The sequence below is a fragment of the Cheilinus undulatus genome, linkage group 24 (genome assembly GCF_018320785.1).
Source record: "Cheilinus undulatus linkage group 24, ASM1832078v1, whole genome shotgun sequence".
NCBI lineage: Eukaryota > Metazoa > Chordata > Actinopteri > Labriformes > Labridae > Cheilinus > Cheilinus undulatus.
The window spans coordinates 37636-152075 of NC_054888.1; the positions used below are offsets into that span (position 1 = coordinate 37636).

Below are 114440 nucleotides of genomic sequence, written 5' to 3' on the forward strand. Positions count from 1 at the left end.
AAAACATTCCATCCTAGCCTTCAGAGATGCTATGCTGTAAGCCTATAAAACATTCCATCCTTAACTTCAGAGATGCTATGCTGTTAGCCTATAAAACATTCCATCCTTGCTTTTTCAGATAGTGTCCTTTAAAGACTATGAAACATTCCATCCTAGCCTTCAGAGATGACATCCTTTAAAGCCTATAAAACATTCCATCCTAGCCTTCAGAGATGCTATGCTGTTAGCCTATAAAACATTCCATCCTAGCCTTCAGAGATGCTATGCTGTAAGCCTATAAAACATTCCATCCTAGCCTTCAGAGATGCTATGCTGTTAGCCTTTAAAACATTCAATCCTTGCCTTGTAAGATGATACCCTTTAAAGCCTATAAAACATTCCATCCTAGCCTACAGAGACGCTATTCTGTCAGCCTATTCAACATTCCATCCCAGCCTTCAGAGTTGCTATGCTGTTAGCCTATAAAACATTCCTTCATAGCCTTGAGAGATGCTAAGCTTAGCCTATAAAACATTCCATCCTAGCCTTCAGAAATCTTACGCTGTGAGCCTATAAAACATTCCATCCTAGCCTGCAGAGATGACATCCTTTAAAGCCTATAAAACATTCCATCCTTGCATTTTCAATTACTATCATTTAAAGCCTATAAAACATTTCCTCCTAGCCTTCAGAGATGACATCCTTTAGAGCCAATAAAATATTCCATCCTTGCTTTTTAAGATAGTATTGTTTAAAGCCGATAAAACATTCCATCCTAGCCTTCAGAGATGACATCCTTTAAAGCCTATAAAACATTCCATCCTTGCATTTTCAGATAGTATCGTTTAAAGCCTCTAAAACGGTCCATTCTAGCTTTCAGAGATGACATCTTTCAAAGTCCTTAAGACATTCCATCCTAGCCTTCAGAGATGCTATGCTGTAAGCCTATAAAAAATTCCATCCTAGCCTTCAGAGATGCTATGCTGTTAGCCTATAAAACATTCCATCCTTGCCTTCAGAGATGCTATGCTGTTAGCCTATAAAACATTCCATCCTAGCCTTCAGAAATCTTACACTGTAAGCCTATAAAACATTTTATCCTAGCCTTCAGAGATGACATCCTTTAAAGCCTATAAAACATTCCATCCTTGCTTTTTCAGATAGTGTCCTTTAAAGACTATGAAACATTCCATCCTAGCCTTCAGAGATGACATCCTTTAAAGCCTATAAAACATTCGATCCTTGCATTTTCAATTACTATCATTTAAAGCCTATAAAACATTTCCTCCTAGCCTTCAGAGATGACATCCTTTAGAGCCAATAAAACATTCCATCCTTGCTTTTTAAGATAGTATTGTTTAAAGCCGATAAAACATTCCATCCTAGCCTTCAGAGATGACATCCTTTAAAGCCTATAAAACATTCCATCCTTGCATTTTCAGATAGTATCGTTTAAAGCCTCTAAAACGGTCCATTCTAGCTTTCAGAGATGACATCTTTCAAAGTCCTTAAGACATTCCATCCTAGCCTTCAGAGATGCTATGCTGTAAGCCTATAAAAATTCCATCCTAGCCTTCAGAGATGCTATGCTGTTAGCCTATAAAACATTCCATCCTTGCCTTCAGAGATGCTATGCTGTTAGCCTATAAAACATTCCATCCTAGCCTTCAGAAATCTTACACTGTAAGCCTATAAAACATTTTATCCTAGCCTTCAGAGATGACATCCTTTAAAGCCTATAAAACATTCCATCCTTGCTTTTTCAGATAGTGTCCTTTAAAGACTATGAAACATTCCATCCTAGCCTTCAGAGATGACATCTTTTAAAGCCTATAAAACATTTGATCCTTGCATTTTCAATTACTATCATTTAAAGCCTATAAAACATTTCCTCCTAGCCTTCAGAGATGACATCCTTTAGAGCCAATAAAACATTCCATCCTTGCTTTTTAAGATAGTATTGTTTAAAGCCGATAAAACATTCCATCCTAGCCTTCAGAGATGACATCCTTTAAAGCCTATAAAACATTCCATCCTTGCTTTTTCAGATAGTATTGTTTAAAGCCTATAAAACGGTCCATCCTAGCCTTCAGAAATGACATCCTTTAAAGCCGTTAAAACATTCCATCCTTGCCTTTTAAGAAAGTATCCTTTAAAGCCTTTAAAACATTCAATCCTGCCTTTTAAGATAGTATCTTTTAAAGCCTCTAAAACAGTCCACCCTAGCCATCAGAGAGGATATCCTTTAAAACATTTCATCCTAGCCTACACAGATGCTATGCTGTTGGCCTATAAAACATTCCATCCTTGCCTTCAGAAATCTTACGCTGTGAGCCTATAAAACATTCCATCCTAGCCTTCAGAGATGACATCCTTTAAAGCCTTTAAAACATTCCATCCTTGCATTTTCAGATAGTATCATTTAAAGTCCATAAAATGGTCCATCCTTGTTTTTTAAGATAGTATTGTTTAAAGCCTATAAAACATTCCATCCTAGCCTTCAGAGATGCTATGCTGTTAGCCTATAAAACATTCCATCCTAGCCTTCAGAGATGCTATGCTCTAAGCCTATAAAACATTCCATCCTAGCCTTCAGAGATGCTATGCTGTTAGCCTATAAAACATTCCATCCTAGCCTTCAGAGATGCTATGCTGTAAGCCTATAAAACATTCCATCCTAGCCTTCAGAGATGCTATGCTGTTAGCCTATAAAACATTCCATCCTTAACTTCAGAGATGCTATGCTGTTAGCCTATAAAACATTCCATCCTAGCCTTCAGAAATCTTACGCTGTAAGCCTATAAAACATTCCATCCTAGCCTTCAGAGATGACATCCTTTAAAGCCTTTAAAACATTCCATCCTTGCATTTTCAGATAGTATCATTTAAAGTCCATAAAACGGTCCATCCTTGTTTTTTAAGATAGTATTGTTTAAAGCCTATAAAACATTCCATCCTAGCCTTCAGAGATGCTATGCTGTTAGCCTATAAAACATTCCATCCTAGCCTTCAGAGATGCTATGCTCTAAGCCTATAAAACATTCCATCCTAGCCTTCAGAGATGCTATGCTGTTAGCCTATAAAACATTCCATCCTAGCCTTCAGAGATGCTATGCTGTAAGCCTATAAAACATTCCATCCTAGCCTTCAGAGATGCTATGCTGTTAGCCTATAAAACATTCCATCCTTAACTTCAGAGATGCTATGCTGTTAGCCTATAAAACATTCCATCCTAGCCTTCAGAAATCTTACGCTGTAAGCCTATAAAACATTCCATCCTAGCCTTCAGAGATGACATCCTTTAAAGCCTATAAAACATTCCATCCTTGCTTTTTCAGATAGTGTCCTTTAAAGACTATGAAACATTCCATCCTAGCCTTCAGAGATGACATCCTTTAAAGCCTATAAAACATTCCATCCTTGCATTTTCAATTACTATCATTTAAAGCCTATAAAAAATTTCCTCCTAGCCTTCAGAGATGACATCCTTTAGAGCCAATAAAACATTCCATTCTTGCCTTTTAAGATATTATCCTTTAGAACCTATGAAACATTCCATCCTTGTTTTTTTAAGAAAGTATTGTTTAAAGCCTATAAAACATTCCATCCTAGCCTTCAGAGATGACATCCTTTAAAGCCTATAAAACATTCCATCCTAGCCTTCAGAGATGACATCCTTTAAAGCCTTTAAAACATTCCATCCTTGCATTTTCAGATAGTATCGTTTAAAGCCTATAAAACGGTCCATCCTAGCCTTCAGAAATGACATCCTTTAAAGCCTATAAAACATTCCTTCCTAGCCTTCAGAGATAATATCCTTAAAAGCCGTTAAAACATTCCATCCTTGCCTTTTAAGAAAGTATTGTTTAAAGCCTATAAAACATTCAATCCTACCTTTTAAGATAGTATCTTTTAAAGCCTCTAAAACAGTCCACCCTAGCCTTCAGGGAGGATATCCTTTAAAACCTTTCATCCTAGCCTACACAGATGCTATGCTGTTGGCCTATAAAACATTCCATCCTTGCATTTTCAGATAGTATCGTTTAAAGCCTCTAAAACGGTCCATTCTAGCTTTCAGAGATGACATCTTTCAAAGTCCTTGAGACATTCCATCCTAGCCTTCAGAGATGCTACACTGTTAGCCTTTAAAACGTTCAATCCTTTCCTTGTAAGATGATACCGTTTAAAGCCTATAAAACATTCCATCCTAGCCTACAGAGACGCTATTCTGTCAGCCTATTAAACATTCCATCCCAGCCTTCAGAGTTGCTATGCTGTTAGCCTATAAAACATTCCTTCATAGCCTTGAGAGATGCTAAGCTTAGCCTATAAAAAATTTCCTCCTAGCCTTCAGAGCTGATATATGTTGAAGACTATAAAACATTCCATCCTAGCCTTCAGAGATGACATCCTTTAAAGCCTATGAGGCATTCCATCCTTGCCTTCAGAGATGCTATGCTGTTAGCCTACAAAACAATTCATCCTAGCCTACAGAGACACTATTCTGTCAGCCTATAAAACATTCCATCCTAGCCTACAGAGATGCTATGCTGTTAGCCTTTAAAACATTCCATCATAGCCTTCAGACATGCTATGCTGTTAGCCTTTAAAACATTCCATCTTAGCCATCAGAAATGCTATGCTGTTAGTCTTTAAAATATTCCATCCTAAGCTTCAGAGATGCTACGCTGAGTCTATGAAACATTCCATCCTAGCCTTCAGAGATGCTACACTATTAGCCTATAAAACGTCCCATCCCAGCCTTATGAGATGATATCTCTTAAAGGCTATAAAACATTCCACTCTATCCTTTAACGATGACATCCTTTAAAGCCTATAAAGCATTCCATCCTTGCCTTCAGAGATGCTATTCTGTCAGCCTACAAAACTTTCCATCCTAGCCTACAGAGATGCTATGCTGTTAGCCTTTAAAACATTCCATCTTAGCCTTCAGAGGTGCTATGCTGTTAGCCTTTAAAACATTCCATCCTAGTCATCGGAGATGCTATGATGTTAGCCTTTAAAATATGCCATTCCTAAGCTTCAGAGATGCTATGCTGAGCCTATGAAAAATTCAATCCTAGCCTTCAGAGATCCTATGCCGTTGGCCTATAAAACATTCCATCCTGATATCCTTTAAAGCCTTTAAAACATTCCATCCTAGCCTTCAGATATGCTATGCTGTAGCCTTCAAAACATTCAATTCTAAGCTTCAGAGATGCTTTGCTGAGCCAATGAAACATTCCATCCTAGCCTTCAGAGCTGACACCATTTAAAGTCTATGAAACATCCCATCCTTGCCTTTTAAGATTGTATCCTTTAAAGCCTATAAAACATTTCATCCTTGCATTTCAAGATAGCATCCTTTAAAACCGATATAGCATTCAGTCCTTACCTTTAAAGATAGTATCCTTAATTGCCTTTAGAACATTCCATTCTAGCATTCAGAAAGGACATCCTTGAAAGCCTATAAAACATTCCATTCTTGCCTTTTAAGATATTATCCTTTGAAGCCTATGAAACATTCCATCCTAGCCTTCAGAATTGACATCCTTTAAGCCTATAAAACATTCCATCCTAGTCTTCAGAAATGAGATCCTTTAAAGCCTTTAAAACATTCAATTCTTGCCTTCAGAGATGGTATTATTTAAAGCCCATACAATATTCCATCCTTGCCTTCTCAGATAGTCAGGTTTAAAGCCTTAAAAACATTCCACACTTGCCTTCAGAGATCCTATGCTGTAAGCTTATAAAACATTCCATCCTAGCCTTCAAAAATTCTATGCTGTAAGCCTATAAAACATTCCATCCAAGCCTTCAAAAATTCTATGCTGTAAGCCTATAAAACATTCCATCCTAGCCTTCAGAGATGCTATGCTGTTAGCCTATAAAACATTCCATCCTAGCCTACAGAGATGCTATGCTGTCCTTTAAAGCCTATGGAACATTCCATCCTAGCCTTCAGAGATGCTATGCTGTTAGCCTATAAAACATTCCATCCTAGACTTCGGAAATCCTATGCTGTAAGCCTATAAAACATTTTATCCTAGCCTTCAGAAATCTTATGCTGTAAGTCTATAAAACATTCCATCTTAGCCTTCAGAGGTGCTATGCTGTTAGCCTTTAAAACATTCCATCCTAGTCATCGGAGATGCTATGCTGTTAGCCTTTAAAACATACCATCCTTGCTTTTTCAGATAGTGTCCTTTAAAGCCTATGGAACATTCCATCCTAGCCTTCAGAGATGCTATGCTGTTAGCCTATAAAACATTCCATCCTAGACTTCGGAAATCCTATGCTGTAAGCCTATAAAACATTTTATCCTAGCCTTCAGAAATCTTATGCTGTAAGCCTATAAAACATTCCATCTTAGCCTTCAGAGGTGCTACGCTGTTAGCCTTTAAAACATTCCATCCTAGTCATCGGAGATGCTATGCTGTTAGCCTTTAAAACATACCATCCTTGCTTTTTCAGATAGTGTCCTTTAAAGCGTATGGACCATTCCATCCTAGCCTTCAGAGATGACATCCTTTAAAGCCTATAAAACATTCCATCCTTGCTTTTTCAATTACTATCATTTAAAGCCTACAAAACATTCCATCCTAGCCTTCAGAGATGACATCCTTTAAAGCCAATAAAACATTCCATTCTTGCCTTTTAAGATATTATCCTTTAGAACCTATGAAACATTCCATCCTTGTTTTTTAAGATAGTATTGTTTAAAGCCTATAAAACATTCCATCCTAGCCTTCAGAGATGCTATGCTGTTAGCCTATAAAACATTCCATGCTAGCCTTCAGAGATGCTATGCTGTAAGCCTATAAAACATTCCATCCTAGCCTTCAGAGATGCTATGCTGTTAGCCTATAAAACATTCCATCCTAGCCTTCAGAGATGCTATGCTGTTAGCCTATAAAACATTCCATCCTAGCCTTCAGAAATCTTAAGCTGTAAGCCTATAAAACATTCCATCCTAGCCTTCAGAGATGCTATGCTGTTAGCCTTTAAAACATACCATCCTAGCCTTCAGAGATGCTACGCTGTAAGCCTATAAAACATTCCATCCTAGCCCTCAGAGATGCTATAATGTTAGCCTATAAAACATTCCATCCTAGCCTTCAAAGATGCTATGCTGTTAGCCTATAAAACATTCCATCCTAGCCTTCAGAAATGCTATGCTGTTAGCCTATAAAACATTCCATCCTAGCCTTCAGAGATGCTATGTTGTAAGCCTATAAAACATTCCATCCTAGCCTTCAGAGATGCCATGCTCTTAGCCTGAAGGCATTGCTTAGATCAGTTCTTTTCTTACAGCACTAAAACCATCCTCGTCCAGATCCACCAATCAGAGAAGCGTTTACATTTTCTCATATTTATTGACAATAAATAGTTCATTCAACAGGATGCTGAATACAAAATTGAACACAGAGGTAACAAAGCAACAAAGCACATAAAGACTTCCTGGTATTTACAGCAGACGGCGTTTACAAACAGTGACGTCTGTGGTCGAGTAGAAAAGAGGAGACTTTACATGAAGCTCTGTCACAGTTTCTCCCCGGACCATCGTCTTCATCTGACATGTACAAATATGAAGCTTTCTCTTTACAGGCTGCACAGGCTTTATTTAATCATCCTGGAGGTCTGGGACTTTGGTCTGTCCACTCTGATAAAGTCTGACTCTGGAGCTGAGTGCACCTGCTGGACGTACACCTGCTGGATGTACACCTGCTGGATGTACACCTGCTGGACGTACACCTGCTGGACACACACCTGCTGGATGTACACCTGATGGACGTACACCTACTGGATGTACTCCTGCTGGACGTACACCTGCTGGACACACACCTGCTGGACCCACACCTGCTGGACATACACCTGCTGGACGTACACCTGATGGACGTACACCTGCTGGACACACACCTGCTGGACCCACACCTGCTGGACGTACACCTGCTGGACACACACCTGCTGGACGTACACCTGCTGGACGTACACCTGCTGGACGTACACCTGATGGACGTACACCTGATGGACGCACACCTGCTGGACGTACACCTACAGGACATACACCTGATGGACGTACACCTGCTGGACCCACACCTGCTGGACCCACACCTGCTTGACCCACACCTGCTGGACCCACACATGCTGGACGTACATCTGCTGGACCCACACCTGCTGGACCCACACCTGCTGGATGTAGACCTGCTGGATGTACACCTGGGGCTAAGGGACCAGCTGGGGTGAATCTGTCCCAGCGGTAAGTTCATACTCATTCACGTTCTCTTGATTCCAGACATGGACCAAACGTTGCAGGACTTCCTGTGACTGTGGGTCCTACAAAGAAATTTGGTTTCTGTTGGCTTGTGTAATCCAAATGGTCTGATAGAAGTCTTGACTGAAATGTCACTCGACAACGCTCGCAGCACAGGACAGTCCAGGAACATTTATCAAGGCCAGATAAAACCAGGGCCAGATAAGACTGGGGCTAGATAAGCTCAGGGTCATGAATGACCTGGCCAGATATGGCCATGGTGAGATAAGACCAGGGCCAGATAAGACCATGGTCAGAAAAGGCAGAGGCCAGATAAGACATAGATCATACAAGACCAGGGCTATCTTAGACCAGGGACAGATATGACTGGGGTCAGACAAGACCAGGGCCAGATAAGACCGAGGCCAGAGAAGACCATTCCCTATTTGACCGGAGTCAAATAAGACCATGTCCAGATAAGACTGGGGTCGGATGCAACCGTTCCCGGTTTATCTTGGTCCACTTGCAGTAGATCTGAGCCCAGGGGTTGGTTGTAACTCCGTCAGACTGAAGACTGGACCGACCTTATTTACAGCCAGCTGGTTCACTCGGATTCTGGTGTTCAGCCTGGATTTTGGGTGCAACAGCTGTCTCAATACCTGAATTTCAAACTTGAAAAGATTTTTACGATCAGTCCCTTTTTTGATACCATGATAACAGACAGTGCAGTATCAGACTGGATCACTTTAGACCACGTGGTATACAACAGTTCAGGGCCTTGGTCATGACCTAGTTCTGACTCGCCCAGCGGCCTTGCTCGGCTCTCTCTGAAAGTCTTTCTGGATGGTTCCTCCCCCCAGCTTCATCCCCAGGTCCCTGATGTGAACCCTGACGCTGGCGAGGCTCCTCTGCCAGGCAGCGTCTATCTTTATCATCTTTCCTCCCTGACCTGGACTGTCACAGGGATTTGCTTCTCTTTTAGGGGCCGTGACGGCCACGCTGACTTTCTTCTCCTCTGGTTCACTCTTGCTAGCATTCACGTTAGCATTAGCGCTTGTGATCTCTGCAGTCTTACTTCGGAGTCGCTGTGGTTCCTTTGCACAACCCTCGCCAGACGACCCCGGATGTGATGAACCTGAAACACTCTTACCCCTCTGGTTTTGTTGTTTCCACCCGCTGGCATCAACAGAACCGTTTGGTTTTCCAGACAGAGAGGCGTTCTTGCTTTGCTGTGGTCCTGGAGTGGTGGTGCCTGTTTTGGCATTCGAGTTCCCAGAACTTCGACTGCGCAGTCGCTGCGGTTCCCACACGTTAGCATCGACCACAGAGGGCCGAACTGAGGATTTACCAGTCAGCTTCTTTCCTTGAGGAGGTTCTGACAAACTTGAGTCCATTTGTGAGTCTAGAGTACCAATGCTAGGGTTCTTATTAGCGCTACTAGCATTCCCAGCATCCTTGCAAAGTTCTGGTTGTGGTTCTGGTGTGGTGGCGTTTGTTTTAGAGCCACACTTAGTTGGTTTGGCATTCCCAGGGTCCTTGGTATCACATGGTTTTTGTTCTGATGAAACAGAGTCCATTTTAGAGTACAAATTGACTGAATTGACATTCTCAGTATCCTTAAGTCTTTGTGGTAGTTGTTGTTCCGACAGACCGGTGTCTATCTTTGAGTCCTGATTAAACGAATTTGAGATCCAGCTGTTTTTGCTTTGTTGTCGTTTTGGTTCCCAGAGTCTGCTCTCCATTTTAGAGTCCAGATTAGCTGAATTAGCAATCCGTACGGTCTTACTTTGTAAACCTTGAGGTTCCCACATGTATGAGTGGTTTAATTTTGAAGGAACAGGGAGCCTGGGGTTTTTACCCCCTAGCTGCTGTGGTTCCCAGATGCTAGCTTCCATTCTGGTTTCCGATCTGGCCGCTGGAGTCAAGTGTCCTGCATCAGTAAATCCTTGGCAGGATGCTCTGTTAGCATTAGCTCCGGCCGCCCCCGGGTGATAGGTGGGGAGAAAAGACGACTGAAGTCGTTGGGTTGGTCGCTGTGACGGTAAAGGTGGGGGTGTTGGAGGCGGCGAAGCATCCATGGAGTCCCAGCGACTGTCCACGAACTCCATGGAAGAGCCGAGCATGCCGGCCAGCTCGGGCGTGGCCTCCACCAGCTCCAGGGGGTCCTTGACGTCTGGCCTGAAGGAGGACAGCTCCTGCTCGTCGGGACCCGTGAGGAGCTGGGACAGAGACGCCTGCCGGTAGAACTCGTCTTCCGGGATGGACTGGATGTTGAGCTGAGGGAAGAGACGCCGGAATGATCGAGACGTGATCCGAAGACGGCCCAGGACGTCGGAGAAGAGGAGCCAGTTCCTCGGGCTGGAGGAGAGAGGAAGAGAAAAGAAAGGAGTCTGAATAGCAGAAATCCAGATCTAAAGAACAGCTGCCAGATCTCAGGGTTCTTAAAACTAAACCTAAACTTCAGGTATGTCCACTATTTATCACTGATGAAGCAGTCTGAGTGTCTTACCCAGGGACACAGCCACATGTGACTGCAGGAGCTGGGGATTGAACCATGACCTTCCAACTGTGGGATGACCGACTCTACTAACTGAGCCACAGTCACCCCAAACATTAGTTAGTTAGGACTTTTGGGAAGTAATGAGATCTAACCCTGGTTTCAGTTTCTTCCCTGGTTGTGGGACGTACCAGCCAGTAGCTTAACTGGCTGAGCCAATGTCTAAACCATCCCCAAGAGCCTGATGTCAACACCACACCTGAACACGAGCCCCCATGTTCTGGATCGTAACAGTGATCCTGAGAATCATGTGGTGTGAAGCCAGCCGTCCTCAGAGGTCAGGAGGAGGAATCTAAATCCACTTTGTTTAACGGCTGATTAAACCTCAGAGTAAATCAGTTCAAGATTAAACTCTCATTTATGTCAGAACGTGAAATTAGTCTGTTAAATATCAGAGACGGTGATGTACGTCTGCATCTGCAGAAGAAGAAAGCCTCGACAGCCTCGGTGCTGGTATTGATTCCCAGCGTCTGTCTGAGTGCGTGTGAAGGGCGAAGGAAGCCTCACACGCTCAGGTGGCGAGCGGCGAACGAGGCCACATGTTGCTTTAACGGCGTCTGCTGAAGGAATGTTAAACAGCCCCATGAAACGTGTGAGCTACCCAGGAGGAGCCATTAATACTCCATCAGACACCAGAGAGGGAGAGAGGCAGAGGAGAGGAGCGACAGGGGAGGAAGACCGAGTGGAAGCCAATTAGCCGCGTCGCCACGACGATGCAATCCTCGTTAACGACCTCTCCGTCTGTCCTGCCTCCCTCTCCCTCTCTCTTTCCGTCGTCGCTCACACGTCTCTTCATCAGCGCTCTCCTCCTCCACGATCCTGTCTTCCTCTTCCACGCCGCTTTTCCACCTTAATTGGAGAGAGTGCGAGCGCCTGTGTGAGCGTGAGCGTGAAAAAGGAGGGAGAGGTGCGAGATCAACACTAAGAGGGAAAATGTGAGGCTGAAACACACAAGAGCGTGTTCAAATCTGAACCGACTCAAAACCCGGGGAGACCACAGACTGAGGACGGTCTGAGTAGGTTTTAAGACCACAATGAATAACACTAAGACATTTTAAGATCCATAAAGGATGGACTATATCAGGAAAGGCAGGAAGAAACCCATCCTAGACCTGACCTGATACCAGTATCACCTCTCCTTAAAAAGGCTTCCTGAGAACTAAAAAAAAGCCAAAACCAAGTCCAGTAACCCTTCAAATCAAGCCTTGGATAAATGAGACCTGGGTAAGAGAATGACAGTGATATAGAGGACTGAGACTCCCTTCCTGAACCAGAGACCTGGGATGTGGAGTACTGACTCACCCCTTAGACTAGAGACTTTGGGATGTAGAGTACTGAGACTCACCCCTTAGACTAGAGACTTTGGGATGTAGAGTACTGAGACTCACCCCTTAGACTAGGGACTTTGGAAAACAGAGGACTGAGACTCACCCCTTAGACTAGAGACTTTGGAAGGCAGAATACTGAGACTCACCCCTTAGACTAGGGACTTTGGAAGGCAAAGTACTGAGACTCACCAATTAGACTAGGGACTTTGGAAGGCAAAGTACTGAGACTCACCAATTAGACTAGGGACTTTGGAAGGCAAAGGACTCAAAACCCGGGGAGACCACAGACTGAGGACAGTCTGAGTAGGTTTTAAGACCACAATGAATAACACTAAGACATTTTAAGATCCATAAAGGATGGACTATATCAGGAAAGGCAGGAAGAAACCCATCCTAGACCTGACCTGATACCAGTATCACCTCTCCTTAAAAAGGCTTCCTAAGAACTAAAAAAAAGCCAAAACCAAGTCCAGTAACCCTTCAAATCAAGCCTTGGATAAATAAGACCTGGGTAAGAGAATGACAGTGATATAGAGGACTGAGACTCCCTTCCTGAACCAGAGACCTGGGATGTGGAGTACTGACTCACCCCTTAGACTAGAGACTTTGGGATGTAGAGTACTGAGACTCACCCCTTAGACTAGAGACTTTGGGATGTAGAGTACTGAGACTCACCCCTTAGACTAGGGACTTTGGAAAACAGAGGACTGAGACTCACCCCTTAGACTAGAGACTTTGGAAGGCAAAGTAATGAGACTCACCAATTAGACTAGGGACTTTGGAAGGCAAAGTACTGAGACTCACCCCTTAGACTAGGGACTTTGGAAAACAGAGTACTGAGACTCACCCCTTAGACTAGAGACTTTGGAAGGCAAAGTACTGAGACTCACCCCTTAGACTAGGGACTTTGGAAGGCAGAATACTGAGACTCACCCCTTAGACTAGGGACTTTGGAAGGCAAAGTACTGAGACTCACCAATTAGACTAGGGACTTTGGAAGGCAAAGTACTGAGACTCACCAATTAGACTAGGGACTTTGGAAGGCAGAATACTGAGACTCACCCCTTAGACTAGGGACTTTGGAAGGCAAAGAACTGAGACTCACCAATTAGACAAGGGACTTTGGAAGGCAAAGTACTGAGACTAACCCCTTAGACTAAGGACTTTGGGATGTAGAGAATTGAGACTCACCCCTTAGACTAGAGACTTTGGAAGGCAAAGTACTGAGACTCACCAATTAGACTAGGACTTTGGAAGGCAAAGTACTGAGACTCACCCCTTAGACTAGGGACTTTGGGATGTAGAGTACTGAGACTCACCCCTTAGACTAGGGACTTTGGGATGTAGAGTACTGAGACTCACCCCTTAGACTAGAGACTTTGGAAGGCAAAGTACTGAGACTCACCCCTTAGACTAGGGACTTTGGGATGTAGAGTACTGAGACTCACCCCTTAGACTAGGGACTTTGGGATGTAGAGTACTGAGACTCACCCCTTAGACTAGAGACTTTGGAAGGCAAAGTACTGAGACTAAGCCCTTAGACTAGGGACTTTGGAAGGCAGAATACTGAGACTCACCCCTTAGACTAGAGACATTGGAAGGCAAAGTACTGAGACTCACCCCTTAGACTAGGGACTTTGGAAGGCAGAATACTGAGACTCACCCCTTAGACTAGGGACTTTGGAAGGCAAAGTACTGAGACTCACCCCTTAGACTAGGGACTTTGGAAGGCAGAATACTGAGACTCTCCCCTTAGACTAGGGACTTTGGAAGGCAAAATACTGAGACTCACCCCTTAGACTAGGGACTTTGGAAGGCAGAATACTGAGACTCACCCCTTAGACTAGGGACTTTGGAAGGCAAAGTACTGAGACTCACCCCTTAGACTAGGGACTTTGGAAGGCAAAGTACTGAGACTCACCCCTTAGACTAGGGACTTTGGAAGGCAGAATACTGAGACTCTCCCCTTAGACTAGGGACTTTGGAAGGCAAAATACTGAGACTCACCCCTTAGACTAGGGACTTTGGAAGGCAGAATACTGAGACTCACCCCTTAGACTAGGGACTTTGGAAGGCAAAGTACTGAGACTCACCAATTAGACTAGGGACTTTGGAAGGCAAAGTACTGAGACTCACCAATTAGACTAGGGACTTTGGAAGGCAAAGTACTGAGACTCACCAATTAGACTAGGGACTTTGGAAGGCAGAATACTGAGACTCACGCCTTAGACTAGGGACTTTGGAAGGCAAAGTACTGAGACTCACCAATTAGACTAGGGACTTTGGAAGGCAAAGTACTGAGACTCACCCCTTAGACTAGGGACTTTGGGATGTAGAGTACTGAGACTCACCCCTTAGACTAGGGACTTTGGGATGTAGAGTACTGAGACTCACCCCATTAGACTAGAGACTTTGGAAGGCAAAGTACTGAGACTCACCCCTTAGACTAGGGACTTTGGGATGTAGAGTACTGAGACTCACCCCTTAGACTAGGGACTTTGGGATGTAGAGTACTGAGACTCACCCCTTAGACTAGAGACTTTGGAAGGCAAAGTACTGAGACTAAGCCCTAGACTAGGGACTTTGGAAGGCAGATTACGGAGACGCACCCCTTAGACTAGAGACTTTGGAAGGCAAAGTACTGAGACTCACCCCTTAGACTAGGGACTTTGGAAGGCAGAATACTGAGACTCACCCCTTAGACTAGAGACTTTGGAAGGCAGAATACTGAGACTCACCCCTTAGACTAGAGACTTTGGAAGGCAAAGTACTGAGACTCACCCCTTAGACTAGGGACTTTGGAAGGCAGAATACTGAGACTCACCCCTTAGACTAGGGACTTTGGAAGGCAAAGTACTGAGACTCACCCCTTAGACTAGGGACTTTGGAAGGCAGAATACTGAGACTCTCCCCTTAGACTAGGGACTTTGGAAGGCAAAATACTGAGACTCACCCCTTAGACTAGAGACTTGGGGATGTAAAGTACTGAGACTCACCCCTCAGACTAGAGACTTTGGAAGGCAAAGTATTGAGACTCACCCCTTAGACTAGAGACTTTGGGATGTAGAGTACTGAGACTCACCCCTTAGACTAGGGACTTTGGAAGGCAGAATACTGAGACTCACTCCTTAGACTAGGGACTTTGGGATGTAGAGTACTGAGACTCACCCCTTAGACTAGGGACTTTGGAAGGCAAAGTATTGAGACTCACCCCTTAGACTAGAGACTTTGGGATGTAGAGTACTGAGACTCACCCCTTAGACTAGGGACTTTGGAAGGCAGAATACTGAGACTCTCTCCTTAGACTAGGGACTTTGGGATGTAGAGTACTGAGACTCACCCCTTAGACTAGGGACTTTGGAAAACAGAGTACTGAGACTCACCCCTTAGACTAGAGACTTTGGGATGTAGAGTACTGAGATTCACCCCTTAGACTAGGGACTTTGGGATGTAGAGTACTGAGACTCACCCCTTAGACTAGAGACTTTGGGATGTAGAGTACTGAGACTCATCCCTTAGACTAGAGACATTAGAAAACAGAGTACTGAGACTCACCCCTTAGACTAGACACTTTGGAAGGCAGAGTACTGAGACCATCCCCTTAGACTAGAGACGTTGGGATGTAGAGTTCTGAGCCTCACTCCTTAGACTAGAGACTTTGGAATGTAGAGTACTGAGACTTACCCCTTAGACTAGACACTTTGGAAGGCAAAGTACTGAGACTCACCAATTAGACTAGGGACTTTGGAAGGCAAAGTACTGAGACTCACCCCTTAGACTAGGGACTTTGGGATGTAGAGTACTGAGACTCACCCCTTAGACTAGGGACTTTGGGATGTAGAGTACTGAGACTCACCCCTTAGACTAGAGACTTTGGAAGGCAAAGTACTGAGACTCACCCCTTAGACTAGGGACTTTGGGATGTAGAGTACTGAGACTCACCCCTTAGACTAGAGACTTTGGAAGGCAAAGTACTGAGACTTAGCCCTTAGACTAGGGACTTTGGAAGGCAGAATACTGAGACTCACCCCTTAGACTAGAGACTTTGGAAGGCAAAGTACTGAGACTCACCCCTTAGACTAGGGACTTTGGAAGGCAGAATACTGAGATTCACCCCTTAGACTAGGGACTTTGGAAAACAGAGTACTGAGACTCACCCCTTAGACTAGGGACTTTGGAAGGCAAAGTACTGAGACTAACCCCTTAGACTAAGGACTTTGGGATGTAGAGAATTGAGACTCACCCCTTAGACTAGAGACTTTGGAAGGCAAAGTACTGAGACTCACCCCTTAGACTAGGGACTTTGGAAGGCAAAGTACTGAGACTCACCAATTAGACTAGGGACTTTGGAAGGCAAAGTACTGAGACTCACCAATTAGACTAGGGACTTTGGAAGGCAAAGGACTCAAAACCCGGGGAGACCACAGACTGAGGACGGTCTGAGTAGGTTTTAAGACCACAATGAATAACACTAAGACATTTTAAGATCCATAAAGGATGGACTATATCAGGAAAGGCAGGAAGAAACCCATCCTAGACCTGACCTGATACCAGTATCACCTCTCCTTAAAAAGGCTTCCTGAGAACTAAAAAAAAGCCAAAACCAAGTCCAGTAACCCTTCAAATCAAGCCTTGGATAAATAAGACCTGGGTAAGAGAATGACAGTGATATAGAGGACTGAGACTCCCTTCCTGAACCAGAGACCTGGGATGTGGAGTACTGACTCACCCCTTAGACTAGAGACTTTGGGATGTAGAGTACTGAGACTCACCCCTTAGACTAGAGACTTTGGGATGTAGAGTACTGAGACTCACCCCTTAGACTAGGGACTTTGGAAAACAGAGGACTGAGACTCACCCCTTAGACTAGAGACTTTGGAAGGCAAAGTAATGAGACTCACCAATTAGACTAGGGACTTTGGAAGGCAAAGTACTGAGACTCACCCCTTAGACTAGGGACTTTGGAAAACAGAGTACTGAGACTCACCCCTTAGACTAGAGACTTTGGAAGGCAAAGTACTGAGACTCACCCCTTAGACTAGGGACTTTGGAAGGCAGAATACTGAGACTCACCCCTTAGACTAGGGACTTTGGAAGGCAAAGTACTGAGACTCACCAATTAGACTAGGGACTTTGGAAGGCAAAGTACTGAGACTCACCAATTAGACTAGGGACTTTGGAAGGCAGAATACTGAGACTCACCCCTTAGACTAGGGACTTTGGAAGGCAAAGAACTGAGACTCACCAATTAGACAAGGGACTTTGGAAGGCAAAGTACTGAGACTAACCCTTAGACTAAGGACTTTGGGATGTAGAGAATTGAGACTCACCCCTTAGACTAGAGACTTTGGAAGGCAAAGTACTGAGACTCACCAATTAGACTAGGACTTTGGAAGGCAAAGTACTGAGACTCACCCCTTAGACTAGGGACTTTGGGATGTAGAGTACTGAGACTCACCCCTTAGACTAGGGACTTTGGGATGTAGAGTACTGAGACTCACCCCTTAGACTAGAGACTTTGGAAGGCAAAGTACTGAGACTCACCCCTTAGACTAGGGACTTTGGGATGTAGAGTACTGAGACTCACCCCTTAGACTAGGGACTTTGGGATGTAGAGTACTGAGACTCACCCCTTAGACTAGAGACTTTGGAAGGCAAAGTACTGAGACTAAGCCCTTAGACTAGGGACTTTGGAAGGCAGAATACTGAGACTCACCCCTTAGACTAGAGACATTGGAAGGCAAAGTACTGAGACTCACCCCTTAGACTAGGGACTTTGGAAGGCAGAATACTGAGACTCACCCCTTAGACTAGGGACTTTGGAAGGCAAAGTACTGAGACTCACCCCTTAGACTAGGGACTTTGGAAGGCAGAATACTGAGACTCTCCCCTTAGACTAGGGACTTTGGAAGGCAAAATATAGAGACTCACCCCTTAGACTAGGGACTTTGGAAGGCAGAATACTGAGACTCACCCCTTAGACTAGGGACTTTGGAAGGCAAAGTACTGAGACTCACCCCTTAGACTAGGGACTTTGGAAGGCAAAGTACTGAGACTCACCCCTTAGACTAGGGACTTTGGAAGGCAGAATACTGAGACTCTCCCCTTAGACTAGGGACTTTGGAAGGCAAAATACTGAGACTCACCCCTTAGACTAGGGACTTTGGAAGGCAGAATACTGAGACTCACCCCTTAGACTAGGGACTTTGGAAGGCAAAGTACTGAGACTCACCAATTAGACTAGGGACTTTGGAAGGCAAAGTACTGAGACTCACCAATTAGACTAGGGACTTTGGAAGGCAAAGTACTGAGACTCACCAATTAGACTAGGGACTTTGGAAGGCAGAATACTGAGACTCACGCCTTAGACTAGGGACTTTGGAAGGCAAAGTACTGAGACTCACCAATTAGACTAGGGACTTTGGAAGGCAAAGTACTGAGACTCACCCCTTAGACTAGGGACTTTGGGATGTAGAGTACTGAGACTCACCCCTTAGACTAGGGACTTTGGGATGTAGAGTACTGAGACTCACCCCATTAGACTAGAGACTTTGGAAGGCAAAGTACTGAGACTCACCCCTTAGACTAGGGACTTTGGGATGTAGAGTACTGAGACTCACCCCTTAGACTAGGGACTTTGGGATGTAGAGTACTGAGACTCACCCCTTAGACTAGAGACTTTGGAAGGCAAAGTACTGAGACTAAGCCCCTAGACTAGGGACTTTGGAAGGCAGAATACTGAGACTCACCCCTTAGACTAGAGACTTTGGAAGGCAAAGTACTGAGACTCACCCCTTAGACTAGGGACTTTGGAAGGCAGAATACTGAGACTCACCCCTTAGACTAGAGACTTTGGAAGGCAGAATACTGAGACTCACCCCTTAGACTAGAGACTTTGGAAGGCAAAGTACTGAGACTCACCCCTTAGACTAGGGACTTTGGAAGGCAGAATACTGAGACTCACCCCTTAGACTAGGGACTTTGGAAGGCAAAGTACTGAGACTCACCCCTTAGACTAGGGACTTTGGAAGGCAGAATACTGAGACTCTCCCCTTAGACTAGGGACTTTGGAAGGCAAAATACTGAGACTCACCCCTTAGACTAGAGACTTGGGGATGTAAAGTACTGAGACTCACCCCTCAGACTAGAGACTTTGGAAGGCAAAGTATTGAGACTCACCCCTTAGACTAGAGACTTTGGGATGTAGAGTACTGAGACTCACCCCTTAGACTAGGGACTTTGGAAGGCAGAATACTGAGACTCACCAATTAGACTAGGGACTTTGGGATGTAGAGGACTGACACTCCCCCCCCAGACTAGGCACTTTGGAAGGCAAAGTATTGAGACTCACCCCTTAGACTAGAGACTTTGGGATGTAGAGTACTGAGACTCACCCCTTAGACTAGGGACTTTGGAAGGCAGAATACTGAGACTCTCTCCTTAGACTAGGGACTTTGGGATGTAGAGTACTGAGACTCACCCCTTAGACTAGGGACTTTGGAAAACAGAGTACTGAGACTCACCCCTTAGACTAGAGACTTTGGGATGTAGAGTACTGAGATTCACCCCTTAGACTAGGGACTTTGGGATGTAGAGTACTGAGACTCACCCTTAGACTAGAGACTTTGGGAGGTAGAGTACTGAGACTCATCCCTTAGACTAGAGACATTAGAAAACAGAGTACTGAGACTCACCCCTTAGACTAGACACTTTGGAAGGCAGAGTACTGAGACCATCCCCTTAGACTAGAGACGTTGGGATGTAGAGTTCTGAGCCTCACTCCTTAGACTAGAGACTTTGGAATGTAGAGTACTGAGACTTACCCCTTAGACTAGACACTTTGGAAGGCAAAGTACTGAGACTCACCAATTAGACTAGGGACTTTGGAAGGCAAAGTACTGAGACTCACCCCTTAGACTAGGGACTTTGGGATGTAGAGTACTGAGACTCACCCCTTAGACTAGGGACTTTGGGATGTAGAGTACTGAGACTCACCCCTTAGACTAGAGACTTTGGAAGGCAAAGTACTGAGACTCACCCCTTAGACTAGGGACTTTGGGATGTAGAGTACTGAGACTCACCCCTTAGACTAGAGACTTTGGAAGGCAAAGTACTGAGACTTAGCCCTTAGACTAGGGACTTTGGAAGGCAGAATACTGAGACTCACCCCTTAGACTAGAGACTTTGGAAGGCAAAGTACTGAGACTCACCCCTTAGACTAGGGACTTTGGAAGGCAGAATACTGAGATTCACCCCTTAGACTAGGGACTTTGGAAAACAGAGTACTGAGACTCACCCCTTAGACTAGGGACTTTGGAAGGCAAAGTACTGAGACTAACCCCTTAGACTAAGGACTTTGGGATGTAGAGAATTGAGACTCACCCCTTAGACTAGAGACTTTGGAAGGCAAAGTACTGAGACTCACCAATTAGACTAGGGACTTTGGAAGGCAAAGTACTGAGACTCACCCCTTAGACTAGGGACTTTGGGATGTAGAGTACTGAGACTCACCCCTTAGACTAGGGACTTTGGGATGTAGAGTACTGAGACTCACCCCTTAGACTAGAGACTTTGGAAGGCAAAGTACTGAGACTCACCCCTTAGACTAGGGACTTTGGGATGTAGAGTACTGAGACTCACCCCTTAGACTAGAGACTTTGGAAGGCAAAGTACTGAGACTAAGCCCTTAGACTAGGGACTTTGGAAGGCAGAATACTGAGACTCTTCCCTTAGACTAGAGACTTTGGAAGGCAAAGTACTGAGACTCACCCCTTAGACTAGGGACTTTGGAAGGCAGAATACTGAGATTCACCCCTTAGACTAGGGACTTTGGAAAACAGAGTACTGAGACTCACCCCTTAGACTAGAGACTTTGGGATGTAGAGTACTGAGATTCACCACTTAGACTAGGGACTTTGGGATGTAGAGTACTGAGACTCACCCCTTAGACTAGACACTTTGGAAGGCAAAGTACTGAGACTCACCCCTTAGACTAGGGACTTTGGAAAACAGAGTACTGAGACTCACCCCTTAGACTAGAGACTTTGGGATGTAGAGTACTGAGATTCACCCCTTAGACTAGGGACTTTGGGATGTAGAGTACTGAGACTCACCCCTTAGACTAGAGACTTTGGGATGTAGAGTACTGAGACTCACCCCTTAGACTAGAGACTTTAGAAAACAGAGTACTGAGACTCACCCCTTAGACTAGACACTTTGGAAGGCAGAGTACTGAGACCCACCCCTTAGACTAGGGACTTTGGGATGTAGAGTACTGAGATTCACCCCTTAGACTAGGGACTTTGGGATGTAGAGTACTGAGACTCACCCCTTAGACTAGAGACTTTGGAAGGCAAAGTACTGAGACTCACCCCTTAGACTAGGGACTTTGGGATGTAGAGTACTGAGACTCACCCCTTAGACTAGGGACTTTGGGATGTAGAGTACTGAGACTCACCCCTTGGACTAGAGACTTTGGAAGGCAAAGTACTGAGACTAAGCCCTTAGACTAGGGACTTTGGAAGGCAGAATACTGAGACTCACCCCTTAGACTAGAGACTTTGGAAGGCAAAGTACTGAGACTCACCCCTTAGACTAGGGACTTTGGAAGGCAGAATACTGAGACTCACCAATTAGACTAGGGACTTTGGAAGGCAGAATACTGAGACTCACCCCTTAGACTAGGGACTTTGGAAGGCAAAGTACTGAGACTCACCCCTTAGACTAGGGACTTTGGAAGGCAGAATACTGAGACTCACCCCTTAGACTAGGGACTTTGAAAGGCAAAGTACTGAGACTCACCAATTAGACTAGGGACTTTGGAAGGCAGAATACTGAGACTCACCCCTTAGACTAGGGACTTTGGAAGGCAAAGTACTGAGACTAACCCCTTAGACCAAGGACTTTGGGATGTAGAGTACTGAGACTCACCCCTTAGACTACAGACTTTGGAAGGCAAAGTACTGAGACTCACCAATTAGACTAGGGACTTTGGAAGGCAGAATACTGAGACTCTCCCCTTAGACTAGGGACTTTGGGATGTAGAGTACTGAGACTCACCCCTTAGACTAGGGACTTTGGGATGTAGAGTACTGAGACTCACCCCTTAGACTAGAGACTTTGGAAGGCAAAGTACTGAGACTCACCCCTTAGACTAGGGACTTTGGGATGTAGAGTACTGAGACTCACCCCTTAGACTAGGGACTTTGGGATGTAGAGTACTGAGACTCACCCCTTAGACTAGAGACTTTGGAAGGCAAAGTACTGAGACTCACCCCTTAGACTAGGGACTTTGGAAGGCAGAATACTGAGATTCACCCCTTAGACTAGAGACTTTGGAAGGCAAAGTACTGAGACTCACCCCATAGACTAGGGACTTTGGAAGGCAGAATACTGAGACTCACCCCTTAGACTAGAGACTTTGGAAGGCAAAATACTGAGACTCACCCCTTAGACTAGAGACTTTGGAAGGCAAAGTACTGAGACTCACCAATTAGACTAGGGACTTTGGAAGGCAGAATACTGAGACTCTCCCCTTAGACTAGGGACTTTGGGATGTAGAGTACTGAGACTCACCCCTTAGACTAGGGACTTTGGGATGTAGAGTACTGAGACTCACCCCTTAGACTAGAGACTTTGGAAGGCAAAGTACTGAGACTCACCCCTTAGACTAGGGACTTTGGGATGTAGAGTACTGAGACTCACCCCTTAGACTAGAGACTTTGGAAGGCAAAGTACTGAGACTCACCCCTTAGACTAGGGACTTTGGAAGGCAGAATACTGAGACTCTCCCCTTAGACTAGAGACTTTGGAAGGCAAAGTACTGAGACTCACCCCTTAGACTAGGGACTTTGGAAGGCAGAATACTGAGATTCACCCCTTAGACTAGGGACTTTGGAAAACAGAGTACTGAGACTCACCCCTTAGACTAGAGACTTTGGGATGTAGAGTACTGAGATTCACCCCTTAGACTAGGGACTTTGGGATGTAGAGTACTGAGACTCACCCCTTAGACTAGGGACTTTGGAAGGCAAAGTACTGAGACTCACCCCTTAGACTAGGGACTTTGGAAAACAGAGTACTGAGACTCACCCCTTAGACTAGAAACTTTGGGATGTAGAGTACTGAGATTCACCCCTTAGACTAGGGACTTTGGGATGTAGAGTACTGAGACTCACCCCTTAGACTAGAGACTTTGGGATGTAGAGTACTGAGACTCACCCCTTAGACTAGAGACTTTAGAAAACAGAGTACTGAGACTCACCCCTTAGACTAGACACTTTGGAAGGCAGAGTACTGAGACCCACCCCTTAGACTAGGGACTTTGGGATGTAGAGTACTGAGATTCACCCCTTAGACTAGGGACTTTGGGATGTAGAGTACTGAGACTCACCCCTTAGACTAGAGACTTTGGAAGGCAAAGTACTGAGACTCACCCCTTAGACTAGGGACTTTGGGATGTAGAGTACTGAGACTCACCCCTTAGACTAGGGACTTTGGGATGTAGAGTACTGAGACTCACCCCTTAGACTAGAGACTTTGGAAGGCAAAGTACTGAGACTAAGCCCTTAGACTAGGGACTTTGGAAGGCAGAATACTGAGACTCACCCCTTAGACTAGAGACTTTGGAAGGCAAAGTACTGAGACTCACCCCTTAGACTAGGGACTTTGGAAGGCAGAATACTGAGACTCACCAATTAGACTAGGGACTTTGGAAGGCAGAATACTGAGACTCACCCCTTAGACTAGGGACTTTGAAAGGCAAAGTACTGAGACTCACCAATTAGACTAGGGACTTTGGAAGGCAGAATACTGAGACTCACCCCTTAGACTAGGGACTTTGGAAGGCAAAGTACTGAGACTAACCCCTTAGACCAAGGACTTTGGGATGTAGAGTACTGAGACTCACCCCTTAGACTAGAGACTTTGGAAGGCAAAGTACTGAGACTCACCAATTAGACTAGGGACTTTGGAAGGCAGAATACTGAGACTCTCCCCTTAGACTAGGGACTTTGGGATGTAGAGTACTGAGACTCACCCCTTAGACTAGGGACTTTGGGATGTAGAGTACTGAGACTCACCCCTTAGACTAGAGACTTTGGAAGGCAAAGTACTGAGACTCACCCCTTAGACTAGGGACTTTGGGATGTAGAGTACTGAGACTCACCCCTTAGACTAGGGACTTTGGGATGTAGAGTACTGAGACTCACCCCTTAGACTAGAGACTTTGGAAGGCAGAATACTGAGACTCACCCCTTAGACTAGAGACTTTGGAAGGCAAAATACTGAGACTCACCCCTTAGACTAGGGACTTTGGGATGTGGAGTACTGAGACTCACCCCTTGGACTAGAGACTTGGGGATGTAAAGTACTGAGACTCACCCCTCAGACTAGAGACTTTGGAAGGCAAAGTATTGAGACTCACCCCTTAGACTAGAGACTTTGGGATGTAGAGTACTGAGACTCACCCCTTAGACTAGGGACTTTGGAAAACAGAGTACTGAGACTCACCCCTTAGACTAGAGACTTTGGGATGTAGAGTACTGAGACTCACCCCTTAGACTAGGGACTTTGGGATGTAGAGTACTGAGACTCACCCCTTAGACTAGAGACTTTGGGATGTAGAGTACTGAGATTCACCCCTTAGACTAGGGACTTTGGGATGTAGAGTACTGAGACTCACCCCTTAGACTAGGGACTTTGGGATGTAGAGTACTGAGACTCACCCCTTAGACTAGAGACTTTGGAAGGCAAAGTACTGAGACTCACCCCTTAGACTAGGGACTTTGGAAGGCAGAATACTGAGACTCACCCCTTAGACTAGAGACTTTGGAAGGCAAAGTACTGAGACTCACCCCTTAGACTAGGGACTTTGGAAGGCAGAATACTGAGACTCACCCCTTAGACTAGAGACTTTGGAAGGCAAAGTACTGAGACTCACCCCTTAGACTAGGGACTTTGGAAGGCAGAATACTGAGACTCACCCCTTAGACTAGAGACTTTGGAAGGCAAAATACTGAGACTCACCCCTTAGACTAGGGACTTTGGGATGTGGAGTACTGAGACTCACCCCTTGGACTAGAGACTTGGGGATGTAAAGTACTGAGACTCACCCCTCAGACTAGAGACTTTGGAAGGCAAAGTATTGAGACTCACCCCTTAGACTAGAGACTTTGGGATGTAGAGTACTGAGACTCACCCCTTAGACTAGGGACTTTGGAAAACAGAGTACTGAGACTCACCCCTTAGACTAGAGACTTTGGGATGTAGAGTACTGAGACTCACCCCTTAGACTAGGGACTTTGGGATGTAGAGTACTGAGACTCACCCCTTAGACTAGAGACTTTGGGATGTAGAGTACTGAGATTCACCCCTTAGACTAGGGACTTTGGGATGTAGAGTACTGAGACTCACCCCTTAGACTAGAGACTTTGGGATGTAGAGTACTGAGACTCACCCCTTAGACTAGAGACTTTAGAAAACAGAGTACTGAGACTCACCCCTTAGACCAGACACTTTGGAAGGCAGAGTACTGAGACCCACCCCTTAGACTAGAGACTTTGGGATGTAGAGTTCTGAGCCTCACTCCTTAGACTAGAGACTTTGGAATGTAGAGTACTGAGACTTACCCCTTAGACTAGACACTTTGGAAGGCAAAGTACTGAGACTCACCCCTTAGACTAGGGACTTTGGAAGGCAGAATACTGAGATTCACCCCTTAGACTAGAGACTTTGGAAGGCAAAGTACTGAGACTCACCCCTTAGACTAGGGACTTTGGAAGGCAGAATACTGAGACTCACCCCTTAGACTAGAGACTTTGGAAGGCAAAGTACTGAGACTCACCCCTTAGACTAGGGACTTTGGAAGGCAGAATACTGAGACTCACCCCTTAGACTAGAGACTTTGGAAGGCAAAATACTGAGACTCACCCCTTAGACTAGGGACTTTGGGATGTGGAGTACTGAGACTCACCCCTTGGACTAGAGACTTGGGGATGTAAAGTACTGAGACTCACCCCTCAGACTAGAGACTTTGGAAGGCAAAGTATTGAGACTCACCCCTTAGACTAGAGACTTTGGGATGTAGAGTACTGAGACTCACCCCTTAGACTAGGGACTTTGGAAAACAGAGTACTGAGACTCACCCCTTAGACTAGAGACTTTGGGATGTAGAGTACTGAGACTCACCCCTTAGACTAGGGACTTTGGGATGTAGAGTACTGAGACTCACCCCTTAGACTAGAGACTTTGGGATGTAGAGTACTGAGACTCACCCCTTAGACTAGGGACTTTGGGATGTAGAGTACTGAGACTCACCCCTTAGACTAGAGACTTTGGGATGTAGAGTACTGAGACTCACCCCTTAGACTAGAGACTTTAGAAAACAGAGTACTGAGACTCACCCCTTAGACCAGACACTTTGGAAGGCAGAGTACTGAGACCCACCCCTTAGACTAGAGACTTTGGGATGTAGAGTTCTGAGCCTCACTCCTTAGACTAGAGACTTTGGAATGTAGAGTACTGAGACTTACCCCTTAGACTAGACACTTTGGAAGGCAAAGTACTGAGACTCACCCCCTAGACTAGAGACTTTGGAAGGCAGAATACTGAGACTCACCCCTTAGACTAGGGACTTTGGAAGGCAAACTACTGAGATTCACCCCTTAGACTAGGGACTTTGGAAGGCAAAGTACTGAGACTCACCCCTTAGACTAGGGACTTTGGAAGGCAAAGTACTGAGACTCACCCCTTAGACTAGGGACTTTGGGATGTAGAGAATTGAGACTCACCCCTTAGACTAGAGACTTTGCAAGGCAAAGTACTGAGACTCACCCCTTAGACTAGAGACTTTGGGATGTAGAGTACTGAGACTCACCCCTTAGACTAGAGACTTTGGAAGGCAAAATACTGAGACTCACCCCTTAGACTAGGGACTTTGGGATGTGGAGTACTGAGACTCACCCCTTGGACTAGAGACTTGGGGATGTAAAGTACTGAGACTCACCCCTCAGACTAGAGACTTTGGAAGGCAAAGTATTGAGACTCACCCCTTAGACTAGAGACTTTGGGATGTAGAGTACTGAGACTCACCCCTTAGACTAGGGACTTTGGAAAACAGAGTACTGAGACTCACCCCTTAGACTAGAGACTTTGGGATGTAGAGTACTGAGATTCACCCCTTAGACTAGGGACTTTGGGATGTAGAGTACTGAGACTCACCCCTTAGACTAGAGACTTTGGGATGTAGAGTACTGAGACTCACCCCTTAGACTAGAGACTTTAGAAAACAGAGTACTGAGACTCACCCCTTAGACCAGACACTTTGGAAGGCAGAGTACTGAGACCCACCCCTTAGACTAGAGACTTTGGGATGTAGAGTTCTGAGCCTCACTCCTTAGACTAGAGACTTTGGAATGTAGAGTACTGAGACTTACCCCTTAGACTAGACACTTTGGAAGGCAAAGTACTGAGACTCACCCCCTAGACTAGAGACTTTGGAAGGCAGAATACTGAGACTCACCCCTTAGACTAGGGACTTTGGAAGGCAAACTACTGAGATTCACCCCTTAGACTAGGGACTTTGGAAGGCAAAGTACTGAGACTCACCCCTTAGACTAGGGACTTTGGAAGGCAAAGTACTGAGACTCACCCCTTAGACTAGAGACTTTGGGATGTAGAGTACTGAGACTCACCCCTTAGACTAGAGACTTTGGAAGGCAAAGTACTGAGACTCACCCCTTAGACTAGAGACTTTGGAAGGCAGAATACTGAGATTCACCCCTTAGACTAGAGACTTTGGGATGTAGAGTACTGAGGCTCACCCCTTAGACTAGAGACTTGGGGATGTAAAGTACTGAGACTCACCCCTTAGACTAGAGACTTTAGAAAACAGAGTACTGAGACTCACCCCTTAGACTAGAGACTTTGGAAGGCAGAGTACTGAGACTCACCCCTTAGACTAGAGACTTTGGAAGGCAGAGTACTGAGACTCACCCCTTAGACTAGAGACTTTGGAAAACAGAGTACTGAGACTCACCCCTTAGACTAGAGACTTTGGGATGTAGAGTTCTGAGAGTCACCCATGGATTAGGGACTCTGGTTTGTCGTGGACTCAGACTCACCCCTTGGAGTAGGGACTCTGCTCTGTAGTGGACCCAGACTCACCCCTTGGAGTAGGGACTATGCTCTGTTATGGACCCAGACTCACCCTTGGATTAGGGACTCTGGTCTGTAGTGGACTCAGACTCACCCTTGGAGTAGGGATTCTGGTCTGTATTGGACCCAGACTCACCCTTGGATCAGGGACTCTGTGCTGTAGTGGACTCAGACTCACCACCTGAACTAGGGACTCTGATCTGTAGTGGACTAAGACTCATCCCTTGGACTAGGGACTCTGGTCTTTAATGGACTCCGACTCACCCTTGTCACAGGGACTCTTGTCTGTAGTGGACTCAGACTCAACCCTTGGACTAGGGATTCTGGTCTGTATTGGACTCAGACTCACCCTTGGACTAGGGACTCTGGTCTGTAGTGGACTTGGACTCACCCTTGTGACAGGGAGACTTGGATGTTGTAGCACGGCAGTAGAGGTCGATCAGACAGCTCAAACTCAAAGACCTCCCTCTTGGCTCGATCCTCTTCATCATCACCATCCTCTTCATCGTCCTCTTCCTCCTCGGGTCCTGGAGGGTCGGCGAGAATGTTGAACGTTCCTCCCTCATTGGAAGGTTCTAGAAGAAGAACAAAAGTACGGCAGAAGGTTTAATTAAAACCCATGTTAGCCCATGGGTTTAGCTGTAACTGTGACTCTACGAAGGCTCCACAGCAGAGGATTTTAGTCCAGTTCTGAGCCAGATTCTGGACTTAATGTTGGCTCTGGATCAATTCAAGACCTGCTGTAACTGATGGCATCCTGAAATGTATGAACTCATTGGAGTTATTTAACTGCTGTTGGGTCAGAGGCTTTATAATCTCAACCTGTTTTGTCTCATTAACTCACAGCTCTAAAATCTTGAAAGTTGCATTTTTTTCACCTGAGTTTGTATTTTATAATCTATAATTTTTCATTATATTTGCAGGTTTATGAGCCTGGAAATTTCAAGTCTTTCACAGACTTTTTTCTGACAGTAAAATCTTAAAAATTTCACCTTTTTTCTCATAAATTTGCAAATTTAAACCTAGAAAATTCTTAAGTTTTTGTTGTAAATTTACTTGCATAAAATTGTACAAGTTTTTCATTATTTTTCATAAATTTGAGAAAATAAAACCTTGAAAATGTTGATTTTTCTCATAAATGTATATCTCCAAAGACCTGAATATACCTTTTTGTCCCTGTAAATGTGTAGCATTATTATTTCGAAAGTGTTATGTCTTTTTTCTTGTAAATTCAAAATTTAATCTTAAAAAATTTTCTGTATTTTCTGGTATATGTCTACATTTTTGAAGAGAAAAATTTCACAGTTTCCCCTGTGAATTTAGGACTTCAGAGATCTAAAAATCTAAATTTTCCTCTTCACTTTATAATCTCAGAAACGGTTAGGGTTTCTCCTGTTAATGACTTTTAAAATCAGAAAATGTGCTATTTTTAAGCCTGATTTTGTAACTTTTTGGACTGAAAACCTAGAGTTTAAATGCCAGCATTATCTCAGGTTAAGTGTATTTCTAACCAGGCCAAGCCTCGGTTTAACCTGTCCTCATGTCTGCCATCTCCCTCATTTTTAAATGCAGTCTGAACTTTTAAATCCTCCCCTGTGGAGCCGGCCAAAGTAAATCCAGAGTTCCTCGTGTCTATCTGAACTGACCGCACACGGAGCTGCCGTAAAACTCCCAGCAGATCCCCGGATCATCCTCCGATCGCCCCTGGAGGTCGGAGAGATAGTCTGCAGGGAGAGAGGAGAGTTATGTGAATAAAGAGCTGACCAATCAGAGAGCAGGAACACAGAGAGCCAACAGACAGAGAGCAGAGAGGAAGACGATGAGTGTTTGTGCTCAGACGGTGCCGGCTTGTCGCTGCGGCGTTTGGCGCTGAGCTGACGGATGCTGGCACGAGTCTGTGAGCGTGCACGTGAGGGGCGTGCACGTTTGTGTGTGTGTGTGTGGTGAGCTGTTCTGGGATTCAGCAGCCAAGCCTCATTAAACCCCTCCGGAGAGAGAGGGAGGAAAAAAGAGAGCAGATCCAGGGAGCGCTGATCAGACGTGTCTCCTTCCTGTTTGCTCCAGCCTTTCCCTCCTTCTCTACTTCCTCTGACTCTGCAGCAGAGATGTTGTTTTTCTGTCCTCATTTGAGCTCAGACAGAAAAACCATCTCATCTGGTCTCAGTCATGTTTGCAGCAGCCTTTCCATTATGTGTCCATCATGACTTCAGATCAGGTTTATGTTTCTGCATGTTTCCTGTCTGTCCAGGTCCAGGGATCCATCAGTGACCAGACTGGACCATTATCTGGACCATTCCCAGTAAATACGGTGTAAAACTGCACATTTAATCAGCTGTGACTCAAATACCAAGGTGACTGAGATACCAGTATAAAGTGCTGGTCAACACGTCATTAATAAAAACAGTGTGCCGCTACCACCGCCTCACGCAGCCGGGTTAAGGTGAAAATTCAAAGCCCTTCACTGTGGATTCAAGCAGCTGCCACAGGCTCAGTGCTCAGAGAAAAGACTCCTCAGCACCTCCACCAGGTGACAGGAGGAGGGCATAGAGCTGTGAGTGATTGAAGGCTGGGAGCTCAACTACCATATTTCAGCTAGTACATGAGCTGAACTACCATATTACAGCTTGTACATGGGCACAACTACCATATTTCAGCTAGTCCATGAGCTCAACTATCATATTACAACTAGTACATGAGCTCAACTACCATATTGCAACTAGTACATGAGCTCAACTACCATATTGCAACTAGTACATGAGCTCAACTACCATATCACAGCTAGTACATGAGCTCAACTACCATATTACACTAGTACATGAGCTCAACTACCATATTTCAGCTAGTACATGAGCTCAACTACCGTAATACATCTAGTACATGAGCTCAACTACCATATTACAACTAGTACATGAGCTCAACTACCATATTACAACTAGTACATGAGCTCAACTACCATATCACAGCTAGTACATGAGCTCAACTACCATATTACACTAGTACATGAGCTCAACTACCATATTACAACTAGTACATGAGCTCAACTACCATATTTCAGCTAGAACATGACCTCAACAACCATAATACACTTAGTACATGAGCTCAACTACCACATTACACTAGTACATGAGCTCAACTACCATATTACAACTAGTACATGAGCTCAACTACCATATTTCAGCTAGAACATGACCTCAACAACCATAATACACTTAGTACATGAGCTCAACTACCATATGACAGCTAGAACATGACCTCAACAACCATAATACACTTAGTACATGAGCTCAACTACCATATTACAACTAGTACATGAGCTCAACTACCATATTTCAGCTAGAACATGACCTCAACAACCATAATACACTTAGTACATGAGCTCAACTACCATATTACAACTAGTACATGAGCTCAACTACCATATTACAGCTAGAACATGACCTCAACTACCATAATACACTAGTACATGAGCTCAACTACCATATTACAACTAGTACATGAGCTCAACTACCATATTTCAGCTAGAACATGACCTCAACAACCATAATACACTTAGTACATGAGCTCAACTACCATATTACAACTAGTACATGAGCTCAACTACCATATTACACTAGTACATGAGCTCAACTACCATATTTCAGCTAGTACATGAGCTCAACTACCGTAATACATCTAGTACATTAGCTCAACTACCATATTACAGCTACCACATTAGCTCAACTACCATATTACAGCTAGAACATGAGCTCAACTACCATAATACAACTAGTACATGAGCTCAACTACCATATCAAAGCTAGAACATGAGCTCAACTACCGTATTATAGCTAGTACATGAGCTCAACTACCATATTACAGCTAGAACATGAGCTCAACTACCATATTTCAGCTAGAACATGACCTCAGCTACCATAATACATCTAGTACATGAGCTCAACTACCATATTACAACTAGTACATGAGCTCAACTACCATATTACAGCTAGTACATGAGCTCAACTACCATATTTCAGCTAGAACATGAGCTAAACTACCGTAATACAGCTAGAAAATGAGTTCAACTACCATATTACAACTAGTACATGAGCTCAACTACCATATTACAGCTAGTACATGAGCTCAACTACCATATTACAGCTAGAACATGACCTCAACTACCATAATACATCTAGTATATGAGCTCAACTACCATAATACAGCTAGTACATGAGCTCAACTACTGTAATACAGCTAGTACATGAGCTCAACTACCATATTACAACTAGTACATGAGCTCAACTACCATATTACAACTAGTACATGAGCTCAACTACCATATCACAGCTAGTACATGAGCTCAACTACCATATTACACTAGTACATGAGCTCAACTACCATATTACAACTAGTACATGAGCTCAACTACCATATTTCAGCTAGAACATGACCTCAACAACCATAATACACTTAGTACATGAGCTCAACTACCATATTACACTAGTACATGAGCTCAACTACCATATTACAACTAGTACATGAGCTCAACTACCATATTTCAGCTAGAACATGACCTCAACAACCATAATACACTTAGTACATGAGCTCAACTACCATATGACAGCTAGAACATGACCTCAACAACCATAATACACTTAGTACATGAGCTCAACTACCATATTACAACTAGTACATGAGCTCAACTACCATATTTCAGCTAGAACATGACCTCAACAACCATAATACACTTAGTACATGAGCTCAACTACCATATGACAGCTAGAACATGACCTCAACAACCATAATACACTTAGTACATGAGCTCAACTACCATATTACAACTAGTACATGAGCTCAACTACCATATTACAGCTAGAACATGACCTCAACTACCATAATACACTTAGTACATGAGCTCAACTACCATATTACAACTAGTACATGAGCTCAACTACCATATTTCAGCTAGAACATGACCTCAACAACCATAATACACTTAGTACATGAGCTCAACTACCATATTACAACTAGTACATGAGCTCAACTACCATATTACACTAGTACATGAGCTCAACTACCATATTTCAGCTAGTACATGAGCTCAACTACCGTAATACATCTAGTACATTAGCTCAACTACCATATTACAGCTACCACATTAGCTCAACTACCATATTACAGCTAGAACATGAGCTCAACTACCATAATACAACTAGTACATGAGCTCAACTACCATATTACAGCTAGAGATAAGCTCAACTACCATATTACAGCTAGAACATGAGCTCAACTACCATATTTCAGCTAGAACATGACCTCAGCTACCATAATACATCTAGTACATGAGCTCAACTACCATATTACAACTAGTACATGAGCTCAACTACCATATTACAGCTAGTACATGAGCTCAACTACCATATTTCAGCTAGAACATGAGCTAAACTACCGTAATACAGCTAGAAAATGAGTTCAACTACCATATTACAACTAGTACATGAGCTCAACTACCATATTACAGCTAGTACATGAGCTCAACTACCATAATACATCTAGTATATGAGCTCAACTACCATAATACAGCTAGTACATGAGCTCAACTACTGTAATACAGCTAGTACATGAGCTGAACTACCATATTTCAACTAGTACATGAGCTCAACTACCATATTTCAGCTAGAACATGACCTCAGCTACCATAATACATCTAGTACATGAGCTCAACTACCATATTACAACTAGTACATGAGCTCAACTACCATAGTACAGCTAGTACATGAGCTCAACTTCCATATTTCAGCTAGAACATGACCTCAGCTACCATAATACATCTAGTACATGAGCTCAACTACCATATTACAACTAGTACATGAGCTCAACTACCATATCACAGCTAGTACATGAGCTCAACTACCATATTACAGCTAGTACATGAGCTCAACTACCATATTACAACTAGTACATGAGCTCAACTACCATATTACAGCTAGTACATGAGCTCAACTACCGTAATACAGCTAGAACATGAGCTCAACTACCATATTACAGCTAGAACATGACCTCAACTACCATATTACAGCTAGAACATGAGCTCAACTACTGTAATACAGCTAGTACAAGAGATTAGTTAAAATATTACAGCTAGTACATGAGCTCAACTACTGTAATACAGCTAGTACAAGAGATTAGTTAAAATATTACAGCTAGTACATGAGCTCAACTACTATAAAACAGTTAGTACATGAGCTCAACTGCCATATTTCAGCTAGTAAATGAGTTCAACTATCATATTTCAGCTAGTACATGAGCTCAACTACCATATTACACCTAGTACATGAGCTCAACTATGATAATACATCTAGTACATGAGCTCAACTACCATATCACAGCTAGTACATGAGCTCAAGTACCGTAATACAGCTAGAACATGAGCTCAACTACCATATCACAGCTAGTACATGAGCTCAACTATGATAATACATCTAGTACATGAGCTCAACTACCATATCACAGCTAGTACATGAGCTCAACTACCATATTACAGCTAGAACATGAGCTCAACTACCATAATACAGCTAGTAAATGAGTTCAATGACCATAAGACATCTAGTACATGAGATCAACTACCATATAAATGCTATTACATGAGCTCAACTACCGTATTATAGCTAGTACATGAGCTCAACTACCATATTACAGCTAGTAAATGAGTTCAATGACCATAATACATCTAGTACATGAGATCAACTACCATATAAATGCTATTACATGAGCTCAACTACCGTATTATAGCTAGTAAATGAGTTCAATGACCATAATACATCTAGTACATGAGATCAACTACCATATAAATGCTATTACATGAGCTCAACTACCATAAAACAGGTAGTACATGAGCTCAACTACCGTAATAACAGCTAGTACATGAGCTCAACTACCATAATACAGGTAGTACATGAGCTCAACTACCGTAATACAACTAGTACATGAGCTCAACTACCGTAATAACAGCTAGTACATGAGCTCAGCTATGGTAATACAGCTAGTACATGAGCTCAAATACCGTAATACAGGTAGTACATGAGCTGAACTACCATATTACAGCTAGAACGTGTACTTATCTACTATAATATTACAACTAGTACATGAGCTCAACTACCATATTACAGCTAGTACATGAGCTCAACTACCATATGACAGCTAGAAAATGAGCTCAAGTACCATAAAACAGCTAGTTGAGCTCAACTACCATGATACAGCTACTACATGAGCTCAACTACTGTAATACAGCTAGAATATGAGCTGAACTACCATATTCCAGCTAGTACATGAGCTCAACTACCGTAATACAGCTAGTACATGAGCTCAACAACCATATAACAGCTAGTACATGAGCTCAACTACCATATTACAGCTAATACATGAGCTCAACTACCGTAATAACAGCTAGTACATGAGCTCAACTACCACATAACAGGTAGTACATGAGCTCAACTACCGTAATACAGGAAGTACATGAGCTGAACTACCATATTACAGCTAGAACGTGTACTTAACTACTATAATATTACAACTAGTACATGAGCTCAACTACCATATTACAGCTAGAACATGACCTCGACTACCATAAAACATCTAGTACATGAGCTCAACTGCCGTATTACAGCTAGGGCATGAGCTCAACTACCGTAAAACAGCTAGTACATGAGATCAAGTAAAATATTACAGCTAGTACATGAGCTCAACTACCAAATTACAGCTAGTACATGAGCTCAACTACCAAATTACAGCTAGTACATGTGCTCAACTACCGTAATAGAGCTAGTACATGAGCTCAACTACCATATCACAGCTAGATACATGAGCTCAACTACCCGAATACATCTAGTACATGAGCTCAACTACCATATTACAGCTAATACATGAGCTCAGCCACCATATTACAGCTAGTACATGAGTTCAACTACCATATTACAGCTAGTACATGAGCTCAACTACCATAATACAGCTAGTACATGAGCTCAACTACCATATTACAGCTAGTACATGAGCTCAACTACTGTAATACAGCTAGTACATGAGCTCAACTACCATATTACAACTAGTACATGAGCTCAACTACCGTAATACAGCTAGTGCATGAGCTCAACTACCATATTACCGCTAGTACATGAGCTCAACTATCATATTACAGCTAGTACATGAGCTCAACTACTGTAATACAGCTAGTACATGAGCTCATCTACCGCAATACAGCTAGTTGTTTATCCACACTACTGTTTTATAATTAGAAGATGAGCTCAACTACTGTACAACTACTAGTACATGATCTCAACTATTGTATTGTAGTTGGCAGATTAGCCTAACTACTATATCACAGCTATAGGATGAACCTAACTACTGTACTACAGTTAGTAGATGAGCGTAGTGTTTTCTGGCGTGTAGTGCGGCCTCTTTGACGTGCTTGTATCGTTTCAGAGGGTTCAGAAGAGTGTTTGTGAAGTGGGCACAGGTTGTGCTACGCAGTAATGGTCCCCTTGCACGGAGGGCCCTACATGAGAGGCCAAGGTTGGGTTCCTACCAGCATTTTTTTTATCAGTATGAAATCAGTCCAAACAACCTGTGCTGCTGTAGCATATGCCACAGATCTACATGAACCTCATCAAAACAGTAACTACATGGAGATACGGCACAGGCAAAGTCTCCTACCCTCCAGGAAGGTCTCCATGCTGGCGCTGTGGGTCATGCTGATCAGTCCTCGTCCAGAGTAGGAGGTCAGGGTGGGGTCAGCGCCACAGGCCAGCAGGAAACGGACTACCTCCACATGGTCGTTCTCCACGGCGTCATGAAGCGGTCTGACAGGAAACACAACCAGGTTAAAATCATCAAAGCCAGAATCAACCAGGATCTGGTTCTCACTGGGATAAACCGGCGCTGGTTCATACCTGGTCCCATCCTGAGCACTGCAGTTGACATCAGCGCCATGCTCCACCAGGTGGCGTACGATCCCCAGCCAGCCACGGGCGCAGGCCTCGTGTAGAGCACAGTAGCCGGCGTTATCTCTGTGGTTGACATCACAGACCTGACGCTCCAAACAGTACAGCACCACCTCCTGGACAGACGGAGACAAGCAGACAGCCAATCAGAGCCTAGAATCGACCCTCCAGAGCACAGGTGTCAAACTCAAAGCCTGGGGGCCAAATCCGGCCCGTGGAACAGTTAAAATCCGGTCCGCAAGATGATCTCATATTTCTGTCCTAACTGTCCCATCAGTCTGCAGATTTCCTCAAGTATAAAGATGTGAACTTATCCTGATGATTTAAGATATCCTCGTTCAGTCACAAAATCTGAAAAAGTAAATAAAACTATAATAAGAACTCAGGAATGCAGGAAAAGAAATTAGTAGGTGTTTTAATTTCAAATTTTCAATTTAGCAATTTTTTTTTCATATTTTATTACCAGTGAAACAAGGTTGACAGTTGATGGTTAGAAAGGTGACCCTGTTAGGACCTCAGGTTAGTCCTGAATCCAGAATCCGGCCCCTGCTGTGACTGGGTTTGACCCCCCTACTCCAGAGCATTCTGAACACGGACATCCTCCTTATTCTGAAGATTTATGTTTGGGCTAGGAGCCGTTATCTGATTGGACAGTGAGGAGAGGAGGGGATGAGAAAGACTGAGAGAGAGAGATGACAAAAGGGAGAGGAGCCACAGGTCCATAGAAGGAAATGACCTCTGTGAACAAGGACATGACCTCACCGTGACCCCATCAGAGCCTGGCCTTAAATGTTAAAACCAATAAAGGAACAACAGTTTCACGTCAACTCTGAGTTTGATTTATAGAGTAACTAAAGCCAGCGTTTGATTTATAGAGTAACTAAAGCCAGAGTTTGATTTATAGAGTAACTAAAGCCAGAGTTTGATTTATAGAGTAATTAAAGCCAGAGTTTGATTTATAGAGTAACTAAAGCCAGCGTTTGATTTATAGAGTAATTAAAGCCAGAGTTTAATGTGAAGAGTAACTAAAGCCAGCGTTTGATTTATAGAGTAATTAAAGCCAGAGTTTAATGTGAAGAGTAACTAAAGCCAGAGTTTGATTTATAGAGTAACTAAAGCCAGAGTTTGATTTATAGAGTAATTAAAGCCAGAGTTTGATTTATAGAGTAACTAAAGCCAGAGTTTGATTTATAGAGTAACTAAAGCCAGCGTTTGATTTATAGAGTAATTAAAGCCAGAGTTTAATGTGAAGAGTAACTAAAGCCAGCGTTTGATTTATAGAGTAATTAAAGCCAGAGTTTAATGTGAAGAGTAACTAAAGCCAGAGTTTGATTGATAGAGTAATTAAAGCCAGAGTTCAATGTGAAGAGTAACTACAGCCAGAGTTTAATGTGTAGAGTAACTAAAGCCAGAGTTTGATTTATAGAGTAACTAAAGCCAGAGTTTGATTGATAGAGTAACTAAAGCAAGAGTTTGATTTATAGAGTAACTAAAGCCAGAGTTTGATTTATAGAGTAACTAAAGCCAGAGTTTGATTTATAGAGTAACTAAAGCCAGAGTTTGATTTATAGAGTAACTAAAGCCAGAGTTTGATTGATAGAGTAACTAAAGCCAGAGTTTGATTGATAGAGTAACTAAAGCCAGAGTTTGATTGATAGAGTAACTAAAGCCAGAGTTTGATTTATAGAGTAACTAAAGCCAGAGTTTGATTTTAGAAGTTACTAAAGCCAGAGTTTGTAAAGCCAGAGTTTGATTTAAAGAGTAACTAAAGCCAGAGTATGATTCATAGAGTAACTAAAGCCAGAGTTTGATTTAAAGAGTAACTAAAGCCAGAGTTTGATTCATAGAGTAACTAAAGCCAGAGTTTGATTTAAAGAGTAACTAAAGCCAGAGTTTGATTCATAGAGTAACTAAAGCCAGAGTTTGATTTCTAGAGTAACTAAAGCCAGAGTTTGATTTATAGAGTAACTAAAGCAAGAGTTTGATTTATAGAGTAACTAAAGCCAGAGTTTGATTTTAGAAGTTACTAAAGCCAGAGTTTGATTTAAAGAGTAACTAAAGCCAGAGTTTGATTTATAGAGTAACTAAAGCCAGAGTTTGATCATCAGAGAAACTAAAGCCAGAGTTTAATGTGTAGAGTAACTAAAGCCAGAGTTTGATTTAAAGAGTATCTAAAGCCAGAGTTTGATCATCAGAGTAACTAAAGCCAGAGTATGATTTAAAGAGTAACTAAAGCCAGAGTTTGATCATCAGAGTAACTAAAGCCAGAGCTTGATTTATAGAGTAACTAAAGCCAGAGTATGATGTGTAGAGTAACTAAAGCCAGAGTTTGATTTAAAGAGTAACTAAAGCCAGAGTTTGATTCAAAGAGTATCTAAAGCCAGAGTTTGATTCATAGAGTAACTAAAGCCAGAGTTTAATTTGTAGAGTAACTAAAGCCAGAGTTTAATGTGAAGAGTAACTAAAGCCAGAGTTTAATGTGTAGAGTAACTAAAGCCAGAGTTTGATCATCAGAGTAACTAAAGCCAGAGTTTAACGTGTCAAGTAACTAAAGCCAGAGTTTGATTTAAAGAGTAACTAAATCCAGAGTTTGATTTAAAAAGTAACTAAAGCCAGAGTTTAATGTGTAGAGTAACTAAAGCCAGAGTTTGATTTAAAGAGTAACCAAAGCCAGAGTTTAATGTGTAGAGTAACTAAAGACAGAGTTTGATTCATAGAGTAACTAAAGCCAGAGTTTGATCATCAGAGTAACTAAAGCCAGAGTATGATTTATAGAGTAACTAAAGAAAGAGTTTAATTCATAGAGTAACTAAAGCCAGAGTTTGATCATCAGAGTAACTAAAGCCAGAGTTTGATTTATAGAGTAACTAAAGCCAGAGATTAATGTGAAGAGTAACTAAAGCCAGAGTTTGATTTAAAGAGTAACTAAAGCCAGAGTTTGATCATCAGAGTAACTAAAGCCAGAGTATGATTTAAAGAGTAACTAAAGCCAGAGTTTGATTTAAAGAGTAACTAAAGCCAGAATTGGATCATCAGAGTAACTAAAGCCAGAGTATGATTTAAAGAGTAACTAAAGCCAGAGTTTAATGTGTAGAGTAACTAAAGCCAGAGTATGATTTATAGAGTAACTAAAGCCAGAGTTTGATCATCAGAGTAACTAAAGCCAGAGTTTAATGTGTCAAGTAACTAAAGCCAGAGTATAATGTGTAGAGTAACTAAAGCCAGAGTTTGATTTATAGAGTAACTAAAGCCAGAGTTTGATTTATAGAGTAACTAAAGCCAGAGTTTGATTTAAAGAGTAACTAAAGCCAGAGTTTAATGCGTAGAGTAACTAAAGACAGAGTTTGATTCATAGAGTAACTAAAGCCAGAGTTTGATCATCAGAGTAACTAAAGCCAGAGTATGATTTATAGAGTAACTAAAGACAGAGTTTGATTTAAAGAGTAACTAAAGCCAGAGTTTGATTTATAGAGTAACTAAAGCCAGAGTTTAATGTGTAGAGTAACTAAAGCCAGAGTTTGATTTAAAGAGTATCTAAAGCCAGAGTTTGATCATCAGAGTAACTAAAGCCAGAGTATGATTTAAAGAGTAACTAAAGCCAGAGTTTGATCATCAGAGTAACTAAAGCCAGAGCTTGATTTATAGAGTAACTAAAGCCAGAGTTTAATGTGTAGAGTAACTAAAGCCAGAGTTTGATTTAAAGAGTAACTAAAGCCAGAGTTTGATCATCAGAGTAACTAAAGCCAGAGTATGATTTAAAGAGTAACTAAAGCCAGAGTTTAATGTGTAGAGTAACTAAAGCCAGAGTTTGATTTATAGAGTAACTAAAGCCAGAGTTTGATCATCAGAGTAACTAAAGCCAGAGTTTAATGTGTAGAGTAACTAAAGCCAGAGATTGATTTAAAGAGTAACTAAAGCCAGAGTTTGATTTATAGAGTAACTAAAGCCAGAGTTTGATTTAAAGAGTAACTAAAGCCAGAGTTTGATTTATAGAGTAACTAAAGCCAGAGTTTGATTAAAAGAGTAACTAAAGCCAGAGTTTGATTTAAAGAGTAACTAAAGCCAGAGTTTGATTTAAAGAGTAACTAAAGCCAGAGTTTGATTCATAGAGTAACTAAAGCCAGAGTTTGATTTATAGAGTAACTAAAGCCAGAGTTTAATGTGTAGAGTAACTAAAGACAGAGTTTAATGTGTAGAGTAACTAAAGCCAGAGTTTGATTTAAAGAGTAACTAAATCCAGAGTTTGATTTAAAAAGTAACTAAAGCCAGAGTTTAATGTGTAGAGTAACTAAAGCCAGAGTTTGATTTATAGAGTAACTACAGCCAGAGTTTGATCATCAGAGTAACTAAAGCCAGAGTTTAATGTGTCAAGTAACTAAAGCCAGAGTATAATGTGTAGAGTAACTAAAGCCAGAGTTTGATTTAAAGAGTAACTAAAGACAGAGTTTGATTTAAAGAGTAACTAAAGCCAGAGTTTGATTTAAAGAGTAACTAAAGCCAGAGTTTAATGTGTAGAGTAACTAAAGACAGAGTTTAATGTGTAGAGTAACTAAAGCCAGAGTTTGATTTAAAGAGTAACTAAATCCAGAGTTTGATTTAAAAAGTAACTAAAGCCAGAGTTTAATGTGTAGAGTAACTAAAGCCAGAGTTTGATTTATAGAGTAACTACAGCCAGAGTTTGATCATCAGAGTAACTAAAGCCAGAGTTTAATGTGTCAAGTAACTAAAGCCAGAGTATAATGTGTAGAGTAACTAAAGCCAGAGTTTGATTTAAAGAGTAACTAAAGACAGAGTTTGATTTAAAGAGTAACTAAAGCCAGAGTTTGATTTATAGAGTAACTAAAGCCAGAGTTTGATTTAAAGAGTAACTAAAGCCAGAGTTTGATTTATAGAGTAACTAAAGCCAGAGTTTGATTTAAAGAGTAACTAAAGACAGAGTTTGATTTATAGAGTAACTAAAGCCAGAGTTTGATTTACAGAGTAAATAAAGCCAGAGTTTGATTTATAGAGGAACTACAGCCAGAGTTTGATTTATAGAGTAACTAAAGCAAGAGTTTAACGTGTCAAGTAACTAAAGCCAGAGTTTAATATGTAGAGTAACTAAAGCCAGAGTATGATTTAAAAAGTAACTAAAGCCAGAGTTTGATTTATAGAGAAACTAAAGACAGAGTTTGATTTATAGAGTAACTAAAGCCAGAGTTTGATTTATAGAGTAACTAAAGCCAGAGTTTGATTTAAAGAGTACCTAAAGCCAGAGTTTGATTTATAGAGTAACTAAAGCCAGAGTTTGATTTAAAGAGTAACTAAAGCCAGAGTTTGATTTATAGAGTAACTAAAGCCAGAGTTTGATTTTAAAGAGTAACTAAAGCCAGAGTTTGATTTATAGAGTAACTAAAGCCAGAGTTTGATTTAAAGAGTAACTAAAGCCAGAGTTTGATTTAAAGAGTAAATAAAGCCAGAGTTTGATTCAAAGAGTAACTAAAGCCAGAGTTTGATTCTTAGAGTAACTAAAGCCAGAGTTTAATTTGTAGAGTAACTAAAGCCAGAGTTTGATTTAAAGAGTAACTAAAGCCAGAGTTTGATTTATAGAGTAACTAAAGCCAGAGTTTGATTTATAGAGTAACTAAAGCCAGAGTTTGATTTTTAGAGTAACTAAAGCCAGAGTTTGATTTACAGAGTAACTAAAGCCAGAGTTTGATTTATAGAGTAACTAAAGCCAGAGTTTAATGTGTAGAGTAACTAAAGCCAGAGTTTGATTTATAGAGTAACTACAGCCAGAGTTTGATCATCAGAGTAACTACAGCCAGAGTTTAATGTGTCAAGTAACTAAAGCCAGAGTATAATGTGTAGAGTAACTAAAGCCAGAGTTTGATTTATAGAGTAACTAAAGCCAGAGTTTGATTTATAGAGTAACTAAAGCCAGAGTTTGATTTATAGAGTAACTAAAGCCAGAGTTTGATTGATAGAGTAACTAAAGCCAGAGTTTGATTTATAGAGTAACTAAAGCCAGAGTTTGATTTATAGAGTAACTAAAGCCAGAGTTTGATTTATAGAGTAACTAAAGCCAGAGTTTGATTTACAGAGTAACTAAAGCCAGAGTTTGATTTATAGAGTAACTAAAGCCAGAGTTTGATTTATAGAGTAACTAAAGCCAGAGTTTAACGTGTAAAGTAACTAAAGCCAGAGTTTAATATGTAGAGTAACTAAAGCCAGAGTATGATTTAAAAAGTAACTAAAGCCAGAGTTTGATTTATAGAGAAACTAAAGCCAGAGTTTGATTTATAGAGTAACTAAAGCCAGAGTTTGATTTATAGAGTAACTAAAGCCAGAGTTTGATTTAAAGAGTAACTAAAGCCAGAGTTTGATTTATAGAGTAACTAAAGCCAGAGTTTGATTTATAGAGTAACTAAAGCCAGAGTTTGATTTATAGAGTAACTAAAGCCAGAGTTTGATTTATAGAGTAACTAAAGCCAGAGTTTGATTTATAGAGCAACTAAAGCCAGAGTTTGATTCATAGAGTAACTAAAGCCAGAGTTTGATTTAAAGAGTAACTAAAGCCAGAGTTTGATTTATAGAGTAACTCAAGCCAGAGTTTGATTTATAGAGCAACTAAAGCCAGAGTTTGATTTAAAGAGTAACTAAAGCCAGAGTTTGATTTATAGAGTAACTAAAGCCAGAGTTTGATTCATAGAGTAACTAAAGCCAGAGTTTGATTTAAAGAGTAACTAAAGCCAGAGTTTGATTTATAGAGTAACTAAAGCCAGAGTTTAATTTGTAGAGTAACTAAAGCCAGAGTTTGATTTATAGAGTAACTAAAGCCAGAGTTTAATGTGTAGAGTAACTAAAGCCAGAGTTTAATGTGTAGAGTAACCAAAGCCAGAGTTTAATGTGTAGAGTAACTAAAGCCAGAGTTTGATTTTAAAAGTAACTAAAGCCAGAGTTTGATTTATAGAGTAACTAAAGCCAGAGTTTGATTTATAGAGTAACTAAAGCCAGAGTTTGATTTATAGAGTAACTGAAGCCAGAGTTTGATCATCAGAGTAACTAAAGCCAGAGTTTGATTTAAAGAGTAACTAAAGCCAGAGTTTGATTTATAGAGTAACTAAAGACAGAGTTTGATCATCAGAGTAACTGAAGCCAGAGTTTGATCATCAGAGTAACTAAAGCCAGAGTTTAATGTGTCAAGTAACTAAAGCCAGAGTATAATGTGTAGAGTAACTAAAGCCAGAGATTGATTTAAAGAGTAACTAAAGCCAGAGTTTGATTTATAGAGTAACTAAAGCCAGCGTTTGATTTAAAGAGTAACTAAAGCCAGAGTTTGATTTATAGAGTAACTAAAGCCAGAGTTTGATTTATAGAGTAACTAAAGCCAGAGTTTAATGTGTAGAGTAACTAAAGACAGAGTTTGATTTATAGAGTAAATAAATCCAGAGTTTGATTTAAAAAGTAACTAAAGCCAGAGTTTAATGTGTAGAGTAACTAAAGCCAGAGTTTGATTTATAGAGTAACTACAGCCAGAGTTTGATTTATAGAGTAACTAAAGCCAGAGTTTGATTTAAAGAGTAACTAAAGCCAGAGTTTGATTTATAGAGTAACTAAAGCCAGAGTTTGATTTAAAGAGTAACTAAAGACAGAGTTTGATTTAAAGAGTAACTAAAGCCAGAGTTTGATTCAAAGAGTAACTAAAGCCAGAGTTTGATTTAAAGAGTAACTAAAGCCAGAGTTTGATTCATAGAGTAACTAAAGCCAGAGTTTGATTTAAAGAGTAACTAAAGCCAGAGTTTGATTCAAAGAGTATCTAAAGCCAGAGTTTGATTCTTAGAGTAACTAAAGCCAGAGTTTAATTTGTAGAGTAACTAAAGCCAGAGTTTGATTTATAGAGTAACTAAAGCCAGAGTTTAATGTGTAGAGTAACTAAAGCCAGAGTTTTCATTTAAAGAGTAACTAAAGCCAGAGTTTGATTTATAGAGTAACTAAAGCCAGAGTTTAATGTGTAGAGTAACTAAAGCCAGAGTTTAATGTGTAGAGTAACCAAAGCCAGAGTTTAATTCGTAGAGTAACTAAAGCCAGAGTTTAATGTGTAGAGTAACTAAAGCCAGAGTTTGATTTTAAAAGTAACTAAAGCCAGAGTTTGATTTATAGAGTAACTAAAGCCAGAGTTTGATTTATAGAGTAACTAAAGCCAGAGTTTGATTTATAGAGTAACTGAAGCCAGAGTTTGATCATCAGAGTAACTAAAGCCAGAGTTTGATTTAAAGAGTAACTAAAGCCAGAGTTTGATTTATAGAGTAACTAAAGACAGAGTTTGATCATCAGAGTAACTGAAGCCAGAGTTTGATCATCAGAGTAACTAAAGCCAGAGTTTAATGTGTCAAGTAACTAAAGCCAGAGTATAATGTGTAGAGTAACTAAAGCCAGAGATTGATTTAAAGAGTAACTAAAGCCAGAGTTTGATTTAAAGAGTAACTAAAGCCAGAGTTTGATTTAAAGAGTAACAAAAGCCAGAGTTTGATTTATAGAGTAACTAAAGCCAGAGTTTAATGTGTAGAGTAACTAAAGACAGAGTTTGATTTAAAGAGTAACTAAATCCAGAGTTTGATTTAAAAAGTAACTAAAGCCAGAGTTTAATGTGTAGAGTAACTAAAGCCAGAGTTTGATTTACAGAGTAACTACAGCCAGAGTTTGATTTATAGAGTAACTAAAGCCAGAGTTTGATTTATAGAGTAACTAAAGCAAGAGTTTAACGTGTCAAGTAACTAAAGCCAGAGTTTAATATGTAGAGTAACTAAAGCCAGAGTATGATTTAAAAAGTAACTAAAGCCAGAGTTTGATTTATAGAGAAACTAAAGACAGAGTTTGATTTATAGAGTAACTAAAGCCAGAGTTTGATTTATAGAGTAACTAAAGCCAGAGTTTGATTTAAAGAGTAACTGAAGCCAGAGTTTGATCATCAGAGTAACTAAAGCTAGAGTTTGATTTATAGAGTAACTAAAGCCAGAGTTTGATTTAAAGAGTAACTAAAGCCAGAGTTTGATTTAAAGAGTAACTGAAGCCAGAGTTTGATCATCAGAGTAACTAAAGCTAGAGTTTGATTTATAGAGTAACTAAAGCCAGAGTTTGATTCAAAGAGTAACTAAAGCCAGAGTTTGATTTAAAGAGTAACTAAAGCCAGAGTTTGATTCATAGAGTAACTAAAGCCAGAGTTTGATTTAAAGAGTAACTAAAGCCAGAGTTTGATTCAAAGAGTATCTAAAGCCAGAGTTTGATTCATAGAGTAACTAAAGCCAGAGTTTAATTTGTAGAGTAACTAAAGCCAGAGTTTGAATTAAAGAGTAACTAAAGCCAGAGTTTGATTTATAGAGTAACTTAAGCCAGAGTTTGATTTAAAGAGTAACTAAAGCCAGAGTTTGATTTATAGAGTAACTAAAGCCAGAGTTTAATGTGTAGAGTAACTAAAGCCAGAGTTTGATTTATAGAGTAACTTAAGCCAGAGTTTGATTTATAGAGTAACTAAAGCCAGAGTTTAATGTGTAGAGTAACTAAAGCCAGAGTTTAATGTGTAGAGTAACTAAAGCCAGAGTTTGATTTATAGAGTAACTTAAGCCAGAGTTTGATTTATAGAGTAACTAAAGCCAGAGTTTGATTTATAGAGTAACTTAAGCCATAGTTTGATCATCAGAGTAACTAAAGCCAGAGTTTGATTTATAGAGTAACTACAGCCAGAGTTTGATCATCAGAGTAACTAAAGCCAGAGTTTAATGTGTCAAGTAACTAAAGCCAGAGTATAATGTGTAGAGTAACTAAAGCCAGAGTTTGATTTAAAGAGTAACTAAAGCCAGAGTTTGATTTAAAGAGTAACTAAAGCCAGAGTTTGATTTATAGAGTAACTAAAGCCAGAGTTTGATTTAAAGAGTAACTAAAGCCAGAGTTTGATTTATAGAGTAACTAAAGACAGAGTTTGATTTATAGAGTAACTAAAGACAGAGTTTGATTTAAAGAGTAACTAAAGCCAGAGTTTGATTTATAGAGGAAATAAAGCCAGAGTTTGATTTATAGAGGAACTAAAGCCAGAGTTTGATTTATAGAGTAACTAAAGCCAGAGTTTAACGTGTCAAGTAACTAAAGCCAGAGTTTAATATGTAGAGTAACTAAAGCCAGAGTATGATTTAAAAAGTAACTAAAGCCAGAGTTTGATTTATAGAGAAACTAAAGACAGAGTTTGATTTATAGAGTAACTAAAGCCAGAGTTTGATTTATAGAGTAACTAAAGCCAGAGTTTGATTTAAAGAGTACCTAAAGCCAGAGTTTGATTTATAGAGTAACTAAAGCCAGAGTTTGATTTTAAAGAGTAACTAAAGCCAGAGTTTGATTTATAGAGTAACTACAGCCAGAGATTGATTTAAAGAGTAACTAAAGCCAGAGTTTGATTTATAGAGTAACTAAAGACAGAGTTTGATTTAAAGAGTAACTAAAGACAGAGTTTAATGTGTCAAGTAACTAAAGCCAGAGTATAATATGTAGAGTAACTAAAGCCAGAGTTTGATTTAAAGAGTAACTAAAGACAGAGTTTGATTTAAAGAGTAACTAAAGCCAGAGTTTGATTTATAGAGTAACTAAAGCCAGAGTTTGATTTAAAGAGTAACTAAAGCCAGAGTTTGATTTATAGAGTAACTAAAGACAGAGTTTGATTTAAAGAGTAACTAAAGACAGAGTTTGATTTAAAGAGTAACTAAAGCCAGAGTTTGATTTATAGAGTAAATAAAGCCAGAGTTTGATTTATAGAGGAACTAAAGCCAGAGTTTGATTTATAGAGTAACTAAAGCCAGAGTTTAACGTGTCAAGTAACTAAAGCCAGAGTTTAATATGTAGAGTAACTAAAGCCAGAGTATAATATGTAGAGTAACTAAAGCCAGAGTTTGATTTAAAGAGTAACTAAAGACAGAGTTTGATTTAAAGAGTAACTAAAGCCAGAGTTTGATTTATAGAGTAACTAAAGCCAGAGTTTGATTTAAAGAGTAACTAAAGCCAGAGTTTGATTTATAGAGTAACTAAAGCCAGAGTTTGATTTATAGAGTAACTAAAGCCAGAGTTTGATTTATAGAGTAACTAAAGCCAGAGTTTGATTTATAGAGTAACTAAAGACAGAGTTTGATTTATAGAGGAACTAAAGCCAGAGTTTGATTTATAGAGTAACTAAAGCCAGAGTTTAACGTGTCAAGTAACTAAAGCCAGAGTTTAATATGTAGAGTAACTAAAGCCAGAGTATGATTTAAAAAGTAACTAAAGCCAGAGTTTGATTTATAGAGAAACTAAAGACAGAGTTTGATTTATAGAGTAACTAAAGCCAGAGTTTGATTTATAGAGTAACTAAAGCCAGAGTTTGATTTAAAGAGTACCTAAAGCCAGAGTTTGATTTATAGAGTAACTAAAGCCAGAGTTTGATTTTAAAGAGTAACTAAAGCCAGAGTTTGATTTATAGAGTAACTACAGCCAGAGTTTGATCATCAGAGTAACTAAAGCCAGAGTTTAATTTGTAGAGTAACTAAAGCCAGAGTTTGAATTAAAGAGTAACTAAAGCCAGAGTTTGATTTATAGAGTAACTTAAGCCAGAGTTTGATTTAAAGAGTAACTAAAGCCAGAGTTTGATTTATAGAGTAACTAAAGCCAGAGTTTAATGTGTAGAGTAACTAAAGCCAGAGTTTAATGTGTAGAGTAACCAAAGCCAGAGTTTAATGTGTAGAGTAACTAAAGCCAGAGTTTAATGTGTAGAGTAACTAAAGCCAGAGTTTGATTTTAAAAGTAACTAAAGCCAGAGTTTGATTTATAGAGTAACTAAAGCCAGAGTTTGATTTATAGAGTAACTAAAGCCAGAGTTTGATTTATAGAGTAACTAAAGCCAGAGTTTGATTTAAAGAGTAACTAAAGCCAGAGTTTGATTCATAGAGTAACTAAAGCCAGAGTTTGATTTATAGAGTAACTAAAGCCAGAGTTTAATGTGTAGAGTAACTAAAGACAGAGTTTAATGTGTAGAGTAACTAAAGCCAGAGTTTGATTTAAAGAGTAACTAAATCCAGAGTTTGATTTAAAAAGTAACTCAAGCCAGAGTTTAATGTGTAGAGTAACTAAAGCCAGAGTTTGATTTAAAGAGTAACTGAAGCCAGAGTTTGATCATCAGAGTAACTAAAGCCAGAGTTTGATTTATAGAGTAACTAAAGCCAGAGTTTGATTTAAAGAGTAACTAAAGCCAGAGTTTGATTTAAAGAGTAAATAAAGCCAGAGTTTGATTCAAAGAGTAACTAAAGCCAGAGTTTGATTTAAAGAGTAACTAAAGCCAGAGTTTGATTCATAGAGTAACTAAAGCCAGAGTTTGATTTAAAGAGTAACTAAAGCCAGAGTTTGATTTATAGAGTAACTAAAGCCAGAGTTTAATGTGTAGAGTAACTAAAGCCAGAGTTTGATTTATAGAGTAACTAAAGCCAGAGTTTGATTTATAGAGTAACTAAAGCCAGAGTTTAATGTGTAGAGTAACTAAAGCCAGAGTTTAATGTGTAGAGTAACTAAAGCCAGAGTTTGATTTATAGAGTAACTTAAGCCAGAGTTTGATCATCAGAGTAACTAAAGCCAGAGTTTGATTTATAGAGTAACTTAAGCCAGAGTTTGATCATCAGAGTAACTAAAGCCAGAGTTTGATTTAAAGAGTAAATAAAGCCAGAGTTTGATTCAAAGAGTAACTAAAGACAGAGTTTGATTTAAAGAGTAACTAAAGCCAGAGTTTGATTCATAGAGTAACTAAAGCCAGAGTTTGATTTAAAGAGTAACTAAAGCCAGAGTTTGATTTATAGAGTAACTAAAGCCAGAGTTTAATGTGTAGAGTAACTAAAGCCAGAGTTTGATTTATAGAGTAACTAAAGCCAGAGTTTGATTTATAGAGTAACTAAAGCCAGAGTTTAATGTGTAGAGTAACTAAAGCCAGAGTTTAATGTGTAGAGTAACTAAAGCCAGAGTTTGATTTATAGAGTAACTTAAGCCAGAGTTTGATCATCAGAGTAACTAAAGCCAGAGTTTGATTTATAGAGTAACTTAAGCCAGAGTTTGATCATCAGAGTAACTAAAGCCAGAGTTTGATTTATAGAGTAACTAAAGCCAGAGTTTGATTTAAAGAGTAACTAAAGCCAGAGTTTGATTTAAAGAGTAAATAAAGCCAGAGTTTGATTCAAAGAGTAACTAAAGACAGAGTTTGATTTAAAGAGTAACTACAGCCAGAGTTTGATTCATAGAGTAACTAAAGCCAGAGTTTGATTTAAAGAGTAACTAAAGCCAGAGTTTGATTTATAGAGTAACTAAAGCCAGAGTTTAATGTGTAGAGTAACTAAAGCCAGAGTTTGATTTATAGAGTAACTAAAGCCAGAGTTTGATTTATAGAGTAACTAAAGCCAGAGTTTAATGTGTAGAGTAACTAAAGCCAGAGTTTAATGTGTAGAGTAACTAAAGCCAGAGTTTGATTTATAGAGTAACTTAAGCCAGAGTTTGATCATCAGAGTAACTAAAGCCAGAGTTTGATTTATAGAGTAACTTAAGCCAGAGTTTGATCATCAGAGTAACTAAAGCCAGAGTTTGATTCATAGAGTAACTAAAGCCAGAGTTTAACGTGGATGTACTTAGAATGGTTAAATCATTAATCATAAATCACAGTTGTCTTATCTTTCTGGTGTAAATGTTAGTGTGAAATCTCTGTTGGCTTTCCTCAGTGATCCATATTTGGACATCTATTATTACTGAATCACACGTACTCTAAGTGTATTTCCTGTTTTTACGTGCCTTGTGTTTCAGTGTTTGAAATAAATACATATATACACATATACATATATATATAGATATATATATATATAGATATAAAAAAGGCGGCATGAGGAGATTTCCTGAATTTTCGTGATAAGATGAATACGAAGCAGCTTTCTGTGCCTTCATTTGTCGCCTGCAGCCTCAACCAGAACAGAAACTCATTTTCACCTTAAAAGAGCCAAACCAGGAGATCGACACCTCCAGGGACAAAACGCCCGCCCTCCTGACTGCAGCCTGGAAACACTGGATGTTTGTTTCCACGTGCACGTGTGCACGGTGATGGATGACGGCTTTATTTGCAAACGCAGCTCGTTAGCTCCACCGCCGCACCTTAACGAGAGCGGGCGAGCGAGGGAGCGAGGCGGGGTGACACCCGTGAGCCTGACGACAGCCGCCACCCACCACATGAAATATTCAGAGAGTGGATGTGCTAACAAACGCCACGGCTCTTCCTCCAAATGATCCCCAGACATGGAGCGAGTCTGAGCACAACAACAATCCTTCATGTTGATGCAATGTGGGAAAATCCTTCAATCCAGGAGGGAGGGACTACGACTCCCAGCATGCCTCAGGAACAGCCTGGAGAGAATTTTAGTGCCTTTAAATGTGATCATGTTCCTAAGACGAGACCTGGAACCCAGACCTAAAGACCTAGAGTTCATCTATTCATCAGGGCCATCGTGGTTAATCACATTAGATTAACTATTAGTGCAGGGATTCTCTCATCATAGAGGTCAGAGGGCACCAGATTCTAGGTCTGAGGGACGACATCATCACTAACAGCAAGAATGGAATGTTTTAAACACTCTGAATGATGACATCATCACCCAGACAAAGATGAACGATTGAAACACTCTGAACGATGACATCATCACCCAGACAAAGATGAACGTTTGAAACACTCTGAACGATGACATCATCACCCAGACAAAGACGAACGTTTGAAACACTCTGAACGATGACATCATCACCCAGACAAAGATGAACGTTTGAAACACTCTGAACGATGACATCATCACCCAGACAAAGATGAACGTTTGAAACACTCTGAACGATGACATCATCACCCAGACAAAGATGAACGTTTGAAACACTCTGAAGGATGACATCATCACCCAGACAAACATGAAGGTTTGAAACACTTTGAACGATGACATCATCACCCAGACAAAGATGAACGTTTGAAACACTCTGAACGATGACATCATCACCCAGACAAAGATGAACGTTTGAAACACTCTGAAGGATGACATCATCACCCAGACAAACATGAAGGTTTGAAACACTTTGAATGATGACATCATCACCCAGACAAAGATGAACGTTTGAAACACTCTGAACGATGACATCATCACCCAGACAAAGATGAATGTTTGAAACACTCTGAAGGATGACATCATCACCCAGACAAACATGAAGGTTTGAAACACTTTGAATGATGACATCATCACCCAGACAAAGATGAATGTTTGAAACACTCTGAACGATTACATCATCACCCAGACAAAGATGAACGATTGAAACACTCTGAATGATGACATCATCACCCAGACAAAGATGAAATGTTTTAAACACTGTTAAGGATGACATCATCATCATCATCATCATCATCCAGTAATGGATGGAATGTTTCAAAACACAGAAGGATGACATCATCATTAAGAGAAGGATGGAATATTTTAAACATTGTTAAGGATGTCATCATCATGTAGACAAGGATGGAATGTTTTTAACTCTGTGGAGGCTGACATCATCATCATTAAAACAAGGATTGATGGAATGTTTCAAAACTCTGAAGGACGACATCATCATCATTCAGACAAGGACGGAATGTTTTAAACACTGTGAAGGATGACATCATCATCAATAAGACAAGGATGGACTGTTTTAAACATTGTGAAGGATGACATCATTATGTAGATAAGGATGGAATGTTTTAAACACTGTGAAGGATGTCATCATCATGTAGACAAGGATGGAATGTTTTAAACATTGTGAAGGATGACATCATCATCATTAAAACAAGGATGGAATGTTTTAAAACACTCTGACAGATGACATAATCATCATTAAGACAAGGATGGAATGTTTTAAAACACTCTGTGAAAGATAACATCATCAAAGGCAGAAGAGGGAATGTTTTGTAGACATTAAATAATCATGTCATCTTTATTGGCAAGGATGGAATGTTTTTAAAATATAAAGGATGAAATCATTGCAATCAGAGGTAAGGATGGAATGTTTAAAACACTAAGAAGCATGACATCATCATCAAAAGCAAGAGAGGAATGTCCTAAAAATGATGTAATTTTGATGAAGCTGGGGATGTTTTATTGTAGATCGAGAGTCCACCACTGCTCCTGAAAGTCTGATTCCTCGTTGGATAAAAATCTGACTGGTTTAAACAGCTGTTATTAATACGTGGTCATTTATTTTTAGATCTGTTGGATAGGGATGTTTACTACACCGCCATGTGAAAAAGCAGTTCTTGCCAGAGAACAGATCGCCACCTCTGTCGTCTTCCTCTCAACACAAAGACATAACGTCATGTTAGGACAAAGGACCAGTGAGGCGTGATGGGTTTCGTTACCTCATATCCCAGGCGGGCGGCACGCTGCAGCAGCGTCTCTCCGGCATTTTTGTTCACGATCAGTCTACGAACTTCAGGAGGGGCGGGGCGGGGTGGGTGTGGGCTCTGTGGAGAGGAAGGGCGAGGGCTGGGCAAGTGAGATGGAGAAACCTGCATGAGTGGAGAGAGAGAGAGAGTTATAAGTGCGCTAGACAGGACTAGGAGGACCAGGAAGAAAGGATTTGTTTTAAAACAGAAACAAACGAGGATTCTCTCTCACTCCTATACACGTCCATGCTTTGCTCGCCCATCTGTGACATGGTGCTCGACAGGGCTCACTGTTTGATCGTCACATCATCTATCACTGTCCCGTCACAGGGCAGTACAAGCCTGTGCTACAGGAGTTTCAAGATGTAGCTAAGAGCCTGGCCTAGCTACTTTCAAGGAAAAACATTCCATCATTGCCTTTAATGAAAATGTTATACTTTAATTATTATAAAACATTCCATCCTTGCCTTTGATGATATTGTTTTACTTTTAAATATTAAAAAAACATTCCAGCCTTGCAGTTGATGTTCTTTACTTTTAATATTAGAAAACATTCCATCCTTGCATTTGAAGATGCTGTTATACTTTTAATATAAAAAAAAACATTCCATCCTTGCCTTTGATTATGTTGCTATACTTTTAATATCAAAAAACATTCCATCCTTGCCTTTGAAAATGCTTTTATACTTTAAATATTAAAAAACATTCCATCCTTGCCTGTAATGATGTTATATTTTTATATCAGAAAACATTCCATCCTTTCCTATGATGATGCTATACTTTTAATATCAGAAAACATTCCATCCTTTCCTATGATGATGCTAAACTTTTAATATCAGAAAACATCCCATCCTTTCCTATGATGATGCTATACTTTTAATATTAGAAAACATTCCATCCTTGCATTTGATAATGTTGTTATACTTTAATTATTTAAAAAAACATTCCATCCTTGCCTTTGAAGATGCTGTTATACTTTTAATATCAAAAAACATTCCATCCTTGCCTTTGATAATGTTGTTATACTTTTAATATTAAAAAAACATTCCATCCTTGCCTTTGAAAATGCTCTTATACTTTAAATATTAAAAAAACATTCCATCCTTGCCTGTGATGATGATGATGATACTTTTAATATTAAAAAAAAACATTCCATCCTTGCCAGTGATGATGATGTTATACTTTTAATATTAGAAAACATTCCATCCTTGCCTGTAATGATGTTATACTCTTAATATCAGAAAACATTCCATCCTTTCCTATGATGATGCTATACTTTTAATATCAGAAAACATTCCATCCTTTCCTATGATGATGCTATACTTTTAATATTAGAAAACATTCCATCCTTGCCTGTGTTGTGATGATGTCATTCTTCACACTGAGAGCCAGTGCCATGATCTCTGTTTTTTTACAATACAATAACTTTTTCATCCCTGAAGGGAAATTCATTTGTCTGGAACTCTCATCTGTTTACGGTAGAGTAGGTAGTTCAGGACTTAAAGCTGCTCACAGAGTTCTGATCATGTGATCATGTGACTTCTGTCTGATTGGTCAGGGTTAACTCAGAGCAGTCAGGGTACTTTAACCTAGTCACTGCTTTCATTCCTTCCTTAGTTGACTAGCTGTCAGTATTCATCCATAGCTGGTGATTACTTCAAGTTTTGTTGTAAAATTTTATTTTAAATGTGATGAATGTAGAATATTAAACAGTGGGTGACCTCTAACCTCTCTCTTTGTTAAAGTTGGTCCTTCCTGAGCCAGTTTTTAGTTCTATTCTATTAAAATATCTCTGTTCTAACTCATTAGACATCTCCATTTTATTTCATTCAAACATTTAAAGATTAAAAATCTCTGTAAATCTGGCCGTACTGCGTCGCTTTTTCTAAAGAAGAGCGATCGGAGGATGGAGGCTAAAAACGCTGCAGCGCTGAGCTGCTGACACCACGGCAACCGTCTCCGCTGCTTAGCAGCCAGACAGCGTGTGCGTGATAATGTGTTTGTGTGTGCGCAGGCGTCTGTCAAACGGAGCTGCACGCCGCCGCTGCCGCCACGCATCAGCAAACAGGACGCCAGCTCTGCCCGGGAGGAGCCTGTTTGTGTTTTCTACTCAGCAGGCTCAAACAAGGAGGAGGAGGGGCGAGCGAGAGCTGAGGGGGAGAGAGAGGGAGACTGGTGTGTGTTTCAGTGTGTGTATTTTGGTGTGTGCGTCATTTCTGCCCCGAGGAAATCTCTGCTGCAGCAGCTGTCAAAACGCCACGAGTCGCCGTTTCAAACCAAAACAGACGAGTTCTAAAAAAGCTCAGCATACGACAATTCTGAGTTATTATTAGAACTCAGACACACCAGCAGTCTAGGCCTGAGGTTGGCCAACCGTCGTTGGCAATGTCTAAAAAGCATTCCATCCTAGCCTATGTAGATGTCATCCTTTATAGTCTATAAAGCATTCCATCCTAGCCTATGTAGATGTCATCCTTTATAGTCTAAAAAGCATTCCATTCTAGCCTATGTAGATGTCATCATTTATAGTCTAAAAAGCATTCCATCCTAGCCTATGTAGATGTCATCCTTTATAGTCTAAAAAGCATTCCATTCTAGCCTATGTAGATGTCATCATTTATAGTCTAAAAAGCATTCCATCCTAGCCTATGTAGATGTCATCCTTTATAGTCTATAAAGCATTCCATCCTAGCCTATGTAGATGTCATCCTTTATAGTCCATAAAGCATTCTGTCCTAGCCTATGAAGATGTCATCCTTTATAGTCTATAAAGCATTCTATCCTAGCCTATGAAGATGTCATCCTTTATAGTCTAAAAAGCATTCCATCCTAGCCTATGAAGATGTCATCCTTTCTAGTCTACAAAAATTCCATCCTAGCCTATGAAGATGTCATTCTTTGTAGTCTATAAATCATTCCATCCTAGCCTATGAAGATGTCATCCCTTGTAGTCTATAAAACATTCCATCCTAGCCTATGAAGATGTCATCCCTTGTAGTCAATAAAACATTCCATCCTAGCCTATGAAGATGTCATCCCTTGTAGTCTATAAAACATTCCATCCTAGCCTATGAAGATGTCATCCCTTGTAGTCTATAAAACATTCCATCCTAGCCTATGAAGATGTCATCCCTTGTAGTCAATAAAACATTCCATCCTAGCCTATGAGGATGTCATCCTTTGTAGTCTATAAAACATTCCTTCCTAGCATGTGATGATGTCATCCTTTGTAGTCTGTAAAACATTCCCTCCTATCCAGTGATGACGTCATCCTTTGTAGTCTGTAAAACATTCCTTCCTACCCTGTGATGATGTCATCCTGTGAAACAGGGCCAAGGCTGACATGCTGAAGGTGTCTGAGAGGTTAAATCAAACCTCATGGTTTCTGCTGGTGTCTGAGCTGATGGAGGTCTTTCCATCCTAAACTCAGAGGACTTTAGCTCAGTGGACCACTGTCCCTTAAATTCTCATCACAGTCACAAAGATTAGTGTCAAGAGCAAAGCGCTCCTCACTGACCTTTCCGCGGCTCTCCTCGCCGCCTCCTTCTCTCTCCTCCTCCCTAACCCTCTCCCCTCCTGTGTGCTTTGTCTTGCAGAGTCGCTTCCCCTTTGGCTTGCTGAGGTCATCATCGTGGCGAGGAAATGGAGGGAGAGGAGGGAAGGAAGGCAGGAAGGAGGAGGGCCGTCGGTTCTCCTTCAGCCTGATGTGTTGGCTCTGGATGCCAGAGGAGCCAAAGGACCAGGGGGACGGTGGTCGGAGGCCAGGGCTGCAAGACCGCTGGAAGTGGTGGGTGGGAGAGGTCGGCGGCGCCACCGGGAAACCTGAAACACACCATGGAGAGTAGTCAGAACGTGTTGTACTGAAGACTTCCAAAGACCGCCCTCTGGTGGCAACTTCTGGAGAAAGGGTTTCGCTACCCACCAGCTTCCCCCACTCTTCAGCCAAAAGTTGCCAATGTGTTTGTGCAATCTAGACCAGGCTCTCTATTTTGGTTGCAAAAACAGGTTGGCAACTTTTAGAAAAAATGGTGAAACTGGTTCATTAGATCTGGTTTATTTGATCTGGTTCATTACATCTGGTTCATTAGGTCTGGTTCATTAGATCTGGTTTATTAGATGTGGTTTTTTAGATCTGGTTCATTAGATCTTGTTCATTAGATCTTGTTCATTAGATCTGGTTCATTACATCTGGTTCATTAGGTCTGGTTCATTAGATCTGGTTTATTAGATGTGGTTTTATAGATCTGGTTCATTAGATCTTGTTCATTAGATCTTGTTCATTAGATCTGGTTCATTACATCTGGTTCATTAGGTCTGGTTCATTAGATCTGGTTTAATAGATCTGGTTCATTACATCTGGTTTATTAGATCTGGTTTATTAGACATGGTTTAATAGATCTGGTTTATTACATCTGGTTTATTGGATCTGGTTTATTAGCTCTGGTTATTAGATCTGGTTCATTAGATCTGGTTTAATAGATCTGGTTCATTACATCTGGTTTATTAGACCTGGTTTATTAGATCTGGTTTATTAGACATGGTTTAATAGATCTGGTTTATTACATCTGGTTTATCAGATCTGGTTTGTTAGACCTGGTTTAATAATCTGGTTGATCAGATCTCGTTCCTTAGATCTGGTTTTAATGATCTTATATTCTAAAAGAAAATCAGCTGATCGGTCCTACATCCCTCAGGTCATCTCTGCTGTGATCCCTAACAGGAACTGAGCTCAGGTGTTTGGTTCTGCTGATTTAAAGGTCCTGTCGTTGATCTGAAGTCTTCCACCGAGCCTCATCACCTCTCTGTGTGAATTTAGACAACTTTTCTCTCAGCAGCAAACGAGCTGCAGCCTGTCCTTCAGCGAGGGGCGAGAGAGATAATGAGAGAGAGAGAGAGAGGAACAAAGAGCCGCCTCGCACGGATGGAGCATCAGCGAGCGATAGAGTGAGAGAGGGAGCAGGCGTTTGAACGGGTGAGAGAGCGAGCAAGTGTGTGAGCAGGTGAGAGAGTGAGAGAGAGCAAGCGAGCGTTTGAACAGGCGAGGGAGCTGATGGGGGGGGGGGGTCTGTTTTCCTTTGGAGATGGCCACAGAAAGTATGCATATGGTTTTCTATTTATTTGTTTTTATGTTTTTATATTTATTTGTTTTTATGTTTTTATATTTATTCATTTGTTTTTATGTTTTTATATCTATTAATTTGTTTTTTATGTTTTTATATTTATGTAGTTGTTTTTATGTTTTTATATCTATTAATTTGTTTTTATGTTTTTATATTTATGTAGTTGTTTTTATGTTTTTATATCTATTAATTTGTTTTTTGTGTTTTATATTTATCTATTTGTTTTTATGTTTTTATATCTATTAATTTGTTTTTTGTGTTTTATATTTATCTATTTGTTTTTATGTTTTTATATCTATCAATTTGTTTTTTATGTTTTATATTTATTTATTTGTTTTGATGGTTTTTTATTGATTTATTTGTTTATAAGTACTTGTTTTCATGTAAATATATCTATTTACATTTATGTATTTATATTTATGAATTTGTTTTTCTGGATTTATTTATTTAAATAGATTTGTTTTTTGTATTTTTTATATTTATCTGTTGTTATAAATTTACAATTTTTATTTTATGTTTCTTTTATGTCTTTATATTTATATTTACTTATTTGTTCATATGTATTTATATTGGTGTATTTGCATTGATGTATTTATATTTATGTGTTTGTTTTAAGTATTTAAATTTATTTTTATGTTTTTATGTATTTTTATTTATTTGTTTGTTTTTATGTATTTATATTAATTTTTATTTTTTTGTATTTATATTAATGTGTTTGCTTTTATGTATTTAAATTTATTTTTATGTTTTTATGTATTTTTATTTTTTTGTTTGTTTTTATGTATTTATAAAAATATTTTTTATTTGTTTTTTATGTATTTTTATTAATGTGTTTGCTCCTGTGTTTTGAGATTTATATTTATTTGTTTATTTGTTTAATGTATTAATAATCATATTTATTTATTTCTATATATTTACATCCATTTGTTTATGGTCCACAGGAAGAGGATAAGCAGACTTTGTCTCACCTCTTGGTTCTTCCCTTCTTGTGAATGTCGGGTTGTGCCAGCCTCTGTTGGGACCCCTGACAGATGGGCCGTCCATCCTGAACTTCCTGACCGGCTCTGCTGACCTCTGGTCCAATGGCAGCCATTGGTTGAGCTCTCCAGAGAGGCGGGGCTTGTTAAGTGTGAGGCCATTCAGCTCGATGCAAACCTTCAGCTTCTTCACGTCGTCCTGGGTGGAGTCTGAGACTGATAAAAGCAGAGAGAGTTGACATGTCTATGGTTCTGTGTAATCAGAGCCTAAGAGGACCTGGCTTAGACCCATGTGGGACACCAGATAGTTAAGGGGAAGGAAGCAGAGAGATGATAGGAGCAGGAGAAACGAAACCCATACCATTGGCTATCTTTGCTATCTTCTCTTGGTTAGCCGTCTCCTCCTCTTCTTCCTCCTCCTCCTCTCTCCCTCTCTTCAGCCGGCTGCTGGTGATGCTGCTCTGGTGAAACGGCTCCAGACTGAAAATTCTTCTGCGGTTTATCACAGACGTGAGGTTGGAGCCCACGAGAATAGGCGTGGAAGATGGCGTGGAGGACGTTGTTGAGGACATCGTGGAGGACGGCGTGGAGGACAGCGTGGAGGACGGCGTGGAGGACGGCGTGGAGACTGGCGTGGAAGTATTTCCTTGACAGAGGACTGGGGACGGAGACAGAACGGGTTGTTGATGTTGTTGTGGGACTAAACTCCTCCTCTCGTCCTCCTCTTGCAGACCTCCTCTGTCCTCCTCATCGTTCTCCTCATCTGCAAAGAAAAACATTTCCTCACAGCTGTTGAATACATGAAAACATGCTAAAATTTGACAATTACATTAATGATACCTTGTCTCCTCACTTTGTCATGGTTCTCGCCGTCTAAATGTAAGCAACAGAAAACAGGAACAGGGGAACCAAGGAAAACGCTGCCATGTTGAGGCTGCATCACTAAAAAAACGGTTGGCAGGCTAAAACAACCTCACAACTGCACCATGTGGAGTGCTGTAGCTACGTCTCTCCATGTTGAGTGACTTGTGCTGGTGTTGTAACTACGTCTCTCCATGTTTAGTGACTTGTGCTGGTGTTGTAGCTACGTCTCTCCATGTTTAGTGACTTGTGCTGGTGTTGTAGCTACGTCTCTCCATGTTTAGTGACTTGTGTTGGTGTTGTAGCTACATCTCTCCATGTTTAGTGACTTGTGTTGGTGTTGTAGCTACGTCTCTCCATGTTTAGTGACTTGTGTTGGTGTTGTAGCTACGTCTCTCCATGTTTAGTGACTTGTGCTGGTGTTGTAGCTACGTCTCTCCATGTTTAGTGACTTGTGCTGGTGTTGTAGCTACGTCTCTCCATGTTGAGTGACTTGTGCTGGTGTTGTAGCTACGTCTCTCCATGTTTAGTGACTTGTGCTGGTGTTGTAGCTACGTCTCTCCATGTTTAGTGACTTGTGCTGGTGTTGTAGCTACGTCTCTCCATGTTGAGTGACTTGTGCTGGTGTTGTAGCTACGTCTCTCCATGTTTAGTGACTTGTGCTGGTGTTGTAGCTATGTCTCTCCATGTTTAGTGACTTGTGCTGGTGTTGTAGCTACATCTCTCCATGTTTAGTGACTTGTGCTGGTGTTGTAGCTACGTCTCTCCATGTTTAGTGACTTGTGCTGGTGTTGTAGCTACATCTCTCCATGTTTAGTGACTTGTGTTGGTGTTGGTGTTGTAGCTATGTCTCTCCATGTTTAGTGACTTGTCCTGGTGTTGTAGCTACGTCTCTCCATGTTGAGTGACTTGTGCTGGTGTTGTAGCTATGTCTCTCCATGTTGAGTGACTTGTGCTGGTGTTGTAGCTATGTCTCTCCATGTTGAGTGACTTGTGCTGGTGTTGTAGCTATGTCTCTCCATGTTGAGTGACTTGTGCTGGTGTTGTAGCTACGTCTCTCCATGTTGAGTGACTTGTGCTGGTGTTGTAGCTACGTCTCTCCATGTTGAGTGACTTGTGCTGGTGTTGTAGCTACGTCTCTCCATGTTGAGTGACTTGTGCTGGTGTTGTAGCTACGTCTCTCCATGTTTAGTGACTTGTGCTGGTGTTGTAGCTACGTCTCTCCATGTTTAGTGACTTGTGCTGGTGTTGTAGCTACGTCTCTCCATGTTGAGTGACTTGTGCTGGTGTTGTAGCTACGTCTCTCCATGTTGAGTGACTTGTGCTGGTGTTGTAGCTACGTCTCTCCATGTTGAGTGACTTGTGCTGGTGTTGTAGCTACGTCTCTCCATGTTTAGTGACTTGTGCTGGTGTTGTAGCTACATCTCTCCATGTTTAGTGACTTGTGTTGGTGTTGGTGTTGTAGCTACATCTCTCCATGTTTAGTGATTTGTGTTGGTGTTGTAGCTACGTCTCTCCATGTTGAGTGACTTGTGCTGGTGTTGTAGCTACATCTCTCCATGTTTAGTGACTTGTGTTGGTGTTGGTGTTGTAGCTACGTCTCTCCATGTTGAGTGACTTGTGCTGGTGTTGTAGCTACATCTCTCCATGTTTAGTGACTTGTGTTGGTGTTGTAGCTACGTCTCTCCATGTTGAGTGACTTGTGCTGGTGTTGTAGCTACGTCTCTCCATGTGTAGTGACTTGTTCTGGTGTTGTAGCTATGTCTCTCCATGTTTAGTGACTTGTGCTGGTGTTGTAGCTACGTCTCTCCATGTTGAGTGACTTGTGCTGGTGTTGTAGCTACGTCTCTCCATGTTGAGTGACTTGTGCTGGTGTTGTAGCTACGTCTCTCCATGTTGAGTGACTTGTGCTGGTGTTGTAGCTACGTCTCTCCATGTTTAGTGACTTGTGCTGGTGTTGTAGCTACGTCTCTCCATGTTTAGTGACTTGTGCTGGTGTTGTAGCTACGTCTCTCCATGTTTAGTGACTTGTGCTGGTGTTGTAGCTACGTCTCTCCATGTTGAGTGACTTGTGCTGGTGTTGTAGCTACGTCTCTCCATGTTGAGTGACTTGTGCTGGTGTTGTAGCTACGTCTCTCCATGTTTAGTGACTTGTGCTGGTGTTGTAGCTACGTCTCTCCATGTTGAGTGACTTGTGCTGGTGTTGTAGCTACGTCTCTCCATGTTGAGTGACTTGTGTTGGTGTTGTAGCTACGTCTCTCCATGTTTAGTGACTTGTGCTGGTGTTGTAGCTACGTCTCTCCATGTTTAGTGACTTGTGCTGGTGTTGTAGCTACATCTCTCCATCTTGAGTGACTTGTGCTGGTGTTGTAGCTACGTCTCTCCATGTTTAGTGACTTGTGCTGGTGTTGGTGTTGTAGCTATGTCTCTCCATGTTTAGTGACTTGTGCTGGTGTTGTAGCTATGTCTCTCCATGTTGAGTGACTTGTGCTGGTGTTGTAGCTACGTCTCTCCATTTTGAGTGACTTGTGCTGGTGTCGTAGCTACATCTCTCCATGTTGAGTGACTTGTGCTGGTGTTGTAGCTCAGTTCTCCATGTTGAGTGACTTGTGCTGGTGTTGTAGCTACGTCTCTCCATGTTGAGTGACTTGTGCTGGTGTTGTAGCTACTTCTCTCCATGTTGAGTGACTTGTGCTGGTGTTGTAGCTACGTCTCTCCATGTTGAGTGACTTGTGCTGGTGTTGTAGCTACGTCTCTCCATGTTGAGTGACTTGTGTTGGTGTTGTAGCTACGTCTCTCCATGTTGAGTGACTTCTGCTGGTGTTGTAGCTACATCTCTCCATGTTTAGTGACTTGTGCTGGTGTTGTAGCTACGTCTCTCCATGTTGAGTGACTTGTGCTGGTGTTGTAGCTACGTCTCTCCATGTTGAGTGACTTGTGCTGGTGTTGTAGCTACGTCTCTCCATGTTTAGTGACTTGTGCTGGTGTTGTAGCTACGTCTCTCCATTTTGAGTGACTTGTGCTGGTGTTGTAGCTACGTCTCTCCATTTTGAGTGACTTGTGCTGGTGTTGTAGCTATGTCTCTCCATGTTTAGTGACTTGTGCTGGTGTTGTAGCTACGTCTCTCCATGTTGAGTGACTTGTGCTGGTGTCGTAGCTACATCTCTCCATGTTTAGTGACTTGTGCTGGTGTTGTAGCTACGTCTCTCCATGTTGAGTGACTTGTGCTGGTGTTGTAGCTACGTCTCTCCATGTTTAGTGACTTGTGCTGGTGTTGTAGCTACGTCTCTCCATGTTGAGTGACTTGTGCTGGTGTTGTAGCTACGTCTCTCCATGTTCAGTGACTTGTGCTGGTGTTGTAGCTACGTCTCTCCATGTTGAGTGACTTGTGCTGGTGTTGTAGCTACGTCTCTCCATGTTTAGTGACTTGTGCTGGTGTTTTAGCTACGTCTCTCCATGTTGAGTGACTTGTGTTGGTGTTGTAGCTACTTCTCTCCATGTTGAGTGACTTGTGCTGGTGTTGTAGCTACGTCTCTCCATGTTCAGTGACTTGTGCTGGTGTTGTAGCTACGTCTCTCCATGTTCAGTGACTTGTGCTGGTGTTGTAGCTACGTCTCTCCATGTTGAGTGACTTGTGCTGGTGTTGTAGCTACGTCTCTCCATGTTGAGTGACTTGTGCTGGTGTTGTAGCTACGTCTCTCCATGTTGAGTGACTTGTGCTGGTGTTGTAGCTACGTCTCTCCATGTTCAGTGACTTGTGCTGGTGTTGTAGCTACGTCTCTCCATGTTCAGTGACTTGTGCTGGTGTTGTAGCTACGTCTCTCCATGTTCAGTGACTTGTGTTGGTGTTGTAGCTACTTCTCTCCATGTTCAGTGACTTGTGTTGGTGTTGTATCTACGTCTCTCCATGTTGAGTGACTTGTGCTGGTGTTGTAGCTACGTCTCTCCATGTTGAGTGACTTGTGCTGGTGTTGTAGCTACGTCTCTCCATGTTGAGTGACTTGTGCTGGTGTTGTAGCTACGTCTCTCCATGTTGAGTGACTTGTGCTGGTGTTGTAGCTACGTCTCTCCATGTTCAGTGACTTGTGCTGGTGTTGTAGCTACGTCTCTCCATGTTGAGTGACTTGTGCTGGTGTTGTAGCTACGTCTCTCCATGTTGAGTGACTTGTGCTGGTGTTGTAGCTACGTCTCTCCATGTTTAGTGACTTGTGCTGGTGTTGTAGCTACGTCTCTCCATGTTGAGTGACTTGTGCTGGTGTTGTAGCTACGTCTCTCCATGTTTAGTGACTTGTGCTGGTGTTGTAGCTACGTCTCTCCATGTTGAGTGACTTGTGCTGGTGTTGTAGCTACGTCTCTCCATGTTGAGTGACTTGTGCTGGTGTTGTAGCCACGTCTCCATGTTTAGTGACTTGTGCTGGTGTTGTAGCTACGTCTCTCCATGTTGAGTGACTTGTGCTGGTGTTGTAGCTACGTCTCTCCATGTTGAGTGACTTGTGCTGGTGTTGTAGCTACGTCTCTCCATGTTTAGTGACTTGTGCTGGTGTTGTAGCTACGTCTCTCCATGTTGAGTGACTTGTGCTGGTGTTGTAGCTACATCTCTCCATCTTGAGTGACTTGTGCTGGTGTTGTAGCTACGTCTCTCCATGTTTAGTGACTTGTGCTGGTGTTGGTGTTGTAGCTATGTCTCTCCATGTTTAGTGACTTGTGCTGGTGTTGTAGCTATGTCTCTCCATGTTGAGTGACTTGTGCTGTTGTTGTAGCCACGTCTCCATTTTGAGTGACTTGTGCTGGTGTCGTAGCTACATCTCTCCATGTTGAGTGACTTGTGCTGGTGTTGTAGCTCAGTTCTCCATGTTGAGTGACTTGTGCTGGTGTTGTAGCTACGTCTCTCCATGTTGAGTGACTTGTGCTGGTGTTGTAGCTACTTCTCTCCATGTTGAGTGACTTGTGCTGGTGTTGTAGCTACGTCTCTCCATGTTGAGTGACTTGTGTTGGTGTTGTAGCTACGTCTCTCCATGTTGAGTGACTTCTGCTGGTGTTGTAGCTACGTCTCTCCATGTTTAGTGACTTGTGCTGGTGTTGTAGCTACGTCTCTCCATGTTGAGTGACTTGTGCTGGTGTTGTAGCTACGTCTCTCCATGTTGAGTGACTTGTGCTGGTGTTGTAGCTACGTCTCTCCATGTTTAGTGACTTGTGCTGGTGTTGTAGCTACGTCTCTCCATTTTGAGTGACTTGTGCTGGTGTTGTAGCTACGTCTCTCCATTTTGAGTGACTTGTGCTGGTGTTGTAGCTATGTCTCTCCATGTTTAGTGACTTGTGCTGGTGTTGTAGCTACGTCTCTCCATGTTGAGTGACTTGGGCTGGTGTCGTAGCTACATCTCTCCATGTTTAGTGACTTGTGCTGGTGTTGTAGCTACGTCTCTCCATGTTGAGTGACTTGTGCTGGTTTTGTAGCTACGTCTCTCCATGTTTAGTGACTTGTGCTGGTGTTGTAGCTACGTCTCTCCATGTTGAGTGACTTGTGCTGGTGTTGTAGCTACGTCTCTCCATGTTCAGTGACTTGTGCTGGTGTTGTAGCTACGTCTCTCCATGTTGAGTGACTTGTGCTGGTTTTGTAGCTACGTCTCTCCATGTTTAGTGACTTGTGCTGGTGTTTTAGCTACGTCTCTCCATGTTGAGTGACTTGTGTTGGTGTTGTAGCTACTTCTCTCCATGTTGAGTGACTTGTGCTGGTGTTGTAGCTACGTCTCTCCATGTTCAGTGACTTGTGCTGGTGTTGTAGCTACGTCTCTCCATGTTCAGTGACTTGTGCTGGTGTTGTAGCTACGTCTCTCCATGTTGAGTGACTTGTGCTGGTGTTGTAGCCACGCCTCTCCATGTTGAGTGACTTGTGCTGGTGTTGTAGCCACGCTCTCCATGTTGAGTGACTTGTGCTGGTGTTGTAGCCACGTCTCCATGTTCAGTGACTTGTGCTGGTGTTGTAGCCACGTCCATGTTCAGTGACTTGTGCTGGTGTTGTAGCTACGTCTCTCCATGTTCAGTGACTTGTGTTGGTGTTGTAGCTACTTCTCTCCATGTTCAGTGACTTGTGTTGGTGTTGTAGCTACGTCTCTCCATGTTGAGTGACTTGTGCTGGTGTTGTAGCTACGTCTCTCCATGTTGAGTGACTTGTGCTGGTGTTGTAGCTACGTCTCTCCATGTTGAGTGACTTGTGCTGGTGTTGTAGCTACGTCTCTCCATGTTGAGTGACTTGTGCTGGTGTTGTAGCTACGTCTCTCCATGTTGAGTGACTTGTGCTGGTGTTGTAGCTACGTCTCTCCATGTTGAGTGACTTGTGCTGGTGTTGTAGCTACGTCTCTCAACAGAAAAAGTTCTTCAGAGAGGAATAAGGTGCAGACAAACTTCTGCTCATGTAGAAGTCTGACGTGTGTTTCTGTGAGTTCTAGGGGTCTGGATGTTTTCTCTCTGAGCTGGGCTTGAAAAGAGCGAGGAGCACCCAGAGTTCAAATGTGTGTGAGAGACTCACAATCACAAAACACACACCTAAAACACACACAGACACGCAAAAACAAACAGAGAGACTCAGAGCGAGTGAAGCGCCTAAACACACCCGTGTGGGTCTGATTTATGAGCGTGACTTCACGTCATCCTGCAGAAATCTGCGGACATCCTCTCACCTCTTGCTGCCTCCGGGGCGGCTGAAGACGAGCCTTGTCCTCCTCCTTCATTCTTCCTCTCTTCCTCTCCTCCTCTCTCTGAACCTCCCTGGCGGCTGTCTGCCGACGCCGTCTCCCCCGCCACTGTCATCACCTCCCCCTCCTCCTGTCCTCCTCCCTGTCCTCCCTCTTTCTCCTTCAGCTCTAGCTCAGAGAAACGCAGCATTGCACGCTGATGAAGAACACACACAGAAAAACATGATGTTACTGAGAAAGACAGAAACACATCTGCTCATTCTAACTGTTTATGTGAGTTATGTTGGAGAAATACAACAGAGAATGAGGAACACTCTTTTCAAAACTCTGAAGGTTTGATGCCGACCTGGTGTTGCAACCATGCTCTGTAATGTTTAAGCACCTTGTGCAGGTGTTGCACCTTTTCTCCATAGATTAGCTCCAGGTTTCACTGACTTGCACTGGTGTTGCTGCTACTATTGTCATGTTTTCCTGACTTGCACTGGTGTTGCTGCTACTATTGTCATGTTTTCCTGACTTGCACTGGTGTTGCTGCTACTATTGTCATGTTTTCCTGACTTGCACTGGTGTTGCTGCTACTATTGTCATGTTTTCCTGACTTGCACTGGTGTTGCTGCTACTATTGTCATGTTTTCCTGACTTGCACTGGTGTTGCTGCTACTATTGTCATGTTTTCCTGACTTGCACTGGTGTTGCTGCTACTATTGTCATGTTTTCCTGACTTGCACTGGTGTTGCTGCTACTATTGTCATGTTTTCCTGACTTGCACTGGTGTTGCTGCTACTATTGTCATGTTTTCCTGACTTGCACTGGTGTTGCTGCTACTATTGTCATGTTTTCCTGACTTGCACTGGTGTTGCTGCTGTTTTCTGACTTTTCTTCCTGCAGCTGTAACTTGGTGGCATGTTCCTGCTTCTGTCGTCATGTTTTAGTTGCCTGTGTTAATGTTTGGCCCTTTTTTAACTCTGCCTTTAAGTGGTGGTTGTACTTTAAAGTCTAGCTCATGAGCCTGAGTTGGGCTGAACTGACCAATCACATATCGGTATCTACAGTCACATTGAGTACAGACATGCTGATGGACTAAGGATGGAATTAAACACTGGTCTTACCTGCAGGGCTCTCTGCTCGCGGCTCAGCTGGCTGGAGTCGGCGGAAAGCTCTGTGGTCACACATTTAAACCGGTCCCCCACGTAGCCGGATGAGTTGGCGATCCGTTTGGTCAGTCCAGAGCGCCGGTTTTTGCAGGAGCCTGGACCCTCATCCTCGTCTGTTTGTGGGTCCATGCCGTCCTGGGTTTTCTCCTTACCATCCTCACTGAAGTTGGTGATGACGCTGGAGCGTGGTTCCACCTCATTAGCGGAGGGACACTCAGCTTCCAGGTCTTGGCAAACTGGAAGTTCTTGATTCAGATCAGTAGGCCTCCTGTCCAAGTCCTGACTGGCTGGATCTCCTGGTGGAAAGTGCTGAGAGTTTGGACCAGCAGGGTAATGGTTTCCATACACAGGGACAGCCTGACCTTTAGACATATCACTTGTAGAATTTGGACCAATGAAAGGGTTCCTCCCTGGAGACGTGGGGTTGATGTTCCAGCAACCTGAGTTCATGCAATCACGGTTTTCCCCATCAGGTAATCTAGGGTTGATGCTTTTGCAGTTCTGAATCTGACTGCTGTAAATTCTGGCTTCTCCAGATGGTGTCCTCAGAGTCTGGTTTTTGCAGCATGGCCCCACGAAGTCTCTACTGCTGAGATTCTGATTGTTAGGGTCTCTGAGATTACAGGCAGAACTTCTGGGATTTATCTTGTAACACACAGGTGCTCTGATGGTCATGACTCCCTCAGCTGGTACCCTGGGATTCAAACCGGTCCAGGCTGGGACCTGAGGACTAAAATCTCTATGTGCTGAGCCCGTACTGCAACAAACGGGACTATCTGAGGGACAGCCGCCCCCGTATGTTGGGCTCTGCTGGCGGCTGATTGCACACACGGCTCCACTAGAACATTTATGTTCCTTAATTAGACCCAGTGAGCCGTCATCTTTTAAGGTCTGCTCCGAGTCCACATTTTTATGAGCTGTGGTCTCTGGCTGAATACCATCGCCAGTGCTTGTACCGTTTACCAAGCGTTCCTGTTCACTGGGGACTCTAAGCTCAGCACTCCCAGCACCATTCGAGGCTCCAGGTTTACATTTTCTAGAAAACTGAAGAAGAGAAGTTCTGGCACAGCGCATCATCTGCTCCTCTGGGATGTCTGGAAATGGACTAAGGGGTTCCTCCTCTTCATGGATCTCCTGAGAGATCTCCTTACTTGATGTGGGAGATGAAGATCTGTGGTCAGGAGGTTCTGGTTGGACTGTCTGGGGTACCAAGCCTCCTATTTGCTTTCCAGCCTGCTTTGGAAGGTGGTCTTTAGAAGACCATGGATGTCTTTCATGAAGGTGGTTAGAGCTACTGACGGCAGGCTTTGTGAAATCCTCTCTGATGGTGCATGGAGAGCTGTGCTCGTTATTGGACGAGTCCTCGTCCAGGTCATCTTGGACCAGGTCGATACAGATGAAATCTTCTCTGGCAGGAGTCAGAGTCTTGCTCTGGGCCTTCATGGTTTGGTGCTTGGACTTGTCCCTCTCGTTGTGGGAGGAGTCATCGCAGGGCCTGTCCTGACTCCTGTGTGGTTCTGCTCTCCAACTTCTCTCCTTGGTGCCGAGGCGGTCTAGACCTGAGTGGGAGGACACAGGTGGAGGGGCCGCCTGAGGATTCCGGTATGCCATGAAGTCCCCTTTGTTTGGATGGACTCCGTATGTCAGGCCAGGCTCTGGAACAAGGCGAGGTGGATAGAAGTTGCTGCTGCCAAGCAGGACTGGGTGAGGGTATACGGGCCCCTTCCCTGGCATGGTCATGCGCTGCACGGTCAAATCCTCAGCTATGGCGTACGGGACATAGCGGTTTGTGAAGCCTAAGCCAGGAGGGAGGTAGGAGTCTGCAAAGCTCTGACTTGAGGGGGTTCCCTTTGGTTGCTGATGAACACTGGTCTCTTGAGAAGTCAAGCTCTGTTTCTCTGAACTAGGCCGAGTTTCTCCTCTACTTTTAGGACTGACTTTGTCCGAATCAAAAGGGAGAACTCTAGGCCAGTCAGGTCTCGGCTTTGGGGGAGGAGAAGGTGCAGAAGGTCTTCCCCCTGGGGCAGAACCTGGACCAGGTATCTCTGTAACGGAGCCAGGAGAATTCTGAGAAAGATTGTCTGAACTTTTCTTGATTTGAGTTCCTCTGTTGTGCTCAGAGCTCACAGCCGGGGAGGAACCCGGGACAACCCAAGGGGAGGGTAGAGAGCTGATCCCCTCAGGACAGTCTGGAGTCTTTGCAGGTGTACTCACAGGTGAAGGCAGGCCATCTGACTGCAGTAAACACCCCAACTTTGATGGAAGTCGGTTTGAGAGTGCCTCTAGCTCTTTGGCGGTCAGATCTGGCTGGTTTTCCTCGGTGGGCTTTGGGGGTACAGTCCGGTCCATCTGTGTCTTTTTGGGTGATGGACACCTCTTCACAGCCTCTTTAGTGCTGGCGCTGCAGGTCTCTGAGCCCAGGCTCGTGTTAAAAGGATGAGACAGGGAGGCTGAAGATGAGAAGGACCTTCTGTAAAGGGACTTCTGGAGGTCTGTGGGGGTTTGGTTGACTGGGGGGGATTCTAAGGCAGCAGTGGTAGCTGAACTGGTCCCAGGGGCCTCACTGCTTCCTCCACCTCTACTCAGAGCATTAATGGAGGAGGATAGATGGTTGGACTTTCCACCGTGGAGTCTCTCAGGGTTTGGAGCAGCATGAGGCTTGGGTTTCTGGTGGATCTGTGGACTGGTGCTGAAAGCGGACTGTTCCTGGTGTACCTGAGGACTCAAACCCTGTAGAGGTTTGTCTTGGCGGAGGCTCGGGGCTGACAGGACGGCAGAAGCCGGAGTGGCAGAGGGGAACCTGATAGAAGAGCCCAAAGGGGAGGGGTTGTACTGAGGCAGGTAGAAAAGTCTGTCGTCCCCAGGTGTTGCGCCTCCTGCAGCACAGAGAGACTGAAACGCCATCTGCTGGTGAACGAAGGGGGAAGGCTGGGACAGGAAGGACGCCTTATAGGCCATGTCCAGAAAGGGGTAGACTGATGGATCAGCATAAGGACTGATCCACGGCAGTCTCAGGAAGCTGGCGACGCCCAGTTCTGACTGTTTGTCGGTCGGTAGGACTCTGCGGTCCAGAGCCAGGGCATCACCTCCTGCTGCAGAGACCACCAGAGGTTTTTGTAAACCCACAGGCTGGTTCTTGTACAGTCCCACAAATCCATTAGCAGACTTCTGACCATCCGTGGTCACGTCGGGCTTGTACAGGAGGTCGTAGCCTGGAGGGAGGGCGGGTCCGGCCTCCTGGGGCTTATCTGAGAAAGGCCGGATACCCGTGTAGAGAAGTCCTCCGTGGGGCCGGTAGCTTTCACTGACCAGAACGGAGCGGTCCATGCTGAGGGCAGCGAGAGGGTTCATCCTGTAAGATGTGCTGGCATCCACCTGTGGCACAGAGAAAAGCCAGAATCAGGGACAGGTCCTACAGCTGGGACACCTCAAGAGGACTAGACTAACGGGACTAGACAGAGTCCCAAACTGGGCTAAAGGCAGAGGATGGAACGCTGGGGAAGTTGGCAAGGTGGCAGTTCTGTCAATACATTTTTACAAAAGAGGAGTTCATAGTCGACAACTTTAGGAATATTGAGGGAAAACACTCTTTCCTCGCCAGGCAATCACTCTGCCAGCAAGACCTGAGACCTAAGACCTGAGACCTGAGACCTGAGACCGCTGCCAATAAAAGACAGTCAACTCAGAGACCTGAGACCTGAGACCGCTGCCAGCCAAATACAGTCAACCCTGAGACCTGAGACCTGTGACCGCTGCCAATAAAAGAAAGTCAACTCTGAGACCTGAGACCTGAGACCTGACACCTGAGACCTAAGACCTAAGACCTGACACCTGAGACCTGAGACCTGACACCTAAGACCTGACACCTGAGACCTAAGACATAAGACCTGACCCCTGACACCTGAGACCTAAGACCTGACACCTGAGACCTAAGACCTAAGACCTGAGACCTGAGACCACTGCCAATAAAAGACAGTCACTCTGAGACCTGAGACCTGACACCTAAGACCTGACACCTGGGACCTAAGACCTAAGACCTGAGACCTGAGACCACTGCCAATAAAAGACAGTCACTCTGAGACCTGGGACCTGAGACCACTACCAGCCAAATACAGTCAACCCTGAGACCTGAGACCTGAGACCTGCGACCTGACACCTGGGACCTAAGACCTAAGACCTGAGACCTGAGACCACTGCCAATAAAAGACAGTCACTCTGAGACCTGGGACCTGAGACCACTACCAGCCAAATACAGTCAACTCTGAGACCTGAGACCTGCGACCTGACACCTGGGACCTAAGACCTAAGACCTGAGACCTGAGACCACTGCCAATAAAAGACAGTCACTCTGAGACCTGGGACCTGAGACCACTACCAGCCAAATACAGTCAACTCTGAGACCTGAGACCTGACACCTAAGACCTGACACCTGGGACCTAAGACCTAAGACCTGAGACCTGAGACCACTGCCAATAAAAGACAGTCACTCTGAGACCTGGGACCTGAGACCACTACCAGCCAAATACAGTCAACCCTGAGACCTGAGACCTGCGACCGCTGCCAATACAAGACAGTCAACTCTGAGACCTGAGACCTGACACCTAAGACCTGACACCTGGGACCTAAGACCTAAGACCTGAGGCCTGAGACCACTGCCAATAAAAGACAGTCACTCTGAGACCTGGGACCTGAGACCACTACCAGCCAAATACAGTCAACCCTGAGACCTGAGACCTGGGACCTGCGACCGCTGCCAATAAAAGACAGTCAACGCTGAGACCTGAGACCTGAGACCACTACCAGCCAAATACAGTCACCCTGAGACCTGAGACCACTGCCAGCAAAAGGCAGTCAACATGGAGACCTGAGACCTGCGACCACTGCCAATAAAAGACAGTCAACTCTGAGACCTAAGACCTGACACCACTGCCAGCCAAATACAGTCAACCCTGAGACCTGAGACCACTGCAAGCAAAAGACAGTCAACTCTGAGACCTGAGACCGCTCCACCTCTGTCTGTCAGGTACAACAAATATAAAGCACAGAAGATCCTACAGGTTTCAGATTATTACATCGACTGTAAAGGCAAGGATTAAATGTTGCAGAAGCTTCATAGGATGACATGTTTCAAAGGCAAGGATGGAATGTTGTAGAAGCTTCATAGGATGACATGTTTGAAAGGCAAGGATGGACTGTTGTAGAAGCTTCATAGGATGACATGTTTGAAAGGCAAGGATGGAATGTCCTAGAAGCTTCAAAGGATGACATTTTTGAAAGGCAAGGATGGAATGTTGCAGAAGCTTTATAGGATGACATGTTTCAAAGGCAAGGGTGGAATTTTGTAGAAGCTTCAAAGGATGACATGTTTCAAAGGCAAGGATGGAATGTTGTAGAAGCTTCAAAGGATGACATATTTGAAAGGCAATGATGGAATGTTGTAGAAGCTTCAAAGGATGACATATTTGAAAAGCAAGGATGGAATGTTGTAGAAGTTTTAAAGGATGACATGTTTGAAAGGCAAGCATGGAATGTCGTAGAAACTTTAATGGATGACATGTCTAAAAGGCAAGGATAGAATGTTTTAGAAGCTTTTATGGATGACATGTTTTAAGGGAAGGATGGAATGTCGTAGAAACTTTAACGGATGACATGTTTGAAAGGCAAGGATGGAATGTTCTAGAAACTTTAATGGACGACATTGTATTTAAAGGCAAGGATAGAACTGTCTTAAGGCTAAAAATAAGGATGTGATTTTTATAGACAAGGATGGAATGTTTCTTAAGCTTTACGTGATTAAACCCCCTTAAAATAGGAAAGAATGGAATGTTTAAAAGGCTTTAATGGCAAAAGCAGGATGTTTTACAAGCTTATTTAATGTGATCAGCTTTCAAAGCAAGAATAGAATGTTTGCAAAGCTGCGAAGGATGACATGGCATTCCATCCTCACCTTCAAACAAGCTTTAAAATCTGACATGATCTTTCAAAGGCAAGGATGGAATGTTTCAACAGCTTTAAAATATGGGGGGATTTTCAATTGTTCCCAAAGAGAAGGAGTCCAGCTCCAACCTCGTAGCTGTAAGAGGGTCGGGGTTAGACCAAAGGTTTAATGTTGGTCAGTCAGGACTCTTTCTGGGAATTCCTGTCAAACATCGGTACTGTAAAAACTCCTGTGGTTAAATCCACAACAGTAAAATAAGGATTGGGTTTATTTAAAGAATCTCCCCCATAGAACACGACGTCTGTGATTTCTCTTCAGAGAGGAATAAGAGCGGCTGCTTTTAGTATTCCTGGATGACACACGGCGCCCGGAGCAACGCTTTCTCTCCCAACAGCTCAGGGGCGAGCGAGGGAGGGAAAGAGGAAGCGTGAGATAAACAAAGAGAGGGCGAGAGACGTGGAGGGAAAAAAGCAGCTAGAGAGCGAGGGAGAGAAATATGGAAGGAAAACACCTAATTGAATTTCCTGTCACACGGCGTTCTGAACCCTCTCTGATTGGCTATCAGCCTCAGGGCCATTAGGAAATTATCCAGACTGCCGGGTGGCTGCCAAAGATGTGAAAAATGAAAGATAGCACACTCCCTCTGTTTATTAGGGACCAAAATAAAGTCAGAAGACCCCAGCTGGGGGAAAATTTCACAGATATAAATAAGTGAAACACAAGCAGCTGTAAACAGGAAAGACCTCATCAAAAATAATCAAAGGCAGAGGATGAAATGTTTCCTAGACTTTAAAGGATGACATTAAAGGCAGAGGATGGAATGTTTCCGAGACTTTAAAAGATGACATCAAAGGCAGAGGATGGAATGTTTCCTAGACTTTAAAGGATGACATCAAAGGCAGAGGATGGAATGTTTCCTAGACTTTAAAGGATGACATCAAAGGCAGAGGATGGAATGTTTCCTAGACTTTAAAAGATGACATCAAAGGCAGAGGATGAAATGTTTCCTAGACTTTAAAGGATGACATCAAAGGCAGAGGATGGAATGTTTCCTAGACTTTAAAGGATGACATCAAAGGCAGAGGATGGAATGTTTCCTAGAATTTAAAGGATGGCATCAAAGGAAGAGGATGGAATGTTTCCTAGACTTTAAAAGATGACATCAAAGGCAGAGGATGGAATGTTTTCAAGACTTTAAAGGATGACATCAAAGGCAGAGGACAGAATGCTTCCTAGACTTCAAAGGATGGCATCAAAGGCAGAGGATGGAATGTTTCCTAGACTTTAAAGGATGACATCAAAGGCAGAGGATGGAATGTTTCCTAGACTTTAAAAGATGACATCAAAGGCAGAGGATGAAATGTTTCCTAGACTTTAAAGGATGACATCAAAGGCAGAGGATGGAATGTTTCCTAGACTTTAAAGGATGACATCAAAGGCAGAGGATGGAATGTTTCCTAGAATTTAAAGGATGGCATCAAAGGAAGAGGATGGAATGTTTCCTAGACTTTAAAAGATGACATCAAAGGCAGAGGATGGAATGTTTTCAAGACTTTAAAGGATGACATCAAAGGCAGAGGACAGAATGCTTCCTAGACTTCAAAGGATGGCATCAAAGGCAGAGGATGGAATGTTTTCAAGACTTTAAAGGATGGATCAAAGACAGAGGATGGAATGTTTTCTAGACTTTAAAGGATGACATCAAAGGCAGAGGATGGAATGTTTCCTAGACTTTAAAAGATGACATCAAAGGCAGAGGATGGAATGTTTACTAGACTTTAAAGGATGACATCAAAGGCAGAGGATGGAATGTTTCCTAGACTTTAAAGGATGACATCAAAGGCAGAGGATGGAACGTTCCTAGAATTTAAAGGATGGCATCAAAGGAAGAGGATGGAATGTTTCCTAGACTTTAAAAGATGACATCAAAGGCAGAGGATGGAATGTTTTCAAGACTTTAAAGGATGACATCAAAGGCAGAGGACAGAATGCTTCCTAGACTTCAAAGGATGGCATCAAAGGCAGAGGATGGAATGTTTTCAAGACTTTAAAGGATGGATCAAAGACAGAGGATGGAATGTTTTCTAAACTTTAAAGGATGGAATCAAAGGCAGAGGATGGAATGTTTTCAAGTCTTTAAAGAATGGATCAAAGGCAGAGGACAGAATGTTTTCAAGACTTTAAAGGATGGCATCAAAGGCAGAGGATGGAATGTTTTTTAGACTTTAAAGGATGACATCAAAGGAAGAGGATGGAATGCTTCCTAGACTTTAAAGGATGGCATCAAAAGCAGAGGACAGAATGCTTCCTAGACTTCAAAGTATGGCATCAAAGGCAGAGGTTGGAATGTTTTCAAAACTTTAAAGGATGGCATCAAAGGAAGAGGTTGGAATGCTTCCTAGACTTTAAAGGATGGCATCAAAGGCAGAGGATGGAATGTTTTCAAGACTTTAAAGGATGGATCAAAGACAGAGGATAGAATGTTTTCTAAACTTTAAAGGATGGAATCAAAGGCAGAGGATGGAATGTTTTCAAGACTTTAAAGGATGACATCAAAGGCAGAGGATTAAATGTTTTTTAGACTTTAAAGGATGACATCAAAGGAAGAGGTTGGAATGCTTCCTAGACTTTAAAGGATGACATCAAAGGAAGAGGTTGGAATGCTTCCTAGACTTTAAAGGATGGCATCAAAGGCAGAGGATGGAATGTTTTCAAGACTTTAGAGGATGGAATCAAAGGAAGAGGATGGAATGTTTCCTAGACTTTAAAAGATGACATCAAAGGCAGAGGATGGAATGTTTTCAAGACTTTAAAGGATGACATCAAAGGCAGAGGATGAAATGTTTTTTAGACTTTAAAGGATGGCATCAAAGGCAGAGGATGGAATGTTTTCAAGACTTTAAAGGATGGATCAAAGACAGAGCATGGAATGTTTTCTAGACTTTAAAGGATGACATCAAAGGCAGAGGACAGAATGCTTCCTAGACTTTAAAGGATGGATCAAAGGCAGAGGATGGAATGTTTTCAAGACTTTAAAGGATGGCATCAAAGACAGAGGATGGAATGTTTCCTAGACTTTAAAGGATGGCATCAAAGGCAGAGGATGGAATGTTTCCTAGACTTTAAAGGATGGATCAAAGACAGAGGATGGAATGTTTTCTAAACTTTAAAGGATGGAATCAAAGGCAGAGGATGGAATGTTTTCAAGTCTTTAAAGAATGGATCAAAGGCAGAGGACAGAATGTTTTCAAGACTTTAAAGGATGGCATCAAAGGCAGAGGATGGAATGTTTTCAAGACTTTAAAGGATGGATCAAAGACAGAGCATGGAATGTTTTCTAGACTTTAAAGGATGACATCAAAGGCAGAGGATGGAATGTTTCCTAGACTTTAAAAGATGACATCAAAGGCAGAGGATGGAATGTTTCCTAGACTTTAAAGGATGACATCAAAGGCAGAGGATGGAATGTTTCCTAGACTTTAAAGGATGACATCAAAGGCAGAGGATGGAACGTTCCTAGAATTTAAAGGATGGCATCAAAGGAAGAGGATGGAATGTTTCCTAGACTTTAAAAGATGACATCAAAGGCAGACGCTGGAAAGTTTTAAAGAATTTAAACGATGCCATCAAAGGCAGAGGACAGAATGCTTCCTAGACTTCAAAGGATGGCATCAAAGGCAGAGGATGGAATGTTTTCAAGACTTTAAAGGATGGATCAAAGACAGAGGATGGAATGTTTTCTAGACTTTAAAGGATGACATCAAAGGCAGAGGATGGAATGTTTTCAAGACTTTAAAGGATGACATCAAAGGCAGAGGATGAATGTTTTCAAGACTTTAAAGGATGGCATCAAAGGCAGAGGATGGAATGTTTTAGACATTAAAGTATGACATCGTCTTTAAAGGCAGAGGATGGAATGCTTCCTAGACTTTAAAGGATGGCATCAAAAGCAGAGGACAGAATGCTTCCTAGACTTCAAAGTATGGCATCAAAGGCAGAGGTTGGAATGTTTTCAAAACTTTAAAGGATGGCATCAAAGGAAGAGGTTGGAATGCTTCCTAGACTTTAAAGGATGGCATCAAAGGCAGAGGATGGAATGTTTTCAAGACTTTAAAGGATGGATCAAAGACAGAGGATAGAATGTTTTCTAAACTTTAAAGGATGGAATCAAAGGCAGAGGATGGAATGTTTTCAAGACTTTAAAGGATGGCATCAAAGGCAGAGGATGAAATGTTTTTTAGACTTTAAAGGATGACATCAAAGGAAGAGGTTGGAATGCTTCCTAGACTTTAAAGGATGACATCAAAGGCAGAGCATGGAATGTTTTCTAGACTTTAAAGGATGGCATCAATGGCAGAGGATCGAATGTTTACAAGACTTTAAAGGATGACATCAAAGGGAGAGGATGGAATGTTTTAAAGACATTAGAGGATTACATCAAAGGCAGAGGATGGGATGTTTTATAGACATTAAAGGATGACATCATCAAAGGGAGAGGATGGAATGTTTTAGAGACATTAGAGGATGACATTATCAAAGGGAGAGGATGGAATGTCTAATAGACAGTAGAGGATGGCATCGTCAAAGGCAAAGAATGGAATGTTTTTTAGACATTAGAGGATGACATCAAAGGCAGAGGACAGAATGCTTCCTAGACTTTAAAGGATGGATCAAAGGCAGAGGATGGAATGTTTTCAAGACTTTAAAGGATGGCATCAAAGACAGAGGATGGAATGTTTCCTAGACTTTAAAGGATGGCATCAAAGGCAGAGGATGGAATGTTTCCTAGACTTTAAAGGATGGATCAAAGACAGAGGATGGAATGTTTTCTAAACTTTAAAGGATGGAATCAAAGGCAGAGGATGGAATGTTTTCAAGTCTTTAAAGAATGGATCAAAGGCAGAGGACAGAATGTTTTCAAGACTTTAAAGGATGGCATCAAAGGCAGAGGATGGAATGTTTTCAAGACTTTAAAGGATGGATCAAAGACAGAGCATGGAATGTTTTCTAAACTTTAAAGGATGGAATCAAAGGCAGAGGATGGAATGTTTTCAAGACTTTAAAGGATGGCATCAAAGACAGAGGATGGAATGTTTCCTAGACTTTAAAGGATGGCATCAAAGGCAGAGGATGGAATGTTTCCTAGACTTTAAAGGATGGATCAAAGACAGAGGATGGAATGTTTTCTAAACTTTAAAGGATGGCATCAAAGGCAGAGGATGGAATGTTTTCAAGACTTTAAAGGATGGATCAAAGACAGAGCATGGAATGTTTTCTAGACTTTAAAGGATGGCATCAAAGGCAGAGGATGGAATGTTTTCAAGATTTTAAAGGATGGATCAAAGACAGAGGATAGAATGTTTTCTAAACTTTAAAGGATGGAATCAAAGGCAGAGGATGGAATGTTTTCAAGACTTTAAAGGATGGCATCAAAGACAGAGGATGGAATGTTTCCTAGACTTTAAAGGATGGCATCAAAGGCAGAGGATGGAATGTTTCCTAGACTTTAAAGGATGGATCAAAGACAGAGGATGGAATGTTTTCTAAACTTTAAAGGATGGCATCAAAGGCAGAGGATGGAATGTTTTCAAGACTTTAAAGGATGGATCAAAGACAGAGCATGGAATGTTTTCTAGACTTTAAAGGATGGCATCAAAGGCAGAGGATGAAATGTTTTTTAGACTTTAAAGGATGACATCAAAGGAAGAGGTTGGAATGTTTCCTAGACTTTAAAGGATGGCATCAAAGACAGAGCATGGAATGTTTCCTAGACTTTAAAGGATGGAATCAAAGGCAGAGGATGGAATGTTTTCAAGACTTTAAAGGATGGATCAAAGACAGAGCATGGAATGTTTTCTAGACTTTAAAGGATGGCATCAAAGGCAGAGGATGGAATGTTTTCAAGACTTTAAAGGATGGATCAAAGACAGAGCATGGAATGTTTTCTAGACTTTAAAGGATGGCATCAAAGGCAGAGGATGGAATGTTTTCAAGATTTTAAAGGATGGATCAAAGACAGAGGATAGAATGTTTTCTAAACTTTAAAGGATGGCATCAAAGGCAGAGGATGGAATGTTTTCAAGATTTTAAAGGATGGATCAAAGACAGAGGATAGAATGTTTTCTAAACTTTAAAGGATGGAATCAAAGGCAGAGGATGGAATGTTTTCAAGACTTTAAAGGATGGCATCAAAGACAGAGGATGGAATGTTTCCTAGACTTTAAAGGATGGCATCAAAGGCAGAGGATGGAATGTTTCCTAGACTTTAAAGGATGGATCAAAGACAGAGGATGGAATGTTTTCTAGACTTTAAAGGATGACATCAAAGGCAGAGGACAGAATGCTTCCTAGACTTTAAAGGATGGATCAAAGGCAGAGGATGGAATGTTTTCAAGACTTTAAAGGATGGCATCAAAGGCAGAGGATGGAATGTTTTCAAGACTTTAAAGGATGGATCAAAGACAGAGGATAGAATGTTTTCTAAACTTTAAAGGATGGAATCAAAGGCAGAGGATGGAATGTTTTCAAGACTTTAAAGGATGACATCAAAGGCAGAGGATTAAATGTTTTTTAGACTTTAAAGGATGACATCAAAGGAAGAGGTTGGAATGCTTCCTAGACTTTAAAGGATGACATCAAAGGAAGAGGATTGAATGATTTCTACACTTTAAAGGATGGAATCAAAGGCAGAGGATGGAATGTTTTCAAGACTTTAGAGGATGGAATCAAAGGAAGAGGATGGAATGTTTCCTAGACTTTAAAGGATGACATCAAAGGCAGAGGATGGAATGTTTTCTAAGACTTTAAAGGATGGCATCAAAGGCAGAGGATGGAATGTTTTCTAAACTTTAAAGGATGGAATCAAAGGCAGAGGATGGAATGTTTTCAAGACTTTAAAGGATGGCATCAAAGTCAGTGGATGGAATGTTTCCTAGACTTTAATGGATGACATCAAAGGCAGAGGACATGGAATGTTTTCTAGACTTTAAAGGATGGATCAAAGGCAGAGGATGGAATGTTTTCAAGACTTTAAAGGATGGCATCAAAGACAGAGGATGGAATGTTTCCTAGACTTTAAAGGATGGCATCAAAGGCAGAGGATGGAATGTTTCCTAGACTTTAAAGGATGGATCAAAGACAGAGGATGGAATGTTTTCTAAACTTTAAAGGATGGAATCAAAGGCAGAGGATGGAATGTTTTCAAGTCTTTAAAGAATGGATCAAAGGCAGAGGACAGAATGTTTTCAAGACTTCAAAGGATGGCATCAAAGGCAGAGGATGGAATGTTTTCAAGACTTTAAAGGATGGATCAAAGACAGAGGATGGAATGTTTTCTAGACTTTAAAGGATGACATCAAAGGCAGAGGATGGAATGTTTCCTAGACTTTAAAAGATGACATCAAAGGCAGAGGATGGAATGTTTCCTAGACTTTAAAGGATGACATCAAAGGCAGAGGATGGAATGTTTCCTAGACTTTAAAGGATGACATCAAAGGCAGAGGATGGAATGTTTTCAAGATTTTAAAGGATGGATCAAAGACAGAGGATGGAATGTTTTCTAGACTTTAAAGGATGACATCAAAGGCAGAGGATGGAATGTTTTCAAGACTTTAAAGGATGACATCAAAGGCAGAGGATGGAATGTTTTCAAGACTTTAAAGGATGGCATCAAAGGCAGAGGATGGAATGTTTTCAAGACTTTAAAGGATGGATCAAAGACAGAGGATGGAATGTTTTCTAAACTTTAAAGGATGGAATCAAAGGCAGAGGATGGAATGTTTTCAAGTCTTTAAAGAATGGATCAAAGGCAGAGGACAGAATGTTTTCAAGACTTTAAAGGATGGCATCAAAGGCAGAGGATGGAATGTTTTTTAGACTTTAAAGGATGACATCAAAGGAAGAGGATGGAATGCTTCCTAGACTTTAAAGGATGGCATCAAAGGCAGAGGAACGAATGCTTCCTAGACTTTAAAGGATGGCATCAAAGGCAGAGGATGGAATGTTTTCAAGACTTTAAAGGATGGATCAAAGACAGAGCATGGAATGTTTCCTAGACTTTAAAGGATGGAATCAAAGGCAGAGGATGGAATGTTTTCAAGACTTTAAAGGATGGATCAAAGACAGAGCATGGAATGTTTCCTAGACTTTAAAGGATGACATCAAAGGCAGAGGATGGAATGTTTTCAAGACTTTAAAGGATGGCATCAAAGGCAGAGGATGAAATGTTTTTTAGACTTTAAAGGATGACATCAAAGGAAGAGGTTGGAATGCTTCCTAGACTTTAAAGGATGACATCAAAGGAAGAGGTTGGAATGCTTCCTAGACTTTAAAGGATGGCATCAAAGGCAGAGGATGGAATGTTTTCAAGACTTTAGAGGATGGAATCAAAGGAAGAGGATGGAATGTTTCCTAGACTTTAAAAGATGACATCAAAGGCAGAGGATGGAATGTTTTCAAGACTTTAAAGGATGACATCAAAGGCAGAGGACAGAATGCTTCCTAGACTTTAAAGGATGGCATCAAAGGCAGAGGATGGAATGTTTTCAAGACTTTAAAGGATGGATCAAAGACAGAGCATGGAATGTTTTCTAGACTTTAAAGGATGACATCAAAGGCAGAGGACAGAATGCTTCCTAGACTTTAAAGGATGGATCAAAGGCAGAGGATGGAATGTTTTCAAGACTTTAAAGGATGGCATCAAAGACAGAGGATGGAATGTTTCCTAGACTTTAAAGGATGGATCAAAGACAGAGGATGGAATGTTTTCTAAACTTTAAAGGATGGATCAAAGACAGAGGATGGAATGTTTTCTAAACTTTAAAGGATGGAATCAAAGGCAGAGGATGGAATGTTTTCAAGTCTTTAAAGAATGGATCAAAGGCAGAGGACAGAATGTTTTCAAGACTTTAAAGGATGGCATCAAAGGCAGAGGATGGAATGTTTTCAAGACTTTAAAGGATGGAAAAAAGACAGATGATGGAATGTTTTCTAAACTTTAAAGGATGGAATCAAAGGCAGAGGATGGAATGTTTTCAAGACTTTAAAGGATGGCATCAAAGACAGAGGATGGAATGTTTCCTAGACTTTAAAGGATGGCATCAAAGGCAGAGGATGGAATGTTTCCTAGACTTTAAAGGATGGATCAAAGACAGAGGATGGAATGTTTTCTAAACTTTAAAGGATGGCATCAAAGGCAGAGGATGGAATGTTTTCAAGTCTTTAAAGAATGGATCAAAGGCAGAGGACAGAATGTTTTCAAGACTTTAAAGGATGGCATCAAAGGCAGAGGATGGAATGTTTTCAAGAATTTAAAGGATGACATCAAAGACAGAGGATAGAATGTTTTCTAGACTTTAAAGGATGGACATCAAAGGCAGAGGATGGAATGTTTTCAAGACTTTAAAGGATGGCATCAAAGGCAGAGGATGGAATGTTTTCAAGACTTTAGAGGATGGAATCAAAGGAAGAGGATGGAATGTTTCCTAGACTTTAAAAGATGACATCAAAGGCAGAGGATGGAATGTTTTCAAGACTTTATAGGATGACATCAAAGGCAGAGGACAGAATGCTTCCTAGACTTTAAAGGATGGATCAAAGGCAGAGGATGGAATGTTTTCAAGACTTTAAAGGATGGCATCAAAGACAGAGGATGGAATGTTTCCTAGACTTTAAAGGATGGCATCAAAGGCAGAGGATGGAATGTTTTCAAGACTTTAAAGGATGGACATCAAAGACAGAGGCTGAAATGTTTTGTAGACTTTAAAGGATGACATGTTTACAGGCAAGGATGGAATGTTTTGTAGACTTTAAAGGATGACATGTTTACAGGCAAGGATGGAATGTTTTGTAGACTTTAAAGGATGACATGTTTACAGGCAAGGATGAAATGTTTTGTAGACTTTAAAGGATGACATGTTTACAGGCAAGGATGGAATGTTTTGTAGACTTTAAAGGATGACATGTTTACAGGCAAGGATGGAATGTTTTGTAGACTTTAAAGGATGGATCAAAGAGAGATGATTGTATTTTTTCTAAACTTTAAAGGATGGCATCAAAGGCAGAGGATGGAATGTTTTCAAGACTTTAAAGGATGGCATCAAAGACAGAGGACAGAATGTTTTCTAGACTTTAAAGGATGGCATCAAAGGCAGAGGATGGAATGTTTTCAAGACTTTAAAGGATGGCATCAGAGACAGAGGATGGAATGTTTTCAGACTTTAAAGGATGGATCAAAGGCAGAGGATGGAATGTTTTCAAACTTTAAAGGATGGCATCAAAGGCAGAGGATGGAATGTTTTAGACATTAAAGTATGACATTGTCTTTAAAGGCAGAGGATGGAATGTTTTCAAGACTTTAAAGGATGACATCAAAGGAAGAGGACAGAATGCTTCCTAGACTTCAAAGGATGGCATCAAAGGCAGAGGATGGAATGTTTTCAAAACTTTAAAGGATAGCATCAAAGGCAGAGGACAGAATGCTTCCTAGACTTTAAAGGATGGCATCAAAGGCAGAGGATGGAATGAGTTCAACACTTTAAACGATGTAATCAAAGGAAGAGGATGGAATGTTTTCAACAATTTAAACGATGGCATCAAAGGCAGAGGATAGAATGTTTCCTAGACTTTAAAGGATGGCATCAAAGGCAGAGGATGGAATGTTCCTAGACTTTAAAGGATGACATCAAAGGCAGAGGATGGAATGTTTCAAGACTTTAAAGGATGACATCAAAGGCAGAGGATGGAATGTTTCCTAGACTTTAAAGGATGACATCAAAGGCAGAGGATGGAATGTTCAAGACTTTAAAGGATGGCATCAAAGACAGAGGATGGAATGTTTCCTAGACTTTAAAGGATGGCATCAAAGGCAGAGGATGGAATGTTTCCTAGACTTTAAAGGATGACATCAAAGGCAGAGGATGGAATGTTTTCTAGACTTTAAAGGATGACATCAAAGGCAGAGCATGGAATGTTTACTAGACTTTAAAGGATGGCATCAATGGCAGAGGATGGAATGTTTAAAAGATTTAAAAGGTTGGATCAAAGACAGAGGATGGAATGTTTACTACACTTTAAAGGATGACATCAAAGGCAGAGGATGGAATGTCTTTAAAGGATGGATCAAAGGCAGAGGATGGAATGTTTTTCAAGACTTTAAAGGATGGCATCAAAGGCAGAGGATGGAATGTTTAGACTTTAAAGGATGACATCAAAGACAGAGGATGGAATGTTTCTAAACTTTAAAGGATGACATCAAAGGCAGAGGTTGGAATGCTTCCTAGACTTTAAAGGATGGCATCATAGGCAGAGGATGGAATGTTTTCAAGACTTTAAAGGATGGATCAAAGGCGGAGGATGGAATGTTTCCTAGACTTTAAAGGATGACATCAAAGGCAGAGGATGGAATGTTTTCTAGACTTTAAAGGATGACATCAAAGGCAGAGGACAGAATGCTTCCTAGACTTTAAAGGATGGATCAAAGGCAGAGGATGGAATGTTTTCAAGACTTTAAAGGATGGCATCAAAGACGGAGGATGGAATGTTTCCTAGACTTTAAAGGATGGCATCAAAGGCAGAGGATGGAATGTTTCCTAGACTTTAAAGGATGACATCAAAGGCAGAGGATGGAATGTTTTCTAGACTTTAAAGGATGAAATTGTCTTTAAAGGCAGAGGAAGGAATGTTTTAGACATTAAAGTGTCTTTAAAGGCAGAGGATGGAATGTTTCCTAGACTTTAAAGGATGACATCAAAGGCAGAGGATGGAATGTTTCCTAGACTTTAAAGGATGGCATCAAAGGCAGAGGATGGAATGTTTCCTAGACTTTAAAGGATGACATCAAAGGCAGAGGATGGAATGTTTTCTAGACTTTAAAGGATGACATCAAAGGCAGAGGACAGAATGCTTCCTAGACTTTAAAGGATGGATCAAAGGCAGAGGATGGAATGTTTTCAAGACTTTAAAGGATGGCATCAAAGACAGAGGATGGAAAGTTTCCTAGACTTTAAAGGATGGCATCAAAGACAGAGGATGGAATGTTTCCTAGACTTTAAAGGATGGCATCAAAGGCAGAGGATGGAATGTTTTCAAGACTTTAAAGGATGACATCAAAGGCAGAGGACAGAATGCTTCCTAGACTTCAAAGGATGGCATCAAAGGCAGGGGATGGAATGTTTTCAAGACTTTAAAGGATGGATCAAAGACAGAGGATGGAATGTTTTCTAAACTTTAAAGGATGGAATCAAAGGCAGAGGATGGAATGTTTTCAAGTCTTTAAAGAATGGATCAAAGGCAGAGGACAGAATGTTTTCAAGACTTTAAAGGATGGCATCAAAGGCAGAGGATGGAATGTTTTTTAGACTTTAAAGGATGACATCAAAGGAAGAGGTTGGAATGCTTCCTAGACTTTAAAGGATGGCATCAAAGGCAGAGGACAGAATGCTTCCTAGACTTCAAAGTATGGCATCAAAGGCAGAGGATGGAATGTTTTCAAAACTTTAAAGGATGGCATCAAAGGAAGAGGTTGGAATGCTTCCTAGACTTTAAAGGATGGCATCAAAGGCAGAGGATGGAATGTTTTCAAGACTTTAAAGGATGGATCAAAGACAGAGGATGGAATGTTTTCTAAACTTTAAAGGATGGAATCAAAGGCAGAGGATGGAATGTTTTCAAGTCTTTAAAGGATGGATCAAAGGCAGAGGACAGAATGTTTTCAAGACTTTAAAGGATGGCATCAAAGGCAGAGGATGAAATGTTTTTTAGACTTTAAAGGATGACATCAAAGGAAGAGGTTGGAATGCTTCCTAGACTTTAAAGGATCACATCAAAGGAAGAGGTTGGAATGCTTCCTAGACTTTAAAGGATGGCATCAAAGGCAGAGGATGGAATGTTTTCAAGACTTTAGAGGATGGAATCAAAGGAAGAGGATGGAATGTTTCCTAGACTTTAAAAGATGACATCAAAGGCAGAGGATGGAATGTTTTCAAGACTTTAAAGGATGACATCAAAGGCAGAGGACAGAATGCTTCCTAGACTTTAAAGGATGGATCAAAGGCAGAGGATGGAATGTTTTCAAGACTTTAAAGGATGGCATCAAAGACAGAGGATGGAATGTTTCCTAGACTTTAAAGGATGGCATCAAAGGCAGAGGATGGATTGTTTTCAAGACTTGAAAGGATGACATCAAAGGCAGAGGATGGAATGTTTTTTAGACTTTAAAGGATGACATCAAAGGCAGAGGATGGAATGTTTCCTAGACTTTAAAGGATGACATCAAAGGCAGAGGATGGAATGTTTTCTAGACTTTAAAGGATGACATCAAAGTCAGAGGATGGAATGTTTCCTAGACTTTAAAGGATGACATCAAAGGCAGAGGATGGAATGTTTTTTAAGACTTTAAAGGATGACATCAAAGGCAGAGGATGGAACGTTCCTAGAATTTAAAGGATGGCATCAAAGGAAGAGGATGGAATGTTTCCTAGACTTTAAAAGATGACATCAAAGGCAGAGGATGGAATGTTTTCAAGACTTTAAAGGATGACATCAAAGGCAGAGGACAGAATGCTTCCTAGACTTCAAAGGATGGCATCAAAGGCAGAGGATGGAATGTTTTCAAGACTTTAAAGGATGGATCAAAGACAGAGGATGGAATGTTTTCAATTCTTTAAAGAATGGATCAAAGGCAGAGGATAGAATGTTTTCAAGACTTTAAAGGGTGGCATCAAAGGCAGAGGATGGAATGTTTTTTAGACTTTAAAGGATGACATCAAAGGAAGAGGTCGGAATGCTTCCTAGACTTTAAAGGATGGCATCAAAGGCAGAGGACAGAATGCTTCCTAGACTTCAAAGTATGGCATCAAAGGCAGAGGATGGAATGTTTTCAAAACTTTAAAGGATAGCATCAAAGGAAGAGGACAGAATGCTTCCTAGACTTTAAAGGATGGCATCAAAGGCAGAGGATGGAATGTTTTCAAGACTTTAAACGATGGCATCAAAGGAAGAGGATGGAATGTTTTCAACAATTTAAACGATGGCATCAAAGGCAGAGGATAGAATGTTTCCTAGACTTTAAAGGATGGCATCAAAGGCAGAGGATGGAATGTTTCCTAGACTTTAAAGGATGACATCAAAGGCAGAGGATGGAATGTTTCCTAGACTTTAAAGGATGACATCAAAGGCAGAGGATGGAATGTTTCCTAGACTTTAAAGGATGACATCAAAGGCAGAGGATAGAATGCTTTCAAGACTTTAAAGGATGACATCAAAGGCAGAGGATGGAATGTTTCCTAGAATTTAAAGGATGGCATCAAAGGAAGAGGATGGAATGTTTCCTAGACTTTAAAGGATGACATCAAAGGCAGAGGATGGAATGTTTTCAAGACTTTAAAGGGTGACATCAAAGGCAGAGGACAGAATGCTTCCTAGACTTCAAAGGATGGCATCAAAGGCAGAGGATGGAATGTTTTCAAGACTTTAAAGGATGGATCAAAGACAGAGGATGGAATGTTTTCTAAACTTTAAAGGATGGAATCAAAGGCAGAGGATGGAATGTTTTCAAGTCTTTAAAGGATGGATCAAAGGCAGAGGACAGAATGTATTCAAGACTTTAAAGGATGGCATCAAAGGCAGAGGGTGAAATGTTTTTTAGACTTTAAAGGATGACATCAAAGGAAGAGGTTGGAATGCTTCCTAGACTTTAAAGGATGACATCAAAGGAAGAGGTTGGAATGCTTCCTAGACTTTAAAGGATGGCATCATAGGCAGAGGATGGAATGTTTTCAAGACTTTAGAGGATGGAATCAAAGGAAGAGGATGGAATGTTTCCTAGACTTAAAAGGATGGCATCAAAGACAGAGGATGGATTGTTTTCAAGACTTTAAAGGATGGCATCAAAGGCAGAGGACAGAATGCTTCCTAGACTTTAAAGGATGGATCAAAGGCAGAGGATGGAATGTTTTCAAGACTTTAAAGGATGGCATCAAAGACAGAGGATGGAATGTTTCCTAGACTTTAAAGGATGGCATCAAAGGCAGAGGATGGATTGTTTTCAAGACTTGAAAGGATGGCATCAAAGGCAGAGGATGGAATGTTTTTTAGACTTTAAAGGATGACATCAAAGGCAGAGGATGGAATGTTTCCTAGACTTTAAAGGATGACATCAAAGGCAGAGGATGGAATGTTTCCTAGACTTTAAAGGATGACATCAAAGGCAGAGGATGGAATGTTTTTTAGACTTTAAAGGATGACATCAAAGGCAGAGGATGGAATGTTTCCTAGACTTTAAAGGATGACATCAAAGGCAGAGGATGGAATGTTTCCTAGACTTTAAAGGATGACATCAAAGGCAGAGGATGGAATGTTTCCTAGACTTTATTTATTCCCTACTGCAGAGACTTTAGTTACAAACCTTCACACAGTCACATCAACAGAAAGGTGACCTTTGACCTCACCATGCTGTGAGCCTGTGGTTCTCTGGTCTCTGCTTCAGATGGGAGCGTCCACCGCGAGGATGCTGCTCAGCCCACCATGACTGCAGAAGAGAGGAGAGAGAGAGAGGGAGAGAGAAACCACATGAGAGAGGAGGTTAGAAAACACAAACACAGAGAAACCAGCGCCGAGGTTTCTGGACAAGCAGAGGTCTCACTCTGAGAGAAAAACGGGTGCAGAAAAATGAACTCTTCAAACCAAACCTCAGAGGCTGCACACTTCCTCACACGGCTCTTTAAATTCTTTATTTTTAATTTCCTCATGACACAAAAACAACAACCCAAACCAAAGGATAAACATGTAGACCTCTGGTCTCTCCATGAGGTGTATCTACTAAACTGAACAGCACTGCTCTAGCTTCATGGAAGGACTGTTTCTAAAGGTGGCTTTCCTGGTTAATGCTGTGAGCAGCACGACAAGGTAAGTGTTGTGTCAGTCATCTACACTGGAAGAGAAGAACAAAATAAGTATGATGCATCAAGTTCCAAAATAACTGGGACAGGGTCAAAGCCTGGCGAAGTTGTGCAAAGTGTAATGCAAAGTAATGGCCTGGCGGTAATCAGGCCTGGCCACACCCAGGCCTGATTACCGCCAGATTTGTTGGACCAAAAAATCACTTAAATAGAAACTGTCAGACAAAATGAAGTAGGCTACAAGATCTCAGAAAGAAACACATCATGAACAAATGAGAAAACAAAGTGATTGGAAGGATGACATGTTTCAAAGACAAGGATGGAATGTCATAGAAGTTTCAAAGGATGACATGTTTCAAAAGCAAGGATAGATTATTGTAGAAGGCAAGGATGGAATTTGGAAGAAGCTTTAAAGGATGACACATTTCAAAGGCAATGATGGAATGTTGTAGAAGCTTCAAAGGATGACATGTTTCAAAGGCAAGGATGGAATGTTGTACAAGGCAAGGGTGAAATGTGGTAGAAGCTTCAAAGGATAATATGTTTCAAAGGCAAGGATGGAATGTTGTAGAAGCTTATAAGGAAGGCATGTTTCAAAGGAAAGGATGGAATGTTTTATCAGCCCTAAGGTATGACATAATATTTAAAAACGCAAGAATGGAAAATTTATAGGCTTTGAATGATGACATCATCTTTGAAGGCAAGGATGGAATGTTGTAGAAGCTTCAAAGGATGACATCATCTTTGAAGGCAAGGATGGAATGTTGTAGAAGCTTCAAAGGATGACATGTTTCAAAGGCAAGGATGGAATGCTGTAGAAGCTTCAAAGGATGACACATTTCAAAGGCAAGGATGGAATGTTGTAGAAGCTTCAAAGAATAACATGTTTCAAAGGCAAGGATGGAATGTTGCAGAAGCTTCAAAGGATGACACATTTCAAAGGCAAGGATGGAATGTTGTAGAAGCTTCAAAGGATGACATGTCTCAAAGGCAAGGATGGAATGTTGGGAAGCTTCAAAGGATGACATTTTTCAAAGGCAAGGGTAGAATGTCATGGAAGCTTCAAAGGATGACATGTTTCAAATGCAAGGATGGAATGTTGTACAAGGCAAGGGTGGAATGTTGTAGAAGCTTCAAAGGATGAAATGTTTCAAAGGCAAAGGTGGAATGTTGTAGAAGCTTCAAAGGATGAAATGTTTCAAAGGCAAGGATGGAATGTTGTAGAAGCTTCAAAAGGATGACATGTCTCAAAGACAGGGATAAAATGTTGTACAAGACAAGGATGGAATGTTGAAGAAGCTTTTTAAGGATGACATGTTTCAAAGGCAAGGATGGAATGTTGTAGAAGCTTCAAAGGATGAAATGTTTCAAAGGCAAGGATGGAATGTTGTAGAAGCTTCAAAGGATGACATGTTTCAAAGGCAAAGGTGGAATGTTGTAGAAGCTTCAAAGGATGAAATGTTTCAAAGGCAAAGGTGGAATGTTGTAGAAGCTTCAAAGGATGAAATGTTTCAAAGGCAAGAATGGAATGTTTGAGAAGCTTCAAAAGGATGACATGTCTCAAAGACAGGGATAAAATGTTGTACAAGACAAGGATGGAATGTTGAAGAAGCTTTTTAAGGATGACATGTTTCAAAGGCACGGATGAAATGTGACCAAAGCTGTTAAAAAGTCCTGCAAGTCATCTGAGGTCATTTTTGAGTTTTTTACACATTATAAAAGCGTAGATTCCAATCTTTCTAATGGTGTATCATCCACCTTAATCTGACCATATTTTACAAAGATTTGCGAGATATTTGAATGTTAACTTCTAGTTCCTGTTTGTTCTGAGAAAAACAGGCTCAAAGTTTCAGGACTTCTCCTACCTCCAGGCAGGCCGGGAGATGGGCGTGAACAACAGAGCCACATTTACATAAAGTCCACCCAAACCAAGCTTCTGAATCGACTGGTGACGCTCATCAAAATATTCCCAAAGCAAATCCACCGTCATCAACCTTGCCCTGTCCAGTGATCTTGAAGTTGTCCGAAGTCTGTTGATAATTCTTGCTGCTTCTTCATCGTCTCTTCTACTTTTCTTCACTGCAGGGTGCATCTTGAGGCTTGTTGGTAAAGGTGATAACTAGAAACAGCAGTATAGGTGCCGAGGGGGGTGGCGTTTGAGCCATACGGTGTTTGTTATTGTCCATCTCAATGGGCGAAACTGGGAACAATGGCAGGCTGAGTGGCCAATTATCACCCCGCAGTTTCGCTTTCCCCTCCCCTGGAAAGCTTTCAGGGAAGGCATCAATAAGGGGGGTTATGGAATGTTTGTGAAGCCTGGGATGTTGGGGGCATTCTTCCTATCTATGATAGAGATGATCTATGGTGGTTTTTGTTTGTTTTTAGGGTGGAAGGTTTAATTGAAGGAACAGACGTCTCTTGTTTTCCTGATGACCCTGGAGCAGACGTGTCAGAGAAGTTAGACTGAAGCGATGGAGGAAGTCAGTGGGGTCTGATGTGTTAAATACAGAGAGAGCTGTACGTACGGCGCTGAAACAGCGTTGACGTCTGTGTTTTTATCACCCAGCAGGAGGGCTGATAAGGCGTGTGCCCCATTTCCAGAGGAAGTCATAATCCAGCGGCGCTGTGAACACAGGCACGGTGATTGATGGCTGTTAGGGAGCGGGGATTTCAATAACACCTCTTATCAGCGCCCGGCTAAAGGACAGCTGTGTGGGTCTGAGCTGCGTTCAGGCTCATCAATCACACGCAGAGCCAGAGCGGCTGATTTAGAGCTAAATTTACCGTAGATCTGCTCCGCTCAATTCAAACCTGGCTCAGATAAATCCCATGTTTTATACGATTTCAGAGCTCAAAATGCTGCAGACCTCTTAGACTCTACATTTAGACCACATCAACCAGGATCCTGACGGGCTTTAAAGCAGAAGGACTGAGATAACCAGGCACTCACAGTGGTTAGGTTTGATATTGTACTGTTATGGTTTAGAGTACATGCTTTGATTTGATAGAATCTGTAGATCTGTTTAACAGGGAGGAAAGGCAGGGATATAAGGAGCATAACAGAAATGACTGTGGTGTCAGAAGTTTTAGGACAGTTTTATAATTCAACATTTGTCCTGTAAGACGATCATGACATCATCCATGACGAGGGTAAGCCACAGAAGGTCACTGCTAAAGGCAGGGCTGTATCAGAGTAGATATAAGCAGGGTTAGCCACAGAAGGTCAATGCTAAAGGCAGGGCTGTATCAGAGTGGATATAAGCAGGGTTAGCCACAGAAGGTCAATGCTAAAGCCAAGGCTGTATCAGAGTAGATATAAGGAGAGTAGGCCACAGAAGGTCACTGCTAAAGGCAAGGCTGTATCAGAGTAGATATAAGCAGGGTTAGCCACAGAAGGTCAATGCTAAAGCCAAGGCTGTATCAGAGTAGATATAAGGAGAGTAGGCCACAGAAGGTCAATGCTACAGGCAAGGCTGTGTCAGAGCATATTCAAGGAGGGTAAGCCACAGAAGGTCACTGCTAAAGGCAAGGCTGTGTCAGAGTAGATATAAGGAAAGTAGGCCACAGAAGGTCACTGCTAAAGGCAAGGCTGTATCAGAGTAGATATAAGGAAAGTAGGCCACAGAAGGTCACTGCTAAAGGCAAGGCTGTATCAGAGTAGATATAAGCAGGGTTAGCCACAGAAGGTCACTGCTAAAGGCAAGGCTGTATCAGAGTAGATATAAGGAGAGTAGGCCACAGAAGGTCAATGCTACAGGCAAGGCTGTGTCAGAGCATATTCAAGGAGGGTAAGCCACAGAAAGTCACCACTAAAGGCAAGGCTGTGTCAGAGTAGATATAAGGACGGCAAGCCACAGAAGGTCACTGCTAAAGCCAAGGCTGTATCAGAGGCTGTGTCAGAGTAGATACAAGGAGGGTAAGCCACAGAAGGCCACTGCTAAAGGCAAGGCTGTGTCAGAGCAGATATAAGGACGGCAAGCCTCAGAAGGTCACTGCTAAAGGCAAGGCTGTATCAGAGTAGATATAAGCAGGGTTAGCCACAGAAGGTCACTGCTAAAGGCAAGGCTGTATCAGACTATATTCAAGGGCAGAAAGCCACAGAAGGTCACCGCTAAAGGCAAGGCTGTGTCAGAGTAGATATAAGGAGGGTAAGCCACAAAAGGTCACCGCTAAAGGCAAGGCTGTGTCAGAGTAGATATAAGGAGGGTAAGCCACAGAAGATCACTGCTAAAGGCAAGGCTGTATCAGAGCAGACATAAAGAGGGTAAGCCACAGAAGGTCACTGCTAAAGGCAAGGCTGTATCAGAGCATATTCAAGGGCAGAAAGCCACAGAAGGTCAATGCTAAAGGCAAGGCTGTATCAGACTATATTCAAGGGCAGAAAGCCACAGAAGGTCACTGCCAAAGGCAAGGCTGTGTCAGAGTAGATATAAGGAGGGTAAGCCACAGAAGGTCACCGCTAAAGGCAAGGCTGTGTCGGAGTAGATATAAGGAGGGTAAGCCACAGAAGGTCACTGATAAAGCAAGGCTGTATCAGAGCAGATATAAGGAGGGTAAGCCACAGAAGGTCACCGCTAAAGGCAAGGCTGTGTCGGAGTAGATATAAGGAGGGTAAGCCACAGAAGGTCACTGATAAAGGCAAGGCTGTATCAGAGCAGATATAAGGAGGGTAAGCCACAGAAGGTCACTGCCAAAGGCAAGGCTGTGTCAGAGTAGATATAAGAAGGGTAAGCCACAGAAGGTCACTGCTAAAGGCAAGGCTGTATCAGAGTAGATATAAGCAGGGTTAGCCACAGAAGGTCAATGCTAAAGGCAGGGCTGTATCAGAGTATATATAAGGAGAGTAGGCCACAGAAGGTCAATGCTACAGGCAAGGCTGTGTCAGAGCATATTCAAGGAGGGTAAGCCACAGAAGGTCACAGCTAAAGGCAAGGCTGTATCAGAGCAGACATAAAAAGTATAAGCCACAGAAGGTCACTGCTAAAGGCAAGGCTGTACCAGAGCAGACATAAAGAGGGTAAGCCACAGAAGGTCACTGCTAAAGGCAAGGCTGTATCAGACTATATTCAAGGGCAGAAAGCCACAGAAGGTCACCGCTAAAGGCAAGGCTGTGTCAGAGTAGATATAAGGAGGGTAAGCCACAGAAGGTCACCGCTAAAGGCAAGGCTGTGTCAGAGTAGATATAAGGAGGGTAAGCCACAGAAGGTCACTGCTAAAGGCAAGGCTGTATCAGAGCAGATATAAGGAGGGTAAGCCACAGAAGGTCACTGCCAAAGGCAAGGCTGTGTCAGAGTAGATATAAGAAGGGTAAGCCACAGAAGGTCACTGCTAAAGGCAAGGCTGTGTCTGAGTAGATATAAGGAGGGTACGCCACAGAAGGTCAACCTTTCCTTATTATATAAATCTTTTTGACCGGTGTTTCAGGGTACCATAACATTTAGACAGTGGATTTCAGATGTTTGTGAGCTCTAAGCCGTAATCCTCAAGATTTGAACAAAAAAGTCTGGAATGTTTCACTTTGTTGGAGAGGAATGTAGGATGGAGTTTATGGAGAGGAGTTTTATGGTGAGAAAGAGGGTAATATCAAAATTTTTCTAGTAAGGCTGTGATGTTTTCATGAACATGACGATCATACCTGAGGTGTGATACAGGTGTGATACTCCACCTTTAGACTCACCTTGCTGTCTTCTTCGGTGGTGTTCTGTCCAGGGTGTCCCTCCTGCTTTCACAGCCATCCGGTAATAATCATGCTAATCCTCCCCCGCTGCTGCCGATCCAGATAAATCCATACTCTCTATCCACCGCGTGCAGATGAGGGATGGGGGCGTGGGCGCGCACGTGCACGACCAGTGACACACACTCACAAACACACCCGCACGCGCTCTGAGAAAATGAAAATGTTTATGAATGAAGTCTGGAGCTTCAGGCTGAGCAAGCGCGTGCACGCTCAAACAATCGCACGCACGCGCCCAACTTGGCGTGTCCGTGCGTGTTTCCTCTGGTGGAGTCCCGACAGGAAGCAGCGGCGGGTCAGATCCCAAACAAACGTGCCATTCCCTCCACGCGCTCAGGTTTTCCTCCCGTGTGTTCCGCTCCTTCCGGTCGGTCTGTCGTCCGTCCGTCTGCTCGGTTCCCCTCCTCTCCCTCCTCCTCCTCTCTCTCCTCATCTCACTCCCTCTCTTCTTCCTCTTCTTCCTCTCTTTCTCCTCCTCTCCGCCGCTCGCGCTCCGAGGCGTCAAGCTGCTAGAAGGCAGGAGCGCACTTCCGCTCAGCTCCTTCAGAGTAAAAGCATCCAGCAGAGACAGAGACAGAGAGAACCTGGAAGGTTTAGAACCTGAGAAGTATGGCGCTATTCTTAGTATGAAACATTATGAAATATAAAGGAAAAAGGTTTGTGGTCAGTGGATGGACGGAGAGAAGGAGGGGTTATCAGTTAAAATGACCAAACCTGCCAGTGTTTTTGGTGCTTTTATTTTGAAAGTACCATCAGAGCCATCCTGTTGTTATAGAGATGAAAATGACGCTGACTTTACTCCGCTTTGTCTGAGCCTCTTAAATACTTCACAGGTTTATTTATTTTGATTATTCTCATCATTAAAAGGTGAAAAAACATTTATTTCATTAAACCACCTCTAACTTATTATCCTGAGTTTATATTTATACCTCAGACAGAGGGAAGAGTCTTTGGATTCAGATCTATAATTCTGCTTTATTAAAAAGTTCACAAATACACAAACAACCCCAACAATAGAAGGATATCCACAGGAACAAGAATAAAACATAAAAATAGAATTATTTTCAGCTCATAAATAAAAGAAGTTCAATTCATGAAGAACACACACGGTTAGTAAGCCTGCAGCTCCCCCCTGTGGTCCAGAAGAGAACTACAAGGTACAGGAGAGCAGAACCACCAATCACAGAGGGTGTTACAGCGAGGCAGCCAACCGGCAAGGGCCTAAGGTTCTAAAGGGCTAAGTTTCTAAAGGCTCAGGTTCTAAAGGGCTCAGGATCTAAAAGGGCTCAGGTTCTAAAGGGCTCAGGTTCTAAAAGGGCTCAGGTTCTAAAAGGGCTCAGGTTCTGAAGGGCTCAGGTTCTAAAGGGCTCAGGTTCTAAAGGGCTCAGGTTCTAAAGGGCTCAGGTTCTGAAGGGCTCAGGTTCTAAAGGGCTCAGGTTCTAAAGGGCTCAGGATCTAAAAGGGCTCAGGATCTAAAAGGGCTCAGGTTCTAAAGGGCTCAGGTTCTAAAGGGCTCAGGATCTAAAAGGGCTCAGGTTCTAAAGGGCTCAGGTTCTAAAAGGGCTCAGGTTCTAAAAGGGCTCAGGTTCTAAAGGGCTCAGGTTCGTAAAGGCTCAAGTTCTAAAGGGCTCAGGTTCTAAAGGGCTCAGGTTCTGAAGGGCTCAGGTTCTAAAAGGTGAAGGTTCTAAAAGGTCTCCGGTTCTAAAAGGTCTCAGGTTCTAAAGGGCTAAGGTTCTAAAGGGCTTAGGTTTTAAAGGGCTCAGGTTCTAAAGGGCTAAGGTTCTAAAAGGCCTCAGGTTCTAAAGGGCTCAGGTTCTAAAGGGTCTCAGGTTCGTAAAGGCTCAAGTTCTAAAGGGCTCAGGTTCATAAAGGCTCAAGTTCTAAAGGGCTCAGGTTCTAAAGGGCTCAGGTTCTGAAGGGCTCAGGTTCTAAAGGGCTCAGGTTCTAAAGGGCTCAGGATCTAAAAGGGCTCAGGATCTAAAAGGGCTCAGGTTCTAAAGGGCTCAGGTTCTAAAGGGCTCAGGATCTAAAAGGGCTCAGGTTCTAAAGGGCTCAGGTTCTAAAAGGGCTCAGGTTCTAAAAGGGCTCAGGTTCTAAAGGGCTCAGGTTCGTAAAGGCTCAAGTTCTAAAGGGCTCAGGTTCTAAAGGGCTCAGGTTCTGAAGGGCTCAGGTTCTAAAAGGTGAAGGTTCTAAAAGGTCTCCGGTTCTAAAAGGTCTCAGGTTCTAAAGGGCTAAGGTTCTAAAGGGCTTAGGTTTTAAAGGGCTCAGGTTCTAAAGGGCTAAGGTTCTAAAAGGCCTCAGGTTCTAAAGGGTCTCAGGTTCGTAAAGGCTCAAGTTCTAAAGGTCTCAGGTTCTTAAGGTCTCAGGTTCTAAAGGGCTCAGGTTCTAAAGGGCTAAGGTTCTAAAGGGCTCAGGTTCTAAAGGCTCAAGTTCTAAAAGGCTCAGGTTCTAAAGGGCTCAGGTTCTGAAGGGCTCACGTTCTAAAAGGCTCAGGTTCTAAAGGGCTCAGGTTCTAAAAGGTCTCCGGTTTTAAAAGGTCTCAGCTTCCAAAGGGCTCAAGTTCTTAAAGGCCTCAGGTTCTAAAGGGCTCAGGATCTAAAAGGGCTCAGGATCTAAAAGGGCTCAGGTTCTAAAGGGCTAAGGTTCTAAAGGGCTCAGGATCTAAAAGGGCTCAGGATCTAAAGGGCTCAGGTTCTAAAAGGGCTCAGGTTCTAAAAGGGCTCAGGTTCTAAAGGGCTCAGGTTCGTAAAGGCTCAAGTTCTAAAGGGCTCAGGTTCTAAAGGGCTCAGGTTCTGAAGGGCTCAGGTTCTAAAAGGTGAAGGTTCTAAAAGGTCTCCGGTTCTAAAAGGTCTCAGGTTCTAAAGGGCTAAGGTTCTAAAGGGCTTAGGTTTTAAAGGGTCCCAGGTTCGTAAAGGCTCAAGTTCTAAAGGGCTCAGGTTCATAAAGGCTCAAGTTCTAAAGGGCTCAGGTTCTAAAGGGCTCAGGTTCTGAAGGGCTCAGGTTCTAAAGGGCTCAGGTTCTAAAGGGCTCAGGATCTAAAAGGGCTCAGGATCTAAAAGGGCTCAGGTTCTAAAGGGCTCAGGTTCTAAAGGGCTCAGGATCTAAAAGGGCTCAGGTTCTAAAGGGCTCAGGTTCTAAAAGGGCTCAGGTTCTAAAAGGGCTCAGGTTCTAAAGGGCTCAGGTTCGTAAAGGCTCAAGTTCTAAAGGGCTCAGGTTCTAAAGGGCTCAGGTTCTGAAGGGCTCAGGTTCTAAAAGGTGAAGGTTCTAAAAGGTCTCCGGTTCTAAAAGGTCTCAGGTTCTAAAGGGCTAAGGTTCTAAAGGGCTTAGGTTTTAAAGGGCTCAGGTTCTAAAGGGCTAAGGTTCTAAAAGGCCTCAGGTTCTAAAGGGTCTCAGGTTCGTAAAGGCTCAAGTTCTAAAGGTCTCAGGTTCTTAAGGTCTCAGGTTCTAAAGGGCTCAGGTTCTAAAGGGCTAAGGTTCTAAAGGGCTCAGGTTCTAAAGGCTCAAGTTCTAAAAGGCTCAGGTTCTAAAGGGCTCAGGTTCTGAAGGGCTCACGTTCTAAAAGGCTCAGGTTCTAAAGGGCTCAGGATCTAAAAGGGCTCAGGTTCTAAAGGGCTCAGGTTCTAAAAGGGCTCAGGTTCTAAAAGGGCTCAGGTTCTGAAGGGCTCAGGTTCTAAAGGGCTCAGGTTCTAAAGGGCTCAGGTTCTAAAGGGCTCAGGTTCTGAAGGGCTCAGGTTCTAAAGGGCTCAGGTTCTAAAGGGCTCAGGATCTAAAAGGGCTCAGGATCTAAAAGGGCTCAGGTTCTAAAGGGCTCAGGTTCTAAAGGGCTCAGGATCTAAAAGGGCTCAGGTTCTAAAGGGCTCAGGTTCTGAAGGGCTCAGGTTCTAAAGGGCTCAGGATCTAAAAGGGCTCAGGTTCTAAAGGGCTCAAGTTCTAAAGGGCTCAGGTTCTAAAGGGCTCAGGTTCTGAAGGGCTCAGGTTCTAAAAGGTGAAGGTTCTAAAAGGTCTCCGGTTCTAAAAGGTCTCAGGTTCTAAAGGGCTAAGGTTCTAAAGGGCTTAGGTTTTAAAGGGCTCAGGTTCTAAAGGGCTAAGGTTCTAAAAGGCCTCAGGTTCTAAAGGGCTCAGGTTCTAAAGGGTCTCAGGTTCGTAAAGGCTCAAGTTCTAAAGGGCTCAGGTTCTAAAGGGCTCAGGTTCTAAAGGGCTCAGGTTCTAAAGGGCTCAGGTTCTGAAGGGCTCAGGTTCTAAAGGGCTCAGGTTCTAAAGGGCTCAGGATCTAAAAGGGCTCAGGATCTAAAAGGGCTCAGGTTCTAAAGGGCTCAGGTTCTAAAGGGCTCAGGATCTAAAAGGGCTCAGGTTCTAAAGGGCTCAGGTTCTAAAAGGGCTCAGGTTCTAAAAGGGCTCAGGTTCTGAAGGGCTCAGGTTCTAAAGGGCTCAGGTTCTAAAGGGCTCAGGTTCTAAAGGGCTCAGGTTCTGAAGGGCTCAGGTTCTAAAGGGCTCAGGTTCTAAAGGGCTCAGGTTCTAAAAGGGCTCAGGTTCTAAAGGGCTCAGGTTCTAAAGGGCTCAGGTTCTAAAGGGCTCAGGTTCTGAAGGGCTCAGGTTCTAAAGGGCTCAGGTTCTAAAGGGCTCAGGATCTAAAAGGGCTCAGGTTCTAAAGGGCTCAGGTTCGTAAAGGCTCAAGTTCTAAAGGGCTCAGGTTCTAAAGGGCTCAGGTTCTGAAGGGCTCAGGTTCTAAAAGGTGAAGGTTCTAAAAGGTCTCCGGTTCTAAAAGGTCTCAGGTTCTAAAGGGCTAAGGTTCTAAAGGGCTTAGGTTTTAAAGGGTCCCAGGTTCGTAAAGGCTCAAGTTCTAAAGGGCTCAGGTTCATAAAGGCTCAAGTTCTAAAGGGCTCAGGTTCTAAAGGGCTCAGGTTCTGAAGGGCTCAGGTTCTAAAGGGCTCAGGTTCTAAAGGGCTCAGGATCTAAAAGGGCTCAGGTTCTAAAGGGCTCAGGTTCTAAAGGGCTCAGGATCTAAAAGGGCTCAGCTTCTAAAGGGCTCAGGTTCTAAAAGGGCTCAGGTTCTAAAAGGGCTCAGGTTCTAAAGGGCTCAGGTTCGTAAAGGCTCAAGTTCTAAAGGGCTCAGGTTCTAAAGGGCTCAGGTTCTGAAGGGCTCAGGTTCTAAAAGGTGAAGGTTCTAAAAGGTCTCCGGTTCTAAAAGGTCTCAGGTTCTAAAGGGCTAAGGTTCTAAAGGGCTTAGGTTTTAAAGGGCTCAGGTTCTAAAGGGCTCAGGTTCTAAAAGGCCTCAGGTTCTAAAGGGTCTCAGGTTCGTAAAGGCTCAAGTTCTAAAGGTCTCAGGTTCTTAAGGTCTCAGGTTCTAAAGGGCTCAGGTTCTAAAGTGCTCAGGTTCTAAAGGGCGCAGGTTCTAAAGGCTCAAGTTCTAAAAGGCTCAGGTTCTAAAGGGCTCAGGTTCTGAAGGGCTCACGTTCTAAAAGGCTCAGGTTCTAAAGGGCTCAGGATCTAAAAGGGCTCAGGTTCTAAAGGGCTCAGGTTCTAAAAGGGCTCAGGTTCTAAAAGGGCTCAGGTTCTGAAGGGCTCAGGTTCTAAAGGGCTCAGGTTCTAAAGGGCTCAGGTTCTAAAGGGCTCAGGTTCTGAAGGGCTCAGGTTCTAAAGGGCTCAGGTTCTAAAGGGCTCAGGATCTAAAAGGGCTCAGGATCTAAAAGGGCTCAGGTTCTAAAGGGCTCAGGTTCTAAAGGGCTCAGGATCTAAAAGGGCTCAGGTTCTAAAGGGCTCAGGTTCTAAAAGGGCTCAGGTTCTAAAAGGGCTCAGGTTCTAAAGGGCTCAGGTTCGTAAAGGCTCAAGTTCTAAAGGGCTCAGGTTCTAAAGGGCTCAGGTTCTGAAGGGCTCAGGTTCTAAAAGGTGAAGGTTCTAAAAGGTCTCCGGTTCTAAAAGGTCTCAGGTTCTAAAGGGCTAAGGTTCTAAAGGGCTTAGGTTTTAAAGGGCTCAGGTTCTAAAGGGCTAAGGTTCTAAAAGGCCTCAGGTTCTAAAGGGCTCAGGTTCTAAAGGGTCTCAGGTTCGTAAAGGCTCAAGTTCTAAAGGGCTCAGGTTCATAAAGGCTCAAGTTCTAAAGGGCTCAGGTTCTAAAGGGCTCAGGTTCTGAAGGGCTCAGGTTCTTAAGGGCTCAGGTTCTAAAGGGCTCAGGATCTAAAGGGCTCAGGATCTAAAGGGCTCAGGTTCTAAAGGGCTCAGGTTCTAAAGGGCTCAGGATCTAAAGGGCTCAGGTTCTAAAGGGCTCAGGTTCTAAAAGGGCTCAGGTTCTAAAAGGGCTCAGGTTCTAAAGGGCTCAGGTTCGTAAAGGCTAAGGTTCTAAAGGGCTCAGGTTCTAAAGGGCTCAGGTTCTGAAGGGCTCAGGTTCTAAAAGGTGAAGGTTCTAAAGGTCTCCGGTTCTAAAAGGTCTCAGGTTCTAAAGGGCTAAGGTTCTAAAGGGCTTAGGTTTTAAAGGGCTCAGGTTCTAAAGGGCTAATGTTATAAAAGGCCTCAGGTTCTAAAGGGTATCAGGTTCGAAAAGGCTAAGGTTCTAAAGGTCTCAGGTTCTTAAGGTCTCAGGTTCTAAAGGGCTCAGGTTCTTTAAGGCTCAGGTTCTAAAGGTCTGAGGTTCTAAAGGTGTCAGGTTCGAAAGGGGTCAGGTTCAAAAGGGCTCAGGTTCTAAAAGGCCTCAGGTTTAAAAGGGCTCAGGTTCTAAATGGCCTCAGGTGCTAAAGGACTTAGGGTCTAAAGGGCTCAGGTTCTTAAAGGCTAAGGTTCTAAAGGATCTCAGGTTCTAAAGGTCTAAGGTTCTAAAAGGGCTCAGGTTCTAAAGGGCTCAGGTTCTAAAATGCTCAAGTTCTAAAAGGCCTCAGGTTCTAAAGGGCTCAGGTTCTAAAGGTCTCAGGTTCTTAAGGGCTCAGGGTCTAAAGGGCTAGGGTTCTAAAAGGCCGCAGGTTCTTAAGGACTCAGGTTCTAAAGGGCTAAGGTTTTACAGGGCTCAGGTTCTAAAGGGCTCAGGTTCTAAGGGCTCAGGTTCTAAAGGCTCAGGTTCTAAAGGTCTCAGGTTCTAAAGGTCTCAGGTTCTAAAGGGCTCAGGGTCTAAAGGGCATGGGTTCTAAAGGGCTCAGGTTCTAAAGGTCTCAGGTTCTTAAGGGCTCAGGGTCTAAAGGGCATGGGTTCTAAAGGGCTCAGGTTCTAAAGGTCTCAGGTTCTAAAAGGCCTCAGGTTCTAAAGGGCTCAGGTTCTAAAAGGCCTCAGGTTATAAAGGTCACAGGTTCTAAAGGCCTCAGGTTCTACAGGGCTCCGGTACTATACGGCTCAGGTTCTAAAGGTCTGAGGTTCTAAAGGGGTCAGGTTCGAAAGGGGTCAGGTTCAAAAGGGCTCAGGTTCTAAAAGGTCTCAGGTTCTAAAGGGCTCAGGTTCTAAAAGCTCTCAGGTTCTAAAGGGCTCAGGTTCTAAAAGCCTCAGGTTCTTAAGGGCTCAGTTTTTAAAAGGCCTCAGGTTCTAAAGGGCTAAGGTTTCAACAGGCCTCAGGTTCTAAAGGGTCTCAGGTTCTAAAAGGTCTCAGGTTCTTAAGGGCTAAGGTTCTAAAGGGCTTAGGTTTTAAAGGGCTCAGGTTCTAAAGGGCTAAGGTTCTAAAAGGCCTCAGGTTCTAAAGGGTCTCAGGTTCGTAAAGGCTCAAGTTCTAAAGGTCTCAGGTTCTTAAGGTCTCAGGTTCTAAAGGGCTCAGGTTTTAAAGGGCTCAGGTTCTAAAGGGCTCAGGTTCTAAAGGCTCAAGTTCTAAAAGGCTCAGGTTCTAAAGGGCTCAGGTTCTGAAGGGCTCACGTTCTAAAAGGCTCAGGTTCTAAAGGGCTCAGGTTCTAAAAGGTCTCCGGTTTTAAAAGGTCTCAGCTTCCAAAGGGCTCAGGTTCTTAAAGGCCTCAGGTTCTTAAGGGCTCAGGATCTAAAAGGGCTCAGGATCTAAAAGGGCTCAGGTTCTAAAGGGCTAAGGTTCTAAAGGGCTCAGGATCTAAAAGGGCTCAGGATCTAAAGGGCTCAGGTTCTAAAAGGCCTCAGGTTCTAAAGGGCTCCAGGTTCTAAAGGGTCTCAGGTTCTGAAAGGCCTCAAGTTCTAAAGGTCTCAGATTCTAAGGTCTCAGGTTCTAAAGGGCTCAGGGTCTAATGGGCTCAGGTTCTAAAAGGCCTCAGGTTTAAAAGGGCTCAGGTTCTAAATGGCCTCAGGTGCTAAAGGACTCAGGTTCTAAAGGGCTCAGGTTCAAAAGGGCTCAGGTTCTAAAGGGCTCAGGTTCTAAAGGTCTAAGGTTCAAAAGGGCTCAGGTTCTAAAGGGCTCAGGTTCTAAAATGCTCAAGTTCTAAAAGGCCTCAGGTTCTAAAGGGCTCAGGTTCTTAAAGGCTCAGGTTCTAAAGGTCTCAGGTTCTAAAGGTCTCAGGTTCTTAAGGGCTCAGGGTCTAAAGGGCTAGGGTTCTAAAAGGCCGCAGGTTGTAAAGGGCTAAGGTTCTAAAAGGCCTCAGGTTCTTAAGGGCTCAGGTTCTAAAAGGGCTCAGGTTCTAAAAGGGCTAAGGTTCTAAAGGGCTTAGGTTTTAAAGGGCTCAGGTTCTAAAGGGCTAAGGTTCTAAAAGGCCTCAGGTTCTAAAGGGTCTCAGGTTCGTAAAGGCTCAAGTTCTAAAGGTCTCAGGTTCTTAAGGTCTCAGGTTCTAAAGGGCTCAGGTTCTAAAGGGCTAAGGTTCTAAAGGGCTCAGGTTCTAAAGGCTCAAGTTCTAAAAGGCTCAGGTTCTAAAGGGCTCAGGTTCTGAAGGGCTCACGTTCTAAAAGGCTCAGGTTCTAAAGGGCTCAGGATCTAAAAGGGCTCAGTTTCTAAAGGGCTCAGGTTCTAAAAGGGCTCAGGTTCTAAAAGGGCTCAGGTTCTGAAGGGCTCAGGTTCTAAAGGGCTCAGGTTCTAAAGGGCTCAGGTTCTAAAGGGCTCAGGTTCTGAAGGGCTCAGGTTCTAAAGGGCTCAGGTTCTAAAGGGCTCAGGATCTAAAAGGGCTCAGGATCTAAAAGGGCTCAGTTTCCAAAGGGCTCAGGGTCTAAAGCGCGCAGGATCTAAACTGGCTCATGTGGTAAATGGCGCAGGTTCTAAAAGGGCTCAGGTTCTAAAAGGGCTCAGGTTCTAAAGGGCTCAGGTTCGTAAAGGCTCAAGTTCTAAAGGGCTCAGGTTCTAAAGGGCTCAGGTTCTGAAGGGCTCAGGTTCTAAAAGGTGAAGGTTCTAAAAGGTCTCCGGTTCTAAAAGGTCTCAGGTTCTAAAGGGCTAAGGTTCTAAAGGGCTCAGGTTTTAAAGGGCTCAGGTTCTAAAGGGCTAAGGTTCTAAAAGGCCTCAGGTTCTAAAGGGCTCAGGTTCTAAAGGGCTAAGGTTCTAAAGGGCTCAGGTTTTAAAGGGCTCAGGTTCTAAAGGCGCAAGATCTAAAGCGCTCAGGTTCTAAAGGGCTCAGGTTCTGAAGGGCTCAGGTTCTTAAGGGCTCAGGTTCTAAATGGCACAGGATATAAAATGGGAACGGTTTAAAATGGGCTATGGTTCTAAAGGGCTCAGGTTCTAAAGGGCTCAGGTTCTAAAGGGCTCAGGATCTAAAAGGGCTCAGGTTCTAAAGGGCTCAGGTTATAAAAGGGCTCAGGTTCTAAAAGGGCTCAGGTTCTAAAGGGCTCAGGTTCGTAAAGGCTCAAGTTCTAAAGGGCTCAGGTTCTAAAGGGCTCAGGTTCTGAAGGGCTCAGGTTCTAAAAGGTGAAGGTTCTAAAAGGTCTCCGGTTCTAAAAGGTCTCAGGTTCTAAAGGGCTAAGGTTCTAAAGGGCTTAGGTTTTAAAGGGCTCAGGTTCTAAAGGGCTAAGGTTCTAAAAGGCCTCAGGTTCTAAAGGGTCTCAGGTTCGTAAAGGCTCAAGTTCTAAAGGTCTCAGGTTCTTAAGGTCTCAGGTTCTAAAGGGCTCAGGTTCTTTAAGGCTCAGGTTCTAAAGGTCTGAGGTTCTAAAGGTGTCAGGTTCGAAAGGGGTCAGGTTCAAAAGGGCTCAGGTTCTAAAAGGCCTCAGGTTTAAAAGGGCTCAGGTTCTAAATGGCCTCAGGTGCTAAAGGACTTAGGGTCTAAAGGGCTCAGGTTCTTAAAGGCTAAGGTTCTAAAGGATCTCAGGTTCTAAAGGTCTAAGGTTCTAAAAGGGCTCAGGTTCTAAAGGGCTCAGGTTCTAAAATGCTCAAGTTCTAAAAGGCCTCAGGTTCTAAAGGGCTCAGGTTCTAAAGGTCTCAGGTTCTTAAGGGCTCAGGGTCTAAAGGGCTAGGGTTCTAAAAGGCCGCAGGTTCTTAAGGACTCAGGTTCTAAAGGGCTAAGGTTTTACAGGGCTCAGGTTCTAAAGGGCTCAGGTTCTAAGGGGCTCAGGTTCTAAAAGGCTCAGGTTCTAAAGGTCTCAGGTTCTAAAGGTCTCAGGTTCTAAAGGGCTCAGGGTCTAAAGGGCATGGGTTCTAAAGGGCTCAGGTTCTAAAGGTCTCAGGTTCTTAAGGGCTCAGGGTCTAAAGGGCATGGGTTCTAAAGGGCTCAGGTTCTAAAGGTCTCAGGTTCTAAAAGGCCTCAGGTTCTAAAGGGCTCAGGTTCTAAAAGGTCTCAGGTTATAAAGGTCACAGGTTCGAAAAGGCCTCAGGTTCTAAAGGGCTCAGGTTCTTTAAGGCTCAGGTTCTAAAGGTCTGAGGTTCTAAAGGTGTCAGGTTCGAAAGGGGTCAGGTTCAAAAGGGCTCAGGTTCTAAAAGGTCTCAGGTTCTAAAGGGCTCAGGTTCTAAAAGCTCTCAGGTTCTAAAGGGCTCAGGTTCTAAAAGGCCTCAGGTTCTTAAGGGCTCAGTTTTTAAAAGGCCTCAGGTTCTAAAGGGCTAAGGTTTCAACAGGCCTCAGGTTCTAAAGGGTCTCAGGTTCTAAAAGGTCTCAGGTTCTTAAGGGCTAAGGTTCTAAAGGGCTTAGGTTTTAAAGGGCTCAGGTTCTAAAGGGCTAAGGTTCTAAAAGGCCTCAGGTTCTAAAGGGTCTCAGGTTCGTAAAGGCTCAAGTTCTAAAGGTCTCAGGTTCTTAAGGTCTCAGGTTCTAAAGGGCTCAGGTTCTAAAGGGCTAGGGTTCTAAAGGGCTCAGGTTCTAAAGGCTCAAGTTCTAAAAGGCTCAGGTTCTAAAGGGCTCAGGTTCTGAAGGGCTCACGTTCTAAAAGGCTCAGGTTCTAAAGGGCTCAGGTTCTAAAAGGTCTCCGGTTTTAAAAGGTCTCAGCTTCCAAAGGGCTCAGGTTCTTAAAGGCCTCAGGTTCTAAAGGGCTCAGGTTCTAAAAGGCCTCAGGTTCTAAAGGGCTCAGGTTCTAAAGGGCTAAGGTTCTAAAGGGCTCAGGTTTTAAAGGGCTCAGGTTCTAAAGGGTTAAGGTTCTAAAAGGCCTCAGGTTCTAAAGGGCTCAGGTTCTAAAGGGTCTCAGGTTCGTGAAAGGCCTCAAGTTCTAAAGGTCTCAGATTCTTAAGGTCTCAGGTTCTAAAGGGCTCAGGGTCTAATGGGCTCAGGTTCTAAAAGGCCTCAGGTTTAAAAGGGCTCAGGTTCTAAATGGCCTCAGGTGCTAAAGGACTCAGGTTCTAAAGGGCTCAGGTTCAAAAGGGCTCAGGTTCTAAAGGGCTCAGGTTCTAAAGGTCTAAGGTTCAAAAGGGCTCAGGTTCTAAAGGGCTCAGGTTCTAAAATGCTCAAGTTCTAAAAGGCCTCAGGTTCTAAAGGGCTCAGGTTCTTAAAGGCTCAGGTTCTAAAGGTCTCAGGTTCTAAAGGTCTCAGGTTCTTAAGGGCTCAGGGTCTAAAGGGCTAGGGTTCTAAAAGGCCGCAGGTTGTAAAGGGCTAAGGTTCTAAAAGGCCTCAGGTTCTTAAGGGCTCAGGTTCTAAAGGGCTAAGGTTCTAAAAGGCCTCAGGTTCTAAAGGGTCCCAGGTTCGTAAAGGCTCAAGTTCTAAAGGTCTCAGGTTCTTAAGGTCTCAGGTTCTAAAGGGCTCAGGGTCTAAAGGGCTCAGGTTCTAAAAGGCCTCAGGTTTAAAAGGGCTCAGGTTCTAAATGGCCTCAGGTGCTAAAGGACTTAGGGTCTAAAGGGCTCAGGTTCTTAAAGGCTAAGGTTCTAAAGGATCTCAGGTTCTAAAGGTCTAAGGTTCTAAAAGGGCTCAGGTTCTAAAGGGCTCAGGTTCTAAAATGCTCAAGTTCTAAAAGGCCTCAGGTTCTAAAGGGCTCAGGTTCTAAAGGTCTCAGGTTCTTAAGGGCTCAGGGTCTAAAGGGCTAGGGTTCTAAAAGGCCGCAGGTTCTTAAGGACTCAGGTTCTAAAGGGCTAAGGTTTTACAGGGCTCAGGTTCTAAAGGGCTCAGGTTCTAAGGGGCTCAGGTTCTAAAAGGCTCAGGTTCTAAAGGTCTCAGGTTCTAAAGGTCTCAGGTTCTAAAGGGCTCAGGGTCTAAAGGGCATGGGTTCTAAAGGGCTCAGGTTCTAAAGGTCTCAGGTTCTTAAGGGCTCAGGGTCTAAAGGGCATGGGTTCTAAAGGGCTCAGGTTCTAAAGGTCTCAGGTTCTAAAAGGCCTCAGGTTCTAAAGGGCTCAGGTTCTAAAAGGTCTCAGGTTATAAAGGTCACAGGTTCGAAAAGGCCTCAGGTTCTAAAGGGCTCAGGTTCTAAAAGGCTAAGGCTCTAAAAGGTCTCCGGATCTAAAAGGCCTCAGGCTCAAAAGGGCTATGGTTCTAAAGGGCTTAGGTTCTAAAGGGCCTCAGGTTCTAAAAGGCCTCAGGTTCTTTAAGGCTCAGGTTCTTAAAGGCTCAGGTTCTAAAAGCCCTAGGTTCTAAAGGGCTCAGGTTCTAAAAGACCTCAGGTTCTAAAAGGCCTCAGGTTCTAAAGGGCTAAGGTTCTAAAAGGCCTTAGGTTCTAAAGGTCTCAGGTTCTAAAGGGCTTAGGGTCTAAAGGGCTCAGGTTCTAAAAGGCCTCAGGTTCTAAAAGGCTAAGGTTCTTAAGGGCTCAGGTTCTAAAAGGCCTCAGGTTATAAAGGGCTAGGGTTTTAAAAGGCCCTAGGTTCGGAGGTATCTCAGGTTCTAAAGGGCTCAGGTTCTTTAAGGCTCAGGTTCTAAAGGTCTGAGGTTCTAAAGGTGTCAGGTTCGAAAGGGGTCAGGTTCAAAAGGGCTCAGGTTCTAAAAGGTCTCAGGTTCTAAAGGGCTCAGGTTCTAAAAGCTCTCAGGTTCTAAAGGGCTCAGGTTCTAAAAGGCCTCAGGTTCTTAAGGGCTCAGTTTTTAAAAGGCCTCAGGTTCTAAAGGGCTAAGGTTTCAACAGGCCTCAGGTTCTAAAGGGTCTCAGGTTCTAAAAGGTCTCAGGTTCTTAAGGGCTCAGGTTCTAAAGGGCTCAGGTTCTAAAGGGCTCAGGTTCTAAAAGGCTCAGGTTCTAAAGGGCTCAGGTTCTAAAGGGCCTTGGGTTCTAAAAGGCAAAGGTTCTAAAAGGTCTCAGGTTCTAAAGGTCTCAGGTTCAAAAGGGCTCAGGGTCTAAAGGGCTCAGGTTCTAAAAGGCCTCAGGTTCTATAGGGATCAGGTTCTAAATGGCCTCAGGTTCTAAAGGGCTCAGGTTCTAAAGGGTTCAGGTTCTAAATGGCCTCAGGCTCTAAAGGTCTCAGGTTCAAAAGGGCTCAGGGTCTAAAGGGCTCAGGTTCTAAAAGGCCTTAGGTTCTAAAGGTCTCAGGTTCTAAAAGGCCTCAGGTTCTAAAGGGCTCAGGTTCTAAAGAGCCTCTGGTTAAAGAAGGCCTGGGGTTTCTTAAGGGCCTCAGGTTCTAAAGGGTCTGGGGTTCAAAAGGAGCTCTGGCTGTAAAAGTTCTCTTGTGCGAAAGGGCCTCAGGTTCTAAAGGGCTCAGGTTCTAAAGAGTCTCTGCTTCTTAAAGGCCTGGGGTTCTAGAGGGCCTCAGGTTCTAATGGGCCTGGGGTTCTAAAGGGCCATGGGTTCTAATGGGCTCAAGTTCTAAAGGGCCTCAGGTTCTAAAGGGCTCAGGTTCAAAAGGGCCTCAGGTTCAAAAGGGCTCAGGTTCTAAAGAGTCTCTGGTTCTAAAAGGCCTGGGGTTCTAGAGGGCCTCAGGTTCTAACGGGCCTGGGGTTCTAAAGGGCCATGGGTTCTAAAGGGCCTCAGGTTCTAAAGGGCTCAGATTTGAAAGGGCCTCGGGTTCTAGAGGGTCTCTGGTTCAAAAAGGCCAAGGGTTCTCAAGGGCTCAGGTTCTAAATGGTCTGGGGATCAACAGGAGCTCTGGTTCTAGAAGTTCTCTTGTTCGAAAAGGCCTCAGGTTCTAAAGGGCTCAGGTTTTAAAGAGTCTCTGGTTCTTAAAGGCCTGGTGTTCTAGAGGGCCTCAGGTTCTAACGGGCCTGGGGTTCTAGAGGGCTATGGGTTCTAAAGGGCTCAAGCTCTAAAGGGCTTAGATAGACAGATACAGACATTACAGGTGAGCATAATGAGGTCTTCTTCTGAAACTAGCTTCAATGACTGATCCGTGTGTTTTTATGTTAATATCGGGCCAAAAGGGAAGAACATGGATTCGGATTTATTTAAAAAGTCCCGTCAAAGTCCGGTCCCTCAAAGATCCCTGAAGTGTGTTCATTTCAGCCTAATGACAGTACAGTAGATCTCTGTAGACAGACTGGAACAATTAAAATATTCATCACCAGTACTGAGCATCTGTTTGACTGTTCTATGTTCCACCTGGGCTAGAGATGAGTTCACAGATGTTCCACCTAGACTAGGGATGAGTTCACAGGATGGAAGAGTCCGAGGTCTGATGCAGGACTGGTGGAGTTCTGTGGATCTAGATTAAACATCTGGGGTTGTCCTGTAGAAGCTGATGAATGCCTGGTTCTCTCACTGTGATTGGTTAAAGGTCAGAGGAGGAGGAGCCAAGAACTAGCCTCTGCCTGTAGGACCTTCAAATGATTGAAACAAGCAGGGTCCAAACTGACTGCATAGAAAAGGCAAGGATGGAATATTATCAGCCTTGATGACATCATCTGTAAAGGCAGAGGATGGAATGTTTTATCAGCTATTATGTCATCATCTGTAAAGGCAGAGAATGGAATGTTTTATCAGCTTTGGCGACAACATCTGTAAAGGCAGAGGATGGAATGTTTTATCAGCTATTATGTCATCATCTGTAAAGGCAGAGGATGGAATGTTAGTGCAGCTGGGGGTGTTGGGTGACTTTTTCCTCCATTGTTGCCATGAGGACATAGTTGTTGATCTGGAAAAGGTGGTGGACCTTTGGACCTGGGAGGAGCTCACCAGTTCCATCCTTTCCAAACGTTGCTGCCTAAGGCCGGTCAGCAGAGGGAAAGGTTGCTGATTTGTGTTTTCTCAGGAGGAGACAGAGGTCTTGCTCAGTGTGGGTGTCTGATGCCTGTAGAGCCCATGGCTGTTTCAGATTCAACAGCAAAGGTAATGAATCGGTACAAAGATGGAGAGACTGACTAACACACCTGTACACACCTGTGAAATGAGGATAAATGGACTGGTTATATCTCTGGTGGGTCGTGAATGTCAGGTAGAAACATCTGGGAAGAGCTCGCTAACATGCTTGTTTTGGTCAAACCTGCAGTCTTAGATGAATCTGATTGGTTGGATTCTTACACATTTGGGTTGCTTTTTTTCAGGAGTAGTCCAGAGGTTAGACGCTCTCGTATGTCTGATTATCTGATGACCTTTCACCTTATTCCTCATCCATCAGACAGAGGCTTAAAACAGAAACAGGAAGTAGTTTCTGCTGTGTCATCTGAAGCGTTTCTGCTCTAAAAGCACAAACGTTTTTACTGTCCTGCGGTTAAAAAAAAATATTTTTACCCTCCTCAGAGTTCTGAGGAACCAAAAATAGTTGGAGCTCATTTAACACTGTCTGCAACGTCTCCTATGATAGTTCTGGTGTTAGCGCTGAGGCAGACTCTGAGATTATAACCCTGCTGTGCTTGGTGATCTGTGGCCTTTATTACAGACTCAGTAGTTTCACTCTAACTTCATCTGCTCTCTTTCAGTTTCACTCTGTAGGCCTGATATCAGCCTGGCTCTTTCTCAGACTGTCCTTTACCCTGAAGAACAACTTAGGCCTCATTTAAATCTGGTCTTTAACATCTAGACCTCATTTAAATCTGGTCTCTAATATCTAGGCCTCATTTAAATCTGGTCTCTAACATCTAGACCTCATTTAAATCTGGTCTCTAACATCTAGACCTCATTTAAATCTGGTCTCTAACATCTAGGCCTCATTTAAATCTGGTCTCTAACATCTAGGCCTCATTTAAATCTGGGCTCTAACATCTAGACCTCATTTAAATCTGGTCTCTAACATCTAGACCTCATTTAAATCTGGTCTCTAATATCTAGGCCTCATTTAAATCTGGTCTCTAACATCTAGACCTCATTTAAATCTGGTCTCTAATATCTAGGCCTCATTTAAATCTGGTCTCTAACATCTAGACCTCATTTAAATCTGGTCTCTAACATCTAGACCTCATTTAAATCTGGTCTCTAATATCTAGACCTCATTTAAATCTGGTCTCTAACATCTAGGCCTCATTTAAATTGGGTCTCTAACATCTAGGCCTCATTTAAATCGGGTCTCTAACATCTAGGCCTCATTTAAATCTGGTCTCTCACATGCATGCCTCATTTAAATCTGGTCTCTAACATCTAGGCCTCATTTAAATCTGGTCTTTAGTATCTACGCCTCATTTAAATCGGGTCTCTAACATCTAGGCCTCATTTAAATCTGGTCTCTAATATGTAGGCCTCATTCAAATCGGGTCTCTAACATCTAGGCCTCATTTAAATCTGGTCTCTGATATCTAGACCTCATTTAAATCTGGTCTCTAACATCTAGGCCTCATTTAAATCTGGTCTCTAACATCTAGGCCTCATTTAAATCTGGTCTCTAACATCTAGGCCTCATTTAAATCTGGGCTCTAACATCTAGACCTCATTTAAATCTGGTCTCTAACATCTAGGCCTCATTTAAATCTGGTCTCTAACATCTAGGCCTCATTTAAATCTGGGCTCTAACATCTAGACCTCATTTAAATCTGGTCTCTAACATCTAGGCCTCATTTAAATCTGGTCTCTAATATCTAGGCCTCATTTAAATCTGGTCTCTAGTATCAAGGCCTCATTTAAATTTGGTCTCTAACATCTAGACCTCATTTAAGTCTGGTCTCTAACATCTAGACCTCATTTACATCTGGTCTCTAACATCTAGGCCTCATTTAAAACTGGTCTCTAAAATCTAGACCTCATTTAAATATGGTCTCTAACATCTAGACCTCATTTAAATCTGGTCTCTAACATCTAGACCTCATTTAAATCTGGTCTCTAATATCTAGGCCTCATTTAAATCTGGTCTCTAACATCTAGACCTCATTTAAATCTGGTCTCTAACATCTAGACCTCATTTAAATCTGGTCTCTAATATCTAGGCCTCATTTAAATCTGGTCTCTAACATCTAGACCTCATTTAAATCTGGTCTCTAACATCTAGGCCTCATTTAAATTGGGTCTCTAACATCTAGGCCTCATTTAAATCGGGTCTCTAACATCTAGGCCTCATTTAAATCTGGTCTCTCACATGCATGCCTCATTTAAATCTGGTCTCTAACATCTAGGCCTCATTTAAATCTGGTCTTTAGTATCTACGCCTCATTTAAATCGGGTCTCTAACATCTAGGCCTCATTTAAATCTGGTCTCTAATATCTAGGCCTCATTCAAATCGGGTCTCTAACATCTAGGCCTCATTTAAATCTGGTCTCTGATATCTAGACCTCATTTAAATCTGGTCTCTAATATCTAGACCTCATTCAAATCGGGTCTCTAACATCTAGGCCTCATTTAAATCTGGTCTCTAACATCTAGGCCTCATTTAAATCTGGTCTCTAACATCTAGGCCTCATTTAAATCTGGTCTCTAACATCTAGGCCTCATTTAAATCTGGTCTCTAACATCTAGGCCTCATTTAAATCTGGTCTCTCACATGCAGGCCTCATTTAAATCTGGTCTCTAACATCTAGACCTCATTTAAATCTGGTCTCTAGTATCTAGGCCTCATTTAAATCTGGTCTCTAACATCTAGGCCTCATTTAAATCTGGTCTCTCACATGCAGGCCTCATTTAAATCTGGTCTCTAACATTTAGACCTCATTTAAATCGGGTCTCTAATATCTAGGCCTCATTTAAATCTGGTCTCTAACATCTAGGCCTCATTTAAATCTGGTCTCTAACATTTAGACCTCATTTAAATCGGGTCTCTAATATCTAGGGTTCATGCAGAGGTGTCTGGGTGGAATGTCCCTTTACAGCTGGAACAGAGGCAGTCTAAATGAGGCTGTTAAAGGTTAG

General features: G+C 42.5%; 1 protein-coding gene across 1 annotated transcript; it reads right to left on the reverse strand.

Annotated features, from left to right (window-relative positions):
• Positions 1-9015: 9015 nt before the first annotated feature.
• On the reverse strand, positions 9016-96488 carry LOC121506173 (BCL-6 corepressor-like). Its single transcript, XM_041781819.1, has 13 exons — positions 96020-96488; positions 89893-89972; positions 68464-71883; positions 67340-67550; positions 60163-60564; positions 59793-60017; positions 57222-57526; positions 53678-53827; positions 37195-37361; positions 36959-37104; positions 29920-29997; positions 28665-28848; positions 9016-10591 (listed from the first exon to the last, which is right to left on the reverse strand). The coding sequence occupies exons 2-13, from the start codon at positions 89893-89895 to the stop codon at positions 9016-9018; spliced, it is 6867 nt and encodes a 2288-aa protein (XP_041637753.1). The 5' UTR covers positions 89896-89972; positions 96020-96488.
• Between the last annotated feature and the right edge of the window lie 17952 nt (positions 96489-114440).

Bases quoted from the DNA above. Each gene is read 5' to 3' on its own strand.
- LOC121506173 (XM_041781819.1), bottom strand. The intron at 57,527-59,792 runs GTGAGACAAAGT...GGTGTGTTTCAG, and splicing joins AAGAAGGGAAGAACCAAGAG to GTTTCCCGGTGGCGCCGCCG. The intron at 37,362-53,677 runs GTAACGAAACCC...CCGTCTGTCCAG, and splicing joins CCGCCCGCCTGGGATATGAG to GAGGTGGTGCTGTACTGTTT.